The sequence below is a fragment of the Tachypleus tridentatus genome, chromosome 4 (assembly GCF_004210375.1).
Source record: "Tachypleus tridentatus isolate NWPU-2018 chromosome 4, ASM421037v1, whole genome shotgun sequence".
Classification (NCBI taxonomy): Eukaryota; Metazoa; Arthropoda; class Merostomata; order Xiphosura; family Limulidae; genus Tachypleus; species Tachypleus tridentatus.
Genome location: NC_134828.1, coordinates 1617608 through 1723787, shown reverse-complemented (window position 1 = coordinate 1723787; position 106180 = coordinate 1617608). Strand labels below are relative to the sequence as shown.

The following is a 106180-nucleotide window of genomic DNA, read 5'->3' as shown; positions in this document are numbered from 1 at the left end:
CGGGTTTGTTTTACCTTTCATAGTAATCATTCGGTTTTGTTTTACCTTTCATAATAATTATTCGGGTTTGTTTTACCTTTCATAGTAATCATTCGGTTTTGTTTTACCTTTCATAATAATTATTCTGGTTTGTTTTACCTTTCATAATAATCATTCGGGTTTGTTTTACCTTTCATAGTAATCATTCGGTTTTGTTTTACCTTTCATAATAATTATTCGGTTTTGTTTTACCTTTCATAATAATCATTCGGGTTTGTTTTACCTTTCGTAGTAATTATTCGGTTTTGTTTTACCTTTCATAGTAATCATTCGGTTTTGTTTTACCTTTCATAATAATCATTCGGTTTTGTTTTACCTTTCATAATAATCATTCGGTTTTGTTTTACCTTTCATAATAATCATTGGATCTGTTTTACCTTTCATAATAATCATTCGGGTTTGTTTTACCTTTCATAGTAATCATTCGGTTTTGTTTTACCTTTCATAATATTCATTCGGTTTTGTTTTACCTTTCATAATAATCATTCGGTTTTGTTTTACCTTTCATAATAATTATTCGGATTTGTTTTACCTTTCATAATAATCATTCATGTTTGTTTTACCTTTCATAATAATCGTTCGGTTTTGTTTTACCTTTCATAATAATTATTCGGGTTTGTTTTACCTTCCATAGTAATCATTCGGTTTTGTTTTACCTTTCATAATAATCATTCGGTTTTGTTTTACCTTTCATAATAATTATTCGGGTTTGTTTTACCTTTCATAGTAATCATTCGGTTTTGTTTTACCTTTCATAATAATTATTCGGGTTTGTTTTACCTTTCATAATAATCATTCGGGTTTGTTTTACCTTTCATAGTAATCATTCGGTTTTGTTTTACCTTTCATAATAATTATTCGGTTTTGTTTTACCTTTCATAATAATTATTCGGTTTTGTTTTACCTTTCATAATAATTATTCGGGTTTGTTTTACCTTTCATAATAATCATTCGGGTTTGTTTTACCTTTCATAGTAATCATTCGGTTTTGTTTTACCTTTCATAATAATCATTCGAGTTTGTTTTACCTTTCATAGTAATTATTCGGTTTTGTTTTACCTTTCATAGTAATCATTCGGTTTTGTTTTACCTTTCATAATAATCATTCGGTTTTGTTTTACCTTTCATAATAATCATTCGGATCTGTTTTACCTTTCATAATAATCATTCGGGTTTGTTTTACCTTTCATAGTAATCATTCGGTTTTGTTTTACCTTTCATAATAATCATTCGGTTTTGTTTTACCTTTCATAATAATCATTCGGTTTTGTTTTACCTTTCATAATAATTATTCGGATTTGTTTTACCTTTCATAATAATCATTCATGTTTGTTTTACCTTTCATAATAATCGTTCGGTTTTGTTTTACCTTTCATAATAATTATTCGGGTTTGTTTTACCTTCCATAGTAATCATTCGGTTTTGTTTTACCTTTCATAATAATCATTCGGTTTTGTTTTTACCTTTCATAATAATTATTCGATTTTTTTTACCTTTCATAATAATCATTGAGGTTTGTTTTACCTTCATAATAATCATTCGGGTTTGTTTTACCTTTCATAGTAATCATTCGGTTTCTGTTTTACCTTTCATAATAATCATTCGGGTTTGTTTTACCTTTCATAGTAATTATTCGGTTTTGTTTTACCTTTCATAATAATTATTCGGGTTTGTTTTACCTTTCATAGTAATTATTCGGTTTTATTTTACCTTTCATAATAATCATTCGGTTTTGTTTTACCTTTCATAATAATCATTCGGTTTTGTTTTACCTTTCATAATAATCATTCGGTTTTGTTTTACCTTTCATAATAATTATTCGGATTTGTTTCACCTTTCGTAATAATTATTCGGATTTGTTTTACCTTTCATAATAATCATTCGGTTTTGTTTTACCTTTCATAATAATTATTCGGATTTGTTTTACCTTTCATAATAATTATTCGGATTTGTTTTACCTTTCATAATAATCATTCGGTTTTGTTTTACCTTTCATAGTAATCATTCGGTTTTGTTTTACCTTTCATAATAATTATTCGGGTTTGTTTTACCTTTCATAGTAATCATTCGGTTTTGTTTTACCTTTCATAATAATTATTCTGGTTTGTTTTACCTTTCATAATAATCATTCGGGTTTGTTTTACCTTTCATAGTAATCATTCGGTTTTGTTTTACCTTTCATAATAATTATTCGGTTTTGTTTTACCTTTCATAATAATTATTCGGGTTTGTTTTACCTTTCATAATAATCATTCGGGTTTGTTTTACCTTTCATAATAATCATTCGGGTTTGTTTTACCTTTCATAGTAATCATTCGGTTTTGTTTTACCTTTCATAATAATCATTCGGGTTTGTTTTACCTTTCGTAGTAATTATTCGGTTTTGTTTTACCTTTCATAGTAATCATTCGGTTTTGTTTTACCTTTCATAATAATCATTCGGTTTTGTTTTACCTTTCATAATAATCATTCGGTTTTGTTTTACCTTTCATAATAATCATTCGGATCTGTTTTACCTTTCATAATAATCATTCGGGTTTGTTTTACCTTTCATAGTAATCATTCGGTTTTGATTTACCTTTCATAATAATCATTCGGTTTTGTTTTACCTTTCATAATAATTATTCGGATTTGTTTTACCTTTCATAATAATCATTCATGTTTGTTTTACCTTTCATAATAATCGTTCGGTTTTGTTTTACCTTTCATAATAATTATTCGGGTTTGTTTTAGCTTCCATAGTAATCATTCGGTTTTGTTTTACCTTTCATAATAATCATTCGGTTTTGTTTTACCTTTCATAATAATTATTCGGGTTTGTTTTACCTTTCATAGTAATCATTCGGTTTTGTTTTACCTTTCATAATAATTATTCGGGTTTGTTTTACCTTTCATAATAATCATTCGGGTTTGTTTTACCTTTCATAGTAATCATTCGGTTTTGTTTTACCTTTCATAATAATTATTCGGTTTTGTTTTACCTTTCATAATAATTATTCGGGTTTGTTTTACCTTTCATAATAATCATTCGGGTTTGTTTTACCTTTCATAGTAATCATTCGGTTTTGTTTTACCTTTCATAATAATCATTCGGGTTTGTTTTACCTTTCATAGTAATTATTCGGTTTTGTTTTACCTTTCATAGTAATCATTCGGTTTTGTTTTACCTTTCATAATAATCATTCGGTTTTGTTTTACCTTTCATAATAATCATTCGGTTTTGTTTTACCTTTCATAATAATCATTCGGATCTGTTTTACCTTTCATAATAATCATTCGGGTTTGTTTTACCTTTCATAGTAATCATTCGGTTTTGTTTTACCTTTCATAATAATCATTCGGTTTTGTTTTACCTTTCATAATAATTATTCGGATTTGTTTTACCTTTCATAATAATCATTCATGTTTGTTTTACCTTTCATAATAATCGTTCGGTTTTGTTTTACCTTTCATAATAATTATTCGGGTTTGTTTTACCTTCCATAGTAATCATTCGGTTTTGTTTTACCTTTCATAATAATCATTCGGTTTTGTTTTACCTTTCATAATAATTATTCGGATTTGTTTTACCTTTCATAATAATCATTGAGGTTTGTTTTACCTTTCATAATAATCATTCGGGTTTGTTTTACCTTTCATAGTAATCATTCGGTTTCGTTTTACCTTTCATAATAATCATTCGGGTTTGTTTTACCTTTCATAGTAATTATTCGGTTTTGTTTTACCTTTCATAATAATTATACGGGTTTGTTTTACCTTTCATAGTAATTATTCGGTTTTATTTTACCTTTCATAATAATCATTCGGTTTTGTTTTACCTTTCATAATAATCATTCGGTTTTGTTTTACCTTTCATAATAATCATTCGGTTTTGTTTTACCTTTCATAATAATTATTCGGATTTGTTTCACCTTTCGTAATAATTATTCGGATTTGTTTTACCTTTCATAATAATCATTCGGTTTTGTTTTACCTTTCATAATAATTATTCGGATTTGTTTTACCTTTCATAATAATTATTCGGATTTGTTTTACCTTTCATAATAATCATTCGGTTTTGTTTTACCTTTCATAATAATTATTCGGGTTTCTTTTACCTTTCATAATCATCATTCGGGTTTGTTTTACCTTTCATAGTAATCATTCGGTTTTGTTTTACCTTTCATAATAATTATTCGGGTTTGTTTTACCTTTCATAGTAATCATTCGGTTTTGTTTTACCTTTCATAATAATTATTCGGGTTTGTTTTACCTTTCATAATAATCATTCGGGTTTGTTTTACCTTCCATAGTAATCATTCGGTTTTGTTTTACCTTTCATAATAATCATTCGGTTTTGTTTTACCTTTCATAATAATCATTCGGATTTGTTTTACCTTTCATAATAATCATTCGGGTTTGTTTTACCTTTCATAGTAATCATTCGGTTTTGTTTTACCTTTCATAATAATCATTCGGTTTTGTTTTGCCTTTCATAATAATCATTCGGTTTTGTTTTACCTTTCATAATAATTATTCGGATTTGTTTTACCTTTCATAATAATCATTCGGGTTTGTTTTACCTTTCATAATAATCATTCGGTTTTGTTTTACCTTTCATAATAATTATTCGGGTTTGTTTTACCTTTCATAGTAATCATTCGGTTTTGTTTTACCTTTCATAATAATCATTCGGTTTTGTTTTACCTTTCATAATAATCATTCGGTTTTGTTTTACCTTTCATAATAATTATTCGGATTTGTTTTACCTTTCATAATAATCATTCAGGTTTGTTTTACCTTTCATAATAATCATTCGGGTTTGTTTTACCTTTCATAGTAATCATTCGGTTTCGTTTTACCTTTCATAATAATCATTCGGTTTTGTTTTACCTTTCATAGTAATTATTCGGTTTTGTTTTACCTTTCATAATAATTATTCAGATTTGTTTTACCTTTCATACTAATCATTCAGGTTTGTTTTACCTTTCATAATAATCATTCGAGTTTGTTTTACCTTTGGTAATAATTAATCGGGTTTGCTTTACCTTTCATAACAATCATTCGGGTTGTTTTACCTTTCGTAATATTACACGTTTCGGTACAGCTTTGTTTAAGTAACATACTATTAATTAATGAAATAGGAATATTGGTTTTTTTCCTCACCCTGGGTCTTGCATGTCTTGTCACGGCTATATGAACGAACAGAGTTACTTTCTGTAATGACTCTCCAGTTTTGCTGAGCAGGTGGATGTGTCTGTAACCTAGTAATAAAAACACCTTTATGGCAGACTGCACGATTCATGAAAACATGTTACATGAACAAGTGGAAATCTTACAAGAGTTTTGGAAAATGTTTGGTATTCCTAAATAGGCTGTATGTAAAAGATAAACACGCTGAAAATGGTAGATGTAACCTTGAATTCTTTACTGTTGAATTTTATCCAAAGCTACACGACGGATATTATCTTTACTAGCTGTCACTAATTTAGTAGTGAAAGACTACATGGAAGACAGTTAGTTATCACCACCCACCGCCAACTATTAGGCTATTATTTTACCAATGAATAGTAGGATTGAGCGTCACTTATTGTACCACCCAGGCTGAAAGGGCGAGCATGTTTGGTGTGACAGGGATTCGAACCCGCGACCCTCAAATTACGTGTCCAGTGCTTTAACCACCTGGCTATGCCGAGTCAATTTCGATTTATAATTTTTCTCCATGATATAGCAATGTATATGTAACCAATTCAATAATTGTGGGGCATTTCTCTCCTAATTGGCTCATTTTAACTATAATATGACGAAACAACCTGCGAAGGTATCTCCATAGTTTCCTTGATTAAACATACGGGACACCAAGCGGCGTCTCACGATTTTCACGTGCTTTCTGAACTCCTCCAATGTTCATAATTCCTGTGCAAGCAAACCAACTTTTTTCGAGTTTTATTTGTTTACATAATTTTCCAATTGCAAAGGTCATTTCAGCCATTGAAATAATAACTATCTGGGCCAGTTTATTTTAACATTATGAAGGCTGAACAAATCAACAACAATGACTGAGTGTTATAACCAATCTTATTATTATAACTTTCTCAATACACTTAAAATAGAAGAGACAGTTCTATTACTGTTTTACTGGGTTGTGTTTCTTTCTCTAAGTCTCGCCCCTTTTACAATAGGTTGTCCACACTTACTTCTTAAAATTACTGCAAAAGTTAGAGATATTGTCAATAATTTAATTGTGGTATGTGTGTTGTTGACCAATTCAGTTGTGGTATGTGTGATGTTGACCAGTTCAGTTGTGGTATGTGTGATGTTTACCAGTTCAGTTGTGGTATGTGTAATGTCGACCAGTTCAGTTGTGGTATGTGTGATGTTGACCAGTTCAGTAGTGGTATGTGTGATGTTCACCAGTTCAGTAGTGGTATGTGTGATGTCGACCAGTTCAGTTGTGGTATGTGTGATGTCGACCAGTTCAGTAGTGGAATGTGTGATGTTGACCAGTTCGGTAGTGGTATGTATATTGTCAACCAGTTCCGTTGTTATATGTGTGATGTTGACCAGTTCAGTAATAGTATGTGTGATGTTGACCAGTTCAGTAATGGTATGTGTGATGCTGACCAGCCCAGTAGTGGTATGTGTGATGTTGACCAGCCCAATAGTGGTATGTGTGATGCCGACCAGCCCAGTAGTGGTATGTGTGATGTTGACCAGTCCAGCAGTGGTATGTGTGATGTCGACAAGTTCAGTAGTGGTATGTGTGATGCTGACCAGTCCAGTAATGGTATGTGTGATGCTGACCAGCTGAATAGTGGTATGCGTGATGCTGACCAGTTCAGTAATGGTATGTGTGATGCTGACCAGTTCAGTAGTGGTATGTGTGATGCTGACCAGCCCAGTAGTGGTATGTGTGATGCTGACCAGTTTAGTAGTGGTATGTGTGATGCTGAGAAGTTCAGTAATGGTATGTGTGATGTTGACCAGTTCAGTAATGGTATGTGTGATGCTGACCAGTTCAGTAGTGGTATGTGTGATGCTGACCAGCCCAGTAGTGGCATGTGTGATGCTGACCAGTTCAGTAGTGGTATGTGTGATGTCGGCAAGTTCAGTAATGGTATGTGTGATGCTGACCAGTTCAGCAGTGGCATGTGTGATGCTGACCAGTTCAGTAGTGGTATGTGTGATACTGACCAGTTCAGTAATGGTATGTGTGATGCTGACCAGTTCAGCTGTGGTATGTGTGATGCTGACCAGTTCAGTAATGGTATGTGTGTGATGCTGACCACTTCAATAGTGGTATGTGTGATGCTGACCAGTTCAGTAGTGGTATGTGTGATGCTGACCAGTTCAGTAGTGGTATGTGTGATGTCTGACCAGCCCAGTAGTGGCATGTGTGATGTCGGCAGTTCAGTAATGGTATGCGTGATGCTGACCAGTTCAGTAGTGGTATGTATGATGTTGACCAGTTCAGTAGTGGTATGTGTGATACTGACCAGTTCAGTAATGGTATGTGTGATGCTGACCAGTTCAGTAATGGTATGTGTGATGTTGACCAGTTCAGTAATGGTATGTGTGATGTTGACCAGTTCAGTTGTGGTATGTGTGATGTCGACCAGTTCAGTTGTGGTATGTGTGATGTCGACCAGTTCAGTAGTGGTATGTGTGATATTGACCAGTTGAATAGTGGCATGTGTGATGTCGACCAGTTCAGTAATGGAATGTGTGATGTTGGCCAGTTCAGTAATGGTATGTGTGATGTCGACCAGTTCAGTAATAGCATGTGTGATGTTGGCCAGTTCAGTAATGGTATGTCTGATGTTGACCAGTTCAGTAATGGTATGTGTGATGTTGACCAGTTGAATAGTGGTATGTGTGATGTTGACCAGTTCAGTTGTGGTATATGTGGTGTCGACCAGTTCAGTTGTGGTATGTGTGATGTCGACCAGTTCAGTTGTGGTAAGTGTGATGTTGACCAGTTCAGTAGTGGTATGTGTGATGTTGACCAGTTCAGTAATGGTATGTGTGATTGTTCACCAGTTCAGTAGTGGTATGTGTGATGTCGACCAGTTCAGTTGTGGTATGTGTGATGTCGACCAGTTCAGTAGTGGAATGTGTGATGTTGACCAGTTCGGTAGTGGTATGTATATTGTCAACCAGTTCCGTTGTTATATGTGTGATGTTGACCAGCTCAGTAATGGTATGTGCGATGTTGACCAGCTCAGTAATGGTATGTGTGATGTCGACTAGTTCAGTGATGGTATGTGTGATGTCGGCAATTTCAGTAATGGTATGTGTGATGTTGACCAGTTCAGTAATGGTATGTGTGATGTCGGCAATTTCAGTAATGGTATGTGTGATGTTGACCAGTTCAGTAGTGGCATGTGTGATGTTGACCAGTTCAGTAGTGGTATGTGTGATGTTGACCAGTTCAGTAATGGTATGTGTGATGTTGACCAGTTCAGTAATGGTATGTGTGATGTTGACCAGTTCAGTTGTGGTATCTGTGATGTTGACCAGTTCAGTAATGGTATGTGTGATGTTGACCAGTTCAGTTGTGGTATGTGTGATGTCGACCAGTTCAGTTGTGGTATGTGTGGTGTCGACCAGTTCAGTAGTGGTATGTGTGATATTGACCAGTTGAATAGTGGCATGTGTGATGTCGACCAGTTCAGTAATGGAATGTGTGATGTTGGCCAGTTCAGTAATGGTATGTGTGATGTCGACCAGTTCAGTAATGGCATGTGTGATGTTGGCCAGTTCAGTAATGGTATGTGTGATGTTGACCAGTTCAGTAATGGTATGTGTGATGTTGACCAGTTCAGTTGTTTTATGTGTGATGTCGACCAGTTCAGTTGTGGTATGTGTGGTGTCGACCAGTTCAGTAATGGTATGTGTGATGTCGACCAGTTCAGTAATGGCATGTGTGATGTTGGCCAGTTCAGTAATGGTATGTGTGATGTTGACCAGTTTAGTAATGGCATGTGTGATGTTGACCAGTTCAGTAAAGGTATGTGTGATGTTGTCCAGTTCAGTTATGGTATGTGTGATGTTGACTAGTTTAGTAATGGCATGTATGATGTTGACCAGTTCAGTAAAGGTATGTGTGATGTTGACCAGTTCAGTAGTGGTATGTGTGATGTTGACCAGTTCAGAAAAGGTACGTGTGATGTTGACCAGTTCAGTAGTGGTATGTGTGATGTTGACCAGCTCAGTAATGGTATGTGTGATGTCGACAAGTTCAGTAAAGGTACGTGTGATGTCGACAAGTTCAATAGTGGTATGTGTGATGTTGTCCAGTTCAGAAAAGGTATGTGTGATGTTGACCAGTTCAGTAGTGGTATGTGTGATGTTGACCAGTTCAGTAAGTGGTATGTGTGATGTTGACCAGTTCAGAAAAGGTATGTGTGATGTTGACCAGTTCAGTAGTGGTATGTGAGATGTTGACCAGTTCAGAAAAGGTATGTGTGATGTTGACCAGTTCAGTAGTGGTATCTGTGATGTTGACCAGCTCAGTAGTGGTATGTGTGATGTCGACTAGTTCAGTAATGGTATGTGTGATGTCGACCAGTTCAGTAATGGCATGTGTGATGTTGGCCAGTTCAGTAATGGCATGTATGATGTTGACCAGTTCAGTAAAGGTACGTGTGATGTTGACCAGTTCAGTAGTGGTATGTGTGATGTTGACCAGTTCAGAAAAAGTATGTGTGATGTTGACCAGTTCAGTAATGGTATGTGTGATGTTGACCAGTTTAGTAATGGCATGTATGATGTTGACCAGTTCAGTAAAGGTACGTGTGATGTTGACCAGTTCAGTAGTGGTATGTGTGATGTTGACCAGTTCAGAAAAGGTACGTGTGATGTTGACCAGTTCAGTAGTGGTATGTGTGATGTCGACAAGTTCAGTAAAGGTATGTGTGATGTTGACCAGTTCAGAAAAGGTATGTGTGATGTTGACCAGTTCAGTAGTGGTATGTGTGATGTTGACCAGCTCAGTAGTGGTATGTGTGATGTCGACTAGTTCAGAAATGGTATGTGTGATGTCGACCAGTTCAGTAATGGCATGTGTGATGTTGGCCAGTTCAGTAATGGTATGTGTGATGTCGACCAGTTCAGTTGTGGTATGTGTGATGTCGACCAGTTCAGTTGTGGTATGTGTGATGTCGACCAGTTCAGTAGTGGTATGTGTGATATTGACCAGTTTAGTAATGGTACGTGTGATGTTGACCAGTTCAGTAATGGTATGTGTGATGTTGACCAGTTTAGTAATGGCATGTATGATGTTGACCAGTTCAGTAATGGTATGTGTGATGTTGACCAGTTCAGTAATGGTATGTGTGATGTTGACCAGTTTAGTAATGGCATGTATGATGTTGACCAGTTCAGTAAAGATATGTGTGATGTTGACCAGTTCAGTAATGGTATGTGTGATGTTGACCAGCTCAGTAGTGGTATGTGTGATGTTGACCAGTTCAGTAATGGTATGTGAGATGTCGACTAGTTCAGTAATGGTATGTGTGATGTCGACCAGTTCAGTGATGGTATGTGTGATGTTGACCAGTTCAGTAATGGTATGTGTGATGTCGGCAATTTCAGTAATGGTATGCGTGATGCTGACCAGTTCAGTAAAAGTATGTGTGATGCTGACCAGTTCAGTAATGGTATGTGTGATGCTGACCAGTTCAGTAATGGTATGTGTGATGCTGACCAGTTCAGTAAAGGTATACGTGATGTCGACCAGTTCAGTAATGGCATGTGTGATGTTGACCAGTTCAGAAAAGGTACGTGTGATGTTGACCAGTTCAGTAGTGGTACGTGTGATGTCGACCAGTTTAGTAATGGCATGTGTGATGCTGACCAGTTCAGAAATGGTACGTGTGATGTTGACCAGTTCAGTAGTGGTATGTGTGATGTTGACCAGTTCAGTAGTGGTATGTGTGATGTCGACTAGTTCAGTAATGGTATGTGTGATGTCGACCAGTTCAGTAATGGCATGTGTGATGTTGGCCAGTTCAGTAATGGTATGTGTGATGTCGACCAGTTCAGTTGTGTTATGTGTGATGTCGACCAGTTCAGTTGTGCTATGTGTGATGTCGACCAGTTCAGTTGTGGTATGTGTGTTGTTGACCAATTCAGTTGTGGTATGTGTGATGCTGACCAGTTCAGTTGTGGTATGTGTGATGCTGACCAGTTCAGTTGTGGTATGTGTGATGTCGACCAGTTCAGTTGTGGTATGTGTGATGTTGACCAGTCCAGTAGTGGTATGTGATGATGACCAGTTCAGCTGTGGTATGTGTGATGCTGACCAGTTCAGTTGTGGTATGTGTGATGTCGACCAGTCCAGTTGTGGTATGCGTGATGTCGACCAGTTCAGTTGTGGTATGTGTGGATGTCGACCAGTTCAGTAGTGGTATGTGTGATACTGACCAGTTCAGTAATGGTATGTGTGATGCTGACCAGTTCAGTAATGGTATGTGTGATGTTGACCAGTTCAGTAATGGCATGTGTGATGCTGACCAGTTCAGTAATGGTATGTGTGATGTTGACCAGTTCAGTAATGGTATGTGTGATGCTGACCAGTTCAGTAATGGTATGTGTGATGTTGACCAGTTCAGTAAAGATATGTGTGATGTTGACCAGTTCAGTAGTGGTATGTGTGATGTCGACCAGTTCAGTAGTGGTATGTGTGATGTTGACCAGTTCAGTTGTGGTATGTGTGATGTCGACCAGTTCAGTAGTGGTATGTGTGATGTTGACCAGTTCAGTAATGGTATGTGTGATGTTGACCAGTTCAGTAATGGTATGTGTGATGTTGACCAGTTCAGTAATGGTATGTGTGATGTTGACCAGTTCAGTAGTGGTATGTGTGATGCTGACCAGTTCAGTAGTGGTATGTGTGATGTTGACCAGTTCAGTAATGGTATGTGTGATGTCGACTAGTTCAGTAATGGTATGTGTGATGTCGACCAGTTCAGTGATGGTATGTGTGATGTCGACCAGTTCAGTAATGGTATGTGTGATGTCGGCAATTTCAGTAATGGTATGTGTGATGTTGACCAGTTGAATAGTGGTATGTGTGATGTTGACAAGTTCAGTAATGGTATGTGTGATGTTGACCAGTTCAGTGATGGTATGTGCGATGTCGACCAGTTCAGTAATGGTATGTGTGATGTCGGCAATTTCAGTAATGGTATGTGTGATGTTGACCAGTTGAATAGTGGTATGTGTGATGTTGAGAAGTTCAGTAATGGTATGTGCGATGTCGACCAGTTCAGTAATGGTATGTGTGATGTCGGCAATTTCAGTAATGGTATGTGTGATGCCGACCAGTTGAATAGTGGCATGTGTGATGTCGGCAGTTCAGTAATGGTATGTGTGATGCTGACCAGTTCAATAGTGGTATGTGTGATGTCGACCAGTCCAGTGATGGTATGTGTGATGTCGGCAGTCCAGCAATGGTATGCGTGATGCTGACCAGTTCAGTGATGGTATGTGTGATGTCGACCAGTTCAGTAATGGTATGTGTGATGTCGGCAATTTCAGTAATGGTATGTGTGATGTTGACCAGTTGAATAGTGGTATGTGTGATGTTGACAAGTTCAGTGATGGTATGTGTGATGTCGACCAGTTCAGTGATGGTATGTGTGATGTCGACCAGTTCAGTAATGGTATGTGTGATGTCGGCAATTTCAGTAATGGTATGTGTGATGTTGACCAGCTGAATAGTGGATGTGATGTTGACCAGTTCAGTGATGGTATGTGTGATGTCGACCAGTTCAGTAATGGTATGTGTGATGTCGACCAGTTCAGTAATGGTATGTGTGATGTTGACCAGTTCAGTAATGGTATGTGTGATGTCGGCAATTTCAGTAATGGTATGTGTGATGTTGACCAGTTCAGTAGTGGTATGTGTGATGCTGACCAGTTCAGTAATGGTATGCGTGATGTCGACCAGTTCAGTAATGGTATGTGTGATGTCGGCAAGTTCAGTAATGGTATGTGTGATGTTGACCAGTTGAATAGTGGTATGTGTGATGTTGAGAAGTTCAGTAATGGTATGTGTGATGTTGACCAGTTCAGTAATGGTATGTGTGATGTTGACCAGTTCAGTAATGGTATGTGTGATGTTGACCAGTTCAGTAATGGTATGTGTGATGTCGACCAGTTCAGTAATGGTATGTGTGATGTTGACCAGTTCAGTAATGGCATGTGTGATGTTGACCAGTTCAGTAATGGTATGTGTGATGTTGACCAGTTCAGTAATGGTATGTGTGATGTCGACCAGTTCAGTAATGGTATGTGTGATGTCGGCAATTTCAGTAATGGTATGTGTGATGTTGACCAGTTCAGTAGTGGTATGTGTGATGTTGACCAGTTCAGTAGTGGTATGTGTGATGTTGACCAGTTCAGTAATGGTATGTGTGATGTCGACCAGTTCAGTAATGGTATGTGTGATGTTGACCAGTTCAGTAGTGGTATGTGTGATGTTGACCAGTTCAGTAATGGTATGTGTGATGTTGACCAGTTCAGTTGTGGTATGTGTGATGTCGACCAGTTCAGTTGTGGTATGTGTGATGTCGACCAGTTCAGTAGTGGTATGTGTGATGTTGACCAGTTAAATAGTGGCATGTGTGATGTCGACCAGTTCAGTAATGGAATGTGTGATGTTGGCCAGTTCAGTAATGGTATGTGTGATGTCGACCAGTTCAGTAATGGTATGTGTGATGTTGACCAGTTCAGTAATGGTATGTGTGATGTTGACCAGTTCAGTAATGGTATGTGTGATGTTGACCAGTTCAGTTGTGGTATGTGTGATGTCGACCAGTTCAGTAGTGGTATGTGTGATGTTGACCAGTTCAGTAATGGTATGTGTGATGTCGACCAGTTCAGTAGTGGTATGTGTGATGTTGACCAGTTCAGTAATGGTATGTGTGATGTTGACCAGTTGAATAGTGGTATGTGTGATGTTGACCAGTTCAGTAATGGTATGTGTGATGTCGACCAGTTCAGTTGTGTTATGTGTGATGTCGACCAGTTCAGCTGTGGTATGTGTGATGTTGACCAGTTCAGTAGTGGTATGTGTGAAGTTGACCAGTTCAGTTGTGGTATGTGTGATGTTGACCAGTTCAGTAATGGTATGTGTGATGTCGACCAGTTCAGTTGTGGTATGTGTGGTGTCGACCAGTTCAGTAGTGGTATGTGTGATATTGACCAGTTTAGTAATGGTATGTGTGATGTTGACCAGTTCAGTAATGGTATGTGTGATGTCGACCAGTTCAGTTGTGGTATGTGTGGTGTCGACCAGTTCAGTAGTGGTATGTGTGATGTTGACCAGTTCAGTAATGGTATGTGTGATGTTGACCAGTTCAGTAATGGTATGCGTGATGTTGACCAGTTCAGTAATGGTATGTGTGATGTTGACCAGTTCAGTAATGGTATGTGTGATGTTGACCAGTTCAGTAATGGTATGTGTGATGTTGACCAGTTCAGTAATGGTATGTGTGATGTTGACCAGTTCAGTAATGGTATGTGTGATGTTGGCCAGTTCAGTAATGGTATGTGTGATGTCGACCAGTTCAGTTGTGTTATGTGTGATGTCGACCAGTTCAGTTGTGGTATGTGTGTTGTTGACCAGTTCAGCTGTGGTATGTGTGATGCTGACCAGTTCAGTTGTGGTATGTGTGATGTTGACCAGTTCAGTTGTGGTATGTGTGATGTCGACCAGTTCAGCTGTGGTATGTGTGATGTTGACCAGTTCAGTTGTGGTATGTGTGATGTTGACCAGTTCAGTTGTGGTATGTGTGATGCTGACCAGTTCAGTTGTGGTATGTGTGATGTCGACCAGTTCAGTGTGGTATGTGTGATGTCGACCAGTTCAGTAGTGGTATGTGTGATGCTGACCAGTTCAGTAATGGTATGTGTGATGCTGACCAGTTCAGTAATGGTATGTGTGATGCTGACCAGTTCAGTAATGGTATGTGTGATGCTGACCAGTTCAGTAATGGTATGTGTGATGCTGACCAGTTCAGTAATGGTATGTGTGATGTTGACCAGTTCAGTAATGGTATGTGTGATGTTGACCAGTTCAGTAATGGTATGTGTGATGTTGACCAGTTCAGTTGTGGTATGTGTGATGCTGACCAGTTCAGTAATGGTATGTGTGATGCTGACCAGTTCAGTAGTGGTATGTGTGATGTTGACCAGTTCAGTAATGGTATGTGTGATGTCGACCAGTTCAGTAATGGTATGTGTGATGTCGACCAGTTCAGTAATGGTATGTGTGATGACCAGTTCAGTAGTGGTATGTGTGATGTTGACCAGCTCAGTAGTGGTATGTGTGATGTTGACCAGTTCAGTAATGGTATGTGTGATGTCGACCAGTTCAGTAATGGTATGTGTGATGTCGACTAGTTCAGTAATGGTATGTGTGATGTTGACCAGTTCAGTAGTGGTATGTGTGATGCTGACCAGTTCAGTAATGGTATGCGTGATGCCGACCAGTTCAGTAATGGTATGTGTGATGCTGACCAGCCCAGTAGTGGTATGTGTGATGTTGACCAGTTCAGTAATGGTATGTGTGATGCTGACCAGTTCAGTAATGGTATGTGTGATGTCGACCAGTTCAGTAATGGTATGTGTGATGTTGACCAGTTCAGTAGTGGTATGTGTGATGTTGACCAGTTCAGTAGTGGTATGTGTGATGTTGACCAGTTCAGTAGTGGTATGTGTGATGTTGACCAGTTCAGTAATGGTATGTGTGATGTTGACCAGTTCAGTAGTGGTATGTGTGATGTTGACCAGTTCAGTAATGGTATGTGTGATGTTGACCAGTTCAGTTGTGGTATGTGTGATGTCGACCAGTTCAGTAATAGTGGTATGTGTGATGTCGACCAGTTCAGTAGTGGTATGTGTGATGTCGACCAGTTCAGTAGTGGTATGTGTGATATTGACCAGTTCAGTAGTGGTATGTGTGATGTCGACCAGTTCAGTAATGGTATGTGTGATGTTGGCCAGTTCAGTAATGGTATGTGTGATGTCGACCAGTTCAGTAATGGCATGTGTGATGTTGGCCAGTTCAGTAATGGTATGTGTGATGTTGACCAGTTCAGTAATGGTATGTGTGATGTTGACCAGTTCAGTTGTGTTATGTGTGATGTCGACCAGTTCAGTTGTGGTATGTGTGATGTCGACCAGTTCAGTAATGGTATGTGTGATGTCGACCAGTTCAGTAATGGTATGTGTGATGTTGACCAGTTCAGTAATGGTATGTGTGATGCTGACCAGTTCAGTAATGGTATGTGTGATGTTGACCAGTTCAGTAATGGTATGTGTGATGCTGACCAGTTCAGTAATGGTATGTGTGATGTCGACCAGTTCAGTAATGGTATGTGTGATGTCGGCAAGTTCAGTAATGGTATGTGTGATGTTGACCAGTTCAGTAGTGGCATGTGTGATGTTGACCAGTTCAGTAGTGGTATGTGTGATGTCGACCAGTTCAGTAATGGTATGTGTGATGTTGACCAGTTCAGTAATGGTATGTGTGATGCTGACCAGTTCAGTAATGGTATGTGTGATGTTGACCAGTTCAGTAATGGTATGTGTGATGTTGACCAGTTCAGTAATGGTATGTGTGATGCCTGACCAGTTCAGTAATGGTATGTGTGATGTTGACCAGTTCAGTAGTGGTATGTGTGATGTCGACCAGTTCAGTAATGGTATGTGTGATGTTGACCAGTTCAGTAATGGTATGTGTGATGTTGACCAGTTCAGTAATGGTATGTGTGATGTTGACCAGTTCAGTAGTGGTATGTGTGATGTCGACCAGTTCAGTAATGGTATGTGTGATGTTGACCAGTTCAGTAGTGGCATGTGTGATGCTGACCAGTTCAGTAGTGGTATGTGTGATGTTGACCAGTTCAGTAATGGTATGTGTGATGTTGACCAGCTCAGTAGTGGTATGTGTGATGTCGACCAGTTCAGCAGTGGTATGTGTGATGTTGACCAGTTCAGTAGTGGTATGTGTGATGTTGACCAGTTCAGTAATGGTATGTGTGATGTTGACCAGTTCAGTAATGGTATGTGTGATGTTGACCAGTTCAGTAATGGTATGTGTGATGTTGACCAGTTCAGTAGTGGTATGTGTGATGTTGACCAGTTCAGTAGTGGTATGTGTGATGTTGACCAGTTCAGTAATGGTATGTGTGATGTCGACCAGTTCAGTAGTGGTATGTGTGATGCTGACCAGTTCAGTAATGGTATGTGTGATGCTGACCAGTTCAGTAATGGTATGTGTGATGTTGACCAGTTCAGTAGTGGTATGTGTGATGTTGACCAGTTCAGTAATGGTATGTGTGATGTTGACCAGTTCAGTAGTGGTATGTGTGATGTTGACCAGTTCAGTTATGGTATGTGTGATGTTGACCAGTTCAGTAGTGGTATGTGTGATGTTGACCAGTTGAATAGTGGTATGTGTGATGTTGACCAGTTCAGTAATGGTATGTGTGATGTTGACCAGTTCAGTAGTGGTATGTGTGATGCTGACCAGTTCAGTAGTGGCATGTGTGATGTCGACCAGTTCAGTAATGGTATGTGTGATGCCGACCAGTTCAGTAATGGTATGTGTGATGTTGACCAGTTCAGTAATGGTATGTGATGCCGACCAGTCCAGTAGTGGTATGTGTGATGTCGGCAGTTCCAGTAATGGTATGTGTGATGCTGACCAGTTCAGTAGTGGTATGTGTGATGTGACCAGTCCAGTGATGGTATGCGTGATGTTGACCAGTTCAGTAATGGTATGTGTGATGTCGACCAGTTCAGTAATGGTATGTGTGATGCTGACCAGTTCAGTAGTGGTATGTGTGATGTCGACCAGTTCAGCAATGGTATGTGTGATGCTGACCAGTTCAGTAGTGGTATGCGTGATGCTGACCAGTCCAGTAATGGTATGTGTGATGTCGACCAGTTCAGTAATGGTATGTGTGATGTTGACCAGTTCAGTAATGGTATGTGTGATGTCGACCAGTTCAGTAATGGTATGTGTGATGTCGACCAGTTCAGTAATGGTATGTGTGATGTTGACCAGTTCAGTAGTGGTATGTGTGATGTTGACCAGTTCAGTAATGGTATGTGTGATGTCGACCAGTTCAGTGATGGTATGTGTGATGTCGACCAGTTCAGTAATGGTATGTGTGATGTTGACCAGTTCAGTAATGGTATGTGTGATGTTGACCAGTTGAATGGTAAGTGGTTATGTGTGATGTTGACAAGTTCAGTAATGGTATGTGTGATGTTGACCAGTTCAGTGATGGTATGTGTGATGTCGACCAGTTCAGTAATGGTATGTGTGATGTTGACCAGTTCAGTAATGGTATGTGTGATGTCGACCAGTTCAGTAATGGTATGTGTGATGTTGACCAGTTCAGTAGTGGTATGTGTGATGTTGACCAGTTCAGTAATGGTATGTGTGATGTCGACCAGTTCAGTAATGGTATGTGTGATGTTGACCAGTTCAGTAATGGTATGTGTGATGTTGACCAGTTCAGTAGTGGTATGTGTGATGTTGACCAGTTCAGTAATGGTATGTGTGATGTTGACCAGTTCAGTAATGGTATGTGTGATGTCGACCAGTTCAGTAATGGTATGTGTGATGTTGACCAGTTCAGTAATGGTATGTGTGATGTCGACCAGTTCAGTAATGGTATGTGTGATGTTGACCAGTTCAGTAATGGTATGTGTGATGTTGACCAGTTCAGTAATGGTATGTGTGATGTCGACCAGTTCAGTAATGGTATGTGTGATGTTGACCAGTTCAGTAATGGTATGTGTGATGTCGACCAGTTCAGTAATGGTATGTGTGATGTCGACAAGTTCAGTAATGGTATGTGCGATGTTGACCAGTTCAGTAGTGGTATGTGTGATGTTGACCAGTTCAGTAGTGGTATGTGTGATGTTGACAAGTTCAGTAATGGTATGTGTGATGTTGACCAGTTCAGTAATGGTATGTGTGATGTTGACCAGTTCAGTAGTGGTATGTGTGATGCTGACCAGTTCAGTAATGGTATGTGTGATGTTGACCAGTTCAGTTGTGGTATGTGTGATGTTGACCAGTTCAGTAGTGGTATGTGTGATGTCGACCAGTTCAGTAGTGGTATGTGTGATGTTGACCAGTTCAGTAGTGGTATGTGTGATGTCGACCAGTTCAGTAATGGTATGTGTGATGTTGACCAGTTCAGTAATGGTATGTGTGATGTCGACCAGTTCAGTAATGGTATGTGTGATGTTGACCAGTTCAGTAATGGTATGTGTGATGTTGACCAGTTCAGTAATGGTATGTGTGATGCTGACCAGTTCAGTTGTGGTATGTGTGATGTCGACCAGTTCAGTAGTGGTATGTGTGATGCTGACCAGTTCAGTAATGGTATGTGTGATGTCGACCAGTTCAGTAGTGGTATGTGTGATGTTGACCAGTTCAGTAATGGTATGTGTGATGTTGACCAGTTCAGTAGTGGTATGTGTGATGTTGACCAGTTCAGTAATGGTATGTGTGATGTCGACCAGTTCAGTTGTGGTATGTGTGATGTCGACCAGTTCAGTTGTGGTATGTGTGTTGTTGACCAGTTCAGTTGTGGTATGTGTGATGTTGACCAGTTCAGTTGTGGTATGTGTGATGTTGACCAGTTCAGTTGTGGTATGTGTGATGTCGACCAGTTCAGTAGTGGTATGTGTGATGTCGACCAGTTCAGTAGTGGTATGTGTGATGTTGACCAGTTCAGTAATGGTATGTGTGATGTTGACCAGTTCAGTAATGGTATGTGTGATGTCGACCAGTTCAGTTGTGGTATGTGTGATGTCGACCAGTTCAGTAGTGGTATGTGTGATGTTGACCAGTTCAGTAATGGTATGTGTGATGTTGACCAGTTCAGTAATGGTATGTGTGATGTTGACCAGTTCAGTAATGGTATGTGTGATGTTGACCAGTTCAGTAGTGGTATGTGTGATGTTGACCAGTTCAGTAGTGGTATGTGTGATGTTGACCAGTTCAGTAATGGTATGTGTGATGCTGACCAGTTCAGTAATGGTATGTGTGATGCTGACCAGTTCAGTAGTGGTATGTGTGATGTCGACCAGTTCAGCTGTGGTATGTGTGATGTCGACCAGTTCAGTTGTGGTATGTGTGATGTTGACCAGTCCAGTTGTGGTATGTGTGATGCTGACCAGTTCAGTGATGTGGTATGTGTGATGCTGACCAGTTCAGTTGTGGTATGTGTGATGTCGACCAGTTCAGTTGTGGTATGTGTGATGCTGACCAGTCCAGTAGTGGTATGTGTGATGCTGACCAGTTCAGTTGTGGTATGTGCGTGATGTGACCAGTGACCAGTTGTGGTATGTGTGATGTTGCCCAGTTCAGTTGTGGTATGTGTGGTGTCGACCAGTTCAGTAGTGGTATGTGTGATATTGACCAGTTCAGTAATGGTATGTGTGATGTCGACCAGTTCAGTAATGGTATGTGTGATGTTGACCAGTTCAGTAATGGTATGTGTGATGTTGACCAGTTCAGTAATGGTATGTGTGATGTTGACCAGTTCAGTAATGGTATGTGTGATGTTGACCAGTTCAGTAATGGTATGTGTGATGCTGACCAGTTCAGTAAATGGTATGTGTGATGCTGACCAGTTCAGTAGTGGTATGTGTGATGTCGACCAGTTCAGTAGTGGTATGTGTGATGTCGACCAGTTCAGTAGTGGTATGTGTGATGTTGACCAGTTGAATAGTGGTATGTGTGATGTTGAGAAGTTCAGTAATGGTATGTGTGATGTTGACCAGTTCAGTTATGGTATGTGTGATGTTGACCAGCTCAGTAGTGGTATGTGTGATGTTGACCAGTTCAGTAATGGTATGTGTGATGTTGACCAGTTCAGTAGTGGTATGTGTGATGTCGACAAGTTCAGTAATGGTATGTGTGATGCTGACCAGTTCAGTAATGGTATGTGTGATGCTGACCAGTCCAGTAATGGTATGTGTGATGCTGACCAGTTCAGTAGTGGTATGTGTGATGTCGACCAGTTCAGTAATGGTATGTGTGATGTTGACCAGTTCAGTAGTGGCATGTGTGATGTTGACCAGTTCAGTAGTGGTATGTGTGATGTTGACCAGTTCAGTAATGGTATGTGTGATGTTGACCAGTTCAGTAGTGGTATGTGTGATGTCGACCAGTTCAGTAGTGGTATGTGTGATGTTGACCAGTTCAGTAGTGGTATGTGTGATGTCGACCAGTTCAGTAATGGTATGTGTGATGTCGACCAGTTCAGTAATGGTATGTGTGATGTCGGCAATTTCAGTAATGGTATGTGTGATGTTGACCAGTTCAGTAGTGGCATGTGTGATGTTGACCAGTTCAGTAGTGGTATGTGTGATGTTGACCAGTTCAGTAATGGTATGTGTGATGTTGACCAGCTCAGTAGTGGTATGTGTGATGTTGACCAGTTCAGTAATGGCATGTGTGATGTTGGCCAGTTCAGTAATGGCATGTGTGATGTTGGCCAGTTCAGTAGTGGTATGTGTGATGTTGACCAGTTTAGTAATGGTATGTGTGATGTTGACCAGTTCAGTAGTGGTATGTGTGATGTTGACCAGTTCAGTAATGGTATGTGTGATGTTGACCAGTTCAGTAGTGGTATGTGTGATGTTGACCAGTTGAATAGTGGTATGTGTGATGTCGACCAGTTCAGTAATGGAATGTGTGATGTTGGCCAGTTCAGTAATGGTATGTGTGATGTCGACCAGTTCAGTAATGGCATGTGTGATGTTGGCCAGTTCAGTAATGGTATGTGTGATGTTGACCAGTTCAGTAATGGTATGTGTGATGTTGACCAGTTCAGTTGTGGTATGTGTGATGTCGACCAGTTCAGTTGTGGTATGTGTGATGTTGACCAGTTCAGTAATGGCATGTGTGATGCTGACCAGTTCAGTAATGGTATGTGTGATGCTGACCAGTTCAGTAATGGTATGTGTGATGCTGACCAGTTCAGTAATGGTATGTGTGATGCTGACCAGTTCAGTAATGGTATGTGTGATGTTGACCAGTTCAGTAATGGTATGTGTGATGTTGACCAGTTCAGTAATGGTATGTGTGATGTTGACCAGTTCAGTAATGGTATGTGTGATGTTGACCAGTTCAGTAATGGTATGTGTGATGTTGACCAGTTCAGTTGTGGTATGTGTGATGTTGACCAGTTCAGTAATGGTATGTGTGATGCTGACCAGTTCAGTTGTGGTGTGTGTGATGCTGACCAGTTCAGTAATGGTATGTGTGATGCTGACCAGTTCAGTAATGTGGTATGTGTGATGCTGACCAGTTCAGTTGTGGTATGTGTGATGTCGACCAGTTCAGTTGTGGTATGTGTGATGTTGACCAGTTCAGTAGTGGTATGTGTGATGACCAGCCTAGTAATGGTATGTGTGATGTTGACCAGTTCAGTAATGGTATGTGTGATGTTGACCAGTTCAGTTGTGGTATGTGTGATGTTGACCAGTTCAGTTGTGGTATGTGTGATGTCGACCAGTTCAGTTGTGGTATGTGTGATGTCGACCAGTTCAGTAGTGGTATGTGTGATGTCGACCAGTTCAGTAATGGTATGTGTGATGTTGACCAGTTCAGTAGTGGTATGTGTGATGTTGACCAGTTGAATAGTGGTATGTGTGATGTCGACCAGTTCAGTAATGGAATGTGTGATGTTGGCCAGTTCAGTAATGGTATGTGTGATGTCGACCAGTTCAGTAATGGCATGTGTGATGTTGGCCAGTTCAGTAATGGTATGTGTGATGTTGACCAGTTCAGTAATGGTATGTGTGATGTTGACCAGTTCAGTTGTGTTATGTGTGATGTCGACCAGTTCAGTTGTGGTATGTGTGATGTCTGACCAGTTCAGTAATGGTATGTGTGATGTCGACCAGTTCAGTAATGGTATGTGTGATGTTGACCAGTTCAGTAATGGTATGTGTGATGTTGACCAGTTCAGTAATGGTATGTGTGATGTCGACCAGTTCAGTTGTGGTATGTGTGATGTCGACCAGTTCAGTTGTGGTATGTGTGATGTCGACCAGTTCAGTAGTGGTATGTGTGATGTTGACCAGTTCAGTAATGGTATGTGTGATGTTGACCAGTTCAGTAATGGTATGTGTGATGTTGACCAGTTCAGTAATGGTATGTGTGATGTTGACCAGTTCAGTAATGGTATGTGTGATGTTGACCAGTTCAGTAATGGTATGTGTGATGTTGACCAGTTCAGTAATGGTATGTGTGATGTTGACCAGTTCAGTTGTGGTATCTGTGATGTTGACCAGTTCAGTAATGGTATGTGTGATGTTGACCAGTTCAGTTGTGGTATGTGTGATGTTGACCAGTTCAGTAATGGTATGTGTGATGCTGACCAGTTCAGTAATGGTATCTGTGATGTTGACCAGTTCAGTAATGGTATGTGTGATGTTGACCAGTTCAGTTGTGGTATGTGTGATGTTGACCAGTTCAGTAATGGTATGTGTGATGTCGACCAGTTCAGTAGTGGTATGTGTGATGTTGACCAGTTCAGTAATGGTATGTGTGATGTTGACCAGTTCAGTAATGGTATGTGTGATGTTGACCAGTTCAGTAATGGTATGTGTGATGTTGACCAGTTCAGTAATGGTATGTGTGATGTTGACCAGTTCAGTTGTGGTATGTGTGATGTTGACCAGTTCAGTTGTGGTATGTGTGATGTCGACCAGTTCAGTTGTGGTATGTGTGATGTCGACCAGTTCAGTAGTGGTATGTGTGATGTCGACCAGTTCAGTAATGGTATGTGTGATGTTGACCAGTTCAGTAGTGGTATGTGTGATGTTGACCAGTTGAATAGTGGTATGTGTGATGTCGACCAGTTCAGTAATGGAATGTGTGATGTTGGCCAGTTCAGTAATGGTATGTGTGATGTCGACCAGTTCAGTAATGGTATGTGTGATGTTGACCAGTTCAGTAATGGTATGTGTGATGTTGACCAGTTCAGTAATGGTATGTGTGATGTTGACCAGTTCAGTTGTGGTATGTGTGATGTCGACCAGTTCAGTTGTGGTATGTGTGGTGTCGACCAGTTCAGTAATGGTATGTGTGATGTCGACCAGTTCAGTAATGGTATGTGTGATGTTGACCAGTTCAGTAATGGTATGTGTGATGTTGACCAGTTCAGTAATGGTATGTGTGATGTTGACCAGTTCAGTAAAGGTATGTGTGATGTTGACCAGTTCAGTAATGGTATGTGTGATGTTGCTGACCAGTTCAGTAATGGTATGTGTGATGTTGACCAGTTCAGTTGTGTTATGTGTGATGTCGACCAGTTCAGTTGTGGTATGTGTGGTGTCGACCAGTTCAGTAATGGTATGTGTGATGTCGACCAGTTCAGTAATGGTATGTGTGATGTTGACCAGTTCAGTAATGGTATGTGTGATGTTGACCAGTTTAGTAATGGCATGTATGATGTTGACCAGTTCAGTAATGGTATGTGTGATGTTGACCAGTTCAGTAATGGTATGTGTGATGTTGACCAGTTCAGTAATGGTATGTGTGATGTTGACCAGTTCAGTTGTGGTATGTGTGATGTCGACCAGTTCAGTTGTGGTATGTGTGGTGTCGACCAGTTCAGTAGTGGTATGTGTGATATTGACCAGTTTAGTAATGGTATGTGTGATGTTGACCAGTTCAGTAATGGTATGTGTGATGTTGACCAGTTCAGTTGTGGTATGTGTGATGTTGACCAGTTCAGTAATGGTATGTGTGATGTTGACCAGTTCAGTAATGGTATGTGTGATGTTGACCAGTTCAGTAGTGGTATGTGTGATGTCGACCAGTTCAGTAGTGGTATGTGTGATGTTGACCAGTTCAGTTAATGGTATTGTGATGCTGACCAGTTCAGTGTGTGGTATGTGTGATGTCGACCAGTTCAGTTGTGGTATGTGTGATGTCGACCAGTTCAGTAATGGTATGTGTGATGTCGACCAGTTCAGTAATGGTATGTGTGATGTTGACCAGTTCAGTAATGGTATGTGTGATGTTGACCAGTTCAGTAATGGCATGTGTGATGTTGACCAGTTCAGTAATGGTATGTGTGATGTTGACCAGTTCAGTAATGGCATGTGTGATGTTGACCAGTTCAGTAATGGTATGTGTGATGTTGACCAGTTCAGTTGTGGTATGTGTGATGTCGACCAGTTCAGTTGTGGTATGTGTGGTGTCGACCAGTTCAGTAATGGTATGTGTGATGTCGACCAGTTCAGTAATGGCATGTGTGATGTTGGCCAGTTCAGTAATGGTATGTGTGATGTTGACCAGTTCAGTAATGGTATGTGTGATGTTGACCAGTTCAGTAGTGGTATGTGTGATGTTGACCAGTTTAGTAATGGCATGTATGATGTTGACCAGTTCAGTAATGGTATGTGTGATGTTGACCAGTTCAGTAGTGGTATGTGTGATGTCGACCAGTTCAGTAATGGTGTGTGTGATGTTGACCAGTTCAGTAGTGGTATGTGTGATGTTGACCAGTTCAGTAATGGTATGTGTGATGTCGACCAGTTCAGTAATGGTATGTGTGATGTTGACCAGTTCAGTTGTGGTATGTGTGATGTTGACCAGTTCAGTAATGGCATGTGTGATGTTGACCAGTTCAGTAATGGTATGTGTGATGTTGGCCAGTTCAGTAGTGGTATGTGTGATGTCGACCAGTTCAGTATTGGTGTGTGTGATTGTTCACCAGTTCAGTAATGGTATGTGTGATGTTGACCAGTTCAGTTGTGGTATGTGTGATGTCGACCAGTTCAGTTGTGGTATGTGTGATGTTGACCAGTTTAGTAATGGTATATGTGATGTTGACCAGTTCAGTAATGGTATGTGTGATGTTGACCAGTTCAGTAGTGGTATGTGTAATGTTGACCAGTTCAGTAGTGGTATGTGTAATGTTGACCAGTTCAGTAGTGGTATGTGTGATGTTCAGATTGAACAGTTACTTGTAACAAGGTGTCAGTGAATTGAAATATACGACTTAAAATGGCGGCTATATCTTCTATATTTCACTAATCTAGTTTTTGACTCCTGAAAAACATTTCTGAAAACAGATTAACTACGAAATATCTCAGGAAATGACGTCATTCTGCGTGAATCGTGGTTGGTGTCGTAGGTATTTGTGTGTTTTTTTTCTGTTCTGGTGCCCAACACTCGTTCTGTGTACGTAAACGCTACTTGTGACGTCAGTTAAACCGTTTTCTAGTTCAGTGTAATTAAACGCTAAACCTGGATATATACAAAAGACCACCAGATTATTTTACACGTAGTTCTACGCTACATACAAACATGTATATCTTTCAACTGCCTAATTAAACCCAATTAATGAAAAATAAATATTTATGAAACTGTGATTTTTACTATTTTATAAAGAAATGTGTGTAAACAACAAAAATACAACAATTTAATATGAAAACAAACAGTTTCATGATCAACTTACATCTTGTTTATACTTTATTTTCATGTATTAAACTCATAAAAATCTATTATTCTGAATCAAGTATGTATATATATACTCTGGTTGAGTGTTTACAAAGTCACCAGGAGTCGTGTTACCCGAAAATTAATCACTTTGTTTACGGTTATAATTGAGCCATGTATACATTTTGTGTTATAAAAAGACTTTAGTTTACTTTTTAGTAATTTTCCTTATCTCCAGCAAATGTTCGTTATGATTTAAAGTATTAGGTGCATATTGAAAAGGGGCGGAGCTAATAAGCTGAGACTAAAATACACCAATGGGATACGGTGCTTCAAGATTATTTGGAATCCCGTTTTCTCTCTTGTCAAACAGAACATTATCCACATGACATCACATCAAGGGATTGAAGGGTAGGGCTGTTAGTTGTAGTGGGGTCGACGGACACACTTATCGTACCTGTTTGAAGACTCGATACACGTAACGAGTACTGGCCAATAAAATCGTCTCCAATATACTCATCGTCCAGAACGACGAACCGTAAAACCGCCAGCTCTGGAGCTGTCACCAGGAATCTAAAGCTTTCTTCAAATAATGGGCTGTGTCCTGGTGGGAAAAACACAAATAACAGTTTATGGTTAAGAAAGATTTTCAAATCCTCTCGACTGTTGCGAAAATTTGGTGTCGGAAGTAAGGTATGTGTTTGGGTGTAGGTGGTTAAACCTCAACTTGTTCAAATTAATCTGAAAGCTTGAGGTAGATGGAAACAAATATGAGAAATCGTTTTATGGTTACAATGACAACCTGAGTACACTTTGGTGTAAATAGTACAACGAATAAATACAAGAAAACCACAAGTGAATCCCATATAGAAAATAGAAACTAAGTTGTTTAACCTTCTGTTTTTAACTTCATATCTTTATCACTCTTTATCCCCGGTAGCTTACGTTGAGACATATAACACTAAAATTATCAGAGTTTGATCCCTGCTGGAGCTACTGCACGTAAAGGTCGATATGTAGCTTTATGTGCTGAAAGAAACACGTCTCGAGCTGGATAATAAAACTTCTGTGTATTACTGCAGCTGGACAATAAAATTTGTGTGTTACTACAGCTGGACAGTAAAGTTGTGTGTGTTACTACAGCTAGAGAGTAAAGTTGTGTGCGTTACTACAGCTAGAGAGAGTTGTGTGTGTTACTACAGCCAGATAATAAATGTTGTGTGTGTTACTACAGCCAGATGATAAAAGTTGTGTGCGTACAGCTGGAGAGTAAAGTTGTGTGTGTTACTACAGCCAGATAATAAATGTTGTGTGTGTTACTACAGCTGGAGAGTAAAGTTGTGTCTATTACTAGAGCAAGAGAATAATAGTTGTGTGTGTTACTCCGACTGGATATTAATAGTTGTGTGTGTTACTCCGACTGGATATTAATAGTTGTGTGCGTTACTCCGACTGGATATTAATAGTTGTGTGTGTTACTCCGACTGGATATTAATAGTTGTGTGTGTTACTCCGACTGGATATTAATAGTTGTGTGTGTTACTCCGACTGGATATTAATAGTTGTGTGTGTTACTCCGACTGGATATTAATAGTTGTGTGTGTGTGGATATTAATAGTTGTGTGTGTTACCCGACTGAATATTAATAGTTGTGTGTGTTACCCGACTGGATATTAATAGTTGTGTGTGTTACTCCGACTGGATATTAATAGTTGTGTGTGTTACTCCGACTGGATATTAATAGTTGTGTGTGTTACTCCGACTGGATATTAATAGTTGTGTGTGCTACTTCGACTGGATATTAATAGTTGTGTGTGTTACTCCGACTGGATATTAATAGTTGTGTGTGTTACTCCGACTGGATATTAATAGTTGTGTGTGTTACTCCTACTGGATATTAATAGTTGTGTGTGTTACTCCGACTGGATATTAATAGATGTGTGTGTTACTCCGACTGGATATTAATAGTTGTGTGTGTTACTCCAGCTGGATAATAGAAGTCCTATGTGTTACTCCAGCTAGATAGTAAAAGTTGTGTTACTAGAGCTGGATAGTAAAAGTTGTGTTACTAGAGCTGGATAGTAAATGTTGTGTGTGGTACTGCAGCTGGATAATAAAAAGTCTCTGTTTTGCTACAGCTGAACAATAAAATTTGTTTACTACAGTTGGATATTAAAAGTTCTGTGTGTAACTACAGCTGGATAATAAAAGTTGTGTGTGTCACTACAGCTGGATAATAAAAGTTGTATGTGTCACTCCGACTGGATAATAAAAGTTGTGTGTGTTACATTTCAGCCTTCACGGCCCGGCATGGCCAAGCGTGTTAAGGCGTGCGACTCCTAATCTGAGGGTCGCGGGTTCGCATTCCCGTCACGCCAAACATGCTCGCCCTTTCAGCCGTGGGAGCGTTATAATGTCACGGTCAATCTCACTATTCGTTGGTAAAAGAATAGCCCAAGAGTTGGCGGTGGGTGGTGATGACTATCTGCCTTCCCTCTAGTCTTACACTGCTGTATTAGGGACGACTAGCACAGATAGCCCTCGAGTAGCTTTGTGCGAAATTAAAAACAAACAAACAAACAATTCATCCTTCAGTAGATGGCCTCAATCGACAACGGGAACTATACATAACCAAATTTCTTTCTTACATTTAATTATTCGTAACAGTTTGATTTGTATGTAGAAATATGTGCATGATATATTTTCACTATTTTTTGTATTTAAATGTTAGCAACTGTTTCAGAATTAATTACGTCAAACTCGCCCCCTGCCGAGTAAATAGAAAGTTATGATTTATGTAGCCCAGACTTCAGTGCCTTCCATTTTATTTCTCTAAAAATATATAATAACATAATGACGTAACTGGTTTTGTTATAAATGTCTTCCACTTAGTTTCTCTAATAATGTATTCAGAAAATTTACGACGTAACTGGTCAATATCTAAATGTGCGTGTGTATTTTTATAGCAAAGCCACATCGAGCTATCTGGTGTGTCCACCGAGGGGAACCAAACCCCTGATTGTAGTGTTGTAAATCCGTAGACTTACCATAAACAGATCTAAATGTATACCAGTTTGTCTAAAAATTAATAAAGATTTCACTATTCCTGACTCTAGTCCAAATGTCTTTACTTTTATTTTTCTACGAATAGAAAGGAACTTTATGACGTAACTGGTTCGGATCTAAATATATACAATGTTTAATTTTGTTGCTTTGGGAAACTCGTGGTCACATAGTTGAAATCTCAACGACTCCTGTGTTGTTAATTTTTGTGAGTAATATGAAAGTTTTATGATACAGCTGGTTCAGATGCAAATACGTATCTTTCTCTTTTTCAAAAAATATATAGGTATCTTAGGCCTAACGCAGCTAGTGCATGTTTAATATATATGTATCTTAGGCCTAACGCAGCTAGTGCATGTTTAATCGTTCAATTAGCCTTCTATCTTGTTAAGAAACTGGAAACAACGCTTATAAGTTAGTTTAAACGTATAGCGATCACAAATAACAATTAAATACCTTGGTTCGATACGGTTTTTGTTCGAAATGCAACACAGTCTTCTGGGATACCAAATAGTTGTACTTGAACGTAAGGATCTATAGCGTTGGCCTTTCTGGAACCGCCGCTAGGTACAGGGAGGTCTTGTCCACTGATAATCTAAACAACAAACAAGCTCAAAGTGATTCCCGTTTCGTGAAATTAATAAAAAAAGTGTCGTGACCAGAACTTTCTATCCTTTGAAGTTTATACACACTTATATATATTTTTAATATTTTCTTTTATTAAAAAATAACTATCTCTACAAATGCACCAGAGCTAATATAATTATCTCCTAGACTTGTCAACTTTGATAGTTGTGACGACTTCTTGAAGTTTTAGCCATTTTGTTGGAACACAGTTAAGCCTACTTCTTGTACGTGTGGCAAAAATTAGCGGCGCTGGTGTTTCTCTTGTTTAAAGATATTACTAATAGACTCTGTTCGTTCAGCAGAACACTGCGCCATCTATGTTGTATCACTTACATTACACGACAGGTCTTTCCGTTACTGTCCTGTTTGTCCAGATGTATATTTGTAACCTAAATTGTAGGATGAGAAAAACGATCAGATGTAAAAGCAACGGGTCGCCGTCAACTACAGTCTAATTTTCTTGCATTTGAATTTGAATTACGAGCAAAGCTACACGAGGGCTATCTGCGCTAGCCATCCCTAACTTAGCAGTGTAAAACTAGAGGGAAGACAGCTAGTTATCTCCACAGTTATCTCTTGGGCTACTCTTTTACGAACAAATAATAGGATTGACCGTCACATTATAACGCCCTCATGACGAGAAGGTGTGACGAGGATTGGAACCCACGGGTTGTGAATCGAGTGTCTTAACCACCTGGCCATGCTGACATCTCACATCTGATAAGGTAAACAACCATGTAGGTCTCATGAATATATATGTATGTGTGTGTGTATATATATATTTATTAACATTATACATTTATATATATATATATTGCATTACACGAAACATTAATCACGTGACGCCTCTGTGACAAGTTAAACACGGTTGAAGTCGGACTTCAAATTACTGTAGAATGATATAAATTTGGGTTTGTTTCAAAAATCGCTACATGAAACTATCTGGCATAGTCGGCCAGTTTTATTAGTCATAGACAAGAGAGAAGGCAGGTAGTCAACAACACCCGCCGCCAACTTTTATGCTGCTCTGTTACTAACGGATAGTGGAACTGGTTTTTACTTTATGTCGTTCCCAAGGCTAGAAGGACAAACACATTCAGTGACAGGTATTCGAACGAGTGACTCTCATATCACCAGCCAAATGACATTAGAACTGCATTAGAAGAACTTTTTGGTTTTAGTTTTTCTGCTGTAATCCAAGCACATAAGAAAGAAAAATGTCTCACCGAGCGAATTCTTACCAATTACTACAATTAAAATATGGTGGTTGGACAGAAACCTTACCCTCAGGTGAATAACAATACTGTTGAGTCGTGGACAGTGTCTCTTGGAGGTGGATGGTGTCGGGGAAAATGGTGCTGAAGAGACGATGGCTTGAGGACGTATCCACATTTACCGTTTTGTTGAAACCAAGCCCTATATACATCAAGTGACTCCCCAGGCACGAGGGTGTTTACTGAAACTTGAGTGAACAAATAAAACAACTAAGTGGTTGTTGTATTAATACCTGTGGGGTCATATTTAAGGTTACTTAACTAATTAAGACACAACACGAATGGAGACTAGTCACATACTTATAAACCTAACCAATAACATTTAAGACTCCTGATACTCCAAGAAGATGGCGTTTACATAACCCAAATTATTCCAAGTCTGATTGTCAAGTAACAATGCGTCATATTCTTTGATTGATAAGAGGCTTCAATTAATTACATTATTTGATGTCAATGCTATTTCGATTTGTATATTGTTTTAAAATAATAATTAGACCAAAATGTGGTCGTAATGTAATTTATTGTTTCAATTAAGGTCATCTTATTCTAAAATACTGTTTGTTTCTTCTTGAATTTCGCGCAAAGCTACACGAGGGCTATACACGCTAGCCGTCTGTAATTTAGCAGTGTAAGACTAGAGGGAAGACAGCTAGTCATCACCACCCACTGCCAACTCTTGTGGTATTCCTACCAATGAATAATGCGATTGATCGTCACGTTATAACTCCCCCACGGCTGAAATGGCCAGCATGTTGGGTGTGACGGGGATTCGAACCTGCGACTCTAGGATTACGAGTCGAGTGCCTTAACCACCTGGCCTTGCTGGGCCATTAAAGTACTGAATATATAATTCGTACAATACATACTGTAAGGCTTATTGAGTGCCGGGATATATGAAATACAAACTTATTTTTTTTTATTTTTGTGTTCTATTCATTACTTAATGTTACTTTAATTAGTAGAATTAGTTTAAGTGACGAATATATATATATAACATGTTTTTTTACTATTCTATCTATTTTTTATATGTATATTACTTTTGTGTGTATTATTTTGCAATCTTAGCTCAGCATATGGATTTAAAGTTTAGTATAAATCTTATAACCTAGTTGAACCTAGAGATATTGTTGGAATTACGATCGAAAATATCGATAATTATGAGAGTACCAATATGACGAATTAATACATTCTAATCATTATAAGTTTTTAGTTTACAGCACTGCACATTCCAAGTTTGAATGGTATATTAATTACCAGATTAATTTGTATCTCTGATCTGAGTAGTAGTTTCATTTAATTAGATGTTAATAGTTGTTCCACTGGATGTAGTGAAGTTCTTTAATTTCCTCAGGATAACGTAACCAATGAAACTATTACCTACAAATAAAACATCAACCTAAACCAACTCACCCATCTGGCAGCCAGAAGACCACATATACAGCGGGTTAAAGTTCTCTGATATCAGGAGATGTTTGCTGGGGCGGACATGAAAGAGAATCTCTTGAGTGTGGTCAGTTAATTCCTCAGGGTTGGAGTGAATAAGTTTCAAAGCCAGAGAATTGTCCAAAGTACACACTTCTAATGGTCTTTCTAGGACATTGCATAGAAAACAATCCCATTTATAATGAAAATAGAAGTTAAACAACCCAAAGCATGAAACAGAATAAAACTAATTTCTGTATACCTCTAATAAAAAATACAATACTATAGCAAAGGACAAACAGTATCAGTAATCAGGATATTTTCCCTCATTGTTACATAATATAACACCAGTCTGTTAGCGTATTCCTATTTATTAACTTATATAGGTTATACAATACAAGTAACCAGGACATTCCCTCATTGTTACATAATATAACACCAGTCTGTTAGCGTATTCCTATTTATTAACTTATATAGGTTATACAATACAATTAACCAGGACATTCCCTCATTGTTACATAATATAACACCAGTCTGTTAGCGTATTCCTATTTATTAACTTATATAGGTTATACAATACAAGTAACCAGGATATTCCTTCATTGTTACATAATATAACACCAGGCTGTTAGCGTATTCCTATTTATTAACTTATATAGGTTATACAATACAAGTAACCAGGATATTCCTTCATTGTTACATAATATAACACCAGTCTGTTAGCTTATTCCTATTTATTAACTTATATAGGTTATACAATACAAGTAATCAGGACATTCCCTCATTGTTACATAATATAACACCAGTCTGTTAGCGTATTCCTATTTATTAACTTATATAGGCTATACAATACAAGTAACTAGGGTTACCCATTGTTACTTTTAAACGTAACACAACCATACGTTACAGTAATACCCCCACCTTCTAATGATTTCTAAAACGACATAATCCCCGCAACCCACTGAGACGTAAGTATGCCATTTGTAACGTATGATAACTTAGATTTCTCTCAGCTACTATCCCGGATGTTACTTACGTGTGTGATGGGCAAATCTAAACTCGGCAAAACTGATTTGTTGAAGCACAATCAGGTCCGAAAGTTCTTTGTGTAATTGGATTTTTTTGAACTTTTTCTAAAAATGCAAAAAAAAAAAAGATATAGTGAGAGATTTGCTTAGTCTTAACGTTGAAAATACAAGAAAGTATTAAGAGATTTGCTTAGTCTTAACGTTGAAAATACAAGAAAGTGTTAAACATAATCTATACCATCTGTGAAATATTTTGGCACATGAACAAAAGTATAAATTCACGACAATTGTAAGATATATGAATGATATTTATGAAGTGTTATTTCAGGTCACAATAAACAATAATTAGTAACTAATTATAATTACACAAGGAATGCCGGTTTCTCTAACATCCTCATCTTCTGAGACTTCGCCAGTCAGTAAACAGTATTCAGGGAGGACTTTACCCTAAAAAAATACAATGTTTAAAAGTAGAGACTTTTAAAACATTTGTAGTCATCTATACACACACTTATGTATTTGTATATCCTCCACGAATCATTAGCATCTTAATAAATCTCTATATTATCATGTCTGCATCAGGCTTCTTAAGATAAGAATTACAGAAAGGATATAAAAAAATTAAACCTTTAGGAGTATCTTTCTCCTGAGATCCTCTGGAGACATTTTCAGTTCTCCTGCATTGCCATGTCTGTTCGGAAGGAATAAATGATTGCCTAGTTTCTCCTGGATTAGGCCCACCATTTGAAGCTGACCTTGTAGGCTACAGTGGTTTTGAAGATGGATTATAAGAGGATAGCTGTAATTAGACAATATATATAATTGAATTTTCTTGACTCGAGGGAATAGTGAATTTACTGAGAGGTGAATCAGATAAATCGTAGCTCTACCATAACGTTGTTATTACATTACATTGATCATTCAGTAAAGAACACAACGTCCACGTTTATGTCTTTCACTTTTACTGTACAATTATATTTGAAACTAAATGTTTTAATGTTCATGAGGAAGTCTGTCTTAAAACAACCGAAGGTCGAATGGCGTCAGAATGGTCAGCAGTTCTGTGAGATGTCGCTTTACGTGTAACAACAAACAAACGTGTGATTTAGTCACAGACTCCAACACCTTAAACTGATAAATATCTTATTGTATACTTTTCTGTTCCGTTCTCTCTAGGACTATTCTAGTTGCAGTTATTTTGACATTATAAAAAGTATAATACATTTATTGTACAATTATTACTGTTAACTGGTCTTAATAAGGTTAAACACTACATTTATTGTACAGTTATTACCGTTAACTGATATAAATAAGGCTATACACTATATTTATTGTACAGTTATTACTGTTAAATGATCTAAATAAGGCTTTACACTATATTTATTGTACAGTTATTACTGTTAACTGATCTAAATAAGGCTATACACTACATTTATTGTACAGTTATTACTGTTAACTGGTCTAAATAAGGCTATACACTATATTTATTGTACAGTTATTACCGTTAACTGATCTAAATAAGGCTATACACTATATTTATTGTACAGTTATTACCGTTAACTGATCTAAATAAGGCTATACGCTATATTTATTGTACAGTTATTACTGTTAACTGATCTAAATAAGGCTATACACTATATTTATTGTACAGTTATTACCGTTAACTGATCTAAATAAGGCTATACACTATATTTATTGTACAGTTATTACCGTTAACTGATCTAAATAAGGCTATACACTATATTTATTGTACGATTATTATTGTTAACTGATCCATATTTTTTAGGTGAAAGATTAAACATTATATCATTAAATGTTTAACCTCATGGTGTACTGCATTAGATCTATTGTTACTTTGGACTAACATGGCGTGATTTATTTTCTCAGCCAACACTTCTTTGTTTGTTGTTAAGGTCAAAGCTACCTACACAGTTAGCTATCTGTGCTTTGCCTGCCAAGGGTATCAAAACCAAATTTTTAGCGCTAGGGTTCATTCATAAATTATTATGTAAGCTATGTGAAGGAGATAGCCCACAAGTCTGTGTTACGATGTATCACAAAGGGTTAGGGGTGTCATGAACAGTGTCGCATTACATAAGCTACGGTAAATATATCTGAGGCCTATATGTAAACCTTTATTGCAATTTCCCACACATTGACTTGAATTTAAAAGTAATATTACCACCTTATATACGTAGAAACAGCTCGTTTGGGTTGAGAAAATTTTTTACGTAAAGGAGCGAACAACGTTTCGACCTTCTTCGGTCATCGTCAGGTTCACAAAGAAAGAAAGAGGTAACTGACCGGAAGCTGACCACATATTTATTTTTTTCTACAAGTGGGTTTTCTCGACATCACTGATTGATATTTCCACCTTGATACAGAGCGGTAAAGATGTTTTTATCATAACCTACTAGAGGGCGATAGTTTTCTTCGAAGGATTTCACCATTTAGTGTTTGCTTAATTTATCTCATATAATAAAGAAGTCATTTAATTATTGTTTGACACACTTGAAGATATTTATAATTAAATGCAATGGTCTATGGTGACGTTCTAATCAGTCAGTGTCAAGTAATTAATCTGAATGTTACAACATGTGTTACAAAGTGTTACATCGATATTAGATTGTATCAAGCAGGGAAAAAAACCGTTAGAAACTTCTCTCTGAACTTCCAGAGGACATCACCTTGTGTTAGAGAACGTATAGAATTTAAAATATATTCCACTAAATATTGTCTTATAATAGTCATATAGGACAACCAATGATGTATCAGGTCATCCCTTAAGTGATGTCCGATTTTAGGTTCGGACAAAGAGAAAGGATTTCAAACTATTTTAATGTTATTTAATCAATAATGTATGTTCCATTATTATTAATTACTTCCTGTCAACGATTCACAAACTTCTGAATGCAACTTCTATAAAATTATTGGGGTTTAGAGGAAAAGAATATACAGAGGGTAGTTTTGACATTTTCATGTGTTCAAAGCTCTTTTCTATCGATATAGTTCTGCAAACTTTGGAAAAGATGATAATCAGATGTGACAAGGTCTGGAGAATAAGGAGGATGTGATAGTTTTTCTCAGTCTAGCACTTCAGTCTTTGTGGATGTGATCCTTGTTGTATGGGGCCGTGCATTATCTTGGTGTAACACAACACCTTTATGAGTTATCAAAGCAGGCCTCTTTTCTTTCAGTGCAACATTCAAGTGTTCTAACTGTTGATAATAGAGGTCTGATGTAGTTGTTAGAGAGAGTGGCAGGAACTCAAGGTGTATCACACCAACAATATCCCACCAAATGCTTAACAAGACTTTCCTAAGGCGATGGTCCATTATTAGCTGTGCTTTAGCCAGTTTACCTGCACTGAACCATTATCTACAGCGCTTAACATTTTTATGTTAAGTCCACACTTGCTCTAAGGTTGACTTCTGTTAAAACATGGAAACCCATTTTCCAAGTTTTGACACCTTTCCAAGCTGTTGCAGATGACGGTGACCTGTTGAATATGTTGAATTTAACATCTGTGCTAGTTCTTCAACTGTTACAGCACAATCTTCATCAAGTACAGCCAGCAGCAAGTCATCATTAAACTCAACAGGACGACCTGAATCTGGTGCATCACTTAAGCTGTAGTCACCTGATCTGAACTTCTGAAACCACCTTCGACATTTTCTTTCATTGAGAGACTCTGCACCATAAACACCTTGAATGTTCCGTGTAGTTTCTACTGCACTATAGCAATTTTTAAACTCATAAAGCATTATATGCCTAACGTGCTCCTCAGACACATCCATGTTAATAAGGGTTTATTTGATTAATGATCTGTAAAAATGTTGTTGGGTTAGTTTCTGTAATTTGTCTGAACATTTTTATACACGTCCTACTACATATTTTAATCATTAAAGTCTCCAACAAAGACAGAAATGATGATGTACTTTCTGTATTAAATTTTCGGACATTACTTATGGGATGACCTGAAGATGACTGAGGAAGGTCGAAAACATTGTTCTTTGCTTATCAATAAAAGTGTTAATACCCATACCAGCTGTTCTGAGATACGTTTTTATTTCAAGTGGGTTTCTCATCATCGTGAATTAGGACAATATGTGTTTCAAGTGGGTTTCTTATCATTGTGAATTAGGACAATATGTGTTTCAAGTGGGTTTCTTATCATTGTGAATTAGGACAATATTTGTTTCAAGTGGGTTTTTCAGCATTGTGAATTAGGACAATATGTGTTTCAAGTGGGTTTCTCAGCATCGTGAATTAGGACAATATTTGTTTCAAGTGGGTTTCTCAGCATCGTGAATTAGGACAATATGTGTTTCAAGTGGGTTTCTCAGCATCGTGAATTAGGACAATATTTGTTTCAAGTGGGTTTCTCAGCATCGTGAATTAGTACAATATGTGTTTCAAGTGGGTTTCTCATCATCGTGAATTAGGACAATATTTGTTTCAAGTGGGTTTCTCAGCATCGTGAATTAGGACAATATGTGTTTCAAGTGGGTTTCTCAGCATCGTGAATTAGGACAATATGTGTTTCAAGTGGGTTTCTCAGCATCGTGAATTAGGACAATATGTGTTTCAAGTGGATTTCTCATCATCCTGAATTAGGACAATATTTGTTTCAAGTGGGTTTCTCATCAGCGTGAATTAGTACAATATGTGTTTCAAGTGGGTTTCTCAGCATCGTGAATTAGGACAATATGTGTTTCAAGTGGGTTTCTCATCATCGTGAATTAGGACAATATGTGTTTCAAGTGGGTTTCTCATCATCGTGAATTAGGACAATATGTGTTTCAAGTGGGTTTCTCAGCATCGTGAATTAGGACAATATGTGTTTCAAGTGGATTTCTCATCATCCTGAATTAGGACAATATGTGTTTCAAGTGGATTTCTCATCATCCTGAATTAGGACAATATTTGTTTCAAGTGGGTTTCTCATCAGCGTGAATTAGTACAATATGTGTTTCAAGTGGGTTTCTCATCATCGTGAATTAGGACAATATGTGTTTCAAGTGGGTTTCTCATCATCGTGAATTAGGACAATATTTGTTTCAAGTGGGTTTCTCATCATCGTGAATTAGGACAATATGTGTTTCAAGTGGGTTTCTCAGCATCGTGAATTAGGACAATATGTGTTTCAAGTGGATTTCTCATCATCCTGAATTAGGACAATATGTGTTTCAAGTGGATTTCTCATCATCCTGAATTAGGACAATATTTGTTTCAAGTGGGTTTCTCATCAGCGTGAATTAGTACAATATGTGTTTCAAGTGGGTTTCTCATCATCGTGAATTAGGACAATATGTGTTTCAAGTGGGTTTCTCATCATCGTGAATTAGGACAATATTTGTTTCAAGTGGGTTTCTCATCATCGTGAATTAGGACAATATGTGTTTCAAGTGGGTTTCTCATCATCGTGAATTAGGACAATATTTGTTTCAAGTGGGTTTCTTATCATTGTGAATTAGGACAATATGTGTTTCATCTAAAGGTTTTAATTTTATTTCAATCTAACATGCGATATAAACAACAATGACTTCAGTGATAATTTTTTCTTTAACAGCAATTTATCACTTACTCAGAAAATTCGAAAGCATGACGAGCTATCACATCCAGAACCTCTGAGAGTCGTGTGTCAGTAGGGGGGCTGACTAGACGTGAAACCATGGGTTCATTTTCGCCATCCCAACAATCAACTGTGACGAATATTATAATAAATACAATTAATGCACTTCCAGATGTTTTATTATAATTATATAATAATTATAAAATAATGAACTACCGTGTGTAGCAGTTAAAGAATTTACGAAAACACAGTAAACAGAACAAACTGTCAAAAGTTTTGATGTTGGAGTAACTAGTTTCGACATATTCGTAAGTTCTGGTTAATCTCACTAGTTTCTCAAATATTAAAACTTCTGATAGTTTTCCCTACATCCTGCTATTCTAGGGTTTATGTACGATAATTTATCACACAATGTTTTTATGTTTTGTTGATGGCTGGTCCTCTTCTTAAAAGGAAATATAAAATTTGAAAGAGGTAATTATCATGGTTAACTTTTACATAAACAGACCGACGAACAATCTAAAAAATTATGTGTTAAACACACACACACAAAAATCTTCAAATTTCTCTGGGAAATACACATAACTAACATTAAAAACAACGGGTTTTAAAAATAAGGACACGTGTTTCTATTTGTTTGGCTTTATAAATCTTTAAACTCGCAGGACAGAGTTGCAACTACCTTGTTTTGTTTGTTGTTGTTTTCATTTAGAAAACCTGAAGTGCAATGTTACCTTTCGCCATTTTGGCGAAGATAAAACTGACTAGGAGTTTGTTGTGGTGTTTGCCGGATGTGATAAAACAGACTAAGTAGGTGTTGTGGTGTTTATCGGAGACAAAGGACCATAAATAATTTATTAACTGTACTTAATTAATTGTTGTTCTCTCTATGAGATGGAGAAACTCACTTAATTAATTGTTACCTTCTCTACGTGATAGAGAAACAAAAATGATTGTTGTTCACTCTATGAGTTGAGAAACACAATTAATTGTTGTTCCCTCTATGAGTTGAGAAACACGATTACTTGTTGTTCCCTCTATGAGTTGAGAAACACAATTAATTGTTGTTCTCTCTATGAGTTGAGAAACACGATTAATTGCTGTTCTCTCTATGAGTTGAGAAACACAATTAATTGTTGTTCTCTCTATGAGTTCAGAAACACAATTAATTGTTGTTCTCTCTCTGAGTTGAGAAACACAATTAATTGTTGTTCCCTCTATGAGTTGAGAAACACAATTAATTAATTGTTGTTCTATCTATGAGTTGAGAAACACAATTAATTGTTGTTCTCTCTATGAGTTGAGAAACACGATTAATTGCTGTTCTCTCTATGAGTTGAGAAACACAATTAATTGTTGTTCTCTCTATGAGTTGAGAAACACAATTAATTGTTCTCTCTCTGAGTTGAGAAACACAATTAATTGTTGTTCCCTCTATGAGTTGAGAAACACAATTAATTAATTGTTGTTCTATCTATGAGTTGAGAAACACAATTAATTGTTGTTCTCTCTATGAGTTGAGAAACACAATTAATTGTTGTTCCCTCCATGAGTTGAAAAACACAATTAATTGTTGTTCCCTTCATGAGTTGAGAAACACAATTAATTAATTGTTGTTCTCTCTATGAGTTTAGAAACACGATTAATTGTTGTTCTCTCTACGAGTTGAGAAACACGATTAATTGTTGTTCTCTCTATGAGTTGAGAAACACGATTAATTGTTGTTCTCTCTATGAGTTGAGAAACACGATTAATTGCTGTTCTCTCTATGAGTTGAGAAACACGATTAATTGTTGTTCTCTCTATGAGTTGAGAAACACAATTAATTGTTGTTCCCTCTATGAATTGAGAAACACGATTAATTGTTATTCTCTCTATGAGTTGAGAAACACAATTAATTATTGTTCCCTCTATGAGTTGAGAAACACAATTGATTAATTGTTGTTCTCTCTATGAGTTGAGAAACACGATTAATTGTTGTTCTCTCTATGAGTTGTGAAACACGATTAATTGTTGTTCCCTCTATGAGTTGGAGAAACACAGTTAATTAATTGTTATTTTCTCTACCTGTTGGAGATACACACTTAATTAATTGTTATTTTCTCTACCTGTTGGAGATACACACTTAATTAATTGTTATTTTCTCTACCTGTTGGAGATACACACTTAATTAATTTTTATCTTCTCTAGGTGTTGGAGATACATAATTAATTGTTATTTACTCTACCTGTTGCAGATACACACTTAATTAATTGTTATCTTCTCTAGATGTTGGAGATACATAATTAATTGTTATTTTCTCTACCTGTTGGAGATACACACTTAATTAATTGTTATTTTCTCTACCTGTTGGAGATACACACTTAATTAATTTTCTGTATCCCACATGTTTCAGAATTAGCCTTATAAAAATAAACACAATATGTGTCTTCTCCTGTGTTTGAGATAACGCTGGATTTCCCGTTGCTCCCTCTCTGTTTAAGAATGAAGCTTCATTAACTGCTGTCTTGTCAGTGTTTACGAATTAGACATGGTAGCAGTTTCTAAGATAACATTGAAACTTACTATGATAAACTATTTGTTTGTTTGTCACGATGTTACCGTGTCAGTGTTTACGAATTAGGCATGGTAGCAGTTTCTAAGATAACATTGAAACTTACTATGATAAACTATTTGTTTGTTTGTCACGATGTTACCGTGTCAGTGTTTCTAGGATAACTTTGACAAGTGAATAAATTATTTGTTTGTTTTGGATTTCGCGCAATGCTATACGAGGGCTATATGCGCTAGCTGTCCCTAATTAACAGTGTAAGACCAGAGGAAATGTAGCTAGTCATCACCACCCACCGTCAACTCTTAGGCTACTCTTTAATTAACGAATAGAAGAATTGACCGTCATTTATAACGATCCCACGGCTGAAAGGGCGAGTATGTTTGGTGCGACGGGGATTCGAACCCGCGACCCTCAGATTATAAGTCGAACGCTTTAACCCACCTGGCCTTACCGAGCCTAATAAGCTGTTGTTTTCTATGTATTGACGTTGTTTACATAGCATCTCCATCATGAACAAAGTAAACAGTTTGTTTTCCCTCGGTGAGAAATTCATTAAAATATATAAAAGATGTCATTTAAGGTTAGGCAGCAAAACCAATAACACCAGAAGAAAGCTGCAGCTTTGAATAACATCAGTTCTAGTTAGATCCATGATAGTGGCTTTTAAGTGTGTTCTCGGTCAGTTTTGACAAATGTGAAAAGAGCATGCGTACTAAACACATGTGGAAAGTTTATAAAATGAGTGTGCAACACCACACTGAGTCCCTTGGAATGGTATCACCATGATACAGTAAAACGTTTATTGTCATATCTTTAGTGTCTTGTTGCAGTGGTGATACAAGTCTACTATAGATATTATTGTGTAGTAGACACGTTACAAAAACATTCCATCAAATAGCATTAACTGTGTTAATTAAGCTAACGCCAGTAGCACAGCTAGAACTTGTAATTTGAGAAGATGAAACCAATTATCAAAGGACTTCAAGGAAATAGTTGAACGTTTGATATTAGACAAATTGAAGGAAATGCAGTACTCTGGGGTGGAGGGTAAAGCATTCTTTATTTGTGACATAATTTGAACACAAAACCACACAAAAGGCATAGTTAGCCCTAAAGTTCAACTGACAGACTAGATAAAAGGTAGCTAGTCAATAGTACCCACCGCTAACCGTTTAGCAATTCATTTCTGACCAAGTAGTAAGACTTGACCGCTAATCTTACATCTGATACGTAGAGCGCGCTTTGCGGCAAAGGGCTACGAACCATTAAACCTCAGATTCACAGTCCGAACACACTGATCAGCATTTCTCTATATTAATTTTACGACATACGATGTAAAAGAATTGATTAATAATGAATCAGATCCTAAGAACCACCTTTCATATGGTTACGCCAGTGGTTAACCTTACCGGTTATTGAACGACATCCAAACTTCAGAGCATTTACACACATCTCACTAGGTGAAACTTGAGAATCTCTGTTTTGAAGCGGAGACCTGAAGCAAAGAGATTAAAGTAAACATTGAACAATCTGCAGCAGCCTCACCTACATAAACTTACAAAGAAGAAAATATTAAACTTACTGTTTACAGGTCATAAAATATCACATGAATTATTATCAAAATGGTTGATGGATAACTTCGGATAAACCTTTGCATCATTACCGTTTCGTTTTACTTCTGTAAATGACAAATATGTATATATATCAGTAGGTACGTAGATTTCACTAACGTTTCATAAGTTCTCCGATAACAAGCTATTACTTAACTAACGTTTCATAAGTTCTTCTATAACAAGCTATTACTTAACTAACGTTTCATAAGTTCTCCTATAACAAGCTATTACTTAACTAACGTTTCATAAGTTCTCCTATAACAAGCTATTACTTAACTAACGTTTCATAAGTTCTCCGATAACAAGCTATCACTTAACTAACGTTTCATAAGTTCTCCTATAACAAGCTATCACTTAACTAACGTTTCATAAGTTCTCCTATAACAAGCTATTACTTAACTAACGTTTCATAAGTTCTCCTATAACAAGCTATCACTTAACTAACGTTTCATAAGTTCTCCTATAACAAGCTATTACTTACAGTGTACTCGATGTTGATATAAAGTACTGGGAAAGCGGTTGTGACATATCTTGACACACAGTCTGATGAGTAGGACTTATGACGTCACAATCTTCTGACAGTAAGAACCTTGTAAATCCTGAAAAGGAAAATATTTTTACACTATGAGAAATCCTGTCAGCCAATCAAAGAAAAACGTTCCAATTTTATAAATTATGAACTTATTTGTTCTAAAACGTGTGTATTTGGTCTGGCCAACTCTATTTGGGTTTTCATGCAGTAAAATTGGCAGAGTTCACAAATATTTATGAACTCTTTCGTAACGGGTCACACAGATCAAAGGTCCTGTCATCGCGTTTGTTGACTTACATTCAAAATGTTATTGAACTACTATTTTAGGAATTTATGTTAATAAGTTTTGAATGAAATTGTAGATTATAATTCAAACTTTAATATTATGTTTGAGATAATTTCTTAAATTAAAAGTAAATATTAAAAGAACACATTTAAATATAAATTTTAGTGAGTCATGGGATGTTGAATACAGCACGGTTTAAAATTAGATGTTTGTAATGTTAAGATACTAAATCTATAGTTTTGTACAAATTAGGAACTCAAATTACTGATATTGACAAGCTAGAATATAAAATAAGAACCTTGTATCTTTTTATTTTACTGAGATATGGCTTATGTACTGAATCAAACATGGTGGCCCCATTCACCTCTTTCTGTGTTTGGAAACAGTCCCTTACATACACTTACTACAGTATATGTGAATAAACAATCAGCAGCTTAGAATGTTCCCAGAATGGTTTTCTCAACCGTTTTAATATGTGAAAATGCTACCACATTCTTTCAAGCCAATATTTCAAAGAGGTTCATATTTTGAATATTCGAAGTTTCATATTTTTTAAAAACCTAAATACATCTTAGTTATTAAAAACTTAATGAATTAAAGTGGAACTCTACAGTATCTGTATAGTTATCACCGATTTTTATTATTATTAAACTTTATATATAAAACCTAAATACATCTTAGTTATTAAAAACTTAAATGAATTAAAGTGGAACTCTACAGTATCAGTATAGTTATCACCGATTTTTATTATTATTAAACTTTATATATAAAACCTAAAATTTATTTTTGATATCTTCCATGTGCGAAATTTTAAAAAGTTTAACAACTTGTGATCAGCACCAACCAAGTACAAAGGTCATAGTGAGAAGAGATAATTGTTTAGTTTACTTTTTGATTTACTGTTCTATATTTTAAGAAAATAAGTTTAATAATTTATTTCTAAACAGTAATAATCTATGTACAAGCACGCACATATATATTTAATGCATAATAATTGACATGTGACTATATATTACAAAATACCAGTCCACTAAAACACAGCCAAGACGGGGAAGACCAACGGTCAGTTTTATATTATTCGATACGTAACATAAGTGCACGTGCACCGCATCAGTGCAAGTTATGTAATGTTAGGTGGGCGTAATTGGAAGGTTAATATAATAAAAAATAATGAATATATAATGTTATGAGACTTAAGCTACTTGGACTAAACATTTGTATTTTTCATGTTATAACAAGTAGTCATTCCAATTTCGTAATTTATATTTATTTTTTTTATAATGGTTACGAGGTTGGTCAAGTGACACACTCCACATTTTAGAGTATAGAAAGTATTATAAAACATAAAGTCCCAGTGAAAACAAACATTTGAAATGTATTTAGGTGGTCTTAGAGATTGCGCAAATATATTTGAGATTTTGAGGACATGAAATCACTTTTCCAACAGACTAGTAACACTAAAGACTCGATATTTTCACAAACAAATCTTTAGTAAAAATATTTAATTAAAAACCTAATTTATTGTGTATAAAAACTTCTAACCTTTTACACTTTTAGCTTACCAAATTATGTGAAGGTGCACTTGCTGTTCCAAAAGTTATAGTGTAGTTACTTAATGTGTGCAAATGTGTGTAGATACTTAATGTGTGCAAATGTGTATATTAACTCTTGTGTGTTATACCGAGCCTCAAACGTGTAATAATTATAAAGTAAAAAATTAGCTCCGAATATTATTTTGATTTTCATAAAATGATATCGAAACTATATCACCACTAGAGGGCTTAATAATTTGACTAGACATTAGTCCTACCATCAATTAGGAGTTGATGTTTTCTCTTCGATTCTTCTGATGGTTCATATTTTTCGATTAACCTTCTACACTCGTCCGCCGTTATTCCATAAACCTAAAGAACACATCTCATTTATAGATTTAAATCATTATTGATATATGTCAACAGAACACATAAATCACGTGCGAAGCAGCTTCTTTAAACAATTGCTTAACAAACAATCAACTCGTAAATACTAAAACCTTCTTTCGCACTCTCTTAAAGATCTCAAAAATTCGACAAAAATGAAATTAATGCAGAAGTACAAAGGGTTGAATTTCAACACTCGGTGCTGTTCGAAAACAGTGGTGGAATACCCCTTTAAAATGTACAGAACCTGCTCTCACAGCATTACGATTTCTGCAACCATCACGTGTCATTAAAATCGAAATGACAAGAAATACAATTTTAAAAATATATATACACACGTGTATATAACGTAACTCGTTACCGATCCCTCCCTATAAAAAAAAGAAAAGACACGAAAGACGCTCTATTTTGAATTCGAAAATGAAGATCTAATGATATCCAACGAGGCCCTCTACTTTCACTCGGACTCTAATAGTGACAACGAATAAAAATATACAAGAAATGCATATTGACAGGTATTTATTCATTATTTGTTCGAGATTTTAACGCAGAGCAACAACAGAGCTACCTACTCATAGTCGCCCCAGATTTCGGACTGTTATACTGGAATACTCAGATCAATAATCTGGGTACGTTAACCACTTATTTACCTTTTACAAGACTCACCGTATCTAAAGTAACGTAGTAAAACTTTAGAAAAAAAATCTTTAAAGTTTATATTTTTGTCTGAAACTCTAGGATCTCGTAACAACCCTAAATGATATTTAGTATTTTATAATTTATAACGACATGTCAGTTTAAAATGTTTAATGAACAGCGTATAATTGGTTTGTTTTAAATTTCGCGCAAAGCTACTCAAGGGCTATCTGCGCTAGCCATCGCTAATTTAACAGTGTGAGACTAGAGGGAAGGCACCTAGCCATCATTTCTCACTGCCAACTTTTGGGCTACTTTTACCAACGAATAATAGGAGTAACTGTCACATTATAATGCTCCCACGGCTGAAGGGACGAGCTTGTTTTGTGTGACGGGGATTCAAACCTGCGACCCTCAGATTGCGAGTCTAGTGCCTCAACCACGCGGCCATGCCGGGCCAACAGCGTATAAAAAATGAAATACAAATTTAACACCCACAGAAACAACAACAAAATGTTTTGTTTTTGTTTAACAAATTCTAATTCACTTTAAAAGTCGAGAACAGTAGTGGTGTAGGGGCCGGTGGGGGCTCAGGGGCCATGGTCTTAATAAGGGCCAATTGATAGGTTTGTTCAATGTAAAATTGCATGGGATGTCGGGCCAACAAAAATAATTAGGCCCACACAACCTTGAGTCCGCCACTTGAGAACTGCACATATATTATATCTCATATTTCGTTATTATAAAATTCAACAGTTAAAATTAGTTCTGTCGAAAAGTTCACGTGCCACTGTTCACGCGTCCTTTTCACAACTAACTTTCGTTGAATGAAAACAGCAGATGGTAACATATAAAGAAAGTGTTAACTTAATATTATTTTGGTGAACTCAGTAATCACCTATTAACAACACTTACATCTTGTTGATGGTAACACATAAAGAAAGTGTTAACTTAATATTATTTTGGTGAACTCAATAATCACCTATTAACAACACTTACATCTTGTTGATGGTAACACGTAAAGAAAGTGTTAACTTAATATTATTTTGGTGAACTCAGCAATCACCTATTAACAACACTTACATCGTGTTGATGGTAACACATAAAGAAAGTGTTAACTTAATATTATTTTGGTGAACTCAGTAATCACCTATTAACAACACTTACACCTTGTTCACCTTCCAGGAACAGATGGAAATCTTCTGTAGTCATATAGTCTTTTCCTGAGTACCTGAAATCACAACAGTGTATGGTCAACACACTAGGGTAGAACAACATCCACTTCATCTATTCAAGTAACTTACACACATTACATTTATGGAACACTTTCCCTACCAAAAACCAATGTTAAAATTCTGGGTTCAAATTTATCGCGATATGCAGAATGTAAATGAAATGTTACGTATACATATTTTTAACTTATTTTCTTTCAAGAAAATTTCTTATTTTCTTCACAGCTAAAGGTGCTTGTTTTGGAATTGGCACAAAGCTACTCGAGGGCTATCTGTGCTAGCCGTACCTAATTTAGCAGTGTAAGACTAGAGGGAAGGTAGCTAGTCATCACCACCCACCGCCAACTCTTGGGCTACTCTTTTACCAACGAAAAGTGGGATTGACCATCACACTATAACGCCCCCACGCCTGGGAGGGCGAGCATGTTTGGCGCGACTCGGGCGCGAACCCGCGACCCTCAGATTACGAAGTGCACGCCTTAACGCGCTAGGCCATGCCAGGCCCACACAGCTAAAGGAGGAAGAAAGTCAATCAACATTACTTACCGCCAACTCTTGAGCTATTCTTTTAAACAAAGAATGGTAGGATTGAATGTCACATATACCACTGCACGGCTGAAAGGGCCCGGCATGGCCAGGTGGTTAAGGCACTCGACTCGTACTCTGAGGGTCGCGGATTCGAATCCCAGTCCCACCAAACATGTTCGCCCTTTCAGCTGTGGGGGTGTTTAATGTTGCTGCCAATCCCACTATTAATTGATAAAAGAGTAGTCCAAGAGTTGGCGGTGGATGGTGATAACTAGCTGCCTTCTCTCTAGTCTTACACTACTAAATTAGAAACGTCTAGCAGTGATAGCCCTCTTGTAGCTTTGCGCGAAATTCTAAACAAATAAATAAACGGATGAAAGATCTAGTATTTTCTGGTAAGGGGATTCGAGCCTAGGACTTGGATATTGCGAGTCGAATGCCCTAACCACTAGATCGTTTATAACTTACTATGACGTGTTATATGACGTAACCTCAGAGTCCATCGAAATGCGCCTTTTTTTATCAGTGAAATTTACAAGCATTCTCCAAGATGGTAAACCCCCACGGACATCCCCACTACTGCTTCCCTTACGTCCTTATTTAGGGGCGGATTCTAATAAGTATTTAATTAACTAAGAAGATCCTTTCCAGGAAAAAAAAACTGTTTTATAAATATATATGAAAACTGATGAGACGGTGAAATTACAATGTATCTATCCTAAATAACTAGGTGGCGCTGCTGACGTGACAAACATGCACAGATGGATTTGATATATTGCCTAATACTTAACATCCTTACAATAGAATGCAGATGACCGATTACTCCAGATATCACGCGTTGGAAGGTCTGGAAGAATAGAGTCTGTTTTCTCAAACACGACCAAGTTTATATCTTATTGAAGACCAAACGAAATAGGTCAATCAAGGTTTTATGTTACATGATGAATGTGAAGGTTTTGTACGTAAAGAGATGTTGTTGTACACATCGGTTTGATTCTTTATCTATAAACACAAAAGATAATTTGTTTGTAATTACGTGCAAAGCAACACGAGGGCTATCTGTGCTAGCCATTCCTAATTTAGCAATGTAAGACTAGAGGGAAAACAGCTGGTCATCACCACCCATCGCCAACTCTTGGGCTACTCTTTTACCAACGAATAATGGGATTGAACGTCACATTATAATGCTCCCACGCCTGAAAGGGCGAGCACGTTTCTTGCGACGGGAATTTGAACCCCCGACCCACAGATTACGAGTCAAACGTTTGAACCCACCTGGCCATGATGTAAGATAAACACAGAAAGTTGCTACGATATGTAGTTTATAATATAAAGGGATATTTCGTGGTGTCATTTAATAGTGTCCATTCTAGTAGTAACGCAGCTGGGCTCAAACGTATACATTTGGTAAGATAAGACCCACAGCTGTCCCGCTGGGTACGTCTTCGGATTTACAACGTCAAAATGAGGTTTTCGATTCCCCTCGGTGGACACAGAAGATAATTCGATTTGCTATAAGAAAAACACAACAAGACCAAAAGGACTGAAAATGAAGCGCCTATGAGTACATAACTCACATCTCTTTAAAGTACGTTACGCACTCATGTACGTGAGTCATTAGGGTCATTACTAGATTGCACTATTCGGTCAGTTAACAGTAGTTAACATTATGGACGAGTAGCAAAGGTTGATATTCTGTAGTTCTGCGCCAATATTTTGAAACAAGCAAAACAAACATGTCTGAAAAGATCCAGCGTGCATTATATATTATAAGATTTTCCTAGAGTGTCGTTGTCGTTTTTAAAAAAAAAATTATTACTTAAAAAAGCAATACAAAAAAGAGAGGGCGTTACAGTATTAGTGAGGCACCAAAAGATTACAGGGCTCATTAATCGTAACAGTCGTATAATCAACTGTTTTATGTTTCTTCTGATTTCTTGGGCTTTCAGTAGCTAATTATCGTTACAACTTGTATTCGCCTTTCGTATATGGGTCAGTACAAGATGGATTAAAGAAACATATGAGCAATGGCTTGGTGACATTAGAAGGAACTTTGACCTTTGATGGTGAGATGAAAGATGGTGGTCGTATCCAATAGCATGCTGGTGCGGCGATGGATATCTCTCTCGTATGACCAATGTTTGTCTTTGTTTGATGGATATCTCTCTCGTATGACCAATGTTTGTCTTTGTTTGATGGATATCTCTCTCGTATGACCAATGTTTGTCTTTGTTTGATGGATATCTCTCTCGTATGACCAATGTTTGTCTTTGTTTCATGGATATCTCTTTCGTATGACCAATGTTTATCTTTGTTTGATGGAGACCTCTCTCGTATGACCAACGTTTGTCTTTGTTTGATGGAGATCTCTCTCGTATGACCAATGTTTGTCTTTCTTTGATGAAGATCTCTCTCGTATGACCAATGTTTGTCTTTGTTTGATGGAGATCTCAATGTAGGTTACATTCTTACTGTCCATTGTATTTGCTCGGGTTTTTCGTAAAACGAGTTGTTAGAAACATTCCTTTTTGGTACAGATAAAGATAAGAATTTGTTGTTTTGTGTTGGTTTTTTTTGTAATTTCACACAAAGTTACACGAGGACTATCTGCGCTAACTGTCCCTAAGTTAGCAGTGTAAGACTAGAGGGAAGGCAGCTAGTCTTCACCACCCACCGCCAATTCTTGGGATACTCTTTTTACCAATGAATAATGGGACTGACCGTCACATTATAACGGCCCCACGGCTGAAAGGGCGAGCATAACATTCACACTTCCCAACATCAAGAGTCACTCTACACCAAAGGTGTTTTCAATAGTGGAACACGAGACTTATTGAAATAGTCCAGATTCTTGTCAATGTAAACCCAACCTCGTTTAATAAGACTTTTGAAGAAGAAAATAATAAAACTACACTTACCGCGTGGCAACAGTGATTCTGAAAAAAATGAAATTTAAATTTCCATATGTCAGTCATTGATATACAATTACTATATGTCACGAAAAATGATTCTTCAATCAATGTTTCGTTCAAAAGCAAACAAAAAGTGTTTTAATGCATGGCTCAGTACAGCAGAAGTTTCTCTCCCATCACAAACCAGATGTATTGTTCGTTTAATCTCACAAAGAAATCTCATCGATTCGAGACATGCGATGCACACGTCAGTGATTTTAGTTCACTACCCACGTGGTTGTTATCTCTTCGTCTTTTGTCTCATCAAAGATCTTTTTAAATCCTGACCATCAGGTGTTGTAGATTGGAAGTAACTGTCTCATACACAATTAGAAGAAAGAGCAAAAGAGAGCCTGCGATACGTGACAAATTAGTTGTGCTTGATATTTTAGAACATTGACCTGTGACAGGAAAAGAAATCTCCTCACAGACAGTCCGACGTGAACACGTTTCGATTAAATAAAGCATTTTATTAATAGTTCTCTCACAATCACACAACACCCAAACCTTTAGTAACTCAAAAACGAGAATAAGGATTAACATTACACGCCACCTGTCAGTGTAGCATTGGGTGTATTAACACTACACGCTATCTGTCAGGGTAGCTTTGGATGTATTAACACTACACGCAACCTGTCAGGGTAGCTTTGGATGTATTAACATTACACGCTACCTGTCAGGGTAGCTTTGGATGTATTAACACTACACGCAACCTGTCAGGGTAGCTTTGGATGTATTAACATTACACGCTACCTGTCAGGGTAGCTTTGGATGTATTAACACAACACGCCACCTGTCAGTATAGCCTTGGATGTATTAACACTACACGCCACCTGTCAGTATAGCCTTGGATGTATTAACATTACACGCCACCGGTCAGTATAGCCTTGGATGTATTAACACTACACGCCATCTGTCAGTGTAGCTTTGGATGTATTAACATTACACGCCACCGGTCAGTATAGCCTTGGATGTATTAACACTACACGCCACCTGTCAGTGTAGCTTTGGATGTATTAACACTACACGCCACCTGTCAGTGTAGCTTTGGATGGTTAAAACATATATTTAATCTTCGATTTTCAGGAAATAAAGTCACAGAGACATAAGTTTACAGGATAGATCTGAACCGATTATCACCAAAACCAGGTCTGAACCGATTATTACCAAAACCAGATCTGAACCAATTATTACCAAAACCAGATCTGAACCAATTATTACCAAAACCAGGTCTGAACCGATTATTACCAAAACCAGGTCTGAACCGATTATTACCAAAACCAGGTCTGAACCAATTATTACCAAAACCAGGTCTGAACCAATTATTACCAAAACCAGGTCTGAACCAATTATTACCAAAACCAGATCTGAACCAATTATTACCGAAACCAGATCTGAACCAATTATTACCGAAACCAGGTCTGAACCAATTATTACCAAAACCAGATCTGAACCAATTATTACCAAAACCAGGTCTGAACCGATTATTACCAAAACCAGGTCTGAACCAATTATTACCAAAACCAGGTCTGAACCGATTATTACCAAAACCAGGTCTGAACCGATTATTACCAAAACCAGGTCTGAACCGATTATTACCAAAACCGGGTATGTAATCTTCGGTTCCCCTCGGGGAATGAGACAGACAGATCGCAGTTTGGATGTTTTCCTCCAGGCATTCCCCATGTCTTTTAACAAATATCCCAGATGTAGGGGGGTGTCAGTGATGGATTTATCAGTTACAGTAAAACACCGTGAATTCCAGTTGATTTAGTCATACCAAACTATAGACCGAAGAAGATAGATTTTTACTTTAGGAACAAATTATAAATGGTCTAGTTATCAGGTCTGTACAGAATTTGCATTTAGATTATATTCTTACAATAACCCGTTTCGACACAGAATCTTTATGAGTGTCGGAGTGAGTCTAATAACTACAGCAGCTTGAAGAATCAAACAGTCTTGGAGATGAATCGTTTTGACGGCACGTGTTTGGATATGTGATGTTTGAACAAAATAATTAATATTCATTAACTTCTCAGAGTAGATTTGTTCCTAGGTGGGGCTACCTTCACTAACTGGTGTAAACTGATATTACTAAAAATAAAACAAGTTTTATTTCTACATCAAGGCCAGATTTATTAATAATGGTTCATTTTTATTCGTACAAAACAATTCATAATAAGTGAATGTTCAGGGACTGTAGCTGGTGCTGTTACAAGAATTTTTAGTACTTCAGAGTGGAGACAGTTCACACTTTGTGTCCCCCACTTTAGTACTTCAGAGTAAAAACAGTTCACACTTTGTGTCCCTCACTTTAGTACTTCAGAGTAAAGACAGTTCACACATTGTGTCCCTCACTTTAGTACTTTAGAGTGGAGACAGTTCACACTTTGTGTCTCTCACTTTAGTACTTCAGAGTGGAGACAGTTCACACTTTGTGTCCCCAACTTTAGTACTTCAGAGTAAAGACATTCCACACATTGTGTCCCTCACTTTAGTACTTCAGAGTAAAGACAGTTCACACATTGTGTCCCTCACTTTAGTGCTCCAGAATGGAGACCACTTTGTGTCCCTCACTTTAGTACTTCAGAATGGAGACAGTTCACACATTGTGTCCCTCACTTTAGTACTTCAGAGTGGAGACAGTTCACACTTTGTGTCCCTCACTTTAGTACTTCAGAATGGAGACAGTTCACACTTTGTGTCCCTCACTTTAGTACTTCACAGTGGAGACCACTTTGTGTCCCTCACTTTAGTACTTCACAGTGGAGACCACTTTGTGTCCCTCACTTTAGTACTTCAGAGTGGAGACAGTTCACACATCGTGTCCCTCACTTTAGTACTTCAGAGTGGAGACAGTTCACACTTTGTGTCCCTCACTTTAGTACTTTAGAGTGGAGACAATTCACACATCGTGTCCCTCACTTTAGTACTTCAGAGTGGAGACAATTCACACATTGTGTCCCTCACTTTAGTACTTCACAGTGGAGACCACTTTGTGTCCCTCACTTTAGTACTTCAGAGTGGAGACAGTTCACACATCGTGTCCCCACTTTAGTACTTCAGGTGGAGACAGTTCACACTTTGTGTCCCTCACTTTAGTACTTCAGAGTGGAGACAGTTCACACTTTGTGTCCCTCACTTTAGTACTTTAGAGTGGAGACAATTCACACATCGTGTCCCTCACTTTAGTACTTCAGAGTGGAGACAATTCACACATTGTGTCCCTCACTTTAGTACTTCACAGTGGAGACCACTTTGTGTCCCTCACTTTAGTACTTCAGAGTGGAGACAGTTCACACATCGTGTCCCCCACTTTAGTACTTCAGAGTAAAGACATTCCACACATTGTGTCCCTCACTTTAGTACTTCAGAGTAAAGACAGTTCACACATTGTGTCCCTCACTTTAGTGCTCCAGAATGGAGACCACTTTGTGTCCCTCACTTTAGTACTTCAGAATGGAGACAGTTCACACATTGTGTCCCTCACTTTAGTACTTCAGAGTGGAGACAGTTCACACTTTGTGTCCCTCACTTTAGTACTTCAGAATGGAGACAGTTCACACTTTGTGTCCCTCACTTTAGTACTTCAGAATGGAGACAGTTCACACTTTGTGTCCCTCACTTTAGTACTTCACAGTGGAGACCACTTTGTGTCCCTCACTTTAGTACTTCACAGTGGAGACCACTTTGTGTCCCTCACTTTAGTACTTCAGAGTGGAGACAGTTCACACATCGTGTCCCTCACTTTAGTACTTCAGAGTGGAGACAGTTCACACTTTGTGTCCCTCACTTTAGTACTTTAGAGTGGAGACACCACACATCGTGTCCCTCACTTTAGTACTTCAGAGTGGAGACAATTCACACATTGTGTCCCTCACTTTAGTACTTCACAGTGGAGACCACTTTGTGTCCCTCACTTTAGTACTTCAGAGTGGAGACAGTTCACACATCGTGTCCCCCACTTTAGTACTTCAGAGTGGAGACAGTTCACACTTTGTGTCCCTCACTTTAGTACTTCAGAGTGGAGACAGTTCACACTTTGTGTCCCTCACTTTAGTACTTTAGAGTGGAGACAATTCACACATCGTGTCCCTCACTTTAGTACTTCAGAGTGGAGACAATTCACACATTGTGTCCCTCACTTTAGTACTTCACAGTGGAGACCACTTTGTGTCCCTCACTTTAGTACTTCAGAGTGGAGACAGTTCACACATCGTGTCCCCCACTTTAGTACTTCAGAGTGGAGACAGTTCACACTTTGTGTCCCTCACTTTAGTACTTCAGAGCGGAGACAGTTCACACATCGTGTCCCTCACTTTAGTACTTCAGAGTGGAGACAGTTCACACTTTGTGTCCCTCACTTTAGTACTTCAGAGTGGAGACAGTTCACACTTTGTGTCCCTCACTTTAGTACTTCAGAGTGGAGACAGTTCACACTTTGTGTCCCTCACATTAGTACTTCAGAGTGGAGACAGTTCACACTTTGTGTCCCTCACTTTAGTACTTCAGAGTGAAGACAGTTCACACATTGTGTCCCTCATATTAGTACTTTAACTTTTTAGTTAATCAAAGTAAATTATCGGTACCACTAGTTCAGATTATTAGCTTAGTGTTCGTCCAATGGCTGGTGTTTCTTTAATACGCTTTCTATAATATTTTTCAGTTATTTTATGTTTAAGAGCAAAGTTCCGTAAGTGAACTGTCAGTGCTGTGCCTACCACAGGGATCGAATTTCAAATTTAACGTTACCAAGTCGTCACGCCAAAGTACCTTTTTTCTGCTCAAATCACATCAACAACACGAACATTCTAAGCATTAATTAACAAAACCTTTTTAAGCATCTGATTACCAGATAATCTAAACGATTCTAGAGAGACTCACAATCTAAACACAACTCTGATCAACTGATATAATAATTTGCATTTGTTCAATAAAATGACACGAACATATAAAATATCAATAATTCTGTATGGGTTTTGGAACTCAAGTAATAACTTACAAACGCAGATCAACTGAATGAACCTTGGCTTCGATCTGGTTTGGTTTGGTTTGGTTTGTTTTGAATTTCGCGCAAAGCTATACGAGGACTATCTGCGCCAGCCGTCCCTAATTCAGCAGTGTAAGACTAGAGGAAAGGTAGCTAGTCATCACCACCCACCGCCAACTCTTGGGCCGTTCTTTTACCAACGAATAGTGGGATTGACCGTCACATTATAACACCCCCCACGGCTAAAATGACGAGCATGTTTGATGCGACAGGGATTTGAGCCCGCGTCCCCCGCGACTTGAATGCCCTAACCACCTGGCTATTCCCGGGCCACTTCAAACTGTGGGCCCGGTATGGCCAAGCGTGTTAAAGCGTTCGACTCTTAATCTGAGGGTCGCGAGTTCGCATCTCTACCGCGCCAAACATGCTCGCCCTTTCAGCCGTGGGGGCGTTATAATGTGACGGTCAATTCCACTATTCGTTGGTAAAAGAGTAGCCCAAGAATTGGCGGTGGGTGGTGATGACTAGCTGCCTTCTCTCTAGCCTTACACAACTAAATTAGGGACGGCTAGCACAGATAGCCCTCGAGTAGCTTTGTGCGAAATTCAAAACAAATAATCAATCTGTTAACAAGCGCATTCTCGTTTGTACTTAACATAGCCTCGTCTCCAGAGACTAGGACCACAAATCAACCAATCAGTACCCATGCACTTCACATACTGGATAAATGTATACAGGTCTAAAACTTTCCCAGCGTGAAATGAAGTTTTGGCCAAAAACAATAACTGAAACTAAACTGAAATATATTATAAAATGACTTATGGGACTGATAAAGAGCGAAGTTAAATGTAAATTAACCTGCAAGTTTTCATATTAACTTTGATTGTCCTTTTTTATCTACACCCAAAATAGGCTTAAATTACCATTTCAACAATGAATGTTTTCAAAGAGACCACGCCCCCTAAATCATCCTATAGCTCTGCATATTTTTGACAGACACACTTTTGTCTACTTACAACTTAAGCTTCCCACACACGTTTCATCAAGTTTCAGCTGTGGCTCCTCCCACACAGACATACTTTATATCCGGTTACAGCTGTGGCTCCTCCCACACAGACATACTTTATATCTGGTTACAGCTGTGGCTCCTCCCACACATACATACTTTATATCTGGTTACAGCTGTGGCTCCTCCCACACATACATATGTTTTGTCTAGTTACAACTTAAGCTCCCCCCACATATATACACGTTTTAACTAGTTACAGCTTTGGCTCCTCCCATATATACACACGTTTCGCTTCCAACAACTGTGGTTCTAACACAATATTTTCTGGCCTTGAAACTCAATGTTATCAAGATAATGTAACACATCATCCAAAGCTAACTTTAAGAAGTTAATCCTTCACCTGACAAGTAGGAAGTAGATTTCAGGCCTGGTTGATGTGCTCTTAAACAGACTGATGAACTGACAGCTATTCAGTCTTCTGCGGTCTTGGCCCATCTTATCCACGTTAAGTTCCTATAATGTACAAAAAATAATTCTGAAAACACTGTAAACATTTCTCTAAACGATAGAGGTATTGCCTGAAAAACTTTAAACATTTCATTAAACGATAGAGGTACCTGAGAACAGTGTGAACATTTCTTTAAACGATAGAAGAACTACCTGAGAACAGTGTGAACATTTCTTTAAACGATAAAGGTACTTCCTGAGAACACTGTGAACATTTCATTAAACGATAGAAGTACTTCCTGAGAACACTGTGAACATTTCTTTAAACGATAGAAGTACTTCCTGAGAACACTGTGAACGTTTCATTAAACGATAGAAGAACTACCTGAGAACAGTGTGAACATTTCTTTAAACGATAGAAGTACTTCCTGAGAACACTGTGAACATTTCATTAAACGATAGAAGTACTACCTGAGAACACTGTGAACATTTCATTAAACGATAGAAGTACTACCTGAGAACACTGTGAACATTTCTTTAAACGATAGAAATACTACCTGAGAACACTGTGAACATTTCTTTAAACGATAGAAATACTATCTGAGAACAATGTAAACATTTCTTTAAACGATAGAAGTACTTACTACCTGAGAACACTGTGAACATTTCTTTAAACGATAGACGTGTTAAAACGAACTTTTTCCTTCTAAACATTTGGACTAAAGTCGGAAAAATCTAAAACTAATGATGAACTTTTTACTTTTAAAACTTTTTTTAAAAAATTCTACGACTTTTCGAAATTAAATACTGACCAGTGACTCGCGCAAAATGCATCTCATTGTATAATTGCAGCACTGACAGAAGTTGTCTCTGTAAAGTAACTTATCACAACTATTTTAATGACATGATAACTTGGTAAACAACAAAACCATTCAAACAATGGTTTTAAGACCTTTCTTGAACAAATATCCTGCACACACAGATATATCTGAACTAACAATTCACGTGAAAGAAGATAAAAAAACGAGTTTCATTGTTCATTCTAGAAAGCCATGAACTATTTTTTCTGCGCATGCCCATTCGGGTGAAATACAATGAAAACAACTGTTTTTCTAAACTCTACACCGATCAACAGTTAGTAGAAACGTTGTTTGTTTAGAAGTTACGAACCGGAAGTTTAAAAGCGGAAGTAATTTAAAAATGTTGTGAATACCTTTGGAAGCACAAAACACGGATATCTAACGAACAATATACTAAAGTATAAACTACAGAACAGCTATACATCTCCAGTTAGTGTTCCAGCTTTCCTGAAAACACCAATGAAAGACGACATATCTCGTCAAAAAAACCAACGAACAGTTACATCTGTAACTACTACTAACCACTAGCTTAATGAAACAAACAGGGTCTTTATCTAGTTGTTGCTTGTCTAAACGAATGGCACAAACAATACAGTAACTTGTTTAAATAGAGCAACAACCAATAAACTATATTTAAGGTTATGGCAAACTTTTCAGTGTAATTTTGCCAAATTTATTATGGTTTTAATTTCTTTTAAAAATGATATTTACTTGTTTTATGCTTTACTTACTTAAGTATTTACATTTTTGAATATCTTATGCTAATGAACTCTTACGTCACGTGCTCTTTAGTATACATCTTTGTAATCACGAGAAAAGATAATATTTTAAAAAGTAATCATTGTAAGCTTCCAAATTCATTCTATATTCCTAGATATATTTCAGAATGTTAAAATTACGTTTCGAGCTGTGAGGGTCGCGGGTTCGAATCCTCGTCCAACTAAACATGCTCGCCCTTTCAGCCGTAGGGTGCGTTATAAAGTGATGGTTAACCCTAATATTCGTTGGTAAAAAAGTAGCCTAAGATATGATAGAGGGTGGTGATGACTAGCTGTCTTCCCTCTGGTCTTACACTGCTAAATTAGGGACAGCTAGCGCAGATAGCCCTCGAGTAGCTTTGTGTGAAATGTTAATTTTCTATCCAGTTCCGAATTCTTGGCTGTCTCAAGAGGTTTTCCTCGAGAATTCACCTGTGCTCTGTACCACCAATCCTGACACGTTTTCCAGTCTCTGCTGATGAGAAGCATCCTTAAAACATGATGCTGCCATCATTATGATTGACAGTTCTGATGCTGTTGACTGGATGATGTGCTGTGTTGACTTGCATCAGAGGTAAAGCTTTGCATTTAGACCACAAATCTCAGTTTCTCTCGTCTGATCACAAAAGCTTCTCCTATATGTCTCTAGGAGAATTATTTAGATGACTTGTCGCAAACTACACACAAGAAGACTATTTTGGATATTATTAATGTATGAATACTGACTCTTATCTCAGACATTTAACTTTGTAAATCTTAAAAAAAAATCACTGTTGGCTTGTGGCGTCTCTAATCAGCTTCCTACTTGCGTACCTGTTTAGTTTGAAAGGCTGGTCTGATCTTGGTAGTGACCAGATGGTATGAAACACATTTCACTGCTTAATGATAGACTTTAGTGTATTTAAAAGAGTAATTTATTGAGTTATTTAAAAGAATAATCAGTGACTTTGAAATATTCTTGTAACTTTCTCCGGATCTGTTCTTCTCTGACTTGTTTGGAAAGCTCCTTTGTATTAATTGCTGGTTTGTTGTATCATTGTATACGTTGTGGGTTGAACAGATCTATTTAATTTGACGTTAAATCACTGATGACAAAACCTCACTTGAAATACAAATGTATCTCAGGTCGAAACGTTGTTCTCTCCTTATCAATAAAAGTGTTAACACCCATGTTGTTTGTTTTTGAATTTCGCACAAAGCTACACAATTGCTATCTGCGCTAGCCGTCCCTAATTTAGCAGTGCAATTCCAGAGGGAAGGCAGTTAGTCATCACCACCCACCGCCAACTCTTGGGCTACTCTTTTACCAACGAATAGTAGGATTGACCGTCACACGGCTGAAAGGGCGAACATGTTTGGCGCGTGTTAATACCCATACCAGCCGCAAAGAGGTTGAATACTAATGGAGTTGAAAATATTTCAATTTTCTTTGAATATCTAATTTATTTGCATAAAATAAGCGTTTTCTTAGCTTTCTCAGTCTGGAATACATTGCATAGATCCTAAATATAAAGTTCCATTCTAACGTTTCATGACGACAAGCTCAGAGGGCAACAAATTTTGGAAGTTTTAAAGATGAATTACTAATGTAATGTAAATCTATTGTATTTAAATTGTGATTGTCATAACGTCTAGTCCAAGATACTCCATAACACAGTTACACAATCGATGTTTCTCTATATTTATATAGACCTTTTTCATGTGTAATATATGTGCATTCAATACTTATTTTGTAAGATAAATATTTACATTTATGACAAAACTACTAAGATAAGCTACCTGACCAGTGCAGCCAATCAGCAGCACCTTACCGTATACCTTCTACACTATAGGACTGACTACCACTCTTATATAACGAACCCATGGCCTAAAATGGGGTAGGAACAAAAGGACTCGAATATTGCTCATCAGCTCCAAACTCTACCACAAGGTTAACTTACACCGCTGTATCACCGAACTCTACCACAGGGCCAACTTACACCCCTTGTATCACCGAACTCTACCTCAAGGTTAACTTACACCGCTGTATCACCGAACTCTACCACGGGGCCAACTTACACCGCTGTATCACCGAACTCTACCACAGGGCCAACTTACACCCCTGTATTACCGAACTCTACCACAAGGTTAACTTACACCCTTGTATCACCGAACTCTACCTCAAGGTTATCTTACACCGCTGTATCACCGAACTCTACCACGGGGCCAACTTACACCGCTGTATCACCGAACTCTACCACGGGGCCAACTTTCACCGCTGTATCACCGAACTCTACCACAGGGCCAACTTACACCGCTGTATCACCGAACTCTACCACGGGGCCAACTTACACCGCTGTATCACCGAACTCTACCACAGGGCCAACTTACACCGCTGTATCACCGAACTCTACCACGGGGCCAACTTACACCGCTGTATCACCGAACTCTACCACAGGGCCAACTTACACCCCTTGTATCACCGAACTCTACCACGGGGCCAACTTACACCGCTGTATCACCGAACTCTACCACAGGGCCAACTTACACCGCTGTATCACCGAACTCTACCACAGGGCCAACTTACACCGCTGTATCACCGAACTCTACCACAGGGCCAACTTACACCGCTGTATCACCGAACTCTACCACGGGGCCAACTTACACCCCTGTATCAGAAGGTTCTCGAAGTCGATTAGTTTTTGAAAACTCTGTTGTTCACAAATAGATCGTGTGTAATAATTAATGAAGTAATTAAGTTATTATTATTTTCATAGTAATAATAATAACCGACACTTAGCGATAGTCTGTGTCAAAAAGTAAACATTAAGAAGTCTTCAAAAGAGTTCATCAAAATTTCAGATTCAATGTTTCAGCATCTCCTGTTTATAGGTTCAAAAATAAAGTGTTCTGTAACTACACTACTGGCCCGCCATGGCCACGTGTTTAAGCCACTCGACTCGTAATCTGAGGGTCGCGGGTTCGAATCCTCGTAGCACCAAACATGCTCGCCCTTTCATATGAGGGGGTGTTATAATGTCGCGGTCAATCCCACTATTCGTTAGTAAAAGAGTGGCCCAAGAGTGGGCGGTGGGTGGTGATGACTAGCTGCCTTCCTTCTAGTCTTACACTGCTAAATTAGGGACGGCTGACGGAGTTAGCTCTGGTGTAGCTTTGCGCGAAATTCAAAACAGAAAACCTCTTCCGATCCGGAATCATCCTAAGGATCGTAGTTATGTTTTTAACGTAGTTTGAAATATGATACTTCACAATACCTGTCTGTCTTTGTTTAGCTCTAGCCTAGCCCTCTTCTGGATTGGTATGCACGTGTTCTCTCCTTCTCCACATGACTGTCACATGCTATGGGTATTATGTCACACTGGTTTTTCGTCCCTCTATCGGCCACATCTTTAAATAGTAGACTTATAGCAGTTATTACTCTTCTAACCATACCCTTTGTTTGATCATATATACTTAAGTATTTCGTTTCATTTCGCTGTGTACGTCAACAAACGGTTCAGTTGTAAAACATATGTTTCACTTGATATAGTCACTATGCTCGAGTCTGACAAAAATGTCTTTTTAAATACACCTCTGATATCTAAATCTAAGCAATAAATTTAAGAGCCTAGCGTAACTGTTGTTGTTCTTATAACAGAAACTGACTGTGGGGAAAACACCCAGTTATTTCATCATCATTATACAAAGGTGACTCAGCGTTTTAACCTGCGATTTACCAACAACACCTATTTTGATATTGGAGCCAAGTTCTCGTCGTGTGATATTACGACGAACCCACCTTAACAGTTTTAGTCAGTGCAAACAGAATTACATTTGTTAAGAAAAACAACGTCTCTTTAGTTATTTATAGACTTAGCAGATAATGTACCGTACTGTGAATCCGATGGTTCATGGTTGGGGTCACGTTGAACAAAATCACGCCCCCTATAATACTGATGGCCAAGTTTCAGTATTCGTTAGAGTATACTTGGTGCTGGCGTAATGAGTGTTGTTTGCTACATTATAGTCCTTTAATCTAGTCTGTCCACAAAGTAGGAACAGCTAGCCATTCAGATTTCAGTAACTCTTAAAAAAACAAGTAAAACTTTTTTGTAACTGAACTGTATATATAACACGCATATATAGACCTATTCGTTTCATTGATGATTTATACGCTGAATATCCATAATATTTAAACATAAATAAATAACTCACCATTCAAAGATTGTTTGCTACACAATAGGCTATCTGTGCTAAGTCCACCATGATTACCAAAACACTTTTAAGGATGCAAACGTTCAGACCTACCACTAGGCCACTGCAGAGCAAAATAAAACTATGTGGTTGAACTTGTACTTATATGTTTACAGGTGTACAAAAAAGCTGCTTATAGAGGAGTCATGGGTCAGCTACTTAAAGTACCAGCCTAATAAACAAAACTTGAAGGTTGATGTACCCCCCTCATGGCTCAGCTAGTTAAAGTACCAGCCTAATAAACAAAACTTGAAGGTTGATGTACCCCCCTCATGGCTCAGCTAGTTAAAGTACCAGCCTAATAAACAAAACTTGAAGGTTGATGTGCCCCCCCCTAATGGCTCAGCTTGTTAAAGTACCAGCCTAATAAACAAAACTTGAAGGTTGATGTACCCCCCTCATGGCTCACCTAGTTAAACTACCAGCCTAATAAACAAAAGTTGAAGGTTGATGTACCCCCCCTCATGGCTCAGCTAGTTAAAGTACCAGCCTAATAAACAAAACTTGCAGGTTGATGTACCCCCCCTCATGGCTCAGCTAGTTAAAATACCAGCCTAATAAACAAAAGTTGAAGGTTGATGTACCCCCCTCATGGCTCAGCTAGTTAAAGTACCAGCCTAATAAACAAAACTTGAAGGTTGATGTGCCCCCCCCTAATGGCTCAGCTTGTTAAAGTACCAGTCTAATAAACAAAACTTGAAGGTTGATGTACCCCCCCTCTAGGCTCAGCTAGTTAAACTATCAGCCTAATAAACAAAACTTGAAGGTTGATGTACCCCCCTCATGACTCAGCTAGTTAAAGTACCAGCCTAATAAACAAAACTTGCAGGTTGATGTACCCCCCCTCATGGCTCAGCTAGTTAAAGTATCAGCCTAATAAAGAAAACTTGAAGGTTGATGTACCCCCACCCCTCATGGCTCAGCTAGTTAAAGTACCAGCCTAATAAACAAAACTTGAAGGTTAATGTACCCCTCCCCATCATGGCTCAGCTAGTTAAAGTACCAGCCTAATAAACAAAACTTGAAGGTTGATGTACCCCCCTCATGGCTCAGCTAGTTAAAGTACCAGCCTAATAAACAAAACTTGAAGGTTGACGTACACCCCTCATGGCTCAGCTAGTTAAAGTACCAGCCTAATAAACAAAACTTGAAGGTTGATGTATCCCCTCATGGCTCAGCTAGTTAAAGTACCAGCCTAATAAACAAAACTTGAAGATTGACGAACCCCCCTCATGGCTCAGCTAGTTAAAGTACCAGCCTAATAAACAAAACTTGAAGGTTGATGTACCCCCCTCATGGCTCAGCTAGTTAAAGTACCAGCCTAATAAACAAAACTTGAAGGTTGATGTACCCCCTCATGGCTCAGCTAGTTAAAGTACCAGCCTAATAAACAAAACTTGAAGGTTGATGTGCCCCCCTAATGGCTCAACTTGTTAAAGTACCAGCCTAATAAACAAAACTTGAAGGTTGATGTACCCCCCCTCATGGCTCAGCTAGTTAAAGTACCAGCCTAATAAACAAAACTTGCAAGTCGATGTAGCCCCCCTCATGGCTCAGTTAGTTAAAGTATCAGCCTAATAAACAAAACTTGAAAGTTGATGTACCCCCCTCATGGCTCAGCTAATTAAAGTACCAGCCTAATAAACAAAACTTGAAGGTTGATGTACCCCCCCTCATGGCTCAGCTAGATAAAGTACCAGCCTAATAAACAAAACTTGAAGGTTGATGTACCCCCCTCATGGCTCAGCTAGTTAAAGTACCAGCCTAAAAAACAAAACTTGAAGGTTGATGTACCCCCCCTCATGGCTCAGCTAGTTAAAGTACCAGCCTAATAAACAAAACTTGAAGGTTGACGTACCCCCCTCATGGCTCAGCTAGATAAAATACCAGCCTAATAAACAAAACTTGAAGATTGATGTACCCCCCCTCATGGCTCAGCTAGTTAAAGTATACGCCTAATAAACAAAACTTGAAAGTTGATGTACCCGCCCTCATGGCTCAGCTAGTTAAAGTATCAGCCTAATAAACAAAACTTGAAGGTTGATGTACACCCCCTCATGGCTCAGCTAGTTAAAGTACCAGCCTAATAAACAAAACTTGAAGGTTCATGTATCCCCCCTCATGGCTCAGCTAGTTAAAGTACCAGCCTAATAAACAAAACTTGAAGGTTGATGTACCCCCCTCATGGCTCAGCTAGTTAAAGTACCAGCCTAATAAACAAAACTTGAAGGTTGATGTACCCCCCTCATTGCTAAGCTAGTTAAAGTACCAGCGTAATAAACAAAACTTGAAGGTTGATGTAACCCCCCCTCATGGCTCAGCTAAAGTACCAGCATAATAAACAAAACTTGAAGGTTGATGTACCCCCTCATGGCTCAGCTAGTTAAAGTATCAGCCTAATAAACAAAACTTGAAGGTTGATGTACCCCACCCCTCATGGCTCAGCTAGTTAAAGTACCAGCCTAATAAACAAAACTTGAAGGTTGATGTACCCCCCTCATGGCTCAGCTAGTTAAAGTACCAGCCTAATAAACAAAACTTGAAGGTTGACGTACCCCCCTCATGGCTCAGCTAGTTAAAGTACCAGCCTAATAAACAAAACTTGAAGGTTGATGTACCCTCTCATGGCTCAGCTAGTTAAAGTACCAGCCTAATAAAGAAAACTTGAAGGTTGACGTACCCCCCTCATGGCTCAGCTAGTTAAAGTACCAGCCTAATAAACAAAACTTGAAGGTTGATGTACCCCCCTCATGGCTCAGCTAGTTAAAGTACCAGTCTAATAAACAAAGCTTGAAGGTTCATGTACCCCTCTCATGGCTCAGCTAGTTAAAGTACCAGCCTAATAAACAAAACTTGAAGGTTGATGTGCCCCCCCTAATGGCTCAGCTTGTTAAAGTACCAGCCTAATAAACAAAACTTGAAGGTTGATGTACCCCCCTCATGGCTCAGCTAGTTAAACTATCAGCCTAATAAACAAAACTTGAAAGTTGATGTACCCCCCTCATGGCTCAGCTAGTTAAAGTACCAGCCTAATAAACAAAACTTAAAGGTTGATGTACCCCCCCTCATGGCTCAGATAGTTAAAGTATCAGACTAATAAACAAAACTTGAAGGTTGATGTACCCCCACCCCTCATGGCTCAGCTAGTTAAAGTACCAGCCTAATAAACAAAACTTGAAGGTTGATGTACCCCCCTCATAACTCAGCTAGTTAAAGTACCAGCCTAATAAACAAAACTTGAAGGTTGATGTACCCCCCTCATGGCTCAGCTAGTTAAAGTACCAGCCTAATAAATAAAACTTGAAGGTTGACGTACCCCCCTCATGGCTCAGCTAGTTAAAATACCAGCCTAATAAACAAAACTTGAAGATTGATGTACCCCCGTCATGGCTCAGGTAGTTAAAGTACCAGCCAAATAAATAATACTTGAAGGTTGATGTACCCCCCCTCATGGCTCAGCTAGTTAAAGTACCAGCCTAATAAACAAAACTTGAAGGATGATGTACCCCCCTCATGGCTCAGCTAGTTAAAGTATCAGCCTAATAAACAAAACTTGAAAGTTGATGTACCCCCCCTCATTGCTCAGCTAGTTAAAGTATCAGCCTAATAAACAAAACTTGAAGGTTGATGTACCCCCTCATGGCTCAGCTAGTTAAAGTACCAGCCTAATAAACAAAACTTGAAGGTTAATGTATCCCCTCATGGCTCAGCTAGTTAAAGTACCAGCCTAATAAACAAAACTTGAAGGTTAATGTACCCCCCCTCATGGCTCAGCTAGTTAAAATACCAGCCTAATAAACAAAACTTGAAGGTTAATGTACCCCCCTCATTGCTCAGCTAGTTAAAGTACCAGCCTAATAAACAAAACTTGCAGGTTGATGTACCCCCCTCATGGCTCAGCTAGTTAAAGTACCAGCCTAATAAACAAAACTTGAAGGTTGATGTACCCCCCTCATGGCTCAGCTAGTTAAACTACCAGCCTAATAAACAAAACTTGAAGGTTGATGTACCCCCCTCATGGCTCAGCTAGTTAAAGTACCAGCCTAATAAACAAAACTTGAAGGTTGATGTACCCCCTCATGGCTCAGCTAGTTAAAGTACCAGCCTAATACACAAAACTTGAAGGTTGATGTACCCCCCCTCATGGCTCAGCTAGTTAAAGTATCAGCCTAATAAACAAAACTTGAAGGTTCATGTACCCCCCCCCTCATGGCTCAGCTAGTTAAAGTATCAGCCTAATAAACAAAACTTGAAGGTTCATGTACCCCCCTCATGGCTCAGCTAGTTAAAGTATCAGCCTAATAAAGAAAACTTGAAGGTTGATGTACCCCCACCCCTCATGGCTCAGCTAGTTAAAGTACCAGCCTAATAAACAAAACTTGAAGGTTAATGTACCCCCCTCATGGCTCAGCTAGTTAAAGTACCAGCCTAATAAACAAAACTTGAAGGTTGATGTACCCCCCTCATGGCTCAGCTAGTTAAAGTACCAGCCTAATAAACAAAACTTGAAGGTTGACGTACCCCCCTCATGGCTCAGCTAGTTAAAGTACCAGCCTAATAAACAAAACTTGAAGGTAGATGTATCCCCTCATGGCTCAGCTAGTTAAAGTACCAGCCTAATAAACAAAACTTGAAGGTTGACGTACCCCCCTCATGGCTCAGCTAGTTAAAGTACCAGCCTAATAAACAAAACTTGAAGGTTGATGTACCCCCCCTCATGGCTCAGCTAGTTAAAGTACCAGCCTAATAATCAAAACTTGAAGGTTGATGTGCCCCCCCTAATGGCTCAGCTTGTTAAAGTATCAGCCTAATAAACAAAACTTGAAAGTTGATGTACCCCCCTCATGGCTCAGCTAGTTAAAGTATCAGCCTAATAAACAAAACTTGAAGGTTGATGTATCCCCCCTCATGGCTCAGCTAGTTAAAGTACCAGCCTAATAAACAAAACTTGAAGGTTAATGTATCCCCCCTCATGGCTCAGCTAGTTAAAGTACCAGCCTAATAAACAAAACTTGAAGGTTAATGTACACCCCCTCATGGCTCAGCTAGTTAAAGTACCAGCCTAATAAACAAAACTTGAAGGTTGATGTACCCCCCTCATGGCTCAGATAGTTAAAGTACCAGCCTAATAAACAAAACTTGAAGGTTGATGTACCCACCTCATTTCTTAGCTAGATAAAGTACCAACGTAATAAACAAAACTTGAAGGTTGATGTAACCCCCCTCATGGCTCAGCTAAAGTACCAGCATAATAAACAAAACTTGAAGGTTGATGTACCCCCCTCATGGCTCAGCTAGTAAAGTACCGGCCTAATAAACAAAACTTGAAGGTTGATGTACCCCCCTTATTGCTCAGCTAGTTAAAGTACCAGCGTAATAAACAAAACTTGAAGGTTGATGTAACCCCCCTCATGGCTCAGGTAAAGTACCATCATTATGAACAAAACTTGAAGGTTGATGTACCCCCCTCATGGCTCAGCTAGTTAAAGTACCAGCCTAATCAACAAAATTTGAAGGTTGATGTACCCCCCCTCATGGCTCAGCTAGTTAAAGTACCAGCCTAATCAACAAAACTTGTAGGTTGATGTACCCCCTTTCATGGCTCAGCTAGTTAAAGTACCAGCCTAATAAACAAAACTTGAAGGTTGATGTACCCCCCTCATGGCTCAGCTAGTTAAAGTACCAGCCTAATAAACAAAACTTCAAGGTTGATGCACCCCCCTCATGGCTCAGCTAGTTAAAGTACCAGCCTAATAAACAAAACTTGAAGGTTGACGTACCCCCCCTCATGGCTCAGCTAGTTAAAATACCAGCCTAATAAACAAAACTTGAAGATTGATGTACCCCCCTCATGGCTCAGCTAGTTAAAGTATACGCCTAATAAACAAAACTTAAAAGTTGATGTACCCCCCCTCATGGCTCAGCTAGTTAAAGTATCAGCCTAATAAACAAAACTTGAAGGTTGATGTACACCCCCTCATGGCTCAGCTAGTTAAAGTACCAGCCTAATAAACAAAACTTGAAGGTTAATGTATCCCCCCTCATGGCTCAGCTAGTTAAAGTACCAGCCTAATAAACAAAACTTGAAGGTTGATGTACCCCCCTCATGGCTCAGCTAGTTAAAGTACCAGCCTAATAAACAAAACTTGAAGGTTGATGTACCCCCCTCATTGCTAAGCTAGTTAAAGTACCAGCGTAATAAACAAAACTTGAAGGTTGATGTAACCCCCCCTCATGGCTCAGCTAAAGTACCAGCATAATAAACAAAACTTGAAGGTTGATGTACCCCCCTCATGGCTCAGCTAGTTAAAGTATCAGCCTAATAAACAAAACTTGAAGGTTGATGTACCCCCCCCCCTCATGGCTCAGCTAGTTAAAGTACCAGCCTAATAAACAAAACTTGAAGGTTGATGTACCCCCTCATGGCTCAGCTAGTTAAAGTACCAGCCTAATAAACAAAACTTGAAGGTTGATGTACCCCCTCATGTCTCAGCTAGTTAAAGTACCAGCCTAATAAACAAAACTTGAAGGTTGATGTACCCTCTCATGGCTCAGCTAGTTAAAGTACCAGCCTAATAAAGAAAACTTGAAGGTTGACGTACCCCCCTCATGGCTCAGCTAGTTAAAGTACCAGCCTAATAAACAAAACTTGAAGGTTGATGTACCCCCCTCATGGCTCAGCTAGTTAAAGTACCAGCCTAATAAACAAAACTTGAAGGTTGATGTACCCCCTCATGGCTCAGCTAGTTAAAGTACCAGCCTAATAAACAAAACTTGAAGGTTGATGTGCCCCCCTAATGGCTCAGCTTGTTAAAGTACCAGCCTAATAAACAAAACTTGAAGGTTGATGTACCCCCCTCATGGCTCAGCTAGTTAAACTATCAGCCTAATAAACAAAACTTGAAAGTTGATGTACCCCCCTCATGGCTCAGCTAGTTAAAGTACCAGCCTAATAAACAAAACTTAAAGGTTGATGTACCTTCCCTCATGGCTCAGATAGTTAAAGTATCAGACTAATAAACAAAACTTGAAGGTTGATGTACCCCCACCCCTCATGGCTCAGCTAGTTAAAGTACCAGCCTAATAAACAAAACTTGAAGGTTGATGTACCCCCTCATGGCTCAGCTAGTTAAAGTACCAGCCTAATAAACAAAACTTGAAGGTTGATGTACCCCCCTCATGGATCAGCTAGTTAAAGTACCAGCCTAATAAATAAAACTTGAAGGTTGACGTACCCCCCTCATGGCTCAGCTAGTTAAAATACCAGCCTAATAAACAAAACTTGAAGATTGATGTACCCCCATCATGGCTCAGGTAGTTAAAGTACCAGCCAAATAAATAATACTTGAAGGTTGATGTACCCCCCTCATGGCTCAGCTAGTTAAAGTACCAGCCTAATAAACAAAACTTGAAGGTTGATGTACCCCCCTCATGGCTCAGCTAGTTAAAGTATCAGCCTAATAAACAAAACTTGAAAGTTGATGTACCCCCCCTCATTGCTCAGCTAGTTAAAGTATCAGCCTAATAAACAAAACTTGAAGGTTGATGTACCCCCCTCCTAGCTCAGCTAGTTAAAGTACCAGCCTAATAAACAAAACCTGAAGGTTGACGTACCCCCCTCATGGCTCAGCTAGTTAAAGTACCAGCCTAATAAACAAAACTTGAAGGTTGATGTACCCCCCTCATGGCTCAGCTAGTTAAAGTACCAGCCTAATAAACAAAACTTGAAGGTTGATGTGCCCCCCCTAATGGCTCAGCTTGTTAAAGTATCAGCCTAATAAACAAAACTTGAAAGTTGATGTACCCCCCTCATGGCTCAGCTAGTTAAAGTATCAGCCTAATAAACAAAACTTGAAGGTTGATGTACCCCCCTCATGGCTCAGCTAGTTAAAGTACCAGCCTAATAAACAAAACTTGAAGGTTAATGTATCCCCCCTCATGGCTCAGCTAGTTAAAGTACCAGCCTAATAAACAAAACTTGAAGGTTAATGTACACCCCTCATGGCTCAGCTAGTTAAAGTACCAGCCTAATAAACAAAACTTGAAGGTTGATGTACCCCCCTCATGGCTCAGGTAGTTAAAGTACCAGCCTAATAAACAAAACTTGAAGGTTGATGTACCCACCTCATTTCTTAGCTAGATAAAGTACCAACGTAATAAACAAAACTTGAAGGTTGATGTACCCCCCTCATGGCTCAGCTAGTTAAAGTACCGGCCTAATAAACAAAACTTGAAGGTTGATGTACCCCCCTTATTGCTCAGCTAGTTAAAGTACCAGCGTAATAAACAAAACTTGAAGGTTGATGTAACCCCCTCATGGCTCAGGTAAAGTACCAGCCTTATGAACAAAACTTGAAGGTTGATGTACCCCCCTCATGGCTCAGCTAGTTAAAGTACCAGCCTAATAAACAAAACTTGAAGGTTGATGTACCCCCCTCATGGCTCAGCTAGTTAAAGTACCAGCCTAATAAACAAAACTTGAAGGTTGATGTACCCCCTTTCATGGCTCAGCTAGTTAAAGTACCAGCCTAATAAACAAAACTTGAAGGTTGATGTACCCCCCCTCATGGCTCAGCTAGTTAAAGTACCAGCCTAATAAACAAAACTTGAAGGTTGATGCACCCCCTCATGGCTCAGCTAGTTAAAGTACCAGCCTAATAAACAAAACTTGAAGGTTGACGTACCCCCCTCATGGCTCAGCTAGTTAAAATACCAGCCTAATAAACAAAACTTGAAGATTGATGTACCCCCCTCATGGCTCAGCTAGTTAAAGTATACGCCTAATAAACAAAACTTAAAAGTTGATGTACCCCCCCTCATGGCTCAGCTAGTTAAAGTATCAGCCTAATAAACAAAACTTGAAGGTTGATGTACCCCTCATGGCTCAGCTAGTTAAAGTACCAGCCTAATAAACAAAACTTGAAGGTTAATGTATCCCCCCTCATGGCTCAGCTAGTTAAAGTACCAGCCTAATAAACAAAACTTGAAGGTTGATGTACCCCCCTCATGGCTCAGCTAGTTAAAGTACCAGCCTAATAAACAAAACTTGAAGGTTGATGTACCCCCTCATTGCTCAGCTAGTTAAAGTACCAGCCTAATAAACAAAACTTGAAGGTTGATGTAACCCCCTCATGGCTCAGCTAAAGTACCAGCATAATAAACAAAACTTGAAGGTTGATGTACCCCCCTCATGGCTCAGCTAGTTAAAGTATCAGCCTAATAAACAAAACTTGAAGGTTGATGTACCCCCACCCCTCATGGCTCAGCTAGTTAAAGTACCAGCCTAATAAACAAAACTTGAAGGTTGATGTACCCCCTCATGGCTCAGCTAGTTAAAGTACCAGCCTAATAAACAAAACTTGAAGGTTGACGTACCCCCTCATGTCTCAGCTAGTTAAAGTACCAGCCTAATAAACAAAACTTGAAGGTTGATGTACCCTCTCATGGCTCAGCTAGTTAAAGTACCAGCCTAATAAACAAAACTTGAAGGTTGATGTACCCCTCATGGCTCAGCTAGTTAAAGTACCAGCCTAATAAACAAAACTTGAAGGTTGATGTACCCCTCATGGCTCAGCTAGTTAAAGTACCAGCCTAATAAACAAAACTTGAAGGTTGATGTACCCCTCTCATGGCTCAGCTAGTTAAAGTACCAGCCTAATAAACAAAACTTGAAGGTTGATGTGCCCCCCTAATGGCTCAGCTTGTTAAAGTACCAGCCTAATAAACAAAACTTGAAGGTTGATGTACCCCCCTCATGGCTCAGCTAGTTAAACTATCAGCCTAATAAACAAAACTTGAAGGTTGATGTACCCCCTCATGGCTCAGCTAGTTAAAGTACCAGCCTAATAAACAAAACTTGAAGGTTGATGTACCTTCCCTCATGGCTCAGCTAGTTAAAGTATCAGACTAATAAACAAAACTTGAAGGTTGATGTACCCCACCCCTCATGGCTCAGCTAGTTAAAGTACCAGCCTAATAAACAAAACTTGAAGGTTGATGTACCCCCCCTCATGGCTCAGCTAGTTAAAGTACCAGCCTAATAAACAAAACTTGAAGGTTGATGTACCCCCCTCATGGATCAGCTAGTTAAAGTACCAGCCTAATAAATAAAACTTGAAGGTTGACGTACCCCCCTCATGGCTCAGCTAGTTAAAATACCAGCCTAATAAACAAAACTTGAAGATTGATGTACCCCCATCATGGCTCAGGTAGTTAAAGTACCAGCCAAATAAATAATACTTGAAGGTTGATGTACCCCCTCATGGCTCAGCTAGTTAAAGTACCAGCCTAATAAACAAAACTTGAAGGTTGATGTACCCCCTCATGGCTCAGCTAGTTAAAGTATCAGCCTAATAAACAAAACTTGAAAGTTGATGTACCCCCCCTCATTGCTCAGCTAGTTAAAGTATCAGCCTAATAAACAAAACTTGAAGGTTGATGTACCCCCCTCCTAGCTCAGCTAGTTAAAGTACCAGCCTAATAAACAAAACTTGAAGGTTAATGTATCCCCCCTCATGGATCAGCTAGTTAAAGTACCAGCCTAATAAACAAAACTTGAAGTTAATGTACCCCCCTCATGGCTCAGCTAGTTAAAATACCAGCCTAATAAACAAAACTTGAAGGTTAATGTACCCCCCTCATGGCTCAGCTAGTTAAAGTACCAGCCTAATAAACAAAACTTGAAGGTTGATGTACCCCCTCATGGCTCAGCTAGTTAAAGTACCAGCCTAATAAACAAAACTTGAAGGTTGATGTACCCCCCTCATGGCTCAGCTAGTTAAAGTACCAGCCTAATAAACAAAACTTGAAGGTTGATGTGCCCCCCTAATGGCTCAGCTTGTTAAAGTACCAGCCTAATAAACAAAACTTGAAGGTTGATGTACCCCCCTCATGGCTCAGCTAGTTAAAGTACCAGCCTAATAAACAAAACTTGAAGGTTGATGTACCCCCCTCATGGCTCAGCTAGTTAAAGTTCCAGCCTAATAAACAAAACTTGAAGGTTGATGTACCCCCCTCATGGCTCAGCTAGTTAAAGTACCAGCCTAATAAACAAAACTTGAAGGTTGATGTACCTTCCCCCCTCATGGCTCAGCTAGTTAAAGTATCAGCCTAATAAACAAAACTTGAAGGTTGATGTACCCCCCTCATGGCTCAGCTAGTTAAAGTATCAGCCTAATAAAGAAAACTTGAAGGTTGATGTACCCCCACCCCTCATGGCTCAGCTAGTTAAAGTACCAGCCTAATAAACAAAACTTGAAGGTTAATGTACCCCCCCTCATGGCTCAGCTAGTTAAAGTACCAGCCTAATAAACAAAACTTGAAGGTTGATGTACCCCCCTCATGGCTCAGCTAGTTAAAGTACCAGCCTAATAAACAAAACTTGAAGGTTGACGTACCCCCCTCATGGCTCAGTTAAATAAAGTACCAGCCTAATAAACAAAACTTGAAGGTTGATGTATACCCTCATGGCTCAGCTAGTTAAAGTACCAGCCTAATAAACAAAACTTGAAGGTTGATGTACCCCTCATGGCTCAGCTAGTTAAAGTACCAGCCTAATAAACAAAACTTGAAGGTTGATGTACCCCCTCATGGCTCAGTTAGTTAAAGTACCAGCCTAATAAACAAAACTTGAAGGTTGATGTACCCCCTCATGGCTCAGCTAGTTAAAGTACCAGCCTAATAAACAAAACTTGAAGGTTGATGTGCCCCCTCATGGCTCAGCTAGTTAAAGTACCAGCCTAATAAACAAAACTTGAAGGTTGATGTACCCCCCTCATGGCTCAGCTAGTTAAAGTACCAGCCTAATAAACAAAACTTGAAGGTTGATGTAGCCCCTCATGGCTCAGTTAGTTAAAGTATCAGCCTAATAAACAAAACTTGAAAATTGATGTACCCCCCTCATGGCTCAGCTAATTAAAGTACCATCCTAATAAACAAAACTTGAAGGTTGATGTACCTTCCCCCCTCATGGCTCAGCTAGTTAAAGTACCAGCCTAATAAACAAAACTTGAAGGTTCATGTACCCCCCTCATGGCTCAGCTAGTTAAAGTATCAGCCTAATAAACAAAACTTGAAGGTTGATGTACCCCACCCCTCATGGCTCAGCTAGTTAAAGTACCAGCCTAATAAACAAAACTTGAAGGTTAATGTACCCCCCTCATGGCTCAGCTAGTTAAAGTACCAGCCTAATAAACAAAACTTGAAGGTTGATGTACCCCCCCTCATGGCTCAGCTAGTTAAAGTACCAGCCTAATAAACAAAACTTGAAGGTTGACGTACCTCCCTCATGGCTCAGCTAGTTAAAGTACCAGCCTAATAAACAAAACTTGAAGGTTGATGTATCCCCTCATGGCTCAGCTAGTTAAAGTACCAGCCTAATAAACAAAACTTGAAGGTTGACGTACCCCCCTCATGGCTCAGCTAGTTAAAGTACCAGCCTAATAAATAAAACTTGAAGGTTGATGTACCCCCCTCATGGCTCAGTTAGTTAAATTACCAGCCTAATAAACAAAACTTGAAGGTTGATGTACCCCCCTCATGGCTCAGCTAGTTAAAGTACCAGCCTAATAAACAAAACTTGAAGGTTGATGTACCCCCCTCATTGCTCAGCTAGTTAAAGTACCAGCGTAATAAACAAAACTTGAAGGTTGATGTACCCCCCTCATGGCTCAGCTAGTTAAAGTACCAGCCTAATAAACAAAACTTGAAGGTTGATGTACCCCCTTCATGGCTCAGCTAATTAAAGTACCAGCCTAATAAACAAAACTTGAAGGTTGATATACCTTCCCCTCATGGCTCAGCTAGTTAAAGTATCAGCCTAATAAACAAAACTTGAAGGTTGATGTACCCCCACCCCTCATGGCTCAGCTAGTTAAAGTACCAGCCTAATAAACAAAACTTGAAGGTTGATGTACCCCCCTCATGGCTCAGCTAGTTAAAGAACCAGCCTAATAAACAAAACTTGAAGGTTGATGCACACCCCTCATGGCTCAGCTAGTTAAAGTACCAGCCTAATAAACAAAACTTGAAGGTTGATGTACCCCCCCTCATGGCTCAGCTAGTTAAAATACCAGCCTAATAAACAAAACTTGAAGGTTGATGTACCCCCTCATGGCTCAGCTAGTTAAAGTACCAGCCTAATAAACAAAACTTGAAGGTTGATGTACCCCCCTCATGGCTCAGCTAGTTAAAGTACCAGCCTAATAAACAAAACTTGAAGGTTGATGTACCCCCTCATGGCTCAGCTAGTTAAAGTATCAGCCTAATAAACAAAACTTGAAGGTTGATGTACCCCCCCTCATGGCTCAGCTAGTTAAAGTATCAGCCTAATAAACAAAACTTGAAGGTTGATGTACCCCCCTCATTGCTCAGCTAGTTAAAGTACCAGCCTAATAAACAAAACTTGAAGGTTGATGTATCCCCCCCTCATGGCTCAGCTAGTTAAAGTACCAGCCTAATAAACAAAACTTGAAGGTTAATGTACACCCCCTCATGGCTCAGCTAGTTAAAGTACCAGCCTAATAAACAAAACTTCAAGGTTGATGTACCCTCCTCATGGCTCAGGTAGTTAAAGTACCAGCCTAATAAACAAAACTTGAAGGTTGATGTACCCCCTCATTTCTCAGCTAGTTAAAGTACCAGCCTAATAAACAAAACTTGAAGGTTGATGTAACCCCCCTCATGGCTCAGCTAAAGTACCAGCCTAATAAACAAAACTTGAAGGTTGATGTACCCCTCATGGCTCAGCTAGTTAAAGTATCAGCCTAATAAACAAAACTTGAAGGTTGACGTACCCCCCTCATGGCTCAGCTAGTTAAAGTACCAGCCTAATAAACAAAACTTGAAGGTTGATGTACCCCCTCATGGCTCAGCTAGTTAAAGTACCAGCCTAATAAACAAAACTTGAAGGTTGATGTACCCCCCCTCATGGCTCAGCTAGTTAAAGTACCAGCCTAATAAACAAAACTTGAAGGTTGATGTACCCCCCTCATGGCTCAGCTAGTTAAAGTACCAGCCTAATAAACAAAACTTGAAGGTTGATGTACCCCCTCATGGCTCAGCTAGTTAAAGTACCAGCCTAATAAACAAAACTTGAAGGTTGATGTACCCCCCTCATGGCTCAGCTAGTTAAAGTACCAGCCTAATAAACAAAACTTGAAGGTTGATGTACCCCCCCTCATGGCTCAGCTAGTTAAAGTACCAGCCTAATAAACAAAACTTGAAGGTTGATGTACCCCTCATGGCTCAGCTAGTTAAAGTATCAGCCTAATAAACAAAACTTGAAGGTTGATGTACCCCCCTCATGGCTCAGCTAGTTAAAGTATCAGCCTAATAAACAAAACTTGAAGGTTGATGTACCCCCCTCATGGCTCAGCTAGTTAAAGTACCAGCCTAATAAACAAACTTGAAGGTTAATGTATCCCCCCTCATGGCTCAGCTAGTTAAAGTACCAGCCTAATAAACAAAACTTGAAGGTTAATGTACCCCCCTCATGGCTCAGCTAGTTAAAGTACCAGCCTAATAAACAAAACTTGAAGGTTGATGTACCCCCCTCATGGCTCAGCTAGTTAAAGTACCAGCCTAATAAACAAAACTTGAAGGTTAATGTACCCCCCCTCATGGCTCAGCTAGTTAAAGTACCAGCCTAATAAACAAAACTTGAAGGTTGATGTACCCCCCTCATGGCTCAGCTAGTTAAAGTATCAGCCTAATAAACAAAACTTGAAGGTTGATGTACCCCTCATCATGGCTCAGCTAGTTAAAGTACCAGCCTAATAAACAAAACTTGAAGGTTGATCTACCCCTGTCATGGCTCAGCTAGTTAAAGAATCAGCCTAATAAACAAAACTTGAAAGTTGATGTACCCCCCTCATGGCTCAGCTAGTTAAAGTACCAGCCTAATAAACAAAACTTGAAGGTTAATGTACCCCTCTCATGGCTCAGCTAGTTAAAGTACCAGCCTAATAAACAAAACTTGAAGGTTGATGTACCCCCCTCATGGCTCAGCTAGTTAAAGTACCAGCCTAATAAACAAAACTTGAAGGTTGATGTACCCCCTCATGGCTCAGTTAGTTAAAGTACCAGCCTAATAAACAAAACTTGAAGGTTAATGTACCCCCTCATGGCTCAGCTAGTTAAAGTACCAGCCTAATAAACAAAACTTGAAGGTTAATGTACCCCCCCCTCATGGCTCAGCTAGTTAAAGTACCAGCCTAATAAACAAAACTTGAAGGTTAATGTACTCCCCCCTCATGGCTCAGTTAGTTAAAGTACCAGCCTAATAAACAAAACTTGAAGGTTGATGTACCCCCTCATGGCTCAGCTAGTTAAAGTACCAGCCTAATAAACAAAACTTGAAGGTTGATGTACCCCCCTCATTGCTCAGCTAGTTAAAGTACCAGCCTAATAAACAAAACTTGAAGGTTGATGTAACCCCCCTCATGGCTCAGTTAAAGTACCAGCCTAATAAACAAAACTTGAAGGTTGATGTACCCCCTCATGGCTCAGCTAGTTAAAGTACCAGCCTAATAAACAAAACTTGAAGGTTGATGTACCCCCCTCATGGCTCAGCTAGTTAAAGTACCAGCCTAATAAACAAAACTTGAAGGTTGATGTACCCCCCTCATGGCTCAGCTAGTTAAAGTACCAGCCTAATAAACAAAACTTGAAGGTTGATGTACCCCCCTCATGGCTCAGCTAGTTAAAGTATCAGCCTAATAAACAAAACTTGAAAGTTGATGTACCCCCTCATGGCTCAGCTAGTTAAAGTATCAGCCTAATAAACAAAACTTGAAGGTTGATGTACCCCCTCATGGCTCAGCTAGTTAAAGTACCAGCCTAATAAACAAAACTTGAAGGTTAATGTATCCCCCCCTCATGGCTCAGCTAGTTAAAGTACCAGCCTAATAAACAAAACTTGAAGGTTGATGTACACCCCCTCATGGCTCAGCTAGTTAAAGTACCAGCCTAATAAACAAAACTTGAAGGTTGATGTACCCCCTCATGGCTCAGCTAGTTAAAGTACCAGCCTAATAAACAAAACTTGAAGGTTGATGTACCCCCTCATTGCTCAGCTAGTTAAAGTACCAGCCTAATAAACAAAACTTGAAGGTTGGTGTAACCCCTCATGGCTCAGCTAAAGTACCAGCATAATAAACAAAACTTGAAGGTTGATGTACCCCTCATGGCTCAGCTAGTTAAAGTATCAGCCTAATAAACAAAACTTGAAGGTTGATGTACCCCCTCATGGCTCAGCTAGTTAAAGTACCAGCCTAATAAACAAAACTTGAAGGTTGATGTACCCCCTCATGGCTCAGCTAGTTAAAGTACCAGCCTAATAAACAAAACTTGAAGGTTGATGTACCCCCTCATGGCTCAGCTAGTTAAAGTACCAGCCTAATAAACAAAACTTGAAGGTTGACGTACCCCCCTCATGGCTCAGCTAGTTAAAGTACCAGCCTAATAAACAAAACTTGAAGGTTGATGTACCCCCCCTCATGGCTCAGCTAGTTAAAGTACCAGCCTAATAAACAAAACTTGAAGGTTGATGTACCCCCCTCATGGCTCAGCTAGTTAAAGTACCAGCCTAATAAACAAAACTTGAAGGTTGATGTACCCCCCTCATGGCTCAGCTAGTTAAAGTACCAGCCTAATAAACAAAACTTGAAGGTTGATGTACCCCCTCATGGCTCAGCTAGTTAAAGTATCAGCCTAATAAACAAAACTTGAAGGTTGATGTTCCCCACCCCTCATGGCTCAGCTAGTTAAAGTACCAGCCTAATAAACAAAACTTGAAGGTTGATGTACCCCCTCATGGCTCAGCTAGTTAAAGTACCAGCCTAATAAACAAAACTTGAAGGTTGATGTACCCCCTCATGGCTCAGCTAGTTAAAGTACCAGCCTAATAAACAAAACTTGAAGGTTGATGTACCCTCTCATGGCTCAGCTAGTTAAAGTACCAGCCTAATAAACAAAACTTGAAGGTTGATGTACCCCCTCATGGCTCAGCTAGTTAAAGTACCAGCCTAATAAACAAAACTTGAAGGTTGATGTACCCCCCCTCATGGCTCAGCTAGTTAAAGTACCAGCCTAATAAACAAAACTTGAAGGTTGATGCCTAATAAACAAAACTTGAAAGTTGATGTACCCCCCTCATGGCTCAGCTAGTTAAAGTATCAGCCTAATAAACAAAACTTGAAGGTTGATGTACCCCCTCATGGCTCAGCTAGTTAAAGTATCAGCCTAATAAACAAAACTTGAAGGTTGATGTACCCCCCTCATGGCTCAGCTAGTTAAAGTACCAGCCTAATAAACAAAACTTGAAGGTTGATGTACCCCCCTCATGGCTCAGCTAGTTAAAGTACCAGCCTAATAAACAAAACTTGAAGGTTAATGTACCCCCCCCTCATGGCTCAGCTAGTTAAAGTACCAGCCTAATAAACAAAACTTGAAGGTTAATGTACCCCCCTCATGGCTCAGCTAGTTAAAGTACCAGCCTAATAAACAAAACTTGAAGGTTGATGTACCCCCCCTCATGGCTCAGCTAGTTAAAGTACCAGCCTAATAAACAAAACTTGAAGGTTGATGTACCCCCTTCATGGCTCAGCTAGTTAAAGTACCAGCCTAATAAACAAAACTTGAAGGTTGATGTACCCCCCTCATGGCTCAGCTAGTTAAAGTACCAGCCTAATAAACAAAACTTGAAGGTTGATGTACCCCCCTCATGGCTCAGCTAGTTAAAGTACCAGCCTAATAAACAAAACTTGAAGGTTGATGTACCCCCCTCATGGCTCAGCTAGTTAAAGTACCAGCCTAATAAACAAAACTTGAAGGTTGATGTACCCCCCTCATGGCTCAGCTAGTTAAAGTACCAGCCTAATAAACAAAACTTGAAGGTTGATGTACCCCCCCTCATGGCTCAGCTAGTTAAAGTACCAGCCTAATAAACAAAACTTGAAGGTTGATGTAGTTAAAGTACCAGCCTAATAAACAAAACCCCCTCATGGCTCAGCTAGTTAAAGTACCAGCCTAATAAACAAAACTTGAAGGTTGATGTACCCCCTCATGGCTCAGCTAGTTAAAGTACCAGCCTAATAAACAAAACTTGAAGGTTGATGTACCCCCTCATGGCTCAGCTAGTTAAAGTACCAGCCTAATAAACAAAACTTGAAGGTTGATGTACCCCCCTCATGGCTCAGCTAGTTAAAGTACCAGCCTAATAAACAAAACTTGAAGGTTGATGTACCCCCCTCATGGCTCAGCTAGTTAAAGTACCAGCCTAATAAACAAAACTTGAAGGTTGATGTACCCCCTCATGGCTCAGCTAGTTAAAGTACCAGCCTAATAAACAAAACTTGAAGGTTGATGTACCCCCCTCATGGCTCAGCTAGTTAAAGTACCAGCCTAATAAACAAAACTTGAAGGTTGATGTACCCCCCTCATGGCTCAGCTAGTTAAAGTACCAGCCTAATAAACAAAACTTGAAGGTTGATGTACCCCCCTCATGGCTCAGCTAGTTAAAGTACCAGCCTAATAAACAAAACTTGAAGGTTGATGTACCCCCCTCATGGCTCAGCTAGTTAAAGTACCAGCCTAATAAACAAAACTTGAAGGTTGATGTACCCCCCTCATGGCTCAGCTAGTTAAAGTACCAGCCTAATAAACAAAACTTGAAGGTTGATGTACCCCCCTCATGGCTCAGCTAGTTAAAGTACCAGCCTAATAAACAAAACTTGAAGGTTGATGTACCCCCCTCATGGCTCAGCTAGTTAAAGTACCAGCCTAATAAACAAAACTTGAAGGTTGATGTACCCCCCTCATGGCTCAGCTAGTTAAAGTACCAGCCTAATAAACAAAACTTGAAGCTAGTTAAAGTACCAGCCTAATAAACAAAACTTGAAGGTTGATGTACCCCCTCATGGCTCAGCTAGTTAAAGTACCAGCCTAATAAACAAAACTTGAAGGTTGATGTACCCCCCTCATGGCTCAGCTAGTTAAAGTACCAGCCTAATAAACAAAACTTGAAGGTTGATGTACCCCCCCTCATGGCTCAGCTAGTTAAAGTACCAGCCTAATAAACAAAACTTGAAGGTTGATGTACCCCCCTCATGGCTCAGCTAGTTAAAGTACCAGCCTAATAAACAAAACTTGAAGGTTGATGTACCCCCCCTCATGGCTCAGCTAGTTAAAGTACCAGCCTAATAAACAAAACTTGAAGGTTGATGTACCCCCCTCATGGCTCAGCTAGTTAAAGTACCAGCCTAATAAACAAAACTTGAAGGTTGATGTACCCCCTCATGGCTCAGCTAGTTAAAGTACCAGCCTAATAAACAAAACTTGAAGGTTGATGTACCCCCCCTCATGGCTCAGCTAGTTAAAGTACCAGCCTAATAAACAAAACTTGAAGGTTGATGTACCCCCTCATGGCTCAGCTAGTTAAAGTACCAGCCTAATAAACAAAACTTGAAGGTTGATGTACCCCCCCTCATGGCTCAGCTAGTTAAAGTACCAGCCTAATAAACAAAACTTGAAGGTTGATGTACCCCCCTCATGGCTCAGCTAGTTAAAGTACCAGCCTAATAAACAAAACTTGAAGGTTGATGTACCCCCTCATGGCTCAGCTAGTTAAAGTACCAGCCTAATAAACAAAACTTGAAGGTTGATGTACCCCCCCTCATGGCTCAGCTAGTTAAAGTACCAGCCTAATAAACAAAACTTGAAGGTTGATGTACCCCCTCATGGCTCAGCTAGTTAAAGTACCAGCCTAATAAACAAAACTTGAAGGTTGATGTACCCCCCCTCATGGCTCAGCTAGTTAAAGTACCAGCCTAATAAACAAAACTTGAAGGTTGATGTACCCCCCTCATGGCTCAGCTAGTTAAAGTACCAGCCTAATAAACAAAACTTGAACAATGTACCCCCTCATGGCTCAGCTAGTTAAAGTACCAGCCTAATAAACAAAACTTGAAGGTTGATGTACCCCCCCTCATGGCTCAGCTAGTTAAAGTACCAGCCTAATAAACAAAACTTGAAGGTTGATGTACCCCCCTCATGGCTCAGCTAGTTAAAGTACCAGCCTAATAAACAAAACTTGAAGGTTGATGTACCCCCCCCTCATGGCTCAGCTAGTTAAAGTACCAGCCTAATAAACAAAACTTGAAGGTTGATGTACCCCCCTCATGGCTCAGCTAGTTAAAGTACCAGCCTAATAAACAAAACTTGAAGGTTGATGTACCCCCTCATGGCTCAGCTAGTTAAAGTACCAGCCTAATAAACAAAACTTGAAGGTTGATGTACCCCCCTCATGGCTCAGCTAGTTAAAGTACCAGCCTAATAAACAAAACTTGAAGGTTGATGTACCCCCCCTCATGGCTCAGCTAGTTAAAGTACCAGCCTAATAAACAAAACTTGAAGGTTGATGTACCCCCTCATGGCTCAGCTAGTTAAAGTACCAGCCTAATAAACAAAACTTGAAGGTTGATGTACCCCCCTCATGGCTCAGCTAGTTAAAGTACCAGCCTAATAAACAAAACTTGAAGGTTGATGTACCCCCTCATGGCTCAGCTAGTTAAAGTACCAGCCTAATAAACAAAACTTGAAGGTTGATGTACCCCCTCATGGCTCAGCTAGTTAAAGTACCAGCCTAATAAACAAAACTTGAAGGTTGATGTACCCCCTCATGGCTCAGCTAGTTAAAGTACCAGCCTAATAAACAAAACTTGAAGGTTGATGTACCCCCCTCATGGCTCAGCTAGTTAAAGTACCAGCCTAATAAACAAAACTTGAAGGTTGATGTACCCCCTCATGGCTCAGCTAGTTAAAGTACCAGCCTAATAAACAAAACTTGAAGGTTGATGTACCCCCCTCATGGCTCAGCTAGTTAAAGTACCAGCCTAATAAACAAAACTTGAAGGTTGATGTACCCCCTCATGGCTCAGCTAGTTAAAGTACCAGCCTAATAAACAAAACTTGAAGGTTGATGTACCCCCTCATGGCTCAGCTAGTTAAAGTACCAGCCTAATAAACAAAACTTGAAGGTTGATGTACCCCCTCATGGCTCAGCTAGTTAAAGTACCAGCCTAATAAACAAAACTTGAAGGTTGATGTACCCCCCTCATGGCTCAGCTAGTTAAAGTACCAGCCTAATAAACAAAACTTGAAGGTTGATGTACCCCCCTCATGGCTCAGCTAGTTAAAGTACCAGCCTAATAAACAAAACTTGAAGGTTGATGTACCCCTCATGGCTCAGCTAGTTAAAGTACCAGCCTAATAAACAAAACTTGAAGGTTGATGTACCCCCCTCATGGCTCAGCTAGTTAAAGTACCAGCCTAATAAACAAAACTTGAAGGTTGATGTACCCCCCTCATGGCTCAGCTAGTTAAAGTACCAGCCTAATAAACAAAACTTGAAGGTTGATGTACCCCCCTCATGGCTCAGCTAGTTAAAGTACCAGCCTAATAAACAAAACTTGAAGGTTGATGTACCCCCCTCATGGCTCAGCTAGTTAAAGTACCAGCCTAATAAACAAAACTTGAAGGTTGATGTACCCCCCTCATGGCTCAGCTAGTTAAAGTACCAGCCTAATAAACAAAACTTGAAGGTTGATGTACCCCCCTCATGGCTCAGCTAGTTAAAGTACCAGCCTAATAAACAAAACTTGAAGGTTGATGTACCCCCCTCATGGCTCAGCTAGTTAAAGTACCAGCCTAATAAACAAAACTTGAAGGTTGATGTACCCCCCTCATGGCTCAGCTAGTTAAAGTACCAGCCTAATAAACAAAACTTGAAGGTTGATGTACCCCCCTCATGGCTCAGCTAGTTAAAGTACCAGCCTAATAAACAAAACTTGAAGGTTGATGTACCCCCTCATGGCTCAGCTAGTTAAAGTACCAGCCTAATAAACAAAACTTGAAGGTTGATGTACCCCCCTCATGGCTCAGCTAGTTAAAGTACCAGCCTAATAAACAAAACTTGAAGGTTGATGTACCCCCCCTCATGGCTCAGCTAGTTAAAGTACCAGCCTAATAAACAAAACTTGAAGGTTGATGTACCCCCCCTCATGGCTCAGCTAGTTAAAGTACCAGCCTAATAAACAAAACTTGAAGGTTGATGTACCCCCCTCATGGCTCAGCTAGTTAAAGTACCAGCCTAATAAACAAAACTTGAAGGTTGATGTACCCCCCCTCATGGCTCAGCTAGTTAAAGTATCAGCCTAATAAACAAAACTTGAAGGTTGATGTACCCCCCTCATGGCTCAGCTAGTTAAAGTACCAGCCTAATAAACAAAACTTGAAGGTTAATGTATCCCCCCTCATGGCTCAGCTAGTTAAAGTACCAGCCTAATAAACAAAACTTGAAGGTTAATGTACACCCCTCATGGCTCAGCTAGTTAAAGTACCAGCCTAATAAACAAAACTTGAAGGTTGATGTACCCCCTCATGGCTCAGCTAGTTAAAGTACCAGCCTAATAAACAAAACTTGAAGGTTGATGTACCCCCCTCATTGCTCAGCTAGTTAAAGTACCAGCGTAATAAACAAAACTTGAAGGTTGATGTAACCCCCCTCATGGCTCAGCTAAAGTACCAGCATAATAAACAAAACTTGAAGGTTGATGTACCCCCCTCATGGCTCAGCTAGTTAAAGTATCAGCCTAATAAACAAAACTTGAAGGTTGATGTACCCCCCCCTCATGGCTCAGCTAGTTAAAGTACCAGCCTAATAAACAAAACTTGAAGGTTGATGTACCCCCTCATGGCTCAGCTAGTTAAAGTACCAGCCTAATAAACAAAACTTGAAGGTTGATGTACCCCCTCATGGCTCAGCTAGTTAAAGTACCAGCCTAATAAACAAAACTTGAAGGTTGATGTACCCTCTCATGGCTCAGCTAGTTAAAGTACCAGCCTAATAAACAAAACTTGAAGGTTGATGTACCCCCCTCATGGCTCAGCTAGTTAAAGTACCAGCCTAATAAACAAAACTTGAAGGTTGATGTACCCCCCTCATGGCTCAGCTAGTTAAAGTACCAGCCTAATAAACAAAACTTGAAGGTTGATGTACCCCTCTCATGGCTCAGCTAGTTAAAGTACCAGCCTAATAAACAAAACTTGAAGGTTGATGTACTCCCACCCTCATGGCTCAGCTAGTTAAAGTATCAGACTAATAAACAAAAGTTGAAGGTTGATGTTCCCCCACCCCTCATGGCTCAGCTAGTTAAAGTACCAGCCTAATAAACAAAACTTGAAGGTTGATGTACCCCCCTCATGGCTCAGCTAGTTAAAGTACCAGCCTAATAAACAAAACTTGAAGGTTGATGTACCCCCCTCATGGCTCAGCTAGTTAAAGTACCAGCCTAATAAACAAAACTTGAAGGTTGATGTACCCTCTCATGGCTCAGCTAGTTAAAGTACCAGCCTAATAAAGAAAACTTGAAGGTTGATGTACCCCCCTCATGGCTCAGCTAGTTAAAGTACCAGCCTAATAAACAAAACTTGAAGGTTGATGTACCCCCCTCATGGCTCAGCTAGTTAAAGTACCAGCCTAATAAACAAAACTTGAAGGTTGATGCACCCCCCTCATGGCTCAGCTAGTTAAAGTATCAGCCTAATAAACAAAACTTGAAAGTTGATGTACCCCCCCTCATGGCTCAGCTAGTTAAAGTATCAGCCTAATAAACAAAACTTGAAGGTTGATGTACCCCCCTCATGGCTCAGCTAGTTAAAGTACCAGCCTAATAAACAAAACTTGAAGGTTAATGTACCCCCCTCATGGCTCAGCTAGTTAAAGTACCAGCCTAATAAACAAAACTTGAAGGTTAATGTACCCCCCCTCATGGCTCAGCTAGTTAAAGTACCAGCCTAATAAACAAAACTTGAAGGTTAATGTATCCCCCTTCATGGCTCAGCTAGTTAAAGTACCAGCATAATAAACAAAACTTGAAGGTTGATGTACCCCCCCTCATGGTTTAGGTAGTTAAAGTATCAGCCTAATAAACAAAACTTGAAGGTTGATGTACCCCTCATCATGGCTCAGCTAGTTAAAGTACCAGCCTAATAAACAAAACTTGAAGGTTGATCTACCCCTCTCATGGCTCAGCTAGTTAAAGTATCAGCCTAATAAACAAAACTTGAAAGTTGATGTACCCCCCTCATGGCTCAGCTAGTTAAAGTACCAGCCTAATAAACAAAACTTGAAGGTTAATGTACCCCCCTCATGGCTCAGGTAGTTGAAGTACCAGCCTAATAAACAAAACTTGAAGGTTAATGTACCCCTCTCATGGCTCAGCTAGTTAAAGTACCAGCCTAATAAACAAAACATGAAGGTTGATGTACCCCCCTCATGGCTCAGCTAGTTAAAGTACCAGCCTAATAAACAAAACTTGAAGGTTGATGTACCCCCCTCATTGCTCAGCTAGTTAAAGTACCAGCGTTATAAACAAAACTTGAAGGTTAATGTAACCCCCCTCATGGCTCAGCTAAAGTACCAGCATAATAAACAAAACTTGAAGGTTGATGTACCCCCCTCATGGCTCAGCTAGTTAAAGTACCAGCCTAATAAACAAAACTTGAAGGTTGATGTACCCCCTTCATGGCTCAGCTAGTTAAAGTACCAGCCTAATAAACAAAACTTGAAGGTTAATGTACCCCCTCATTGCTCAGCTAGTTAAAGTACCAGCCTAATAAACAAAACTTGAAGGTTGATGTACCCCCCTCATGGCTCAGCTAGTTAAAGTACCAGCCTAATAAACAAAACTTGAAGGTTGACGTACCCCCCTCATGGCTCAGCTAGTTAAAGTACCAGCCTAATAAACAAAACTTGAAGGTTGATGTACCCTCTCATGGCTCAGCTAGTTAAAGTACCAGCCTAATAAACAAAACTTGAAGGTTGATGTACCCCCCTCATGGCTCAGCTAGTTAAAGTACCAGCCTAATAAATAATACTTGAAGGTTGATGTACCCCCCCTCATGGCTCAGCTAGTTAAAGTACCAGCCTAATAAACAAAACTTGAAGGTTGATGTACCCCCCTCATGGCTCAGCTAGTTAAAGTATCAGCCTAATAAACAAAACTTGAAGGTTGATGTACCCCCCTCATGGCTCAGCTAGTTAAAGTATCAGCCTAATAAACAAAACTTGAAGGTTGATGTACCCCCCTCATGGCTCAGCTAGTTAAAGTACCAGCCTAATAAACAAAACTTGAAGGTTAATGTACCCCCCTCATGGCTCAGCTAGTTAAAGTACCAGCCTAATAAACAAAACTTGAAGGTTAATGTATCCCCCCTCATGGCTCAGCTAGTTAAAGTACCAGCATAATAAACAAAACTTGAAGGTTGATGTACCCCCCCTCATGGTTTAGGTAGTTAAAGTATCAGCCTAATAAACAAAACTTGAAGGTTGATGTACCCCTCATCATGGCTCAGCTAGTTAAAGTACCAGCTTAATAAACAAAACTTGAAGGTTGATCTACCCCTCTCATGGCTCAGCTAGTTAAAGTATCAGCCTAATAAACAAAACTTGAAAGTTGATGTACCCCCCTCATGGCTCAGCTAGTTAAAGTACCAGCCTAATAAACAAAACTTGAAGGTTAATGTACCCCCCTCATGGCTCAGGTAGTTGAAGTACCAGCCTAATAAACAAAACTTGAAGGTTAATGTACCCCTCTCATGGCTCAGCTAGTTAAAGTACCAGCCTAATAAACAAAACATGAAGGTTGATGTACCCCCCTCATGGCTCAGCTAGTTAAAGTACCAGCCTAATAAACAAAACTTGAAGGTTGATGTACCCCCCTCATTGCTCAGCTAGTTAAAGTACCAGCGTTATAAACAAAACTTGAAGGTTAATGTAACCCCCCTCATGGCTCAGCTAAAGTACCAGCATAATAAACAAAACTTGAAGGTTGATGTACCCCCCTCATGGCTCAGCTAGTTAAAGTACCAGCCTAATAAACAAAACTTGAAGGTTGATGTACTACCCTCATGGCTCAGCTAGTTAAAGTACCAGCCTAATAAACAAAACTTGAAGGTTAATGTACCCCCCTCATTGCTCAGCTAGTTAAAGTACCAGCCTAATAAACAAAACTTGAAGGTTGATGTACCCCTCATGGCTCAGCTAGTTAAAGTACCAGCCTAATAAACAAAACTTGAAGGTTGATGTACCCCCCCCTCATGGCTCAGCTAGTTAAAGTATCAGCCTAATAAACAAAACTTGAAGGTTAATGTACTCCCCCTCATGGCTCAGCTAGTTAAAGTACCAGCCTAATAAACAAAACTTGAAGGTTAATGTACTCCCCCCTCATGGCTCAGCTAGTTAAAGTACCAGCCTAATAAACAAAACTTGAAGGTTGATGTACCCCCCTCATGGCTCAGCTAGTTAAAGTACCAGCCTAATAAACAAAACTTGAAGGCTGATGTACCCCCCTTATTGCTCAGCTAGTTAAAGTACCAGCGTAATAAACAAAACTTGAAGGTTGATGTAACCCCCCCTCATGGCTCAGGTAAAGTACCATCATTATGAACAAAACTTGAAGGTTGATGTACCCCCCTCATGGCTCAGCTAGTTAAAGTACCAGCCTTATCAACAAAACTTGAAGGTTGATGTACCCCCCCCTCATGGCTCAGCTAGTTAAAGTACCAGCCTAATAAACAAAACTTGAAGGTTGATGTACTCCCCTCATTGCTCAGCTAGTTAAAGTATCAGCCTAATAAACAAAACATGAAGGTTGATGTACCCCTTTCATGGCTCAGCTAGTTAAAGTACCAGCCTAATATACAAAACTTGAAGGTTGATGTACCCCTCTCATGGCTCAGCTAGTTAAAGTACCAGCCTAATAAACAAAACTTGAAGGTTGGTGTAACCCCCCTCATGGCTCAGCTAAAGTACCAGCATAATAAACAAAACTTGAAGGTTGATGTACCCCCCTCATGGCTCAGCTAGTTAAAGTATCAGCCTAATAAACAAAACTTGAAGGTTGATGTACCCCCACCCCTCATGGCTCAGCTAGTTAAAGTACCAGCCTAATAAACAAAACTTGAAGGTTGATGTACCCCCTCATGGCTCAGCTAGTTAAAGTACCAGCCTAATAAACAAAACTTGAAGGTTGACGTACCCCCCTCATGGCTCAGCTAGTTAAAGTACCAGCCTAATAAACAAAACTTGAAGGTTGATGTACCCTCTCATGGCTCAGCTAGTTAAAGTACCAGCCTAATAAAGAAAACTTGAAGGTTGACGTACCCCCCTCATGGCTCAGCTAGTTAAAGTACCAGCCTAATAAACAAAACTTGAAGGTTGATGTACCCCCCTCATGGTTCAGCTAGTTAAAGTACCAGCCTAATAAACAAAACTTGAAGGTTGATGTACCCCTCTCATGGCTCAGCTAGTTAAAGTACCAGCCTAATAAACAAAACTTGAAGGTTGATGTACTCCCACCCTCATGGCTCAGCTAGTTAAAGTATCAGACTAATAAACAAAAGTTGAAGGTTGATGTTCCCCCACCCCTCATGGCTCAGCTAGTTAAAGTACCAGCCTAATAAACAAAACTTGAAGGTTGATGTACCCCCTCATGGCTCAGCTAGTTAAAGTACCAGCCTAATAAACAAAACTTGAAGGTTGACGTACCCCCCTCATGGCTCAGCTAGTTAAAGTACCAGCCTAATAAACAAAACTTGAAGGTTGATGTACCCTCTCATGGCTCAGCTAGTTAAAGTACCAGCCTAATAAAGAAAACTTGAAGGTTGACGTACCCCCCTCATGGCTCAGCTAGTTAAAGTACCAGCCTAATAAACAAAACTTGAACGTTGATGTACCCCCCTCATGGCTCAGCTAGTTAAAGTACCAGCCTAATAAACAAAACTTGAAGGTTGATGCACCCCTCATGGCTCAGCTAGTTAAAGTATCAGCCTAATAAACAAAACTTGAAAGTTGATGTACCCCCCCTCATGGCTCAGCTAGTTAAAGTATCAGCCTAATAAACAAAACTTGAAGGTTGATGTACCCCCCCTCATGGCTCAGCTAATTAAAGTACCAGCCTAATAAACAAAACTTGAAGGTTAATGTACCCCCCTCATGGCTCAGCTAGTTAAAGTACCAGCCTAATAAACAAAACTTGAAGGTTAATGTATCCCCCCTCATGGCTCAGCTAGTTAAAGTACCAGCCTAATAAACAAAACTTGAAGGTTAATGTATCCCCCTTCATGGCTCAGCTAGTTAAAGTACCAGCATAATAAACAAAACTTGAAGGTTGATGTACCCCCCCCTCATGGTTTAGGTAGTTAAAGTATCAGCCTAATAAACAAAACTTGAAGGTTGATGTACCCCTCATCATGGCTCAGCTAGTTAAAGTACCAGCCTAATAAACAAAACTTGAAGGTTGATCTACCCCTCTCATGGCTCAGCTAGTTAAAGTATCAGCCTAATAAACAAAACTTGAAAGTTGATGTACCCCCCTCATGGCTCAGCTAGTTAAAGTACCAGCCTAATAAACAAAACTTGAAGGTTAATGTACCCCCCCTCATGGCTCAGGTAGTTGAAGTACCAGCCTAATAAACAAAACTTGAAGGTTAATGTACCCCTCTCATGGCTCAGGTAGTTAAAGTACCAGCCTAATAAACAAAACATGAAGGTTGATGTACCCCCCTCATGGCTCAGCTAGTTAAAGTACCAGCCTAATAAACAAAACTTGAAGGTTGATGTACCCCCCTCATTGCTCAGCTAGTTAAAGTACCAGCGTTATAAACAAAACTTGAAGGTTAATGTAACCCCCCTCATGGCTCAGCTAAAGTACCAGCATAATAAACAAAACTTGAAGGTTGATGTACCCCCCTCATGGCTCAGCTAGTTAAAGTACCAGCCTAATAAACAAAACTTGAAGGTTGATGTACCCCCTTCATGGCTCAGCTAGTTAAAGTACCAGCCTAATAAACAAAACTTGAAGGTTAATGTACCCCCCTCATTGCTCAGCTAGTTAAAGTACCAGCCTAATAAACAAAACTTGAAGGTTGATGTACCCCCCTCATGGCTCAGCTAGTTAAAGTACCAGCCTAATAAACAAAACTTGAAGGTTGACGTACCCCCCTCATGGCTCAGCTAGTTAAAGTACCAGCCTAATAAACAAAACTTGTAGGTTGATGTACCCTCTCATGGCTCAGCTAGTTAAAGTACCAGCCTAATAAAGAAAACTTGAAGGTTGATGTACCCCCCTCATGGCTCAGCTAGTTAAAGTACCAGCCTAATAAATAATACTTGAAGGTTGATGTACCCCCCTCATGGCTCAGCTAGTTAAAGTACCAGCCTAATAAACAAAACTTGAAGGTTGATGTACCCCCCTCATGGCTCAGCTAGTTAAAGTATCAGCCTAATAAACAAAACTTGAAAGTTGATGTACCCCCCTCATGGCTCAGCTAGTTAAAGTATCAGCCTAATAAACAAAACTTGAAGGTTGATGTACCCCCTCATGGCTCAGCTAGTTAAAGTACCAGCCTAATAAACAAAACTTGAAGGTTAATGTACCCCCCCTCATGGCTCAGCTAGTTAAAGTACCAGCCTAATAAACAAAACTTGAAGGTTAATGTACCCCCCTCATGGCTCAGCTAGTTAAAGTACCAGCATAATAAACAAAACTTGAAGGTTGATGTACCCCCCTCATGGTTTAGGTAGTTAAAGTATCAGCCTAATAAACAAAACTTGAAGGTTGATGTACCCCTCATCATGGCTCAGCTAGTTAAAGTACCAGCTTAATAAACAAAACTTGAAGGTTGATCTACCCCTCTCATGGCTCAGCTAGTTAAAGTATCAGCCTAATAAACAAAACTTGAAAGTTGATGTACCCCCCTCATGGCTCAGCTAGTTAAAGTACCAGCCTAATAAACAAAACTTGAAGGTTAATGTACCCCCCCTCATGGCTCAGGTAGTTGAAGTACCAGCCTAATAAACAAAACTTGAAGGTTAATGTACCCCTCTCATGGCTCAGCTAGTTAAAGTACCAGCCTAATAAACAAAACATGAAGGTTGATGTACCCCCCTCATGGCTCAGCTAGTTAAAGTACCAGCCTAATAAACAAAACTTGAAGGTTGATGTACCCCCCTCATTGCTCAGCTAGTTAAAGTACCAGCGTTATAAACAAAACTTGAAGGTTAATGTAACCCCCCTCATGGCTCAGCTAAAGTACCAGCATAATAAACAAAACTTGAAGGTTGATGTACCCCCCTCATGGCTCAGCTAGTTAAAGTACCAGCCTAATAAACAAAACTTGAAGGTTGATGTACTACCCTCATGGCTCAGCTAGTTAAAGTACCAGCCTAATAAACAAAACTTGAAGGTTAATGTACCCCCCTCATTGCTCAGCTAGTTAAAGTACCAGCCTAATAAACAAAACTTGAAGGTTGATGTACCCCCCTCATGGCTCAGCTAGTTAAAGTACCAGCCTAATAAACAAAACTTGAAGGTTGATGTACCCCCCCCTCATGGCTCAGCTAGTTAAAGTATCAGCCTAATAAACAAAACTTGAAGGTTAATGTACTCCCCTCATGGCTCAGCTAGTTAAAGTATCAGCCTAATAAACAAAACTTGAAAGTTAATGTACTCCCCCCCTCATGGCTCAGCTAGTTAAAGTACCAGCCTAATAAACAAAACTTGAAGGTTGATGTACCCCCCTCATGGCTCAGCTAGTTAAAGTACCAGCCTAATAAACAAAACTTGAAGGCTGATGTACCCCCCTTATTGCTCAGCTAGTTAAAGTACCAGCGTAATAAACAAAACTTGAAGGTTGATGTAACCCCCCCTCATGGCTCAGGTAAAGTACCATCATTATGAACAAAACTTGAAGGTTGATGTACCCCCCTCATGGCTCAGCTAGTTAAAGTACCAGCCTTATCAACAAAACTTGAAGGTTGATGTACCCCCCCCCTCATGGCTCAGCTAGTTAAAGTACCAGCCTAATAAACAAAACTTGAAGGTTGATGTACTCCCCTCATTGCTCAGCTAGTTAAAGTATCAGCCTAATAAACAAAACATGAAGGTTGATGTACCCCTTTCATGGCTCAGCTAGTTAAAGTACCAGCCTAATATACAAAACTTGAAGGTTGATGTACCCCTCTCATGGCTCAGCTAGTTAAAGTACCAGCCTAATAAACAAAACTTGAAGGTTGATGTACCCCCTCTCTCTCTCTCTCTAGTGTCAGATTTCACAGGTGTTGTGATGTCATAAACTATTGAAAGAAACCAACTTAACCTTGTGCTAGTCTTCTGAAAAAAAAAAACCCATAGTCACTGTTTCGAAGTCCAAACAGACCCCATCAGAAATATTAAGTTAAAAGTATTTGAATAATAATAATAATATATTATTTTGGAAAGAAAAAACATTAAAAGTCAAAATATTTCCCTTTATTATTCGATAAATAAATGTGAAAACCTGTTTATTTTTTTATCACGGAAACAATTTAACAGAAACTACTGGGCCTACCAGTGGCACGTCGACATGTCTTCAAATTCGCACCAAATACTCAATGAATCGATAAAACGCTATAGAAAACAACAAACATGTAAGTTCTGCCATCTGTCAGCATAGATGTTTACAAAATATATGAGGTCCGAGAACACTGATGCAGGATTAATTTTAATTCATTTATTTGTATCACAAAACATCATTTACGTCTATGAAACGTAGAAAACAACTTAATGAGAAGATAAAATTGAGAATATAATTTTGCTATAGCATTTGAAAGTTTTTCATCGATATTTTGATAAACAAATCTAGGAAAAATAATATGTGTCAGTGGGCAAAATTGTTTCAAAATATTTATAAATATATTAATATAGATGGCGCGTTATTATTCACTGTGCATTGAAAGCAAATTTCTGTAGAAAGATTTGGTGTGTCCTTACAAGACCAGTAAAGGCTGTAAAAACAAACGTCTGTTTAGGTGTTTCTGTGATTACACGATAAACGTTTATATATTACAAGAGAGATGTTTTGTTTGTTTGTTTTTTGAATTTCGCACAAAGCTACTCGAGGGCTATCAGTGCTAGCCGTCCCTAATTTAGCAGTGTAAGACTAGAGGGAAGGCAGCTAGTCATCACCACCCACCGCCAACTTTGGGCTACTCTTTTTACCAACGAATAGTGGGATTTACCGTCACATTATAACGCCCCACAGCTGAAAGGGCGAACATGTTTGGCTCGACGGGGATGCGAACCCGCGATCCTCAGATTACGAGTCACACGCCTTAACGCGCTTGGCCATGCCAGCCCTTAATTTTAGAGATGTCATGCAAACCTACATTTTTCGATATCTCGTTTGTCTGTTGCTAACTTTCAAGTGATAAGCCAGAGGAAGTGCAGATAGCCAACATGACATGTCACCTCTTGAAATTCTCTTGTTTGACCGCATGGTGTATGTGTGTGTTGTTTATTTTTTGAATTTCGTGCAAAGCTAGACAAGGGCTATCTGCGCTAGCCGTCCCTAATTTAGTAGTGTAAGACTAGAGGGAAGGCAGCTAGTCATCACCACCCACCGACAACTGTTGGGCTACTCTTGTACCAACAAATAGTGGGATTGATCGTCACATTATATCGCCTCCACGGCATGTTTGGTGCGAAGGGGATATTTTGTTATTGTTATGTTACTTTGTATGTAATGTTTTTGATAAATTAATACAACATGTATTATTCAATACTCATCTTACTTTATTAATTAATTTACCTTATTAGAAATACTGATTTTTCTGTATAAAAGACTTAATGTTTACTGACAGCTTGCCGAATTTCGTGAAGCTATATAAACCGTATCATATTGTTTTACCGCCATACCTTTACTATGAAGGACAAAACTACACAAAGGATTATCTGTGCTGCGCTTAGAACATGAACGAAACCTCGAATTTGAGCGTTATGAACTTTTTATTATTATTGAAGTACAATTGTTTCCTGTACTCTATGTATTTATATACAGCATTAAATTTCGTGATATGATGTTATGAATGCATTGACTGGATATGATAATATCCATGGTTTATCCATGGTAATGGTTTATCGATCTTTCTTTGAATATAATGATCACGAAGTGAAATGATAACAAATATAATACAAAGTCTAATTCTGAAAATCGTGCAAAATTATAAAAGCCATTGCGTGGCCCGGCATTGTCTTGTTTTTAGAGCTTTCAACTAGTAATCTGAGGGTCGCGGGTTCGAATCCCGGTCGCACGAAACATGCTCGCCCTTTCAGCCGTAGAGTCGTTATAATGTGACGGTCAATCCCACTATTCGTTGGCAAAAGAGTAGCTCAAGAGTTGGCGGTAGGTAGTGATGACTAGCTGCCTTCCCTCTAGTCTTACACTGCTGAACTAGGGACGGCTAGTGCAGATAGCCCTCGAGTAGCTTTGGGTGAAATTGAAAAAACAAACAAACAAAGCAAACACTAACATGTATTGGTTCATTACTACGGAGGAACGTTAGGCCTTAATACAAAAATCACTAAACGTTTCCATTTGTATGTACACAACGTTTATTATGTATGACTTATCAGTTAAAGCACAATAACTAGTTACTCAAAAGGCAACTAAGTACTTAGAACTCAAAGACCAACTAAAAAGATGGCTACCATTCAGTAGACAAACAAGTACTTGTAGCATAACGATTAGAGAGCTGTAACAAGTCGTACCTCAGCCGTTGTAAGCAGACCTGTAACAAGTCGTACCTCAGCCGTTGTAAGCAAACTGCAAATTTCGTAAAAGCTGACAACCTACGAACATGCAGCACATTCATGGTGACAAAATTCAAGTTAACACAAGTTATTACAAGGTGCTTTCACGACGTTACGTTGAATCGTATAATACCTCAAGTGGCTGAGGAATGAAACGTGTACTCGTGTTATTCCACATGAAGACATAGCGGTAAAGTCGCTCGACATAGCATCGATACGTTTTTGTGAAGTCGGACCATTGAAATGGTTGTGTGAAAACGTGTTTTCATACATGATATCTTTATGAATACACTGCAGGGCTATTGTCAAGATGTACGGCCATCATGTAGCATGTTTGGAAGTGATGCCAACGACGTTGTGAGGCTTAAAAATTTATTCAGACATCAGTATAAACATTTTAGTAACCTTAGAAGAAATAGTGCTCACGATACGAAGAGAAACGTATCAAGAACACTTGGAGCTTATTATGAGTCTACTCTTAATTTAATACGAAGATAAACGAATCAAGAACACTTGGAACCTATTATGAGTCTACTCTTAATTTAATACGAAGAGAAACGAATCAAGAACACTTGGAGCTTATTATGAGTCTACTCTTAATTTAATACGAAGAGAAACGAATCAAGAAAACTTGGACCTTATTATGAGTCTACTCTTAATTTAATACGAAGAGAAACGAATCAAGAACACTTGGAACCTAGTATGAGTCTACTCTTAATTTAATACGAAGAGAAACGAATCAAGAAAACTTGGACCTTATTATGAGTCTACTCTTAATTTAATACGAAGAGAAACGAATCAAGAACACTTGAAGCTTATTATGAGTCTACTATTAATTTAATACGAAGAGAAACGAATCAAGAACACTTGGAGCTTATTATGAATCTACTCTTAATTTAATACAAAGAGAAACGAATCAAGAACACTTGGAGCTTATTATGAGTCTACTCTTAATTTAATAGCGCGACTGACTGTTACACTTATAATACTTCTAGAAGTGAATGTGCAAATTGTTTCAGCGGCACGTCACGGCTCGATCCTTGGACCGTCCGACCTGATCCAAGAAGTCTTATATTTTGATGACTTGCAAAATGAGTGTATCAAACATAAGAACATGTTGACAACAATCTTATTAAATGTTTATGTAAAACCAACAACAAAGGATACCAGACGTCTGTGAGACGCACATCAGAATCGGTCCTACGAGGTCTGTTCAAAAAATACGTGGACTGTTTGAATTCCGCGGCTCCAGTTGGTTCCAGGGGAATCCGCTTGGTGTCGCTAGGTTCGCACAGATCAGCTGATTACGACGCCATTTCCCGATTGCAGATATCTTCATTTGTGTATTAGCCACGCGGTTTTAAGTGAAGTGCGATTTTTTCGTTTGGCAGATTTCAGAATGAATGACCTGAAGGAGCAACGACTTGCTGTGAAATTTTGTGTTAAACTTGGAAAATCTGCGACTGAAACTTTTGCTATGCTTAACACGGCTTACGGTGATGTTGCTATGAAGCGTACGGCATGTTTCAAGTGGCATGAACGTTTCAAGGATGGTCGACAGTCCATTGAAGATGATGAGCGTCCTGGACGTCCTTCCACGTCAACTGACGACCCACACGTCGACAAAATCAACACCCTGGTGCGGGCAAATCGACGTCTGACTGTCAGGAGCTTGCTGAAGAGTGTGAGATATCAGTTGGATCTTGTTACGAGATTTTGACTGAAAAATTGAAGATGCACCGCGTTGATGCGAAATTCAGCCCTCAGAACTCGTGAGGTTTTGGTCAAACACTTGATCACTGTTCTTCCCCATCCACCCCCCCTACTCACCTGACCTTGCTCCTTGCGATTTTTCTTGTTCCCAAACTCAAAAGACCCTTGAAAGGAAGAAGATTTGAAACGATTCCCGAGATTAAGGCAAATGCGACGAAGGAGCTGGAGGACATTACAAAAGAAGCGTACCAGGACTGTTTCAACAAGTGGAAACACCGTTGGGATAAGTGTGTGCGTTGGGGAGGAGAGTACTTTGAAGGGGTCCCAGACCTTAACTTCTAAATAAAATACATTTTGTTTTATGACGTCAGTCCGCGTATTTTTTGAACAGCCCTCGTATTCTCTTGTACGTGACAGGTTTAACGTTTGGTACATGAGTTACTGCTGCTTAGAGTAATTCGTGAAACTGACTTGGAATCTAGTATTCACAACACATTAACACTTTAGTGTCAGTTATTAATTAAAGGATTATTTACATGTAAGTTGGTACTGATGACCTAAAATGAAATGTTAGTTCTATATTTGCATAACGAATCGTATTACGCTTTTCGAATTTGATATTAAGCCCAAAGCTACACATTGGACTATTTTCTTGTGCTTAGGATGAGTATCGAAACCCGAATTTTAGAGTTATAAGCCTGCAGACTTCCCATTGAGATACTGGTAGGCATTTTGCTTTATAAAACCATGTTATAGAGATTTACCACGATAATTTATGTTCTGATGATGCTGAAAACTTGCATCTGTAAAAGGAAATGAGACTTTTTGTTGTTGTTTTTAAATTCAATGTCTAGCAGTTTATAGGTACCAAAAGAAAGAAAAACTCGCAGCCTCATTGAGACTTGTTATATAATGTTTAAAAACACCACTTGGTACACTAGGGGAGCAATGATAAATAAACTTATTTTACAAAATATCAAATTGTCAATACGACTGAGGGAAGGTAATTTAATCACTCACGAGTTATTAACGTACTATAGTTGTTGGCAAACAGTTACTGTTCAAATTGTAGGTTTCTACGACTGTGCATTTTTTCTTAGTGGATGCGTCGTAATTTTTTGCTATTAAGTTTATTTTGAATTTCGCGCAAAACTACTCGAGGGCTATCTGCGCTAGCCGTTCATAATTTAGCAGTGTAAGACTAGAGGGAAGGCATTTAGTCATCACCACCCACCGCCAACTCTTGGGCTACTCTTTTACCAGTGAATATTGGGATTGACCGTCAGATTATAACGCCCCCACGCCTGGAAGGTCGAGCATGTTTGGTGTGACGGGGATTCGAATCCGCGACCCTCAGATTACGAGTCGAGTACCTTAACTACCTGGCCATGCCAGGTTTTTATTATTAAAGTAAACTACCAGCCATATACTTAAAACATTAGTAAAAGATGAATGATATTCGTGTGTTCGTCTGTTCAAGGTAATAACTACAATGAGATTGTTACGTTATTTATGTCTCTGTTCCTACTTGTTCTATATTTAGATGCACAATATAAAAGAGCAAACACTGTTTTTTAATATTTCATTTCTTAGCAGAAGTTCAAGGATAGTATAAAATTCCAAACTCACAAGACAGAGGGTACTCAAAAGGAGGGACACAGAGACAGTAACAAAATATAAATATTAGGGTCTTGAAGTTCCCCGCTGGTACAGCGGTAAGTCTAATTCGGTAGGTCGGTTTGGTGTTACATGGCGCAAAGCAACTAGGCTATCTGTGCCCTACGGATTTACAAGGCTAAAGTCAGGAGGTTCGATTCCTATCAGTGAACTCAGCAGACAGTCCAATGTGGCTTTGCTGTAAGAAACACAAATACATACTCAGGGTTTTGAAATGTTGTTGTGTCTGTAATTTAAACTTACGAACACAAACATTTCAGAAGCCTAATACCAGTACCATTTGTGTCATTACACATCATGTTTTCAGCTGTTTCTTTAATACATCAAAATTGCTATCATTATGAAGAGCTATTAATATAAAAGTTATTTGACACAGTAATACTGTAGTTATGTTCATAATGTTATACCATGAACAAAATAAGTTATTATACTTTCATGAGCCTGATAAAGTACTATTATCCTTTTAATAGGTACATATTAGACTGAACTGTAATTAACATCTTGTCATACCATTTCGATTTTAATAACTGAACAAACGCAAAACAACAAATGTATATTAAGTCTTCCAATTTCAATGGTTATTACAACCCTATGACGCTTTGCTAAGAACGTCACACTATCGTATAATTAATACATGTAATATGTTGAAACAATTCATTATTTTAATACAAAAACTTATTTCCTTCTCTTCTACCTAATCTAAAATCACTCTTGCTCAGAAAGTTTGGTGTGACTGATAAATGCCACATACACACAAAACTAACCAATTTATTACTTTTGGTAAATCTTTACTACATAGATTGATTTCTGTATATTTAAACGATTCCCGAGTTCACAGTTTCGCTACAGTCCGATGTTGCCAAATTCAGTGATGCTCTATCTGATGACTGCTCATATTGACTATAGCCCTACATCGTAATTTCCATCGGGAAGAAAACTATGTCGTAAGAAAATTACGTCCAAAGCACACCTCTCCTCCTTACACTCTTTCCATAAGCCATCTACTGCACGAGCAAGACGCTTTCTTAGTGTCAATTTCAACAATTAAAATGCACGTAAATCTGTATGTACTGCATTTGAAGACTTGACTAATATCTCTTTTTATGGAATAGTATGAGCACCCGTACCTTCTCCAGTTGCTTGAGGTATGTGGTGGTTGAACAGATATGTAACGGAAGCAGTTTGTGTATACATGATTTGTTTCACTTTATCAGACAGAGATCCTTCTTTATTATGTTGCGTTCTATTATTTGGAGAATGTGGCAGCTTACTAATCTCTTTGTCCGTGAATTTTCACCTATTGAAACACTTTTATTATCTTGGCTGAGGTACGACTTGTTTTATGTCTCTTTAGGATAGTCCTTGGTCTCCAAGTAGGTCCATATTCGTTTGTTTTCTTAGAAATCTTAGACCCTCGACCTGAGCGTATGAATACTTTACATCAGAAAGGGTAGTTACATACCCTTGGTGAAATGATGCTGTCTACTTAACGTTAACCAAAGTTAAAACCTATAAAATGTACTTCTGATACAATCCGTTACCTCCACGCTGTATTTCAAAACAACAGAGTAAAAGGATAAAAACAGTTGTTCAGTAGATATTTGGTTGAGTAAACACAGTTGTTCAGTAGATATTTGGTTGAGTAAACACAGTTGTTCAGTAGATAATTGGTTGAGTAAACACAGTTGTTCAGTAGATATTTGGTTGAGTAAACACAGTTGTTCAGTAGATATTTGGTTGAGTAAACACAGTTGTTCAGTAGATATTTGGTTGAGTAAACACAGTTGTTCAGTAGATATATGGTTAAGTAAACACAGTTGTTCAGTAGATATTTGGTTGAGTAAACACAGTTGTTCAGTAGATATTTGGTTGAGTAAACACAGTTGTTCAGTAGATATTTGGTTGAGTAAACACAGTTGTTCAGTAGATTTATGGTTAAGTAAACACAGTTGTTCAGTAGATATTTGGTTGAGTAAACACAGTTGTTCAGTAGATATTTGGTTGAGTAAATACAGTTGTTCAGTAGATATTTGGTTAAATATTCTTCTAAAAACCAACTAAAAAGTAAGTATTGTGCAATATTTGAATTTTTATTTTATAAACTGTCGTAAATTACCATTACAATAGTTGTTATAATTCCGATGTTTTAAAAACATCGAACCAAAGGATAGACGTATATGATATAATCTAGTAAAATCTAAGTTTCAGTATGCAGATGAATCAAAATAAGCTACATATATAAAGTACTTCCATGTATTATCTACATGCATACATAAACAGTTCTTATCGAGGGTTTGTTTCTGTACCATTAGCTGGCTATATTCTATAAATCGCTCTGGTAACTTTGAGAAACTTTAAAACAACAATCTAACAGATGTTTGACAGAAATATTATAACACTATTTCGCTAAACACGTCTTTACAAAGAAGAGAGACAAGGAACACTGACCATTATTTTTTGCCTCACGGACACGGAATTCATATGGTTGTTTAGCTTCTTTACTAAAGCAATTGTTTCTTTGTCATCAAGAGTTCCTTGGCCATCTCTGTTTGACTGATGGAAAACCGAGTGTAGCCATCTGAATGACAGAAAATATGGATAAGTCAAAGAATGGACACTAGGATAACAATGTACATTCGTACATTAATACGACTATAAACCAACAGTCTAATTAATATACATAAAGATACTAGAATGGACACTAAGATAACAATGTACATTCGTACTTTAATACAACTATAAACCAACAGTCTAATTAATATACACAAAGATACTAGAATGAACACTAAGATAACAATGTACATTCGTACTTTAATACAACTATAAACCAACAGTCTAATTAATATACACAAAGATACTAGAATGAACACTAAGATAACAATGTACATTCGTACTTTAATACAACTATAAACCAACAGTCTAATTAATATACACAAAGATACTAGAATGGACGCTAAGATAACAATGTACATTCGTACATTAATACAACTATAAACCAACAGTCTAATTAATATACACAAAGATACTAGAATGGACACTAAGATAACAATGTACATTCGTACATTAATACGACTATAAACCAACAGTCTAATTAATATACACAAAGATACTAGAATGGACACTAGGATAACAATGTACATTCGTACTTTAAAACGACTATAAACCAACAGTCTAATTAATATACACAAAGATACTAGAATGGACACTAAGATAACAATGTACATTCGTACTTTAATACGACTATAAACCAACAGTCTAATTAATATACACAAAGATACTAGAATGGACACTAAGATAACAATGTACATTCGTACTTTAATCTGACTATAAACCAACAGTCTAATTAATATACACAAAAAATACTAGAATGGACACTAAGATAACAATGTACATTCGTACTTTAATACTGACTATAAACCAACAGTCTAATTAATATACACAAAGATACTAGAATGGACACTAAGATAACAATGTACATTCTAGAATGGACACTTACAATAATACTGACTATAAACCAACAGTCTAATTAATATACACAAAGATACTAGAATGGACACTAAGATAACAATGTACATTCGTACTTTAATACGACTATAAACCAACAGTCTAATTAATATACACAAAGATACTAGAATGGACACTAAGATAACAATGTACATTCGTACTTTAATACGACTATAAACCAACAGTCTAATTAATATACACAAAGATACTAGAATGGACACTAAGATAACAATGTACATTCGTACATTAATACGACTATAAACCAACAGTCTAATTAATATACACAAAGATACTAGAATGGACACTAAGATAACAATGTACATTCGTACATTAATACAACTATAAACCAACAGTCTAATTAATATACACAAAGATACTAGAATGGACGCTAAGATAACAATGTACATTCGTACTTTAATACAACTATAAACCAACAGTCTAATTAATATACACAAAGATACTAGAATGGACACTAAGATAACAATGTACATTCGTAGATTAATACAACTATAAACCAACAGTCTAATTAATATACACAAAGATACTAGAATGGACACTAAGATAACAATGTACATTCGTACTTTAATACTTGACTATAAACCAACAGTCTAATTAATATACACAAAGATACTAGAATGGACACTAAGATAACAATGTACATTCGTACTTTAATACGACTATAAACCAACAGTCTAATTAATATACACAAAGATACTAGAATGGACACTACAAGATAACAATGTACATTCGTACTACTAATACTGACTATAAACCAACAGTCTAATTAATATACACAAAGATACTAGAATGGACACTAGGATAACAATGTACATTCGTACTTTAATACGACTATAAACCAACAGTCTAATTAATATACACAAAGATACTAGAATGGACACTAAGATAACAATGTACATTCGTACTTTAATACGACTATAAACCAACAGTCTAATAATATACACAAAGATACTAGAATGGACACTATGATAACAATGTACATTCGTACAAACGACTATAAACCAACAGTCTAATAATATACACAAAGATACTAGAATGGACACTAAGATAACAATGTACATTCGTACTTTAATACGACTATAAACCAACAGTCTAATTAATATACACAAAGATACTAGAATGGACACTAAGATAACAATGTACATTCGTACATTAATACGACTATAAACCAACAGTCTAATAATAATATACACTAAATTAATATACACAAAGATACTAGAATGGACACTAAGATAACAATGTACATTCGTACTTTAATACGACTATAAACCAACAGTCTAATTAATATACACAAAGATACTAGAATGGACACTATGATAACAATGTACATTCGTACTTTAATACGACTATAAACCAACAGTCTAACTAATATACACAAAGATACTAGAATGGACGCTAAGATAACAATGTACATTCGTACTTTTAATACGACTATAAACCAACAGTCTAATTAATATACACAAAGATACTAGAATGGACACTAAGATAACAATGTACATTCGTATTTTAATCTGACTA

The 106180-nt window shown here is 38.7% G+C and overlaps 1 protein-coding gene across 1 annotated transcript; it reads right to left on the bottom strand.

Moving 5' to 3' along the window:
• Positions 1–30040: 30040 nt before the first annotated feature.
• Positions 30041–103718, bottom strand: LOC143248436 (inactive phospholipase C-like protein 2; the record flags this gene model as incomplete). The annotated part of the gene is given in 13 exon segments (XM_076496794.1): positions 30041–30179; positions 31496–31673; positions 32896–33075; positions 33944–34040; positions 34302–34382; positions 34563–34734; positions 39523–39640; positions 43474–43559; positions 44159–44276; positions 46306–46399; positions 48218–48281; positions 58164–58276; positions 103589–103718. Coding segments are annotated over 12 exon segments (1429 nt in total), but the record flags the coding sequence as incomplete, so codon positions are not given.
• Positions 103719–106180: the final 2462 nt, after the last annotated feature.